Below are 119,089 nucleotides of genomic sequence, written 5' to 3'. Positions count from 1 at the left end.
CCCTCCATCCATCCCTCCATCCATCCCTCCATCCATCCCTCCATCCCTCCCTCCATCCATCCATCCCTCCATCCATCCATCCATCCATCCCTCCATCCATCCCTCCCTCCATCCCTCCCTCCATCCATGCACCCATCCCTCCATCCATCATCCATCCATCCATCCCTCCCTCCATCCCTCCCTCCATCCATGCACCCATCCCTCCATCCATCATCCATCCCTCCATCCCTCCCTCCATCCATCCATCCCTCCATCCATCATCCATCCCTCCATCCCTCCCTCCATCCATCTATCCCTCCATCCATCCACCCATCCATCCATCCATCCATCCATCCCTCCATCCATCCATCCATCCCTCCATCCATCCCTCCATCCATCCCTCCATCCATCCATCCATCCATCCATCCATCCATCCATCCATCCCTCCATCCATCATCCATCCCTCCATCCCTCCCTCCATCCATCCATCCCTCCATCCATCCACCCATCCATCCATCCATCCATCCATCCCTCCATCCATCCATCCATCCCTCCATCCCTCCCTCCATCCATCCATCCCTCCATCCATCCACCCATCCATCCATCCATCCATCCATCCCTCCATCCATCCATCCCTCCATCCATCCATCCATCCCTCCATCCCTCCCTCCATCCCTCCCTCCATCCCTCCCTCCATCCATCCCTCCATCCCTCCATCCCTCCATCCATCCCTCCATCCATCCATCCATCCATCCATCCATCCCTCCATCCATCCATCCCTTCATCCATCCATCCATCCCTCCATCCATCCATCCCTCCATCCCTCACCCCCTTCCCCTCTCCCACATTTCTGGGGATCCATGGAGCTCCCGGGGGTGCCGCTGGCAGTGCCCAGGGCTGGGGTGGCACCGTGGCTCTTCAGGGGGTGGGTGGCCCCGGCTGTCCCCCCTGCAGGCAGCGGGCTGCTGGGCCTGGCCTGGGCACGGCCTTTCCCAGGGCGGCAGCCAAGCCCTCCAGGCTGGGTAAATGTTAGCTCGGAGCGGCGCCGGTGCCAGGCCCAGCGTGGCCCGGTGACCCCTGGGGCGCTGCCAGCGCCTGGCGTGACCCGGCCGGGGACACCGGGCACCGCGCCCGCCCTCGGATCCCCGGGCACGGCCCCACACCCGGCCTCTGCTGCATTGGCGTGGCCCTGGGCTGTGCCTCAGTTTCCCTCGGATGTCCCCATCCCGTGCCTCAGTTTCCCTCGGATGTCCCCATCCCGTGCCTCAGTTTCCCTTGCTCCCACATTTCCCGCAGCGCATTGGGATGAGCACGGGCGAGGAGGGGCAGTACCCCCACCCCACATCCCCCACAGCACCCGGCCCCAAACTGGGGGGGGGCTCGGACACCCCATCCCCACCTCTGGGTCAGTCCCAGCCCCGTGGCTGGGGCATTAGGGATGGGATTTAGGGATTTAGGGATGGGATCCACGGGATGGGGAGTGGGGTGGATTTGGGGTCCCCGGGATGGGAAATGGGGCAGATTTGGAGTCCCCGGGATGGGGCAGATTTGGGGTTGCCGGGATGGGAAATGGGGAAGATTCAGGATCCCCGGTGTCCCCAGATTCGGAGTCCCCAGGATGGGGCGGATTCGGGATCTCCGGGCTGGGGAGTGAGGCATTTTGGGTTTCCCGGGATGGGGCAGATTTGGGGTCCCCGGGCTGGGGAGTGGGGCATTTTGGGTTTCCTGGGCTGGGAAATGGGGCAGATTTGGGGTTCCTGGGATGGGGCAGATTTGGGGTTCCTGGGATGGGAAATGGGGCAGATTTGGGGTCCCCGGGCTGGGAAATGGGGCAGATTTGGGTTCCCCGGGACGGGGAGCAGCGCCCTGACCCTAACGGGATTTCCGGCACAGGGTGGGCACCCCCAGGAGCCCCCCCGGTGTCCCCCCGTTTCAGTGACCCCGTGGGGGCCGGGGGCGCGTTCGGGGGTCCCGGGGGCCGCAGCGGCCCCGGCGGGATTGGGGTCGGGGGGAGGCGGAGCGGGAAGAAAGCGCCTTTTGTCCGGGGGCCGCGGGAAACGCGCCGCTTTCTGATGCTAATGAGATGTTAATGAGATGCTAATGAGACGTTAAAAATAAACTCCTGCGCAGCTCCAGCCACGTTGGGGCTTTTCCAGGCCCGCTCGGAGGCGGCCGGACAAAAGCGGCTTTTTTTGGGGGGCGGGAGCCGTGGGGGCAGCGAGGGAGTGCCCTGGACCCCCCCACGGGTCCCCCTCGTGTCGTGGGCGCATTCCCGGGGTGCTGCGTTCAGCACCGCCCCAAAGCCTCTCCGGGGCTGCGGGGACCCCAAATCCGCTTCGATCCCCATCCCGGGGACCCCAAATCCTCCCTATTTCCCATCTCGGGGACCCCAAATCCGCTTCGATCCCCATCTCGGGGACCCCAAATCCACCCCAAGGCCGGGGACCCCAAATCTGCTTCGATCCCCAACCCGGCGGATCTCAAATCCACCCCCAAGGCCGGGGACCCCAAATCCGCCCTATTTCCCATCCCAGGGACTCCAAATCCGCCTCGTTCCCCATCCCTGTGACCCCAAATCGGCCCTATTCTCCATCCCCGGGACCCCAAATCCGCCCTATTTTCCATCTCGGGGACCCCAAATCTGCTCTATTTCCCATCCCGGGGACCCCAAATCCGCTTAGATCCCCATCCCGGAGACCCCAAATCCTCCCTATTCCTCATCCCGGGGACCCCAAATCCGCCCTATTTCCCATCCCAGGGACTCCAAGTCCGCCTTGTTCCCCATCCCGGTGACCCCAAATCGGTCCTATTCTCCATCCCAGGGACCCCAAATCTGCGCTATTTCCCATCTCGGCAACCCCAAATCCGCCCCATCCCGGAGACCCCAAATCCTTCCCGTTTCCCATCCCAGGGAACCCCAAATCCGCCCCGATCCCCATCCCAGGGACCCCAAATCCTCCCTATTCCCATCCCGGAGACCCCAAATCCTCCCTATTCCTCATCCCGGGGACCCCAAATCCGCCCCGTTCCCCATCCCGGGGACCCCAAATCCTCCCTATTCCTCATCCCGGGAACCCCAAATCCTCCCTATTTCCCATCCCGGAGACCCCAAATCCTTCCCGTTTCCCATCCCAGGGAACCCCAAATCCGCCCCGATCCCCATCCCAGGGACCCCAAATCCTCCCTATTCCCATCCCGGAGACCCCAAATCCTCCCTATTCCTCATCCCGGGGACCCCAAATCCGCCCCGTTCCCCATCCCGGGGACCCCAAATCCTCCCTATTCCTCATCCCGGGAACCCCAAATCCTCCCTATTTCCCATCCCGGAGACCCCAAATCCGCCCCTCATCCCGGGGGACCCCAAATCCGCTTTGATCCCCATCCCGGAGACCCCAAATCCTCCCTATTTCCCATCCCAGGGACCCCAAATCCGCCCTATTTCCCATCTCGGCAACCCCAAATCCGCCCCATCCCAGGGACCCTCAAATCCGCCCCGTTCCCCATCCCGGGGACCCCAAATCCTCCCTATTCCCATCCCGGGGGACCCCAAATCCGCCCTATTTCCCATCCCGGAGACCCCAAATCCGCCCTATTCCTCATCCCGGAGACCCCAAATCCGCTTCGATCCCCATCCCGGGGACCCCAAATCCGCCGCGTTCCCCATCCCGGCGGTGCCGGTGGGTCAGGGGCCGCCGGCAGCCAATGGACCCCAAAAAAAACCCCAAGAGGAAGCCCCAGACGCCGCCGCCCGTGCCCGTCCGGCCCTGGCACAGGCGGCTTTGTCCCCTGGCCCCAAGGGCGGGGACCCCAAACCCTCCCGGCGATGCAGAGGGAGGAGGAGGGGGATGAGGGGGATGAGGAGGGGGATGAGGGGGATGAAGGCTCCCCAAACCCACCCCTCCCCCAGCCCCCTTCAGTCGCCGCCGCCGCCTTTGATCTGCCGCGGTCGGGGGCGTTCAAAGCGCCCGGGGAGGATTTGGGGGGGAGGGAAAATTTGGGGGTGAGGGGGAGGGGGTCCAAGCGCGGCTCCCGAGGGTGGGGAAGGGGCTGGGGAGGGGCACGGGGGGGGATTTGGGGGGGCAAAGGGGGGATCTGGGCATCTCCAGCCTTTGGGGTCTCACCCCACCCCACAGGAGCGCTGGAACTGGGAGCAGCCCGGGGGCTTTGGGGGTACTGGGAGCTCCCCCAGGTGGGTTTTGGGGTGCCAGGAACACCCCGGGAAGGGTACCCCGAGCTCCCGGATGGGTTTTGGGGTGCCAGGAACACCCCGGGAAAGGCACCCCGAGCTCCCGGATGGGTTTTGGGGTGCCAGGAGCAGCCAGGGGGGCACCCAGAGCTCTCCGATGGGTTTTGGGGTGCCAGGAGCACCCCGGGAAAGGCACCCAGAGCTCCCCGGTGGGTTTTGGGGTGCCAGGAACACCCCGGGAAGGGCACCCAGAGCTCCCCGGTGGGTTTTGGGGTGCCAGGAGCACCCCGGGAAAGGCACCCAGAGCTCTCCGATGGGTTTTGGGGTGCCAGGAACACCCCAGGGGGCACCCAGAGCTCCCCCAATGCGGCTCTGGGCACTGGGAGCACCTGGGGTGGGCACCAAGAGCTGCCCTCAAAAATATTTTGGGGCACTGGGAGGTCCCTGCTGGAGTTTGGGGACACCGGGAACACCCCGGGAAGGGCACCCCGAGCTCCCGGATGGGTTTTGGGGTGCCAGGAACAGCCCAGGGGGGCATTGGGAGCTCCCGGATGGGTTTTGGGGTGCCAGGAACAGCCCAGGGGGGCATTGGGAGCTCCCGGATGGGTTTTGGGGTGCCAGGAACACCCCGGGAAGGGCACCCCGAGCTCCCCGGATGGGTTTTGGGGTGCCAGGAACACCCCGGGAAAGGCACCCCGAGCGCCCGGATGGGTTTTGGGGTGCCAGGAGCAGCCAGGGGGGCACCCAGAGCCTCCGGATGGGTTTTGGGGTGCCAGGAGCACCCCGGGAAAGGCACCCAGATCTCCCCGGTGGGTTTTGGGGTGCCAGGAGCACCCCGGGAAAGGCACCCAGAGCTCTCCGATGGGTTTTGGGGTGCCAGGAACACCCCAGGGGGCACCCAGAGCTCCCCCAATGCGGCTCTGGGCACTGGGAGCACCTGGGGTGGGCACCAAGAGCTGCCCTCAAAAATATTTTGGGGCACTGGGAGGTCCCTGCTGGAGTTTGGGGACACCGGGAACACCCCGGGAAGGGCACCCCGAGCTCCCGGATGGGTTTTGGGGTGCCAGGAACAGCCCAGGGGGGCATTGGGAGCTCCCGGATGGGTTTTGGGGTGCCAGGAGCAGCCCGGGAAGGGCACCCCGAGCTCCCGGATGGGTTTTGGGGTGCCAGGAACAGCCCAGGGGGGCATTGGGAGCTCCCGGATGGGTTTTGGGGTGCCAGGAACAGCCCAGGGGGGCATTGGGAGCTCCCGGATGGGTTTTGGGGTGCCAGGAACACCCCGGGAAGGGCACCCCGAGCTCCCCGGATGGGTTTTGGGGTGCCAGGAACACCCCGGGAAAGGCACCCCGAGCGCCCGGATGGGTTTTGGGGTGCCAGGAGCAGCCAGGGGGGCACCCAGAGCCTCCGGATGGGTTTTGGGGTGCCAGGAGCACCCCGGGAAAGGCACCCAGATCTCCCCGGTGGGTTTTGGGGTGCCAGGAGCACCCCGGGAAAGGCACCCAGAGCTCCCCGGTGGGTTTTGGGGTGCCAGGAGCACCCCGGGAAAGGCACCCAGAGCTCTCCGATGGGTTTTGGGGTGCCAGGAACACCCCAGGGGGCACCCAGAGCTCCCCCAATGCGGCTCTGGGCACTGGGAGCACCTGGGGTGGGCACCAAGAGCTGCCCTCAAAAATATTTTGGGGCACTGGGAGGTCCCTGCTGGAGTTTGGGGACACCGGGAACACCCCGGGAAGGGCACCCCGAGCTCCCGGATGGGTTTTGGGGTGCCAGGAACAGCCCAGGGGGGCATTGGGAGCTCCCGGATGGGTTTTGGGGTGCCAGGAGCAGCCCGGGAAGGGCACCCCGAGCTCCCCGGATGGGTTTTGGGGTGCCAGGAGCACCCTAGGGGGGCATTGGGAGCTCCCGGATGGGTTTTGGGGTGCCAGGAGCACCCTAGGGGGGCATTGGGAGCTCCCGGATGGGTTTTGGGGTGCCAGGAACACCCCGGGAAGGGCACCCCGAGCTGCCCGCTGGATTTTGGCCACCAGGATGCCCCAAAAAAAGGAGCCAAAAGGGGCCAAAAAGGACCCGGAGGGGGGTCAGGGATTCCAAGCGCACCACAAATTCCAACCATTTCCAATCCTTTTATTTCAAACCCTTCCCTCTTCCCTTCCCACCCCGCCCACCCCAAAAAACCCCCCCAAAACCCGGCGCTAGAAAGGAGTTTTACAAACACCGCGGCAGCTCCGCCTCGCTGAGCCCGTAGGAAAAAAAAAACGAACCCCAAAATCTCCCCCCAAAAAAATAAAATCTGCCCCAAAAGGCCCCAAAATGCAGGAATCGCACGGCAGCAGATGCTAAAACCCCGCAGGGAGAGGCCAAGCATGCCTAGAACTACAATATTTACACAGCAGCCGCAGCGCGGCCCCAAAAATAACCAACCGCACCCAGAAAGTGCCTTTGGGGTTCCTATCAAAAAGCATTCTTCTTCATTAATTCTCCTTAATTAATTCTTTGTCATTAAGTGGGAAAGATTGGCCTGCAAAGTCCGTTTGGGGTTTTTTAAAATTTTATTTTTAGTTTTATTTTTTTAATTTTTATTTTTATTTTTTTAAATTTTTATTTTTATTTTTACTTTTTAATTTTTATTTTTATTTTTTATTTTTATTTTTCATTTTTATTTTTATTTCTATTTTTATTTTTATTTTTTATTTTCATTTTTTATTTTATTTTTAATTTTAATTTAATTTTAATTTTAAATTTTTTTATTTTTTTATTTCATTTTTATTTTTATTTTTTATTTCATTTTTATTTTTATTTTTATTTTTTATTTCATTTTTTATTTTTATTTTTTTATTTCCATTTTTATTTTTAATTTTTATTTTTATTTTTTATTTCTATTTCTATTTTTTATTTTTATTTTTTTTAATTTTCATTTTATTTCATTTTTTAAATTTTATTTTCCTTGGCATTTTTCTTTTTTAAACCATCTAGTCACCTTTGCTCTCATAGTTTACGAAAATAAATTATACAGCCACTATTTGAATAAATTAAGCACGCACCAAAAAAAAAAAAAAAAACAACCAAAAATTGAAATTAAGAATTGAAATTCAAAATGGAAATGAAAAGCTGAAATTAAAAACGGAAATTAAAAATGGAAATAAAAAAAAAAATTAAAGAAAATGAAACATTTTAAAAATTTAAAATTAAAAATAAAAAAATAAAAATAAAAAATAACAATTAAAATAAAAATGAAAAACGAAAAATAAAAATTAAAATAAAATAAAAAATAAAAAAAAAATTTAAAATACAAATTAAAAATTAAAATGAAAATTTAAAAAATCAAAAATTTAATTAAAATAAAAAATAAAAAAAATTAAAATGAAAAATGAAAAATTAAAAATTCAAATTTTAATAAAAAATAAATTAAAAAAGGAGGGGGGGGGAAAGAAGAGCAAATGAAGCAAAAGCTGCATTTTGGGGGGTTTCTCTGAAATTCCAAAGGGTGTTTCCCAAAATCCCGGGAGCTGCCGAAACCTCCTCGTTCCTCCTCCAAAGGCAAGGCCGGATCTGGGGAAATTCCCGGCGTTTTGGGGCGAAGGCCTGGACTGGGAGCACTGGGAGCACTGGGAGCACTGGGAGCACTGGGAGCACCCCGGGGTGGCACTGGGAGGTGGATTTTTGGGGCACTGGGAGCACTGGGAAACCCCAGGATGGGGTTTTAGGGCACTGGGAGCTCCCCAGGGTGGTACTGGGAGCACTGGGAGCACCCCAGGGTGGATTTCGGGGCACTGGGAGCACCTCAGGGTGGGATTTTTGGGCACTGGGAGCACTGGGAATGCCCCAAAGCGGCACTGGGAGCTCCCCAGGGTGGTACTGGGAGCACCGGGAATGCCCCAAGGTGGCACTGGGAGCACTGGGAATGTCCCAAAGCAGCACTGGGAGCTCCCCAGGGTGGCACTGGGAGCACCGGGAATGCCCCAAGGCGGCACTGGGAGCACTGGGAGCACTCGGAATGTCCCAAAGCGGCACTGGGAGCTCCCCAGGGCGGCACTGGGAGCACCGGGAATGTCCCAAAGCGGCACTGGGAATGCCCCAAGGTGGCACTGGGAGCACTGGGAATGTCCCAAAGCGGCACTGGGAGCACCGGGAATGCCCCAAGGCGGCACTGGGAGCACTGGGAGCACTCGGAATGTCCCAAAGCGGCACTGGGAGCTCCCCAGGGCGGCACTGGGAGCACTGGGAATGTCCCAAAGCGGCACTGGGAGCACTGGGAGCACTGGGAATGCCCCAAGGTGGCACTGGGAGCACTGGGAGCTCCCCAGGGTGGCACTGGGAGCACTGGGAGCACTGGGAATGCCCCAAGGCAGCACTGGGAGCACTGGGAATGCCCCAAGGCGGCACTGGGAGCTCCCCAAGGCGGCACTGGGAGCACTGGGAGCACTCGGAATGTCCCAAAGCGGCACTGGGAGCTCCCCAGGGCGGCACTGGGAGCACTGGGAGCACTGGTTGTGCTTTGCAGCCGGAGGCACAGTCGGAGGCAGCGCTGCCGGGATCCCCCCGCGATCCCAAGGGATCTTTGGGAAGGGGGGTCCCACCCAGCCCGTGGCACTGGGAGCACTGGGAGCACTGGGAGCAATCCCACATTCCCCAAAGCCACCGCAGGAATCCCCCCGGTCCCAAAAGCCAAAGGAGCCCAAGCACACGGAAAAATCCCTCAGTTCCTAAAATCCAGGGGGATTTGGGAAGGTGTCCCAGTCCAGGAGAGGGATTCCCGATCCAGGAGAGGGATTCCCGATCCAGGACAGAGATTCCCGATGCAGGACAGGAAATCCCAAACCAGGACAGGGATTCCCGATCCAGGACAGGGATTCCCGATCCAGGACAGGAAATCCCAAACCAGGACAGGGATTCCCGATCCAGGACAGGGATTCCCGATCCAGGAGATGTCCCTGGAGCCCCCGTCCCTGTTCCTCCTCTCATTCCAGCCGCGGATTAAAACCCCGGGATCATTCCCAGCCCTCCCCAGATCAAATCCCTGCCTCCCTCCCACCCCGAGGTGCGGGAGCAGCTTTTTCCCGATGGATTTCGGGAGCGGGCCGCTCGTTCCGCTTCATTTTGGGATCTCATCCAGCTCCATCGGCCCCGGAGCGAGGCCGATCCATGGATCTGCTCCAGCTCCTGGCTCCGAGCAGGGAGAGGAGGAGCAGAGCCCTGGGAATGCTGAGGAGCCTCCACGGATCCATGGGAAAGCCCCGTTCCCGATCCCACAGCCCCGTTCCCGATCCCACAGCCCCGTTCCCGATCCCACAGCCCCATTCCCGATCCCACAGCCCCGTTCCCGATCCCACACCCTCATTCCCGATCCCACAGCCCCGTTCCCGATCCCACACCCTCATTCCCGATCCCACACCCCCATTCCCGATCCCACAGCCTCCTCCTCCATGATCTGAGATCCAAATCCTCCCCCTCCGGCCGGAATTTGGGAAAAGCTGCCCCCAAGGTTCGAGGAACAGCGGGAGCTCCGTGGGATTGTTGGGATAAATCCTGCAAGGACGGGAAGGTGGGATTCAAGTGTTGTCCCTAAAATCCGGCTGCTGTCCCTAAAATCCACCCTCACCGGCAGCTCCTGGGACACTGGGAGCTCCTGGGACACTGGGATAAGGTGGGACACTGGGATGGGACACTGGGAGTCCCTGGGACACCGGGATGGGATATGGAGCGCTCCTGGGACACTGGGATGGGACACTGGGATGGGACACTGGGAGTTCCTGGGACACTGGGATGGGACATGGAGAGCTCCTGGGACACTGGGATGGGACACTGGGATGGGACACTGGGAGTTCCTGGGACACTGGGATGGGACATGGAGAGCTCCTGGGACATTGGGATAAGGTGGGACACTGGGATGAGACATTGGAATGGGAAACTGGAAGCTCCTGGGACGGGACACTGGGAGTTCCTGGGACACTGGGATGGGACATGGAGTGCTCCTGGGACACTGGGATGGGACACTGGGAGTTCCTGGGACACTGGGATGGGACATGGAGCGCTCCTGGGACACTGGGATGGGACACTGGGAGTTCCTGGGACACTGGGATGGGACATGGAGAGCTCCTGGGACGGGACACTGGGATGGGACACTGGGAGTTCCTGGGACACTGGGATGGGACCCAGGAAGTTCCTGGGACACTGGGATAAGGTGGGACACAGGGATGGGACACTGGGAGTCCCTGGGACACTGGGATGGGACATGGAGAGCTCCTGGGACGGGACACTGGGATGGGACACTGGGAGTTCCTGGGACACTGGGATGGGATATGGAGCGCTCCTGGGACACTGGGATGAGGTGGGACACTGGGATGGACACTGGGAGTCCCTGGGACACTGGGATGGGACATGGAGAGCTCCTGGGACACTGGGAGCTCCTGGGACACAGGGATGGGACACTGGGAACGGAGCTGCAGGAATTCTCCCCAGCCCCATCCCGGAGCAGGATCCGGCATTTCGTCCCCCCAAAAGCAGCCCAGCTCCCATTCCCGGTGCTCCCCCAGCTCTGCCGCTCCCCATTCCCAAAGCTCTCCATGCCGGAGCGGGGCGGGAAGGACTGGGAACGCCGCCCCCACCAGAATCCCTGGATTCTCCCAGGAGAGGCTCACAGCTTCCCAACTTCCTGCATCCCATTATCCATCCCTCATCCACACCTTCTTCCTGTTCCCTTTTTCCAGGCTCTCGGGGGGTTTTTTTGGGAAGAAGCCGGCCCAGGCCTGGCTCTCGGGAAGGTTTTCCCTCCCACATTCCCAATGAGGTATTTCCATGGATTTTGAAGCTCAGTTTCACCCGGAAACCTGGAAATTTTTTTTAAGGATTGTGGTTTTATCCCTCCAAATCCCAGCTGGAGGCGACAGGGAGGGCGGGATTTGTAGCACCTTTCATGGAAAAGCAGCTCGGCCAGAGGAGTTTTTCCATTAAAATCCACGGGAATTCCAGGACTGGGATCATCCCCCAAGCTCCTGGCAGCTCCCAGGGGATCCCCAGATCCAGCAGGATGGAGCAATTCCTCGGATTCAGAGCACTGGGATGCAGCTCCTTGAAACAGGAGGGAAGAGGCTTCTCCGGAATTCCCAGCTGGAAGCTCCACCACGGAATTCCTGCTCAGGGGATGGAGCAGCAGAGCGGGATCCGAAGGGGGCGAGGGGGGGAATTTGTGCCCAAAAAAGCCGGGAAAGAGCCACAACTCTCCCGGGATTTGCTGTTCCCGATGTCTCAGGGAGGGGAGGAGCTGCTCCAGGAGAATCCTCGGTGCTCCAAAGGAAACCACACGATTCCCAGCCTCTGGAATGAGCCAGGGAGAGGCTGGAAGCGCCCATCCCACCGGGATTCCCGCAGGAAGCTCCTTTGATCCGGGGACAGCTCCAGTAATTCCAGCAGCAGCTTTCCCACCTTCCCAGGGATCCAGGGGAATCCTCCCAGTGTTTGCTCCGGGAATGTTCCCTTTGGATCCACCCCATCCTGCGCTCTTCCTTCCTTCCTTCCTTCCTTCCAGCTTTTCCCAGGATGCTCCTGCCAAGCTCAGCTGCTCCATCCTGGGTGGGGTTGGATCGTTTTTCCCAAATCCTGGGAAGCGGGGGAGCTGCGGAGCTGCTCAGAGCTCCACACTTTATTCCCAGGGCTCATTCCCAGGGCTCATTCCATCCCCCTGGCTCCATCTGCAGCTCTCCAGTGTGGATCAAAGCCTTGCCACGACGCCTCGGAGCAGACGGATCTTCCCAGAGAATTCCCCCCTTTTCCTCCCTCTCTCCCCACACCTTGGAATTCCCAAGGCGGGCTCAGAAAATCCAGCAGGATCCGTTTTAAACTCGTGCTGAAAAGCCGAAAAAACTCAAAATCCAGAGACATCCAAACGAAAAACTTCCAGGAAAACTCGGGAACGGCGCCGTGACGTTCTTTGTTCCGCGGGGATCCCGCGGGGCTGGGCTCGGGTTTCCCCCCCTGGGATTCCTTTTCCCAGGAGCCGGGGCTCCGGATCCTGCTCTGCTGGGCTTCCCGGGAATGCTGGGCCCTCTCCTCCGGAGAAAAGAGCAGGAGCAGCAGCAGCAGCAGCAGGAATTCTGCCTCCTCCTCCTCCTCCTCCTCCCCACCACGGCCGGGCTCGGGCGGCAGGAGGGCAACAACCAAATTCCTGCCGGGAAAAAACATCAGGAATTTGGGATCAGGTGGGATCGGGAGGGATTGGGGCTTGGAGGAGACAGGGAATGGGAATGGGAATGGGAATGGGAATGGGAATGGGGTAGGCCCCTTCCCAAGGAAAGGTGGGAATGGTGGAAGGCCATGGAATCCTGTTCCCCTTTCCCAAGGAAAGTTTGGGAATGGTGAAAGGCCAGGAAACCTTGTTCCCTTTCCCGAAGAAAAGCTGGGAATGACAAAAGGCCACGGAATGAGCGGCCACGACTCCTCCAGGGGGAGGAGGAGAACAGAGGGATGGGGGTCTGATCCTGGGCTGAAGGAGCAGCATTCCCAGACCATTCCCTGGGCATTCCCAGACCATTCCCAGACCACTCCAGACTGTTCCCATGTCATTCCCAGGGTATCCCAGACCATTCCCATGCCATTCCTGACCATCCCCAGACCATTCCCATGCCATTCCTGACCATTCCCATGCCATCCCCAGACCATTCTGGCCATTCCCAAACCATTCCAGATTACTCCAGACCATTCCCATGTCATTCCCAGGGTATCCCAGACCATTCCCAGACCACTCCAAACCATTCCTGTGGCATTCCCAGACCTTTCCAGACCATTCCCGTGTCATTCCTGTGGCATCCCAGACCATCCCCAGAGCACTCCCGTGTCATTCCCATCCCAAACCACTCCAGCCCATTCCCAGACCATTTCCAAGCCATTCCCGACCATCCCCAGACCATTCCTGTGTCATCCCCAGACCATTCCCAGACCATCCCAAACCACTCCAGACCATTCCCGTGCCATTCCCGTGTCATTCCCAGACCATTCCCAGACCACTCCAGACCATTCCCGACCATTCCCAGACCATCCCAACCACTCCAGACCATCCCCAGACCATCCCCAGATCATTCCCAGACCATTCCCAGACCATCCCAACCACTCCAGACCATCCCCAGACCATCCCCAGACCATTCCCAACCATTCCCAGACCACTCTAGACCATCCCAAACCACTCCAGACCATCCCCAGACCATTCCTGTGTCATTCCCAGACCATCCCAGACCATCCCCAGACCATTCCCAGATCATCCCAAACCACTCCAGACCATTCCCGTGTCATTCCCAGACCATCCCAGACCATCCCAAGCCACTCCAGACCATCCTCAGACCATCCCAACCACTCCAGACCATTCCCAGACCATTCCTGTGTCATTCCCAGACCATCCCAGACCATCCCCAGACCATTCCCAGATCATCCCAAACCACTCCAGACCATTCCCGTGTCATTCCCAGACCATCCCAGACCATCCCAAGCCACTCCAGACCATCCTCAGACCATCCCAACCACTCCAGACCATTCCCAGACCATTCCTGTGTCATTCCCAGACCATCCCAGACCATCCCCAGACCATTCCCAGATCATCCCAAACCACTCCAGACCATTCCCGTGTCATTCCCAGACCATCCCAGACCATTTCCAGACCATCCCAAACCACTCCAGACCATTTCTATGCCATTCCCGTGCCATTCCCAGACCATTCCCGTACCATCAGCGCCGCGGCAGCTCCGCTACGTGGAGGATTCCGGCTCCTGCTTCTGTCGGGAGATGAGCTGGGCCTCCTTGAGGGACAGGTAAACCTCCTCCTGCGGGTCGTAGTAGTAGAACTTGCGGATGTAGGAGATCAGGGGCCTGGAAAAACACCGGGAAGAGCCGGATCCCTGAGCCACAGCACCTCCAGCATTCCCAAAATACAGCCGGAGCCTCTTCCCAGCCCTCCCCGGAGCGCAGCCGGAGCCTCTCCCAGGCAGAGCCTCTTCCCAGCCCGCCCAGCACCTCCACGGGAGCAGGAGCTGCTTCCCAAAGCTTCGGCACGGCAGGGAACACCTCATTCCCGAGCTGCTCAGCATTCCCACGGCATCCCTAAACCCCGCAGGACACCCTCCTCCAAATCCGCCTTCCTCCAAACTCCCTCCTCCAAATCCTCCTGGAAAACCCCATTCCCAAAAAAAAACCCCATCCTCAAAAATCCCTCCTCCAAATTCCACCTCCAAACTCCCTCCTCTAAATCCTTCCTCAAAACCCCCTCTCCAAAACCCCATTCCCAAAAAAACCCCATCCTCAAAAATCCCTCCTCCAAATCTGCCTTCCTCCAAACTCCCTCCTCCAAATCCTCCTGGAAAACCCCATTCCCAAAAAAAAACCCCATCCTCAAAAATCCCTCCTCCAAATTCCACCCCCAAACTCCGTCCTCCAAATCCTCCTGGAAAACCCCATTCCCAAAAAATCCCATCCTCAAAAATCCCTCCTCCAAATTCCACCTCCAAACTCCCTCCTCTAAATCCTTCCTCAAAACCCCCTCTCCAAAACCCCATTCCCAAAAAATCCCATCCTCAAAAATCCCTCCTCCAAATCCTCCTCCAAAATCCCATTCCCAAAGAAACCCCATCCTCAAAAATCCCTCCTCCAAATTCCACCTCCAAACTCCCTCCTCCAAATCCTCCTCCAAAACCCCATTCCCAAAAAAAATCCCATCCTCAAAAATCCCTCCTCCAAATTCCACCTCCAAACTCCCTCCTCCAAATCCTCCTCCAAAATCCCATTCCCAAAGAAACCCCATCCTCAAAAATCCCTCCTCCAAATTCCACCCCCAAACTCCGTCCTCCAAATCCTACTGGAAAACCCCATTCCAAAAAATGCCATCCTCAAAAATCCCTCCTCCAAATCCGCCTTCCTCCAAATTCAACCCCCAAACTCCCTCCTCCAAATCCTCCTGGAAAACCCCATTCCCAAAAACCCCATCCTCAAAAATCCCTCCTCCAAATTCCACCTCCAAACTCCCTCCTCTAAATCCTTCCTCAAAACCCCCTCTCCAAAACCCCATTCCCAAAAAAACCCCATCCTCAAAAATCCCTCCTCCAAATCCGCATTCCTCCAAACTCCCTCCTCCAAGTCCTCCTGGAAAACCCCATTCCCAAAAAAAAAACCCCATCCTCAAAAATCCCTCCTCCAAATCCGCATTCCTCCAAACTCCCTCCTCCAAGTCCTCCTGGAAAACCCCATTCCCAAAAAAAAACCCCATCCTCAAAAATCCCTCCTCCAAATTCCACCCCCAAACTCCCTCCTCCAAATCCTCCTGGAAAACCCCATTCCAAAAAATCCCATCCTCAAAAATCCCTCCTCCAAATTCCACCTCCAAACTCCCTCCTCCAAATCCTCCTGGAAAACCCCATTCCCAAAAAACCCCATCCTCAAAAATCCCTCCTCCAAATTCCACCCCCAAACTCCCTTTTCCAAATCCTACTGGAAAACCCCATTCCAAAAAATCCCATCCTCAAAAATCCCTCCTCCAAATCCGCCTTCCTCCAAATTCAACCCCCAAACTCCCTCCTCCAAATCCTCCTGGAAAACCCCATTCCCAAAAACCCCATCCTCAAAAATCCCTCCTCCAAATTCCACCTCCAAACTCCCTCCTCTAAATCCTTCCTCAAAACCCCCTCTCCAAAACCCCATTCCCAAAAAAACCCCATCCTCAAAAATCCCTCCTCCAAATCCGCATTCCTCCAAACTCCCTCCTCCAAGTCCTCCTGGAAAACCCCATTCCCAAAAAAAAACCCCATCCTCAAAAATCCCTCCTCCAAATTCCACCCCCAAACTCCCTCCTCCAAATCCTCCTCCAAAACCCCATTCCCAAAAAATCCCATCCTCAAAAATCCCTCCTCCAAATCCACCTTCCTCCAAATTCCACCTCCAAACTCCCTCCTCCAAATCCTCCTGGAAAACCCCATTCCCAAAAAACCCCATCCTCAAAAATCCCTCCTCCAAATTCCACCTCCAAACTCCCTCCTCCAAATCCTCCTGGAAAACCCCATTCCCAAAAAACCCCATCCTCAAAAATCCCTCCTCCAAATTCCACCCCCAAACTCCCTTTTCCAAATCCTACTGGAAAACCCCATTCCAAAAAATCCCATCCTCAAAAATCCCTCCTCCAAATCCGCCTTCCTCCAAATTCCACCCCCAAACTCCCTCCTCCAAATCCTCCTCCAAAACCCCATTCCCAAAAAATCCCATCCTCAAAAATCCCTCCTCCAAATCCGCCTTCCTTCAAATTCCACCCCCAAACTCCCTCCTCCAAATCCTCCTGGAAAACCCCCTCTCCAAAACCCCATTCCAAAACAAACCCTCCTCCAAGGCTGGAAAAGTCCGTTATTCCCTCCGGGAATCCTCGCCGTGCTCCCAGATCCCCTTTCCCGCTGCTCAGGAGGGAGGGAATGCCCGGGATTCCCCCCTGGGATCCATCCCGGGACTCACTTGGGCAGCGGGAGCTCGGGAATGTGATCGATCCGGACCAGCTGCCGGATCCGGAAGCGGCAAAGGTGCTGCAGGGATTTGACGTTGCTGAACCTGGAGACGGGATACAGGAGCTGGACGGGAGTCGGAGGGAGACCTTGTTTTGGGGGAAAAAAAGGAGATTTTGGAGATGAGGATCGCGCTGGAAAAAAAAAAAGGGGATGTTGGAGGGAAGGGTTGTGCTGGGAAGGAAGCGCTGCTGATTCCCAAGGGAAAGGCTGGCGCTGGGAATGAGGAGCTCTCGGCGAGGCTGGGATCCATCGGGATTAGGGAATCACGGAATGGTTTGGGATTAGGGAATCATGGAATGGTTTGGGATTAGGGAATCATGGAATGGTTTGGGATTAGGGAATCATGGAAGTGGTTTGGGAGCTCAGCCAGTCCCACCCCGCACCTCCCACTATCCCAGGGTGCTCCAAGCCCTGTCCAACCCGGCCTTGGAAAATTCCAGGGATGAGGCAGCCACAGCTTCTCTGGGAATTCCATCCCAGCCTTCACAGGGAGGAATTCCATCCCCAAAATCCCATCTATCCCTGCCCCATTCCCAGTTTAAACCCATTCCACCTTTTCCTGTCACTGTCTGCCCGTACCAAAATTCCCTCCCCCACCAAAATTCCCTCTCCCATCTTTTGAGGAACCTCGGGAGCTTCCCAGGATTCCCCCGGCTCTGGAATCAGCGGGAACCCAGCAGAGCCCCTTTTGCCTGCAAATCCCTCCCTCGGGAGGCACCGGCAGCTCCAAACCCAGACGGGAATTCTGAGGAGGGGGTTTTGGGGTGGAGGTTTTGGGGTGGGATTTGAGAGGGGGTTTGGAAGTGGGATTTGGAGGATGGGGTTTGGGGGAGGGGGTTTTGGGGTGGGATTTGAGGAGGGGGTTTGAAGGAGGGGATTTTGGAGGAGGGGGTTCGGGAGTGGGATTTGAGGAGGGGGTTCGGAAGTGGGATTTGAGGAGGGGGTTTTGTGGAGGGGGTTTTGGGGTGGGATTTGAGGAAGGGGATTTGAAGGAGGGGATTTTGGAGGAGGAATTTTGGAGGAGGGGGGTTTGGAGGAGGGGGTTTGGAGGAGGGGGGTTTGGAAGTGGGATTTGAGGAGGGGGTTTTGAGGTGGGATTTGAGGAGGGGATTTGAAGGAGGAGGTTTTGAGGAGAGGGTTTGGAGGAGGATTTTGGAGGAGGGATTTTGGAGGAGGGGGTTTGGGGGTGAGTTTTGAGGAGGGGGTTTTAAGGTGGGGTTTTTGAGGAGGGGGTTTGGAAGTGGGATTTGAGGAGGGGGTTTTGGGGTGGGATTTTGGAGGAGGGGGATTTTGGAGGAGGGGGATTTTGGAGGAGCGGGTTTGGGGGTGGGATTTAAGGAGGGGGTTTTGAGGTGGGATTTGAGGAGGGGATTTGAAGGAGGGGATTTTGGAGGAGGGGGTTTGGAAGTGGGATTTGAGGAGGGGGTTTTGTGGAGGGGGTTTTGGGGTGGGATTTGAGGAGGGGATTTGAAGGAGGAGGTTTTGAGGAGGGGGTTTGGAGGAGGATTTTGGAGGACGGATTTTGGAGGAGCGGGTTTGGGGGTGGGTTTTGAGGAGGGGGTTTTAAGGTGGGGTTTTTGAGGAGGGGGTTTGGAAGTGGGATTTGAGGAGGGGGTTTTGGGGTGGGATTTTGGAGGAGGGGGATTTTGGAGGAGGGGGATTTTGGAGGAGCGGGTTTGGAAGTGGGATTTGAGGAGGGGGTTTTGAGGTGGGATTTGAGGAGGGGATTTGAAGGAGGAGGTTTTGAGGAGGGGGTTTGGAGGAGGGATTTTGGAGGAGGGGGTTTGGAAGTGGGATTTGAGGAGGGGGTTTGGAAGTGGGATTTGAGGAGGGGATTTGAAGGAGGAGGTTTTGAGGAGGGGGTTTGGAGGAGGAGGTTTTTGAGGTGGGGGTTTTGAGGAGGATTTTGGAGGAGGGATTTTGGAGGAGGGATTTTGGAAGTGGGATTTGAGGAGGGGGTTTTTGAGGAGGGGGTTTTGAAGGAGGGGATTTTGGAGGAGGGGTTTTTGAGGAGGGGGGTTTGGGGGATGGGTTTTTGAGGTGGGGGTTTTGAGGAGGATTTTGGAGGAGGGGGTTTGGGGGTGGGATTTGAGGAAGGGGATTTGAGGAAGGGGGTTTTTGAGGAGGGGGTTTGGAAGTGGGATTTGGAGGATGGGGTTTGGGGGATGGGGTTTTGAGGTGGGATTTGAGGAGGCGGTTTGGGGGATAGGTTTTTGAGGTGGGGTTTTTTGAGGTGGGGTTTTGGAGGAGGGGGGTTTGGAGGAGGGGGTTTGGAGGAGGGGGGTTTGGAAGTGGGATTTGAGGAGGGGGTTTTGAGGTGGGATTTGAGGAGGGGATTTGAAGGAGGAGGTTTTGAGGAGAGGGTTTGGAGGAGGATTTTGGAGGAGGGATTTTGGAGGAGGGGGTTTGGAAGTGGGTTTTGAGGAGGGGGTTTTGAGGTGGGGTTTTTGAGGAGGGGGTTTGGAAGTGGGATTTGAGGAGGGGGTTTTGGGGTGGGATTTTGGAGGAGGGGGATTTTGGAGGAGGGGGATTTTGGAGGAGCGGGTTTGGGGGTGGGATTTGAGGAGGGGGTTTTGAGGTGGGATTTGAGGAGGGGATTTGAAGGAGGAGGTTTTTGAGGTGGGGGTTTTGAGGAGGATTTTGGAGGAGGGATTTTGGAGGAGGGGGTTTGGAAGTGGGATTTGAGGAGGGGGTTTTGAGGTGGGGGTTTTGAGGGGGATTTTGAAGGAGGGGATTTTGGAGGAGGGGATTTTGAGGAGGGGGGTTTGGGGGATGGGTTTTTGAGGTGGGGGTTTTGAGGAGGATTTTGGAGGAGGGGGTTTGGGGGTGGGATTTGAGGAAGGGGATTTTGAGGAAGGGGATTTGAGGGTAGGATTTGAGGAGGGGGTTTGGGGGTGGGATTTGAGGAGGGGGTTTTTGAGGAAGGGGATTTTGAGGGTAGGATTTGAGGAGGGGGTTGGGGGTGGATTTTGAGGAGGGGGTTCAGGGGATGGGTTTTTGAGGAGGGTTTTTGAGGAGGGGGTTTGGGGGTGGGATTTGAGGAAGGGGGTTTGAGGAGGGGGTTTTTGAGGCAGGGTTTTTGGGGAGGGGGTTTAGGGGACGGGTTTCTGCAGAGGGGTTTTTGAGGAGGGTTTTTGAGGAGGGGGTTTGGGGTGGGATTTGGAGGAAGGGGTTTTTGCAGAGGGGTTTTTGAGGTGTGGTTTTTGAGGAGGGGGTTCAGGGGATGGGTTTTTGCAGAGGGGGTTTTGAAGGTGGATTTTTGAGGAGGGGATTTTGGAGGAAGGGTATTTTGGAGGAAGGGGATGGTGTTTTTGCAGAGGGGTTTTGGAGGAGGGGGTTTTTTGAGGGGCATTTCTGCCGAGGGGGTTTGGAGGGGGCTGGAAAAGCAGATCCAGGGAAAACCGAGCTCCGAGCCAGCGGATGAACGATCCCTCTGGGCAGCAGTGGGGTTTTTAGGGATGCAGAAGGAGGAGGGAGGAGGCACGGCCAAGCCCTGCCCTGCACATCCCTTCAAGGGGCTGAGGGGATTCCAAGGCGTTCAAAATCCAGGGAATTTGGACATTCCCAAGCTCCAGCCATTCCCCAGGCAGGGAACATCCCCCAGGGTTGGGAGGGATCAAATCCCCCCATCCCAAACCTTTCTCCTGCCTGGAAGTTTAGGGCAAAACTCGAGCCCACCTGGAAGCCTGGATGGTGGGAAAAACCCATTCCCAGAACCCTGGATCCCAGAAAAAACCATTCCTGGAACCCTGGATCCCAGAAAAAACCCATTCCCAGAACCCCAGATTCCAGGGAAAAACTATTCCCAGAACCCCAGATCCTGGGGAAAAACCCATTCCCAGAAAAAAACCAGGCTCAACTGGAGGAAAAAACATTCCCAGGCTCACCTGGAACCCTGGATTCCAGAAAAAAAACATTCCCAGAATTCTGGATCCCAGGAAAAAAACATTCCCAGAACCCTGGATCCCAGAAAAAAAAACCATTCCCCGAACCCCAAATCCTGGGGAAAAACCATTCCCAGAATTCTGGATCCCAGGGAAAAACCCATTCCCAGAACCCCAAATCCCGGGGAAAAACCATTCCCAGAACCCTGGATTCCAGAATAAAACCCAGAACCCCAGATCTTGGGGAAAAACCATTCCCAGAATTCTGGATCCCAGGGAAACCCACTCCCAGAATTCTGGATCCCAGGGAAACCCATTCCCAGAACCCCAAATCCTGGGGAAAAACCATTCCCAGAATTCTGGATCCCAGGAAAATCCCATTCCCAGAAAAAAACCGGGCTCAACTGGAGTAAAAAACATTCCCAGGCTCACCTGGAACCCTGGATCCCAGAAAAAAAAAATTCCCAGAATTCTGGATCCCAGGGAAAAAACATTTCCGGAATGCTGGATCCCAGGGAAAACCCATTCCCAGAACCCCAGATCCCAGGAAAAAACCATTCCCAGAACCCCAGATCCCAGGGAAAAACCATTCCTGGAACCCTGGATCCCAGGGAAAACCTATTCCCAGAATTCTGGATCCCAGGGGAAAAACATTCCCAGAACCCCAGATCCCACGGAAAAACCATTCCCAGAATTCTGGATCCCAGGAAAATCCCATTCCCAGAAAAAAAACAGGCTCAACTGGAGGAAAAAACCATTCCCAGAATTCTGGATCCCAGAAAAAAACATTCCCAGAACCCCAGATCCCAGGGAAAACCATTCCTGGAACCCTGGATCCCAGGGAAAACCTATTCCCAGAATTCTGGATCCCAGGGGAAAAACATTCCCAGAACCCCAGATCCCAGGGAAAAACCATTCCCAGAATTCTGGATCCCAGGAAAATCCCATTCCCAGAAAAAAAAACAGGCTCAACTGGAGGAAAAAACCATTCCCAGAATTCTGGATCCCAGAAAAAAACATTCCCAGAACCCCAGATCCCAGGGAAAACCATTCCTGGAACCCCGGATCTCAGAAAAAACCCATTCCCAGAATTCTGGATCCCAGGGGAAAAACATTCCCAGAACCCCAGATCCCAGGGAAAAACCATTCCCAGAATTCTGGATCCCAGGAAAATCCCATTCCCAGAAAAAAAACAGGCTCAACTGGAGGAAAAAACCATTCCCAGAATTCTGGATCCCAGAAAAAAACATTCCCAGAACCCCAGATCCCAGGGAAAACCATTCCTGGAACCCCGGATCTCAGAAAAAACCCATTCCCAGAATTCTGGATCCCAGGGGAAAAACATTCCCAGAACCCCAGATCCCAGAAAAAAACCATTCCCAGAACCCCAGATTCCAGAAAAAAACCATTCCCAGAACCCCAGATCTTGGGGAAAACCCATTCCCAGAACCCCAGATTCCAGAAAAAAACCATTCCCAGAACCCCAGATCCCAGGAAAACCCATTCCCAGAATTCTGGATCCCAGGGAAAACCCACTCCCGGGCTCACCTGGAACCCTGGATCGCAGGAAGTAGAGGAACTTCCCGTTTTTGGAGTGCATGATGGCCCTCTTGATGAACTCCACCACGGACTGGCAGCGGTCCTCGAACTTGGGGTGGCACCAGAGGCTGAAGGTCCCTTCCGAGAGAGCACAGGGACGTCATTCCCGTTATCCCAGGCCCGGGAATTTTTGGGAAAGCAGCATCACGGAAGCGACAGCACCGTGACAAATCCAGCGATCCCAGAACGGCTCCTGGCGGAGCCGGGATGAGGCGGGACAGCGGCACTGGGGGGGGTGACCCCAAGGGCTCTGGGGACCAAAATCCACTTTTGGGGACCAAAATCCACTTTTCCAACATTCCTCAGCAGCGTCCCCACTCCATCCCAACATTCCCAAAGGAAGGTGACCCCGGCCGCCGGCGTTTCCCGGTGCCATGGGTCGGCAAGCACAGTCCTGGAAGGGATGTCCTTGCCAAGGGGTGCTCACAGCTTCCTCTGGGACCTGACAGGACCCAGCAGCGGCCAGGTTGAATACGGACAATTCTTTAATCCACTTAAAATTGTGAATTGTGACCCCTCTGTGATGCACATTTAAGAACAGACAAACCCCCCCAGCTCTGTCTCGTTTCTGGTGCCGGGACAGGTGGCTACGGGCCCCGTGTGGGGGCCAGCGAGCCACGGCCATCCTGGAGCCGACGGGCCCTGTTCCACCCGCAGAACCCCGCCCTGCCTTGCCGCGGGCAGCCGGAGCGGCTCGGCTCTCCCCGCTCTCCGATAAGAAAATTCAACATTCCAGCTGCAAAGCTGCAAGGCCGAGGTGAGATTGACCCTTTTAGTGCTGTGAGGAGCTGGAAACCTGAGGGGAGAGAGAGAGGAGATGCTTAAAGCTGAAATTCTGTTGTGAAGCTATGATATATCAGAGTATCCCGTGGTAATTCCATGAAGATCTGGGGGGTGGAGTGTTCAAGCTGTGAGCAAAAGCTGAGATAGGCAGATGCTGCCGCAGCTGTAATTTCATGAGAAGTTTGGACAGGGAGAGATGGACCTGATGAGGACTTTGGCTCCAAATGGGAAAGGAGAAAGTTCCTAGAGATGGACCAGATGAGGACTTTGGCTCCAAATGGGAAAGGAGAAAGTTCCTAGAGATGGACCAGATGAGGACTTTGGCTCCAAATAGGAAAGGAGAAAACCTCAGTCCCTAGAGATGAACCAGATGAGGAGTTTTGCTCCAAACGGGAAAGGAGAAACCTCAGTCCCTAGAGATGAACCTGATGAGGAGTTTTGCTCCAAACAGGAAAGGAGAAACTTCAGTCCCTAGAGATGCTCCCAGAGATCGTCCTAACGATGAAGATGAGGAAGACCCTTTGCTCCCAGGGAAGGAGAAGGGCCTCTGTTTTTTGTTTCTGAACGGCTCAACCTTAAAATGGTACCCCAAAAACTTCAAGAGTGGACCCTCGAATGCGGGAAAACCAATTGCTATCTGTGTGTGACCTTGAACAAGCTGCAAGTCGGGGGAAGGGACTCACATGCAGGCAGAGAGACTCCTCTTCCTAAATGGACTGAACAATATTTGGAAGTGGGCGGCTGTCTCGTTGTGATAATGTTCTCATAGCATGAGCAAGAAGAGACTTCTCTTCCTAAATGGACTGAACAAGGTTATTCTGGAAGTGGTAACAGACTGAACATCTCCAGGGTTGTCTTTTTCCATCGTCAGTGGGAGAAGGGAGGAAGGTGGCGGAAGGAGGAGAGTTCTCAAGGTGTGCTATAATTTTTTTCCCTCTTTTAGGTCCGTAAATAAACTTCTTTCTATTCTTTCAAGTTTGGTGCCTGCTTTGCGTTTCTCCTCATTCTTATCTCACAGAAGGTAAACAGGAATGAGCATTTTGGACCAAACCACGACACCCAGGGATCGTTTTCCACGGGAGCAGCTTCGTGTTGCTGCTCCTTGATTAAAGGGATCGTTAATTAGGGCCCGGCTCACCACGTGGGGCGCTTCGGCCCCGGCGCTGTCACCCGACGCGCCCAGGATGGAACCGGAGCTGGGCACAGGCGGAGCCAGCGCTCCCAGCGGGACACAGCCCAGTCCGAGCAGTCCGGACAGCCCTGGCCCGTGCCAAAATCCGGGAATTCCTTAGGAAAAAGCTCTGGAAGATTCCAGCCAGACCAGTCCGGACACCCCCTGCCCGTGCCAAAATCTGGGAATTCCTTAGGAAACATCTCCGGAAGATTCCAGCCAGACCAGTCTGGACAGCCCTGCCTGTGCCAAAATCTGGGAATTCCTTAGGAAAAAGCTCCGGAAGATTCCAGCCAGACCAGTCCGGACACCCCCCGCCTGTGCCCACGCCAAAATCTGGGAATTCTCTAGGAAAGACCCCCGGAAGATTCCAGCCAGACCAGTCCGGACAGCCCTGCCCGTGCCAAAATCTGGGAATTCCTTAGGAAACATCTCTGGAAGATTCCAGCCAGACCAGTCTGGACAGCCCTGCCTGTGCCAAAATCTGGGAATTCCTTAGGAAAAAGCTCCGGAAGATTCCAGCCAGACCAGTCCGGACACCCCCTGCCCACGCCAAAATCTGGGAATTCTCTAGGAAACATCTCCGGAAGATTCCAGCCAGACCAGTCTGGACACACCAAAATCTGGGAATTCCTTAGGAAAAAGCTCTGGAAGATTCCAGCCAGACCAGTCCGGACACCCCCTGCCCGCCCCAAAATCCGGGAATTCCTTAGGAAAAAGCTCTGGAAGATTCCAGCCAGACCAGTCTGGACACCCCCTGCCTGTGCCAAAATCTGGGAATTCCTTAGGAAACATCTCTGGAAGATTCCAGCCAGACCAGTCTGGACACCCCCTGCCTGTGCCAAAATCTGGGAATTCCTTAGGAAAAAGCTCCGGAAGATTCCAGCCAGACCAGTCCGGACACCCCTGCCCGCCCCAAAATCTGGGAATTCTTAGGGAAAATCTCTGGAAGATTCCAGCCAGACCAGTCTGGACACACCAAAATCTGGGAATTCCTTAGGAAAAAGCTCCGGAAGATTCCAGCCAGACCAGTCCGGACACCTCTGCCCGCCCCAAAATCCGGGAATTCTCTAGGAAAGACCCCCGGAAGATTCCAGCCCGGACCAGTCCGGACACCCCTACCTGTGCCAAAATCTGGGAATTCCTTCGGAAAAATCTCTGGAAGATTCCAGTCAGACCAGTGCGGACACCCCTGCCCGTGCCAAAATCCGGGAATTCCCTAGGAAAGACCCCTGGAAGATTCCGGCCATCCCCTGTGCCGTGTCACCGTGTTCCCGAGTGCCACATCCCTGTGGTTTTTGGACAATCCCAGAGACAATTCCATGTTCCGATGCCCGAGCACGCTTCCCACGAATAAATTTTCCCTAAATTCCAACCTAAACCTCTCCTGGTGCAGCTTGAGGTTTTCTATGTTTTATCCCCCCCCTTTATTTGCCCGAAATCCAGGGATTTTCCAGCAGAAAGCAGGGAAGCGCTGTCCCAAAGGGCTGGAAAACAGGAAAACGAAGGCTCCGGTGAGGATGGAGCCAGGCTGGAATTCCAGGGGGGTTCTGTGACCTCCACTGACCTGCAGGAATGGGGAGAGCTTGGAAAACACCCCCAGAAACCAGGACAAATCCTGAGGAGGAAACAGAAGTCAGGGAATTCCTGGAAAAGCAGCATTCCAGAAGGAAGAGAGGAGCAGTGCCCAGATCCAGCTGTGGGATTCACTGGGAAAACAAAATCCCTTCCCAGGGGCTGGTTTGGGAGCAAAGCCACCCCTGTGGAACAGGAGGAAAAAGCAGGAAAATCCCACATTCCTGGGAATCTTGGAGCTGGATGAGCCCTCGAAAAGACAAAGCACAGCCACACAATTCCCGAAAAAAAGGTGGGAATTCTCTTTTTTCCCCTACCTCTCATCTACCCAAATCCACAGGTGGAGGAGTTTTTCTCCTTCCCAATCCTTCAGGCTCCCTCAGGGGTTTTTCCAGGTGGGAATTCCCACGGTGCTGCAGGAAAAGCAGCGCCAGGCAGAGAATCCTGCGCAGCGAGGGGGACACAGGAGGTCCCCGGAGACCAAAAATTCCCTGTCCTGAGGCAGTTCCAGCTCTGGGAAAATTGGGAGCACCCGGCTCAGGGAGCTCGGAGAATCCTGGAATATCCTGAGCGGGAATGGACCCACAGGGATCACAGATCCAACTCCTGGAGTTCCCAAAATGCCACCCAAACGCTCCCTGGAACCTTGGAGCTCTGAGCATTCCCTGCTCCCACTCTTCGGGAACCCACGGAACAATTCCCTCGGGAATTCCCTGCTCCGAGAGCTCAGCTCAGCTCCTGCAGCTGCGAGAGCTCCTGGAAGTCAGGACAAGGGGAAAAATCCCTCCTCAATTCCCAAACTGCGCGGAATTAACGCTGGGCAATCTTCCCAGCAGGAGAGGCTGCACATCCCACCTCAGCATCCCTAAAATCCCATTCCCCGAGGCACCGGGAGCTCTTTATTCCCATTTTATTCCGGCGTTTCGAGGCACAAACCCCGAAGCCGAGCGCGGCTTTTTTTAATAAAAAACCCAAACCGATGCCATGAAGATTTTTTGCCTTTTCTTTTATACCCCTGTTCTACCTTTTTTACAGCTTCTGTATTCCCAGCGCTTTTTGCCTCCATTCTTGGCCTTGTTTGTCAAGCTGAGAGACTCAGCATTTGAGAAGCTCCGTAGCCGGGGATCAGTGTGCCCCAGAGCCCAAGGTCCTCTCCAGAACACATTCTGTAAACCCAGATAGAACCATCCAGGGGAAGGTTCCTTGGGGAGGGGGGGCTCACCTGAGCCTCTCATTAGGGAATCTTTGCTAGATCTGCTAATTAGTAACATCTAGAATGTTCTACCCAATGTTGGGGGGAGGGACAGACACAGGGAAAGACTCGGCGGGTGCATCTCGATGCACATGACCTGGACGTGTGCACCTAAGGATCCTTAAAAATAAATCCCAAGGTAAAATCTCTTTTCCCCTTCTAACCGTGTGTGCCTCTTGATTTTAAGACCAGGTGTCCTGGGTTGCAGGGTATTCTATCACCATCCTCAGGAGCCGTTGAAACCAGGTGGGGCAGTGTTTCCTTGCCTCCTCCCCCCCGACTATCTTGCTGTTAATGGCCCATCATTGTCCTGCCGCATGACTCCCAGATAACTCCCTCCGGACCATCTTCTGTTAATGAGCCTAATCAACACTTTGCCTCATGACTCGTTACCCCATTGTGAGATGCTCCACCCAGAGGGAGGAACCAAGCATCCCATCGTGGATATAAGCTGGGACTCTGACCACCAGAGACAACCCTTCCCACTGGATTTCCAGAGGACAGGAGCTACACAGCCACCACTGGGCCTTCTGAGGAGGAGCAGACTCTTTTTCTACAGGATCACCGCTTCAGAGGACTGCAGCCACCACCCTGCCTAACAGGGACCCAGGTTGTACCTTGACTCTGTCAGTTTGAACCAGTGTTTTCTTTTACTTTTTCTCCTTTTCTTTAATTTCCATTAAATTGTTATTCTGACTTGGTGCCTCCCACTGGTTTGTTTTCAAACTAGTACACCAGGAAAAGGCATCCGTTGCTGGCGACCACGAAGGGACCCTAAAGACCTTGAAACTCGCAGTCTTGGGTTGGAACACATCTTGCTTTGCCCCTCTCTTTGCCGGCAAATTACAGAGGGGCCGGAGCAACGATCTGAGACTGTGAGCGGGACTTTAGGACCCAGCACAGAAAGGCATCAAAACAACCGAGGGAATTTCGCTGCTCCTCCCCTCATCCTGGAGCTCGGAGCCGTATCCCTGAGGTTCCCTGATCCCGGGAATTCCCTCACCTCTGTAGTGCTCCATCCGGGTGTGGTGGGTGATGCCCTGCGAGCGGAAGCTGAGGCTCAGGATGTAGCGGGGGTCGGAGCTGTCCCGCACCAGGAAGGAGCCGTCGGGTTTTCCCTTCAGCTTCATCTCGGCGTCCTCCCAGTTCATGGGGCCCCAGTACCATCCGCACTGGGAGAAGGGAAGAGCGGGAGATGTCATGGAGGGCTGGGAATGCGGGAATTCCATCGGCAAACTCCGAGCCGTTCGCTGCCGGTGTGGGATTTCGCCGGATGGAAGCGCCCGGTGCGGGCGGTTGGGGTTTCTTCGGGATGAGGGGACACGGGAGATCCAGACCCCTCCTTTCATGCACAGAAAATGCTTTCCTGGACTCCAAACTCATGGAAAAGCCCTTTGGGATCATCCAGTCCAACCGTTCCCCAGCGCTGCCGAGGCCACCACGTCCCCAAGTGTCACGTCCCTTTTAAATCCCTCCAGGGATGGGGACTCCACACTGCTCTGGGCGCCCTTTTAGGGAATAAATTTCCTCTAAATCCAAACAAAACCTCCCCCAGCACAGCAGAACTCTTTCCTGGATTCCAAAAAAACCACGGAAAAGCCCTCTAGGACCATCAAATCCAACCATTCCCCAGCACTGCCGAGGCCACCACTGACCCACGTCCCCAAGTGCCACATCCCCACAGATTTTAAATCCCTCCAGGGATGGGGACTCTGCACTGCTCTGGGCGCCCTTTTAGGGAATAAATTTCCCCTAAACCTCCCCCAGCACAGCAAAACTCTTTCCTGGATTCCAAAAAAACCATGGAAAAGCCCTCTAGGACCATCAAATCCAACCATTCCCCAGCACTGCCAAGGCCACCACTGACCCACATCCCCACGGATTTTAAATCCCTCCAGGGATGCCGACTCCGCACTGCCCTGAGCTGCCTCTCCCAATTCCTGGCCACCCTTTTAGGGGATAAATTTCCCCTAAATCCAAACAAAACCTCTCCCAGCACAACTGGAGGCCGTTTCCCATCGTCACTTATCCCCCAGGAGCAGGACGGGAGGGCTTTTCCCAAGCCCATGAAGGGAAGGATCCACCCCAATCCCAATCCCAATCCCGGCGGGGCCGGATTTTCCCTCCCGGTACCTTCTCCAGCTCCCTCAGGCTGGCGGCGAAGCTGCTGGGGTCGGGGCGGGCCAGGGGACACTGCAGGTGCGGCGGGGGCGGCTGGCCCGGGGCCTCGGGGGGCCGCAGGGGCACGGCCCGGGGGAAGGCGTCTGCGGGGAGAGACAGCGGGGTCACTGCCATTGTCACTGTCACTGCCACCTACAGACAGCGGGGTCACTGTCACTGCCATTGTCACTGTCACCTACAGACAGCGGGGTCACTGCCATTGTCACTGTCACCTACAGACAGCGGGGTCACTGCCATTGTCACTGTCACTGCCACCTACAGACAGCGGGGTCACTGTCACTGCCATTGTCACTGTCACCTACAGAGACAGCGGGGTCACTGCCATTGTCACTGTCACCTACAGACAGCGGGGTCACTGTCACTGCCATTGTCACTGTCACTGTCACCTACAGACAGCGGGGTCACTGTCACTGCCATTGTCACTGTCACCTACAGAGACAGCGGGGTCACTGCCATTGTCACTGTCACCTACAGACAGCGGGGTCACTGTCACTGCCATTGTCACTGTCACTGTCACCTACAGACAGCGGGGTCACTGCCATTGTCACTGTCACTGTCACCTACAGACAGCGGGGTCACTGTCACTGCCATTGTCACTGTCACTGTCACCTACAGACAGCGGGGTCACTGTCACTGCCATTGTCACTGTCACCTACAGACAGCGGGGTCACTGCCATTGTCACTGTCACCCACAGACAGCGGGGTCACTGTCACTGCCATTGTCACTGTCACCTACAGAGACAGCGGGGTCACTGCCATTGTCACTGTCACCTACAGACAGCGGGGTCACTGTCACTGCCATTGTCACTGTCACTGTCACCTACAGACAGCGGGGTCACTGTCACTGCCATTGTCACTGTCACTGCCATTGTCACTGTCACCTACAGAGACAGCCGGGGTCACTGCCATTGTCACTGTCACCTACAGACAGCGGGGTCACTGTCACTGCCATTGTCACTGTCACCTACAGACAGCGGGGTCACTGCCATTGTCACTGTCACCTACAGACAGCGGGGTCACTGTCACTGCCATTGTCACTGTCACCCACAGACAGCGGGGTCACTGCCATTGTCACTGTCACCTACAGAGACAGCGGGGTCACTGTCACTGTCATTGTCACTGTCACCTACAGACAGCGGGGTCACTGTCACTGCCATTGTCACTGTCACTGTCACCTACAGACAGCGGGGTCACTGCCATTGTCACTGTCACCTACAGACAGCGGGGTCACTGTCACTGCCATTGTCACTGTCACCTACAGACAGCGGGGTCACTGTCACTGCCATTGTCACTGTCACCTACAGACAGCGGGGTCACTGTCACTGCCATTGTCACTGTCACTGTCACCTACAGACAGCGGGGTCACTGTCACTGCCATTGTCACTGTCACCCACAGACAGCGGGGTCACTGCCATTGTCACTGTCACCTACAGACAGCGGGGTCACTGTCACTGCCATTGTCACTGTCACCCACAGACAGCAGGTTCACTGTCACCTACAGACAGCTGGCGTCACTGTCACTGTCATGGTCACTGTCACCTACAGACAGTGGTGGTCACAGTCACCCACAGAGACACCCGGGGTCACTGTCACCCACAGACACAGCCCAGTGCCATCACCAGGGCCACTGTCACCCATAGAGACAGCCCAGGGTCACTGTCACCGTCACCCACCCAGAGACAGCCGGGGTCACTGTCACTGTCACCCATAGAGACAGCCCAGGGTCACTGTCACTGTCACCCATAGAGACAGCCCAGGGTCACTGTCACTGTCACCCATAGAGACAGCCCAGGGTCACTGTCACTGTCACCCACCCAGAGACAGCCGGGGTCACTGTCACCCCCAGGACCATCCCCCACAGGCGGCCACCCGGCCCCTCCGGGAAGGCCGAGGACGCTGGGCTGACCCACGGAGGGCCAATGTCTGGGAGAGGGACACAGCGGGAAGCACAGCAGGAAAAGCCCTGTGGGGCTGGAGGAAAGGATGGGAATCCCAGGAAAAGGGACAGGAAAAGCCCCGTGGGGCTGGAGGAAAGGATGGGAATCCCAGGAAAAGGGGCAGGAAAAGCCCCATGGGGCTGGAGGAAAGGATGGGAATCCCAGGAAAAGGGGCAGGAAAAGCCCCGTGGGGCTGGAGGAAAGGATGGGAATCCCAGGAAAAGGGGCAGGAAAAGCCCTGTGGGGCCACAGAAAAGGATGGGAATCCCAGGAAAAGGGGCAGGAAAAGCCCCATGGGGCTGGAGGAAAGGATGGGAATCCCAGGAAAAGCCCCGTGGGGCCACAGGAAAGGATGGGAATCCCAGGAAAAGGGGCAGGAAAAGCCCCGTGGAGCTGGAGGAAAGCAGAAGCAGAAGGGGGAAGGCACAGGAAAGCTCTGGGGCTGCGTGTGGGGCTGGAATTCTGCTCCCACTGCTCTTCCCTGGCATCACCAACGGGATAAAGCCGAGAGGAAGCAGGGAAAAGCGAGGGAAAAGTGCAACTTCCTTCGGCAAAACCGCGGGAAAGCAGAACCAGAACCCTCCAGGACAGGGAAAAACCTCGGAGCAGAGCAGGAAAATCCATCCCCCCCCATCCCCAAAAAAAACAAACAAACCCAGAACCACCAAAAAGTGGAGATTCCAGGAGGGAAAAAGGAGATTCCAGGAGGGAAAAAGGAGATTTCAGGAGGAAAAAGGAGATTCCAGGAGGGAAAAAAGGAGATTCCAAGAGGGAAAAGGAGATGCCAGGAGGGAAAAGGAGATTCCAGGAGGGAAAAAGGAGATTCCAGGAGGGAAAAGGAGATTCCAAGAGGGAAAAAGGAGATGCCAGGAGGGAAAAAGGAGATGCCAAGAGGGAAAAAGGAGATTCCAGGAGGGAAAAAGGAGATTCCAAGAGGGAAAAGGAGATTCCAGGAGGGAAAAAAGGAGATTCCAAGAGGGAAAAGGAGATTCCAAGAGGGAAAAAGGAGATGCCAGGAGGGAAAAAGGAGATTCCAAGAGGGAAAAAGGAGATTCCAAGAGGAAAAAGGAGATGCCAGGAGGGAAAAAGGAGATGCCAGGAGGGAAAAGGAGATTCCAGGAGGGAAAAAGGAGATTCCAAGAGGGAAAAGGAGATTCCAGGAGGGAAAAAAGGAGATTCCAGGAGGGAAAAAAGGAGATTCCAGGAGGGAAAAAGGAGATTCCAGGAGGGAAAAAGGAGATTCCAAGAGGGAAAAGGAGATTCCAAGAGGGAAAAAGGAGATGCCAGGAGGGAAAAAGGAGATTCCAGGAGGGAAAAGGAGATTCCAAGAGGGAAAAAGGAGATGCCAGGAGGGAAAAAGGAGATGCCAGGAGGGAAAAGGAGATTCCAAGAGGGAAAAAGGAGATGCCAGGAGGGAAAAAGGAGATTCCAAGAGGGAAAAAGGAGATTCCAGGAGGGAAAAAGGAGATGCCAGGAGGGAAAAAGGAGATTCCAGGAGGGAAAAAGGAGATGCCAGGAGGGAAAAGGAGATGCCAGGAGGGAAAAAGGAGATGCCAGGAGGGAAAAGGAGATTCCAGGAGCTGCCCAAGCTCAGCCGACCTGGGCCGTGGGGCGGAGGAGGCGGAGGCAGAGGGAAGGACTGCAGGGAGGAGCCCATCGGAGCCACAAGGACGGACGGAGGCAGCGTCCCACTGATATCATCTAGGAGAGAGCAGAGGCCACACAGGGTCAGAAAAACCGGGAAAAGAGCCTGGAAAAGGGGGAATGTGGGAATTCCCAGCGGCACCGCGCCGTTGTGGGGTCACGGACACCTCGGGGGGGTCGAACACCCAACAGCTCGGAGGGCAAAAGCCTCAGAAATGGCTTTGAAAGTGAATTCAAGTGAATTAAAAGGAGCTGGAGGGGGTTTATGTCCAAGTAATGGGATTTGCTGGAGCCTGAAGGGAAAGGGGGAAAGGGGGAAAAAAGGGGGGGAAAAAAAGGGGAGAAAAAAAGGGGGGAAAAAAAAGGGGGGGAAAAAAAAGGGGGGGAAAAAAAAAGGGGGGGGAAAAAAAAAGGGGGGGAAAAAAAAAGGGGGGGAAAAAAAAAGGGGGGGAAAAAAAAAAGGGGGGGGAAAAAGGGGGGGGGGAAAAAGGGGGGGGAAAAAAAGGGAGGGGGAAAAAAGGGGGGGAAAAAAAGGGGAAAAAAAAGGGGGAAAAAAGGGGGGGAAAAAAGGGGGAAAGCCTGAAGTGCTTGGGGAAAGTCACGGCATAAAGTCTTAAAGCCAGGAAAGTGCTTTAAGCCAGCCTAACTTAAAACCAGGAAAGCTTAAAATTGGGCTGAAAGCTGAGTCTAACTTAAAGCCAGGAAAGCTCAAAATGGAGCTAAAAGCTCAGTCTAACTTAAAGCCAGGAAAGCTTAAAACTGGGCTGAAAGCTCAGTCTAACTTAAAGCCAGAAAAGCTCTTTAAACCAACCTGACTTAAAGCCAGCAAAGCTTTCAAATCAGGCTGGAAAAAGCTCAGTCTAACTTAAAACTGAAACTCTCCATCCTCCTCTGGCTTCCCGGCGTGGGCTCGCAGCGGCTCGGGCATTGCTGGAGGAGGGGAATCCCTGTTCCAGCACCAGGGATTTCAGGATTCCCTGGAATTCCGGGATTTCAGCTGCTGGAGTTGGGATGTGGAGCTGGGTTTTCCCCATCCCGAGCTGCTCCTGCTCGGAGGAGCATCCCAGGCTGGTTCCTGGGGCAGCAGCCGGGATTTTTGGGGTAACAGGGAAGGGATCCGGCCTTGGTGGTGCCCCCAAAAGGGGCAGGAATGCTTAAAAAAATGGGGAAATCCACTAAAAGCAGAGGGAACGGTGGAAAAGCAGGGGGAAAGATGCCAAAAAGTGGCAGGAATGGTACGAAAGCGGGGGGAAAGGCCCCAAAAGCGGGAGGAAAGTTCCTTCAAAAGCAGCAGGAGTGGTAAAAAAAGCAGGGGAAGAGATTCCAAAAGTGGCAGGAATGGTAAAAAAGCAGGGGAAAGACCCCAAAAGCAGCAGGAATGGTGAAAAACAAGGAAAATACCCCAAAACAGCAGGAACGGTAAAAAAGCAGGGAAAAGACCCCAAAAGTGGAAGGAATGGTACAAAAAGCAAGGAAAATACCCCAAAAGTGGCAGGAATGGGACAAAAAGCAGGGGAAAGACCCCAAAAGCAGCAGGAATGGTACAAAAACCAAGGAAAAGACCCCAAAAACAGCAGGAATAGTAAAAAAGCAGGGGGGGATTCCCAAAAGCAGTGGGAATGGTAAAAAAGCAGGGAAAGAAACCAAAAGTGGAAGGAATGGGACAAAAAGCATGGGAAAGACCCCAAAAGCAGCAGGAATGGGACAAAATCAGGGGGAAAGTCCCCAAAACCAGGAGGAAAGTCCCCTCAAAAGCAACAGGAATGGTAAAAAAGCAGGGAAAAGACCCCAAAAGTGGAAGGAATTGTAAAAAAAGCATGAGAAAGTCCCCAGCAGTGGCAGGAATGGTACAAAACCAGAGAAAAAGAACCCAAAAGCAGCAGGAATGGGACAAAACCAGGGGAAGAGATTCCAAAAGCAGCAGGAATGGTAAAAAAGCAGGGGAAAGACCCCAAAAGCAGCAGGAATGGGACAAAATCAGGGGGAAAGTCCCTCAAAAAGTAGGGGGAAATATCCTAAAGCAGCAGGAATGCTAAAAAAGCAGGGAAAGAACCCAAAAGTGGAAGGAATGGTACAAAACCAGGGGGAAAGTCCCCAAAACCAGGAGGACAATTCCCTCAAAAGCAACAGGAATGGTAAAAAAGCAGGGAAAAGACCCCAAAAACAGCAGGAATGGTAAAAAAGCAGGGAAAAGACCCCAAAAACAGCCGGAATGGTACAAAAGCAGGGAAAAGACCCCAAAAACAGCAGGAATGGGACAAAAACAAGGAAAATACCCCAAAACAGCAGGAATGGTAAAAAAGCAGGGAAAGAACCCAAAAGTGGAAGGAATGGTACAAAAAGCAGGGAAAAGACCCCAAAACCAGGAGGAAAGTTCCCTCAAAAGCAGCAGGAATGCAGAAAAAGCAGGGGGAAATTCCCAAAAGCAGCAGGAATGGTACAAAAGCAGGGGGGAATTCCCAAAAGCAGCAGGAATGGTACAAAAACAAGGAAAATACCCCAAAACCAGCAGGAATAGTAAAAAAGCAGGGGGGAATTCCCAAAAGCAGTGGGAATGGTAAAAATGCAGGGAAAAGACCCCAAAAGCAGCAGGAATGGGACAAAAGCAAGGAAAATACCCCAAAAGCAGCAGGAATGGGACAAAAAGCAGGGAAAAGACCCCAAAAGCAGCAGGAACGGCACAAAAGCAGCACCTCTCCCTCCCCTCCTGGCTGACCCGAGGGAAAATCTGAAGCTCCCCATGAAATCCTGTGCCAGGGAAGGGGCGAGCAGGCGAAGCGCGGGGCTCAGGGGAGGGCACGGGGGCAATTCCCACATTCCCGGGGCTCCAGGGGCGATTCCCGGGCCGGTACCGAGCAGGCTGAGGCTTCGTCGCGGCGGCGGCGGCGGCGTCGGAGGGTGAGGGGAGCTGCTGAGGCCTCGCTGGGAAATGTCCACGTCCACCAGCGACACCGTCTCACCTGCGGGAAAGGGAAGCGGAGAAGCCGCAGTGAGAGCCGCGATGGCAGAGGCAGGGGAAAGGTGGGAATTCTGTGGGGAAAAGGCGGGAATTCTGTGGGGGAAAAAGGCGGGAATTCTGTGGGGGAAAAAGGTGGGAATTCTGTGGGGGAAAAAGGTGGGAATTCCGTGAGGGGAAAAGGTGGGAATCCCGTGGGGGAAAAAGGTGGGAATTCTGTGGGGAAAAAGGTGGGAATTCTGTGGGGAAAAAGGTGGGAATTCCGTGCGGAAAAGGTGGGAATTCTGTGGGGGAAAAGGCGGGAATGCTGTGGGGGAAAAAGGCGGGAATGCTGTGGGGGAAAAAGGTGGGAATTCCATGAGGGGGAAAAGGTGGGAATTCTGTGAGGGAAAAGGTGGGAATTCTGTGGGGGAAAAAGGCGGGAATTCTGTGGGGGAAAAAGGCGGGAATTCCATGGGGGAAAAGGTGGGAATTCCGTCGGGGAAAAGGCGGGAATTCCGTGGGGGAAAAGGTGGGAATTCCATGGGGGAAAGGTGGGAATTCCGTGAGGGAAAAGGTGGGAATTCCGTGGGGGAAAAAGGTGGGAATTCCGTGGGGGAAAAGATAGGAATTCTGTGGGGAAAAAGGTGGGAATTCCATGAGGGAAAAGGTGGGAATTCTGTGGGGGAAAAAGGCGGGAATTCTGTGAGGGGAAAAGGTGGGAATTCTGTGGGGGAAAAAGGTGGGAACTCCGTGAGGGAAAAAGGCGGGAATTCTGTGGGGGAAAAGGTGGGAATTTCGTGAGGGAAAAGGTGGGAATTCCATGGGGGAACAGGTGGGAATTCTGTGGGGAAAAGGTGGGAATTCTGTGGGGAAAAAGGTGGGAATTCCATGAGGGAAAAGGTGGGAATTCTGTGGGGGAAAAAGGCGGGAATTCCGTGAGGGGAAAAGGTGGGAATTCTGTGGGGGAAAAAGGCGGGAATTCTGTGGGGGAAAAGGTGGGAATTCTGTGGGGGAAAAAGGCGGGAATTCTGTGGGGGAAAAAGGCGGGAATTCTGTGGGGGAAAGGTGGGAATTCTGTGAGGGAAAGGTGGGAATTCCGTGAGGGAAAAGGTGGGAATTCTGTGGGGGGAAAAAGGTGGGAATTCCGTGGGGGAAAAGGTGGGAATTCTGTGGGGGAAAAAGGCGGGAATTCTGTGGGGGAAAAAGGCGGGAATTCTGTGGGGGAAAAAGGCGGGAATTCTGTGGGGGAAAGGTGGGATCCTCTCCTGGGGTTCCAGACCCCTCTCCTCAGGTTTAGATCCTCTCCCTGATATTTTAGACCTCTCGTTTTGGGCTTAGAACCTTCTCCTGGGGGTCTCAGACCCCTCTCCTTCAGTTTAGACCCCTTTCCTGGTGTTTTAGACCCCTTTCCTTTGGCTTAGACCCTTTCCTGGTGTGTTAAGACCCTTCTCCTGCGGGGTTTAGGCCTTTTCCTTGGGCCTAAGGCCCTGTCCCCGGTGTTTTAGGCCCAGGCCCCTCTCCTTGGGCATCTCCTTTTCGGGTCTGAGGCCAGGCAGGAGCGAGAGACAACCCAGAGATCCTGACTTGGGATCCCACAGGAGCTCAGCAAAATGGGAAAAACCCTCCCCCGGAATTCCATAAATCCCTCACTCCCCCCCCACCCCGGCCTCAAATCCTCACCTGTGAAGAGCGGGCTGAACACAACCGGGGAAAAGGCACTTTGGGTTCTCGTCAGTCTGTGTTTCCTGTGGGGGGAAAAAAAACGGGAAAACGCGGTGAGGGGAGATGAGGAGACCCCAAATCCCAGCCCTGTGCCCTTCTCCATCCTCCCCAGGCCCTCCACCCACGTGTTTTTCCAACTCCCGGGGCCTAAACAGGGCAGGGAACTGGGAAGAGCCGGGGCTCTGTCCTGCTCCAAAGCGAATCCCCGAGCAGGGAGTGAAGGGAGCCTTTGGAAAGAAAGCCCCGAGCAGGTGCCAGAGAGCCACGGAGCTGCTCCACAGCTTCCCTGGATCAGGAATCGCCAGATTCCCGGGGTGAAATGGGGTTGGATCCCCCAGCAAGCCGGGGTTTGTGCCTGGAGTACCCCAAAAATGCACGGGGAGGGTGGGGAAGCTCAGCCCAGAGAGGCCAAAATGGGTGGAAACAGCTGCAAATGCAGCCAGGAGCAGCAGAATTCCCGGGAACGCCGGAATTCCCAGGAAAAGCAGCATCAGCAACCAGTTCTACACCAAAGCCAGAGGCAGCCCCGCTCCATCCAGCTCGCTCCTGCCTCAAGGAATTGATCCAAGTCTGGATAATCCCGGTAAACTGAGGCAGCCCCAGCCCTTCAATCCACGCTGGAGGTGAGAAAAAGCCCCTTTTTTCACTTTTATTCCCACTTTTAATCTTATTTATCCAAAAAAAAAAAAAAACCCCACCAACAGCTCCCCACCAACATCATCATCTTGGCAGAGCCAAGGAACCAAAAAACAATTCCCAACTGAAAGAATTCCAGGATTTCCTGGGAAACTCCCATGGAAATGTGCGGAATTGTTTGGATTTTCAGCCTCTCACACCGGTTCGAGGGTGGATTTTTTTGGCTGCCCACAAGGGGGATAATAATTATTATTATTTAATGTTTATAAATTTAATTGTAATTAATAATGATAATAATAATGACAATGATAATGATGATAATAATAATAATGATTATAATAATAATAATGGAAAAAATAACCCAATTATCGGCCACACATAAAATGACACTTCTGGAGTAATATCAGCCATCCTTAAAAAATACCAAATCTCCCCCCAAAAAAATCACATCTCCTGGAAAAAAAATAAACAAGTATCCCAAAAAAGATATCAGACCTCCCCAAAAAACATCAGCTCTCCCAAAAAAAATTGGATCTCCCAAAAAAAAAATCAAATATCCCCCAAAAATATCAGCTCTCCCAAAAAAATATCAAATCATCCGCCCCCCAAAAAAATCTAACATCCCAAAAATTCATCGGATCTCCCAAAAAAAAAAAAAATCACATCTCCCAAAGAAAAATCACATCTCCCCCAAAAATATCGGATCTCCCCAAAAAAAAATCAAATCTCTCAAAAAAATCAGATCTCTCAAAAAAAAAAATCAGACCTCCCAAAAAAAAAAGATCAGATTTCCCTCCAAAAAATCTAATATCCCAAAAAAATATCGGATCTCCCAAAATCACAGCCCCAGCTCTGCTGGCACCCCCAGATCCTTGGTGATCGCCAGACACATAGTGACCACCTTGGAGTCATGGTGACCACCAGACCCTTGGTGACCACCAGACCCTTGGACTCATGATGACCACCAGGTCCATGCTGACCACCAGACCCTTGGATTCATGGGGACCACCAGGTCCATGCTGACCACCAGATCCATGGATTCATGGTGACCACCAGATCCATGGATTCATGATGACCACCTGACCCTTGGATCCATGCTGACCACCAGATCCATGGATTCATGATGACCACCAGATCCATGGATTCATGGTGATCATCAGATCCATGGATTCATGGTGACCACCAGATCCATGGATTCATGGTGACCACTCGACCCTTGGATCCATGATGACCACCAGATCCATGGATTCATGGTGACCACCAGATCCATGGATTCATGGTGACCACCCGACCCCTGGATTCATGGTGACCATCAGATCCATGGATTCATGGTGACCACTCGACCCTTGGATTCATGATGACCACCAGATCCATGGATTCATGGTGACCACCCGACCCCTGGATTCATGGTGATCATCAGATCCATGGATTCATGGTGACCATCAGATCCTTGGACTCATGATGACCACCAGACCCATGGTGACCACCAGACCCTTGGATTCACAGTGACCACCAGACCTGTGGTGACCACCAGACCCATCCCATATCCATGGGAGCCACAGGTCCTGGGAGAACCTCCAGCTCCCAGCAGAACGTAGGAAAGGTCCTGGTTCATCACCATCATCATCCCACCAGGACGGGAGGAAAAAGGACCATTAATGACCATTAATGACCATTAATGACCCATCCCCCAGCGCCAGGGTGGGATTCCTGGAAGCAGCAAAGTCCTGTCTGACCCCCAGGAGTTGCTGCATCGAGCACCTCGAAGGAACCTCTGCTAGAGAGACACCTAATTCGTGAGAGGAGCTGCACGAGGAGTGACCATCGAAGTGACCACCAAAGTGACCACCAAAGTGACCATCAAAGTGACCATCAAAGCGACCCAGGCAGCGATTCCCAGGCGTTTCCCCACTCCCGACCCTCTCCACCACCCGACCCCAGCCCTGGGAGGTCCCAGGCCTGCTGGAACAACCCCAGTCCCATGAGCAGAGCTTTCCGTCTGTTCCAGGCACCGTCTGGGGCCCGTTGAGTCATTTGTGGGCAAGGAGCCACCACCTCTGAGGCCGCTCCAGCTCCCCACGTGCCCAGGGAGGCTCCCCGGGCCCGCAGGAGCTCCAGAGAGGCCTCAGCACCTGCTCAGCTGCGGGGCTGGGAGCTGCTGGCTCCCGCCCCACCCCCTGCTTCAAAGGACAGCTCATTTTGGGGTAATTTTGGCCTCCTCGGGCAGCCAGCGGGCTCTGTCCCCACACGCCAGGGCCGCAGGTGACGCCTGACCCCGGGTCAGCAGCTCCAGCCTGGAGAAAAGCTTCCTGCTCATCCAACACACCCCAAAAATCCCCGCGGAGGGTTCGTGAACCCCGCAGGGAATGGGCCGAGCTGGGACACCGAATCCATCCCATTATTTCCTGCTGCTCAGGCCTTGGCCTTCTCCTGGAGAAATCCCGGCTCTGCTGTCGGGAATGTCACGGGAAGCGGTTCCAGGAGCCTGGGAAGCAGGGACAGAGCAGCCCTGGACCATCCACAGGCGGTACCGAGCAGCTGCTGTCCCGCTGGAGCAGCAGGAGCCGATGGAACAGGGATGGGGAACAGGGGGGACACGTGGGACCCCAGACCAAGAAATCCCGGGATTTATCCCCCGTCCCAGCCGACTATTCCTCCCGCATGGGAGAGCACCGGGAGGGAGAGCTGAGCCCCCGCAGCAGCACCCACCACCTCCAGAGCCTCGAGGAACCACCCTGCAGCACACGGGAGGTGACAGGGAACGCCAGTCCCTTGGGGCCAGCACAGTGTCACCAGAGGGGACAGCGCTTCCCGGGCACCCGCAGCACCCCGGGCCAGCCGTCACCTCATCGGCCACGGAATTACAGAAACTGGGAAAGCCCTCCAAGATCGGCGAGTCCAACCTTCCACTCGCCCGCGTCCCCAAGTGCCACATCCACGCACTTCCTGAACAGTTCCAGGGATGGCGATTCCACCACTTCCATGGGCAGCCTGTGCCAGTGCCTGACCACATTCTCCACCTTAAAATCCAACCTAAACCTCCGCTGGGCACAACTGGAGTCATCCCATCCCTGGTTCCCTGGGAGCACAGCCCGACCCTCACCCGGCTGCACTCCCCTGTCAGGAATTTGGAGAGCAAAAAGGTCCCCCCCGAGCCCCCTTTTCCCCACGCTGAGCCCCCCAAGCCGCTCCTCGCGGGACTGATGCTCCAAGCCCTGCTCCCGGTCCTGCTCCCAGAGGTTTTTCCGCCATCCTCGTTAGGGATGCAGGCCTGGATCAGCGCGACCCTGCTCCGCCAGCCTCTCCCGGGCTCCGGTGTCCCCGTGCGAGCAACGAGGCCTCGGCAGCCGCTCCGAGAGGTCAATCCCAACCCGGACCCGCTGCGCGGGGTGGCCCCGGTGCCTCGCGTCCCCCTCCAGCAGAGCATCCCAGCACGGCCCCCGGGCACCCCGGCCACGGGGACACGGCCCGCACCCCGCGGTGCCCGCATCCCACCCCCCGGTGCCCCCGTACCTGCCCGGCTCCTGCTCGCGGCCGCGGGCCCCGCACACATCCGTGAGGCTCTCGGCCGAGGCGGCGGCGCTGGCGGCGTCCCCGGTGGCCGAGCCGCCGCTGCAGCTCTTGGTGCGGAAGAGGCGGCTGAGGCGGATGCGGAGCGAGCCCTTCCTGCCGCCGGGGCCGGTGCCGGTGCCCGCGGGCGGCGGAGCGAGGCCGGGGGCCGCTGCTGCTCTGCCGGCGGCGCGGGCGGCCCCGCGCCCGGGGGACCCCGGCTCGTCCTCGGAGCCGCTGCCACCCTCGTCGGGCTCCAGCGCCTCGAGCACCAGCAGCGCATCGCTGGTTTCCTCCCCGGCGGGCGGCCCGAGGCACGGGCAGGGGGTGCCCGCCGCGCCCGCCGCCCCCTTCGCCCCCAGCCCCGGCGGGCGCAGCCCCAGCGCCGCCAGCTGCAGCTCCAGCCCGCTCTGCGCCGCCGCTCCCCAGACCGCCGCCGCTTTGGGCTCCAGCGCGCAGCGGTGCCGCGGGCACAGCTCGGCCCCGCCGCCCCCCGGGACCCCCCCCGCCCGCCGCCGCCGCCGCCGCCGGGCCGCAGTCCGAGCCGGGCCGGCCCTCGGCCGCCGCGTTGCGGAAAACCATCAGCTGCGGCCGCGGGCTGCGCAGCCCCGGCCCGGCCCCCGGCAGCCGCCCCCCGCCGCCGGGCCCCGCGCCCGCCGCGCCGGTACCGGCACCGGCGCCGCTCGCCGCGCCCGCCTCCGGCCCGGTGCCATAGCCCAGCAGCCGGCTGAGCACCCGGTACGAGGCCGCGGCGGCCGCCGCCGCATCCCCGTCGCGCTGCATGGCTACGGCCGCCGCATGGCCCGCGGGGACCGGGACCGCACCGGGACCGGCGGCCGCCGCCGCCGCCCTCGCACGGCCGCGGCGCCCCCCACCCACGCCGCCGCCGCCGCCGCCGCCGCCGCCAGCGCCCCGCCCCCGCGCTTCCGCCGCTGGCCGCGCCCCCCGGTGCCGGTCCCGCCTCTCCCGGTGGTTGTGGTCCCGCCCCGGTGCGGAGGCCGCGCCCCCGAGCCCCCCGACCGCGAGTGGAGGGGCCACGGGGACCCGCGGGGACACGCTCCGAGCACCGGGAGCCGCTCCAAGCTCCCGCACGCGCCGGTGACACGGCACCCAAGGGTGGCTCCGGCACCCACGGGCGGGACCCGCTCCGAGCACCGGGACCCGCTCCGAGCCCCTGCACCCACGGGGGGACCCGCTCCGAGCCCCCGCACTCACCGGCACCCACGGGCGGGACCCGCTCCGAGCCCCCGGGCGGCACCGGTTCCGAACCCCGGCACCCACCGGCGGCACCGGCACCCGCGGGGACAGAGGGGTCACTGATGGTGGGGCCGGGGGACAGTTCCTGGACACGCAGCTCCAGCCGCGACGCAGCGGACTCGTCCCCCACGCCGGGACCGGGGGTGTGGTGGGGGAAACTGAGGCACGGGCCGGCGGCGCTTCGTACCGCGAGCCCTGCGCGGCTCTCGCCCGGTTCTCGCAGGCAGCGCGTCCCAACCGGAGCAGAGGGGACGGGGACCGGCTCTCCCCACACCTCCCCGCGGGCTGGGGAAGGGGAAGGTCATCGTTGCTTGAGGGCAGAGCGGGGAAGCTGAGCACCCTCCCGTGCTTCAGTTTCCCCTCTGCACCGCGGGTCTGCTGCACAGGACATCACACTTGGGGGGTGGGCTTCAGATCCTGCTCGTGCCCACCCCCAGCCCGCACCCACCACCCCCAGCCCCACAGGGACACCCCGCGTGGATGCCACCCCCCATTCCCACCCCATGGCCCAGGGGGGGCTGGGCACTGCGGGATTGGGGGACGCCGCGGGCGCGCTGTTCCCCCCGGCCGCCGAGGGGCCGCGGGGAGGGGGATACGGGCAGGAAAATTCCCGTTCCCGTTGCCATGGCTTCCCATCAGGATGCGCTTGCATCACGGCCAGCCCGAGGGGCCGGGGCGCGGGGGTCCCCTCGGGGGTCGGTGCGGGATCCCCTCGGCGCTCAGGTCGGGGGGCTCCGGGCAGCGCTGCCGCCCGTGCGGGAGCGCGGGGGCGGGCGGGGGGGCTCCGGGCAGCGCCAGCCGCTGAACACCGTTTGGAGCCGGTGACGTCTGCTCCGGCATCGCCGAAGGAGGAGAACGGGCGGCAGAGCGCGGGGCCGGCTCCGGGCAGCTCGGGGTCCCTGCCCGCCATGAGCCCCCCGGGCCGGCCGGGGGGGCCGCCGGGGGCCGGGGGGCTCCGCTGAGCCCCAGCCATGGGGCCGTGCCGGTGGCCGCTGCTCTGGGGCTTCCACGCGGTGCTGGCGCACATCGCCGTGCTCACGGCGGGGCAGCGCCCGCAGGAGAGACCCCCGCGGCCGGCGGGATGGTCCCCGGCCCCCGCATCCTCCTGGGCGCCCACCCTGGAGCCGGGAGCGCCGGGGGACGGCGAGGGCTCGGCGGCAGCGCTGGCGTTCCTGCGCACGGGCGATGCTCAGCGCCTGGCCCGGGCCAACTGCAGCGGGGGTGTCGCGGCGGCGGCCCCCGGGCCCGGGCCCCCCCCGGCGCTGCGGGCAGCCCTGCGAGCCGCCCCCGAGGCGCTGGCCCACGCCGCCAACTTCCTCAACATGCTCTTCCAGACCAACGATATCCGCGAGGCCAGCGTGGCCGAGGACGTGGAGTGGTACCAGGCGCTGGTCCGCAGCCTGGCCGAGGGGCACCCGTGGGTGCGCAGGGCGGTGCTGGCCCTCGACGCCCACCCGCTGGCCCCCAAGCCCCGGCTGATGCTGCAGGCCACCAAGGGGGACGGCCAGATCCTGCTGCAGGACGTCTCCAACGCCGCTCCCAGCCTGGGCAACCTCAGCTGGGACAACGACTGGTTCAACGCCCTCAAGTCGCAGCGGGTCCCGGCGCTCCGCAAGCGGGTGCTCAGCAATGACCTGCGCAGCCTGGAGACCCCCAAGTGGCAGCGGGGGGACAGCTACGTGGGGGACCCGGGCCACGTGCGATGGTCGCCGCCGTTCCTGGAGTGCCGGGAGGGCCGGTTCCTGCCCACCTGGGCGGTCACTCTCTCCTCCGCCTTCTACGGGCTCAAGCCGGACCTCAGCCCCGAGTTCAAGTAAGTGGAGCCCGGAGGGGGTTTGGGGTTGGGAGGGGGGGGGTGTCAAAAGGGCTGGGGGGTGCGCGGTGTGTGTGCTGGGGGTGCAGCTGGAGGTGTCACCCACCCCGGGGTGTGACAGCGCCCTGCCCGTGCCCCTCTGCGTGTGCGTGCACGTGTGTGGGCACGGGGGTGACCCCCTGTCCCCCTCAGTGTCCCCTGTGCTGCCCACCCTGCTCTGCCACCCCCCTGTCACGGCTGCGTCGGCGGTGGGTAAGCCGGGCTGGGACCCCTCCTGGGAGCTGGGGGTGACCCCGGGATTGGGGAGGGGGGAGGTCCCTGCTGCACCCCACTGTGCCAGGAGACACAGAGGGAGGCGGTGGGGAGGGAAGGGGTCAGCTGGGATCCGTCCCAGAGCGGGGACACGGCCCCATATCCAAGGGGAGAGCCGAGTCCCCCTCGGAGAACCCAGGGAAGAGCGTTGGTCCCGCGGGGCACGCGGGGGCCACCCCAGCCACCCCTATTTCCCCATCGGTCGCATTAAAACCCCTCTGGAGGGGCAGAATTCACACCCAGGAGCTGCTGCCTCTGCCCCTGCCCCAGCTTCAGCCTCCCCAGACACGGCTCCGACGGACAACACCCCTGTCCGGGGGTCTGGGGACACCGCTGACCGCTGCCATTGCCCCCCCGATCCACGCACCAGCCCCACCGCTGCTGCCCCAGAAGCAGCGCTGGGGTTCGGCCACTCTGGGTGGGGGGCACGGGGTGGGCACAGGGATGCCCCACGCCACCCCCTGGGCTGACCCTTTCCCTGGGCGCAGAGGGGTCGTGCGGGTGGACGTGGAGCTGCGGGACGTGGCCATTGACCAGTGCTCCAGCGGGCCCGGCTGGTTCTCGGACACGCATCGCTGTGACCTCAACAGCACCCAGGTACCGCCCCCCATGCCCCATCCCCTCCGCCGGCAGCACCGGGGTACCCCGCACCCAACCACCCGCGTACCCCCGGCCCGGCTGCCCGTGGCCCGCGTCCCTCCCTCCGGGCTGAGCTTTATCCTCTCTCCCGACCGATCCATCTGCTTCGCTCAGCTGCTCTCGCACCGCGGCGAGGGGTTTATTGTGCAAATCTTCCCTCCCACCGCCAGCCCGGCGTGTGACCCGGCTGTTCCCTGCCCGGGCACCGCGGGGACGGGGCCTGGCAGCCGGTGGCACCATGGCCACCCAGCAGCTCGCCAAACCCCTCCAACAGTGCCCACCCAGGCGGGACAGCGGTGCCCGAGCGTTTCAGGGCTTCAGCAGCACCCCCAGCCAGGGCAAGCCCCGCAGCCCCCCAGCCTTGGGGCAATCCCCAAGCGGGAAAGGCGTTGCCAGCTCCTGTTTCCTACCAGCGATGCCTTCCAGAGGGCCGGGCCCTGCTCCGGGCACCCCTCCAGAAAACAACAATGCCCAGCGGAGCCGCCGGCGCGGCCCGTTCGGAGCAGGATGAGGCCAGGGGGGATTAGGGAGCAGTGCCCAGCCCGAGGCTGCCGTCACGGCTGGGCAGGATTAGGGCGCTCGGCTGCATTAGGTGTCCATTTAGGTTTTAGGGAGGGATTTGGGGCCAAGCTTTGGCTTTTAATTCTGAAATGTTTAACCACTGATTCCTCTGATTTCACTGATGGCGTGGGGTCAGGTACTGTGAGCTGGGGGGCTGCTGGAGCCCCCTGGGGCAGGGGGATTTGGGGACTGGGGGGGACACAGGGATGTGTCTCAGGCTGTGTCCTTCAGTGTGTCCCCCAGGAGAGCCACGGCTTCGTCCTCGGGAGGTACCTGTGCAGGTGCAAGCCGGGCTTTTATGGGGCCAGCGGAGTGGCCAGCGGTGCCTGGGCAGGTGGGTGCCGTGCCCGGCCCCGGGGTCCCTGTCCTCCCCTGTGGCACACGGGTGCAGCAGTGGGGGCCGGGGCTGGGGGGCTTTGGGGACACAGAACACGTGCCCTGGCGTGGGAGGTGTCACCAGCCCCTGGGATGTGGTGATCCCACGTAGATGCCGTGATCCCACCTGGCTGTCACTCTGTCCCCAGGTGTGGCGGGGACGGACGGGGGGTCCCGGCTGGGGTGCCGGCCGTGCCGCCCGGGCTGTGCCACCTGCGAGGACGACACGCCCTGCCTGATCCAGGAGGACCCGGTGCTGCGGGCAGCGGTGCTGTCGTGCCAGGCCTGCTGCATGCTGGCCATCTTCCTCAGCATGCTCGTGTCCTACCACTTCCGACGGAGCAAGGCAAGGTGTCCCCGTGTCCCCCCCTGCCCTGGGGGGATCCCCCTGCCCCGGCCTCTCTGAGGCTGCACCCTCACACTGCTGTCCCCACAGAGGATCCGGACATCAGGGATCATCCTGCTGGAGACCATCCTCTTCGGATCCCTCCTCCTCTACTTCCCCGTGAGTATCCAGCTGTCCCCAGGGCTGGAAAGCTCTGGGATGGGGTTTCCAGGATGGAGCTGCCCCAAGCAGGGCACGGCTCCACCTAATTGTTAATTTTGCTGGCGCAATCCCTGGGGGCTGCCCTATAAAACTTCTCAGAAAACCAAATCCCTTTTCTCCCGCTGGCTGCGGGAATTAATCCCTGCCCAAATCCCCTCTCCCATCCCGCACGAGCTGCAGCGGGTGCTGTAGGGTCAAGGGGGAGGGTGGCACAGGGCTGGCCTGGAAAGCAGATGGGTCCCGAGGCTCCGGTGGGTGGGATCCAGGTGGCTCCCAAGGCTCTGGCAGGTGGGATCCAGGTGGTTCCTGAGCACTGGCAGGTGGGATCCAGGTGGTTCCCAAGGCTCTGGCAGGTGGGATCCAGGTGGTTCCTGAGCTCCAGCAGGTGGGATCCAGGTGGTTCCTGAGCTCTGGCAGGTGGGATCCAGGTGGTTCCCAAGGCTCTGGCAGGTGGGATCCAGGTGGTTTCCGAGGCTCTGGCAGGTGGGATCCAGGTGGCTCCCAAGGCTCTGGCAGGTGGGATCCAGGTGGTTTCCGAGGCTCTGGCAGGTGGGATCCAGGTGGTTCCTGAGCACTGGCAGGTGGGATCCAGGTGGTTCCCGAGGCTCTGGCAGGTGGGATCCAGGTGGTTCCTGAGCTCCAGTGGGTGGGATCCAGGTGGTTCCTGAGCTCTGGCAGGTGGGATCCAGGTGGTTCCTGAGCTCTGGCAGGTGGGATCCAGGTGGTTCCCAAGGCTCTGGCATGTGGGATCCAGGTGGTTTCCGAGGCTCTGGCAGGTGGGATCCAGGTGGCTCCCAAGGCTCTGGCAGGTGGGATCCAGGTGGTTCCTGAGCTCTGGCAGGTGGGATCCAGGTGGTTCCCAAGGCTCTGGCAGGTGGGATCCAGGTGGCTCCCAAGGCTCTGGCAGGTGGGATCCAGGTGGTTCCCAAGGCTCTGGCAGGTGGGATCCAGGTGGTTTCCGAGGCTCTGGCAGGTGGGATCCAGGTGGCTCCCAAGGCTCTGGCAGGTGGGATCCAGGTGGTTCCCAAGGCTCTGGCAGGTGGGATCCAGGTGGTTTCCGAGGCTCTGGCAGGTGGGATCCAGGTGGCTCCCAAGGCTCTGGCAGGTGGGATCCAGGTGGTTTCCGAGGCTCTGGCAGGTGGGATCCAGGTGGTTCCTGAGCACTGGCAGGTGGGATCCAGGTGGTTCCCGAGGCTCTGGCAGGTGGGATCCAGGTGGTTTCTGAGGCTCTGGCAGGTGGGATCCAGGTGGTTCCTGAGCACTGGCAGGTGGGATCCAGGTGGTTTCCGAGGCTCTGGCAGGTGGGATCCAGGTGGTTCCCGAGGCTCTGGCAGGTGGGATCCAGGTGGTTCCCGAGGCTCTGGCAGGTGGGATCCAGGTGGTTCCTGAGCTCCAGTGGGTGGGATCCAGGTGGTTCCTGAGCTCTGGCAGGTGGGATCCAGGTGGTTCCCGAGGCTCTGGCAGGTGGGATCCAGGTGGCTCCTGAGCTCCAGCGGGTGGGATCCAGCCCGCAATCCCCCTCTCCTGCTGCTCCAGGTGTTCATCCTGTACTTCAAGCCAAGCATCTTCCGCTGCATCATCCTGCGCTGGGTGCGGATGCTCGGCTTTGCCATCGTCTACGGCACCATCACCCTCAAGCTCTACAGGTGGCTGGGACGGGGGGCTGGGGGCTCGGGACCCCCTCAGTGGGAAGGGTTTGAGTGTCAAGCCCCCCAGAGTGGGAAGCAGCTGGGAGGGGGGGGTTTGGACACCCGTGGTGGGGAGGGCTGTGGGTTTGGGGAGGGCTGGGGGTTCAGGACCCCTGCACTGGGATGGGCTGGGGGCTCAGGACCTCCAAAGCGGGAAGGGTTTGGGTACTCTGGACCCCCAAAGTGAGGGCTGCTGGGGGTCCCTGTGGTGGGGAGGGGCGGGGCTCTGGACCCCTGCTGTGGGATGGGATGGGGATTTGGGACCCCCACAGTGGGGAGGGCTGGGGGCTCTGGAACCCCACACTGGGACGGGCTGGGGTCCCAGTGGGATGGGCTGGGGGCTCTGGAACCCCACACTGGGACGGGCTGGGGTCCCAGTGGGATGGGCCAGGGGCTCTGGAACCCCACACTGGGACGGGCTGGGGTCCCAGTGGCACAGGCCGGGGTCTCACCCCTCTGTGCCCCGCAGGGTGCTGAAGGTGTTCCTGTCCCGCACGGCCCAGCGCGCGCCCTACGTGTCGAGCGGGCGGGTGCTGAAGATGCTGGCGCCCATCCTGCTCCTGGTGCTGTGGTTCCTGGCAGCCTGGACCATCGGGATGCTGGAGAACACCCACAAGAACATCCCACTGGTCATCCGCGCCCAGACCGCCCGCGGCCTCCACTTCTCCATCTGCGGCCACGACTGCTGGGATTACATGATGGTCATTGGTGAGACTGGCCCCTGATGTGTCCTCGGGGTCCTCACGGTTCCAGGACCCCATCCCATAATTGTGGGGCTTTCACTCCCTTGTCTGTTTAATCCTCCTGGAAGCTGCAAGGACCTGGGATCCCCACAGCCCTGGGACCCCATCCCATAAATGTGGGGCTCTCATTCCCTTGTCCTTTTAATCCTGCTGAGGTCTCAAAGAAGGTTGGGCCGCCCCAGCTGCCTCCCACCCTCCCCTCTGAGCATCCCCTGGTGCGGGCGTTGATTCTTTGGGAAGGCTGTGCTGGAGAATGCTCCGGACCCGCCTCCCACACCGCCCATCCCGACAGCATCCGGGGTGACCGCGGTGGGCAGCAGCTGAGCCCCCCGAAAGCTGCTGGGTGCCGGCTGTGGGTGCTCAGGGTCTCTCCCCGCTCTCCCCCGCAGCCGAGATGCTGTTCCTGCTGTGGGGCAGCTTCCTGTGCTACGCCACGCGCGCCGTGCCCTCGGCCTTCCACGAGCCCCGCTACATGGGCATCGCCCTCCACAACGAGCTCGTGATCTCCGCCGCCTTCCACGTGGTCAGGTAGGGCCAGGAGTCAAGATTCCCACCCCCGGGGATGCTCAGGAACCGCCCCAAGGTGGGAAGGAGTCGGTTGCTCTGGATCTCCAGAGTAAAGGGCGTTTGGGTGGTCAGGACCCCCGCAGTGGGAAGGGTTTGGGCGCCTGGGCAGGGGGGAGGCTGTGGGGTCTGGAGGTGGGGAGGGGGCTGTGGTGGGAGCTGGCGCTGCCCTCCTGGTCCCTTCCAGATTCTTGATTGTCCCCTCGCTGCATCCGGACTGGACTCTGCTGCTCTTCTTCGCTCACACCCACGGCACCGTCACCATGACCCTGGCCCTGCTCTTCATTCCCAAGGTGCCGTGTCCAGGGAATGGAGCTGGGAAGGGGCTGGAGCCCCAGGAGCGGCTGAGGGAGCTGGAAAGGGGCTCAGCCTGGAGCAAAGGAGGCTCCGGGGGGACCTTGTGGCTCTGCACAAGTCCCTGACAGGAGGGGGCAGCCGGGGGGGTCGGGCTCTGCTGCCAGGGAACAGGGACAGGAGGAGAGGGAACGGCCTCAGGCTGGGCCAGGGGAGGTTCGGGTTGGATAATCGGGGAAATTTTTCATGGGAAGGGTGATCAGGCATCGGAACAAGGGGAGTCCCCATCCCTGGAGCTGTTTGGGAATACGTGGATGCAGCACTTGGGGTCGCGGGTTGGCAGTGGCTTTGTCAGCGCTGGGGGAGCAGCTGGACTCGCTGACCTCGGGGAGCTTTTCCAGCCTTAACAATTCCATGATTCCATCACTAAAACTCATCCCGGAGACTTGGGGAGCTGGGACAGCGACCCCTGAGTGACTTCCCGCCTCTCCCTGCCCAGTTCCTGCACACGGGCTCGCCGCTGCGGGAGGAGATCACGGCCGAGGTGTACGAGGACGAGCTGGACATGAGGCGCTCGGGCTCCTGCATGAACAGCAGCATCGCGTCCGCCTGGAGCGAGCACAGTCTCGACCCCGATGACATTCGGGTGGGTGGCACACTCAGGACCTTCTTTTGACGCTAGCTGTGCAGAGTAAGAGGTGCCTTTCGCAATCTTTTCCTGATGCAAAGCAGAGGGAGGGGACGAGGGGCTGGCAGGGTGACCCCACCCGGGTGGGCAAACCCGCTGCATCCCCCGGGCAGCGCGGGGGAGTTTTGGGGACACGGGGGACAAGGCGGGGCTCGGCGGGGTGGTCCCGGCCGCATCCCCCGCTGTACGCGCTCTCCTCTCTCCCTTTTCTCTGCCGCGTCCCCCCCCCACCCGCGGCGCAGGAGGAGCTGAAGAAGCTTTACCGGCAGCTGGAGGTGCACAAGACGTGGCGGATGGCGGCCAACAACCCGCACCTGCCCAAGAAGCGCAGCTCCCGCCGCAGCCTCGCCCGCTCCATCCTGCGCCGCAGCGGTGCCGAGCCGGCCGAGAGCGCGTCCCGCCGCAGCAGCGCCGGGGACCGGCCGGGGACCCTGTCCCGCCGCAGCTCCTCGGCCAAGCGGCTCGTGGATGCCGGCGGGACCAGCCTGAGGATGCGGGACGAAACCTCCCGGCGCCGCTCCTCAGCCCTGCGCAAGTCCCGCAGCTCCGAGGGCCCCCCCCGGGACCCCCGCCGTGGGTCGCCCACCCCCAGCCCGCCCGAGGAGCCTCCTCCGGTGGTGACGGACTTGGAGCAATCCGACAGCGACTCGCTGGATGCCGCCCCGCTCCTGTGCAAATCCGCCAGCGCCCAAAACCTGGCGGGGCCCTGGCAGCGACCCCCGGGCCGCGCTCCGCCCTTGCAGAAGTCCCACAGCGTGGTCGCCGGGGCGCGGGAAGCGGCGCTGCTGGCCGCCCGCACGGCCGCCCGCGACGAGTGGCACGGCAGCCGCCAGCTCTCCGCGCCCGCCCCGGGGGTCTCCAAGGCCACCGCGACGCTCCGGGGACCCGCCGAGAGGGGCTGCCAGGAGGACACGGCCCCGCTGGGCGATGCCAAGGTGCACAAACGCGTCACCTACGCGCCCATCAAGAGCGTCAGCGTGGACAGCGCGCACCCGCCCAGGAGGGTGCGGGTGACCGTGAAGAAAACGCCCCCTCCGCCCCCCGTCCGCTACCAGAGCCTGCAGCGCTCGGGGACGCTCGGGGACGGCCCGGAGCCACCCCCGGACCCCCCGGCACCGGCGGGAGAGGCGGAGGGGACACCGGGGGAGGAGCCGGAGCGCGCGTTGCCCCCGGTAGGGAAGGGCAGGCTGCTGACCCCGACCGCCACCCCGGCACAGATCTGTCCCTGGGAGCTGGTCCAGGACGAGATCCTGAGCAGGAAACAAAAAGCAGCCGAAGCAGCAGGCTCAGGGACCCCCGGTGACACAGCGGCCACCACCCCCGGCCCCAAGCCGGCCCCCCAGAAAAGTTTCCGGAGCCTGGGACTCGCCATCAAAGCCCTTAATCGGTCCAGGGGGAAGAGCAGCCTGAAAGGGAACAGGGAGAGGGAAGGGAGCCTCTGGAAGAGGGGGAGCAGCAGGAGGGAAAAGTCCGGCCTGGCAGAGGCCTCGGCCGGGTCCCTCGGGCTGGTCAGCCCAGCCCCCGCTGTCAAAAGCCCCGAGGGGAGCGGGCAGAGCCTCGAGCCCCCCGCCCTCCAGCACAACAACAACGCCGCCACTCCCGGGGAAGCCACGGACTGGGGGGACAGCGGGACAGGAGGACAATGGGACAGCCGGGCCCCGGGGACAGGCGATGGGGACAAAGCGGCAGAGGAGCCCAGCGCTGCCCGGAGGGGTCTGGAGCCACCCGGCGCTGGCCACCAAGGAGCTGAATGTCCCCCGGAGGTGACACAGGCACAGCCCCAGGAAGGGGACGAGGCTCCTGCCCTGGATCTGGGGAAGGACGTTCCTGCGGTCGCAGCGGAGGAAGGGACACTTGAACGGCTCGAGGGGACCAGCAGGTCCTTCCAGCCCCGGGAGCAGCCGGAGGAGGAGCAGCCGCCTGCAAAGCGCTCCCCGAGCAGCCCCCGGCCCTCCCCCGGCAGCGTGCGGGGAGCGGCGGGGCCGAAGCCGCGGGTTGAGCTTTGTCCGCCGGGATCGCTCGGAATCCCGGCAGGAAGGGGAGCCTTGCTGCTGCGCCAGGAGGCGATTGCTCCCCGGGAGGACGGCGGGATCCCAGAGAGCCCGGACAAGGAGCTGGAAAAGGGGAGCAGCCAGCCCGAGCCCGAGGGGGGCCCTGGAAGGAGCTGGAGCGGGGCCGGGAGCGCGGCAGGCGGGCAGGGAGAGCTCCGTCCTGGGGGAACGCGGGGAGATTCCAGCTCCAAACCAGGAATCTGCCCTGGGAAGGGCGGCAGTGAGGGGGATTCTCAGCGCTCTCCGGGCATGGAAAAACCACCAGAGCCGCCGAAAGAAGCACCGGAGCAGGCGGAGGGCAGGAGGGCTGAGGTGTGCCCAGGGGAGAGCCGGGACCAGGGAAGGAGTGTCCGAGCACAAATCTGCCCCTGGGACACGGAGCAGGAGGGGCGGGGATCCCCCAAATCCGGAGAAGGTGTGGAGCAGCCTGGGGTGGGGCTCGCAGGAAAACCCCCAGCTCTGCCCAAACCCTCGGGAACCACGGAGAGCAGAAAGGCCAACATCTGTCCCTGGGAGGTGGAGGATGACCCGCGCCCAAAACCAGAGATCTGCCCTTGGGAAGAGGCTGCAGCTCCGTCAGGGAAAGAGAAATCCAGTCTGGACACGCGTGGCACTTCTAAAGGGGAAGAAAAAGTGGGATCCAAAGCACTGGAAAAAGGAAAGCAGCCCCCGGCCAAAGCCCCCACTGGGAGCTCAGCACTGCCCAGAGCAGCTCCGGGGAAATCCCAGAGCGCCGAGAGCCTGAAGGCTGAGATCTGTCCCTGGGAGTCTCAGGATCTCCAATCCACTGACAAAGCTGAAATCTGTCCCTGGGAAGTGGCTGCACCTCCCTCGGGTAAAGAGAAACCCAAACAGGACAAAGAGGGTCCATCCAGGGTGAGCAAAAGCCCTTCCACAACTCAAGGTCTCCTGAAGGAAGTGAGAGATGGCACCTCTGGGATGAAGGACCGAGAGTCCATCTGTCCTTGGGAGAGCCCGGACACCGAGCAGCCTCCGGCCAAAGCCCCCACTGGGAGCTCAGCACTGCCCAGAGCAGCTCCGGGGAAATCCCAGAGCGCCGAGAGCCTGAAGGCTGAGATCTGTCCCTGGGAGTCTCAGGATCTCCAATCCACTGACAAATCTGAAATCTGTCCTTGGGAATCTCAGGATCTCCAATCCAGTGATAAATCCGAGATCTGTCCTTGGGAAGTGGCTGCACCTCAGATGGAAAAAGGAGCAGCCCCAGGTAAGGTGAGACTCCCAGGAAAAGGAGCGACCAAAGCTGTGGAGAAGGGCAGCAGAGAGCGAGAGTCCATCTGTCCTTGGGAGAGCCTGGACACGGAGCAGCCCCCGGCCAAAGCCCCCACTGGGAGCTCAGCACTGCCCAGAGCAGCTTCAGGGAAATCCCAGAGCGCTGAGAGCCTGAAAGCTGAGATCTGTCCTTGGGAGTCTCAGGATCTCCAATCCAGTGATAAATCCGAGATCTGCCCCTGGGAAGTGGCTGCACCTCCCTCGAGTAAAGAGAAACCCAAACAGGACAAAGAGGGTCCATCCAGGGTGAGCAAGAGCCCTTCTGCAACTCAAGGTCTCCTGAAGGAAGTGAGAGATGGCACCTCTGGGATGAAGGACCGAGAGTCCATCTGTCCTTGGGAGAGCCCGGACACCGAGCAGCCTCCGGCCAAAGCCCCCACTGGGAGCTCAGCACTGCCCAAAGCAGCTCCGGGGAAATCCCAGAGCTCAGAGAGCCTGAAGGCCGAGATCTGTCCCTGGGAAGTGGCTGAGCCTCCCTCCCAGCAGCCAAAGGCCGAGCAGGTCCCTGGTGGGGGCTCCAAGGGCGACAAGCGCATCACGCGCCAGGCAGCGCTGGCCAGCCCGGAGAGATCCCTGGACAGCAGAGAGCGAGAGTCCATCTGTCCTTGGGAGAGCCTGGACACCGAGCAGCCCCCGGCCAAAGCCCCCACTGGGAGCTCAGCACTGCCCAGAGCAGCTCCGGGGAAATCCCAGAGCGCCGAGAGCCTGAAGGCTGAGATCTGTCCCTGGGAGTCTCAGGATCTCCAATCCACTGACAAAGCTGAAATCTGTCCTTGGGAATCTCAGGATCTCCAATCCAGTGATAAATCCGAGATCTGTCCTTGGGAAGTGGCTGCACCTCAGATGGAAAAAGGAGCAGCCCCAGGTAAGGTGAGACTCCCAGGAAAAGGAGCGACCAAAGCTGTGGAGAAGGGCAGCAGAGAGCGAGAGTCCATCTGTCCTTGGGAGAGCCCGGACACGGAGCAGCCCCCGGCCAAAGCCCCCACTGGGAGCTCAGCACTGCCCAGAGCAGCTCCGGGGAAATCCCAGAGCTCAGAGAGCCTGAAAGCTGAGATCTGTCCTTGGGAGTCTCAGGATCTCCAATCCAGTGATAAATCCGAGATCTGCCCCTGGGAAGTGGCTGCACCTCCCTCGAGTAAAGAGAAACCCAAACAGGACAAAGAGGGTCCATCCAGGGTGAGCAAGAGCCCTTCTGCAACTCAAGGTCTCCTGAAGGAAGTGAGAGATGGCACCTCTGGGATGAAGGACCGAGAGTCCATCTGTCCTTGGGAGAGCCCGGACACCGAGCAGCCTCCGGCCAAAGCCCCCACTGGGAGCTCAGCACTGCCCAAAGCAGCTCCGGGGAAATCCCAGAGCTCAGAGAGCCTGAAAGCCGAGATCTGTCCCTGGGAGTCTCAGGATCTCCAATCCAGTGACAAATCTGAAATCTGCCCCTGGGAAGTGGCTGAACCCCAGCTGGAAAAAGGAGCAACCCCAGGTAAGGTGAGACTCCCAGGAAAAGGAGTGACCAAAGCTGTGGAGAAGGGCAGCAGAGAGCGAGAGTCCGTCTGTCCTTGGGAGAGCCCGGACACGGGGGAGCTCTCCCTGAAAGCTGCAGTGGAGAAGGAGCCATCCAAGAAATCCGACAGCACGGAGAGCAGGAAATCTGAAATTTGCCCCTGGGAAGCAGCAGAGCCCATGGGGTCGGAGGAGGGGAGCTCCCAGCCAGGTGTGCAGCCACAGGGAGCCCACGGAGCTTCCTCCACAGGGATGGGAAAACCGGGAGCCAGCGCCGTGGCTCCAACAGTTCTGGAAAAATCCAGGGGCAGATCCCACGGGGAAGCCGAGCACAAGCCCCTGTGCCGGCTCCTGCCTGGCACCCAGCAGCCAGGGGTGGGCAGCAGCTCCAGCCCTGGCACGAGCCTGGCTCAGGTTTGTCCTTGGGAAGCTCCATCAGCGTCCGCCAAGCCCAGCTGGGACACGAGGAAAAGCTCCGAGGTGTGTCCGTGGGAGGAGGAGAGCACAGATCCCACCCGGACCTGCCCCGGGGCCAGGGGGAGCCCCCAGGATGGAGCTGGGGTGTGAGGGAGTCCCAGCACCAGTGGCTCCATCCATCCCTCCATCCATGCCAGGAGGGAAAGGCTGCATCTGGAAGCTGCTCCCAGCCCTGCTGTTGGATTGGGGGGTCTGGGGGTGTGGGGGTGAAGGTGCTGGGTGTGTAATTTTGTGTAAATACAGGAAATAAATGGAATTATCTACGGAGCGAGCTCGGAGAGGCTCGTTGTGGGGTGGGGAAGAGCTGGGATATCCCCAGGGAAGGGGCTGGAGAGGAAATCCAGCAGTAGAGGGGTTTGGTGGCCGAGGTTGGAGGGAAAGGCCATCCTCCCTAAAATGCCACACTCCACCCAAAAATCCCTTTTCATTCAGAGCCAGGGCTGGAGAACCTCCCAGAATGCCAGGTTTGGAGGGAAGGGACCTTAAATCCCATCCAGGGATACCTTTCCCTATCCCAGGCTGCTCCAACCTGGCCTGCAACACTTCCAGGGATCCAAGGGCAGCCACAGCTGCTCTGGGAATTCCATCCCAGCCCCTCCCCACCCCTCACAGGGAATTCCTTCCCATTATCCCCAATATCCCTGCCCTCTGGCAGTGGGAATCCACTCCCCTCATCCAGTCATTCCTTGTAAAACTCTCTCCGTGCCTCCTGTAGCTCCTTCAGGGACTGGAATCTGCAATGAGGTCACCCCAAAAATCCCCTTTTCCAGCCTGAACAATCCCAATTCTCTCCTCCCTCCAAGTTAAGGAAAAAAAAGGAAAAGTTTGGGGAAAAAGTTTAAGGAAAAAAGAAAAAGTTAAGGAAAAAATTTTAAGGAAAAAAGGGGGATCAGATGGAGGCAGGAGAAGGGAATGGGATGAGAAGCCTTGAACTACGCTGGAATTCTCCCCTCCTTCTTCTCCAAGATCGATTTTTAGTAACACAAGGAGGCAGAGACACTTTTCTAGATCAGGCACAGGTTAAAAAAGAATCCCCCAAATTATCCCACACCTCCAAATCCCACCCCAAAAATGATCCTCAGCCTCCCATTCCAGGCCCTCAGCCTCCCAATCCCAGCTCCCAGTTAAGGAATTCCATCCCCTCCTGCCCTGAGCTCCACCAGACACAACCACGGAGGGATCTGAGCTCCCACACTCGGCCCCAGGCGCCTCCTCAGCTCCTGAGCGAGGCAGAGGCTCCGTGGAAAGAGGATTTTTGTTGTTTTTCACCAGGAACAGAGGGATTGTGACACCCCCTGACTTCCCAAAGGACATGGCAGGGATTCCACTGCTGGCTCCTCTCCCAGCACAGCACAAAGAGCAGCTCCTGCCCTCCCCAAAAGCAAAAGGAGCCACAACTCTTTTTTTTTTTTAATTTGCTCTGCAAAATCGCTCTCAAGGAAGAAATCAAAATTCCCTGAACTCTCCCACGCTCTGGAAATGGCTGAGTTAAAAAGCAGGACAAGAAGGAGAAAAAAGGGGTTTGGTTGGTTGTTTTTTTGGGTTTTTTTGGGGGTGACCAGGGAGGATTTTGCTCAGTGAGTGAGGGGAATTGGCTGAGCAGATCAGGAATAGAGAAGGAGCCTCACAGGTTTATTCCCAACCATGGAAAAAGAAGTGTTTTCCCAAGGCAGCCATCCTGGAAAAGCAGGGCCAGCTGCAGATGTCCCCGTGTCCACAGGATGGTGCCAGTCCCTCAGTGACAGCACCACCACCACCAACCCCAGCCCTTGAAAAACTGCCTTGAGAAGAGCCAAAAACGCAATTAAATCCAATTATCAGCGGTGCTGCAGCTCCTCTGGGCAACTCTAACAGCAGCACCCCCCTCCCACAGGACTCGATTTAAAGTTTTCCTGGTTTCTGTTAAAAAAAAAAAAACAACCCAGGAGTTTGGGAATCAGCAAAGAGAGGGAGAGAGGATGGGAAAAGATTGTGCCAACACTGATTGTGCCAAAACTGCCGCTGGTGGAATTTTAATGACTGACCAGCAGGTCTGTGACACCTCCCGTGGAGGGGACAAACATCCCAACGTCGGGACAGGCTCCCAGGGGCTCTCCCAAGGGAATTCCAGGACAGAGGGTGGCCTGTGGATGCTCCTGAGGCTCCTCATCCTCACGGAAACACAGCGAGGGGGAAGCTGGCAGCACCCAGAGTCTGCTGGGACGGAGCCCAGCTCTTCCCAGAGCTCACCCAGATCCCCCTCCCAAGCCCCTCTGGCTCCTTGAGGGATAAACTGGGAGGGACTGGAGCCCATTCCTGAAGCCACTTGGCTCGCAGGGAAGGCACAGCCACATCCAAGAGATATTCCCAGGCCACCCTGCTGGCCTGTTTGCTGTCCCTGCCCACCATTCCAGAACTTCCTACTTCACTTCTTCGTGCTCCTGGGAGGGATCCAGGGCTGGGCCAGGAATCATCACCGTCTGGAAAAGCGAGGGATAAAAATCAGCAGGAGGCAGAGCAGCTGTGGGGATGATCCCCGTCACAGAGCAGGAAAAAGGGGGAGCAGAGGGCTCTGGAAAGGGAAAAAAGGGGGATCAGATGGAGGCAGGAGAAGGGAATGGGATGAGAAGCCTTGAACTACGCTGGAATTCTCCCCTCCTTCTTCTCCAAGATCGATTTTTAGCAACACAAGGAGCCAGAGACACTTTTCCAGGTCAGGCACAGGGAAAAAAAGAATCCCCCAAATTAGCCCACACCTCCAAATCCCACCCCAAAAATGATCCTCAGCCTCCCATTCCAGGCCCTCAGCCTCCCAATCCCAGCTCCCAGGGGACAATTCCAGGGACATTCCCAACAGCTCTGCCCGTGGATGAACCCCCCTCCCCCACCTTCCCCTCAGCTTTATCCAGGATGATCCCCAGGGATTTTTCCAGCCTTTTCCCACCTTCAGGATGGGATCCTTGGGCGGGGCCCACGCTGGGATGATCTTCCCGTGCATCCTCCACGTCCCGTGGGGGTTCACCAGGTACCTCTCAAACACAACGTATTCCAGAACATCCTTGGGAATCTCCTCCCCGCCGTACATGAGCCGCCCAAAGCGGTCGTAGATGGCCAAAATCTGTCAAAACATCCACAAAAAACCAGGATGGATGGGGTTTGGAGCCACCTGGGCTAGTGGGAGGTGCCCCTGGATGGGATTTAAGGTCTTTCCAACCCCAAAAAAGCTGGGATTCTCTGTGCTGGGCTGGCAGCAGTTTGGGGTTGGTGACACCGAGGTGAGGGATGGATTATCCAACAAGGAAAGGCTGGGAAAATTGGGATTGACCAACCTGGAGAAGGCTCCAGGGTGACCTAAGTGTGACCTGAAGGAGCAGGCAGGAAACACAAAGAGGAACTACTGGCAAGGACAAGGAGAAACGACTCCAAACTAAAATTTAGATGGGATATCAGGAAGAAATTCCTCCCTGTGAGGGTGAGGAGGGGCTGGGATGGATTTCCCATCCCTGCCAGTATCCCAGGCCAGGCTGGAGCACCCTGGGCTATTGGGAGGTGTCCCAGGATGGGCTCTGAGCTCCCCTGTCCGTGCCCCCATCCCGGGAAGGGCTCACCTGGCGGCTGTGCATCCTCACTGTCACCTGAGCGTAGAGGTTGCCGCGGTTCATGATGCTGTCACAGCGCACGTGAACCACCCTGGGCGGCTCCAGGGACTCCAGAAACCTCCAGCGGATGGTTTTGTACCTGTTCCCACGGACCATGTCCTGCCAGGAGAAACCAGCTGCTAATTAATAATTGTAATTAACGATTCGGTCCTTCCGGCGAGTGACAATCAGCTCCGGCTCGGTTTGGATGCGAACAGGACAAGAGAACTCCACAAATGTTTTGGGTTTGTTGGTTAGTTTTGGGGTTTCCCTCCCAGCTCTTTGCTGTATCCAGAAGGAAAAAAAAATGAGGCATCTCCAGGTTTAGAGAGCCTTAAAAAAAAGTGGGGAAAACCCATTAAAAATGAGGCAAACAATCAAATGTAGAGTTTTGAACACCATGGAAGTGATCCAGGCACTGATGGGGAGCAGGGACATGACCCAGGCAACAGCTGGAGCTGTGCCAGGAGAGGCTTAGGCTGGATTTTAGGGAAAACTTCTTCATCCAGAGGGATTTTTGGGCACTGGAGCGGCTCCCCAGGGAACGGCCACGACCCCAAACCTGGGAGGGTTTGGACAAGGCTCCCGGGGATGCACAGGGTGGGGCTGCTGGGATTGTCCTGGGCAGGGTCAGGGGTTGGAATTGATGATCCCAGTGGGTCCCTTCCAGCTGGGGATACCCCAAAATTCCAGGCACTTACGGGGTAGCAGCGCTCGGTCACCAGGGAGTGAAGTTTCTGCTTGTTAAAGCTGCAAAGGGAACAGCCCCGCTCGCTGCAGCACGGGAGAAGAGCTTCCACCCCAAATCCCTGCTTTTCCACCCCAAATCCCTGCTTTTCACCCCAAAATTCCTGCTTTTCCACCCCAAATCCCTGCTTTTCCACCCCCCAAAATTCCTGCTTTTCACCCCCCCAAATTCCTGCTTTTCACCCCCAAATTCCTGCTTTTCACCCCCAAATTCCTGCTTTCCCACCCCAAAATTCCTACTTTCCACCCCAAATCCCTGCTTTCCCACCCCAAATCCCTGCTTTCCCACCCCCAAAATCCCTGCTTTTCACCCCCCCAAATTCCTGCTTTCCCACCCCAAAATTCCTACTTTCCACCCCAAATTCCTGCTTTCCCACCCCAAATCCCTGCTTTCCCACCCCCAAAATCCCTGCTTTTCACCCCCCCAAATTCCTACTTTCCACCCCAAATCCCTGCTTTCCCACCCACAAATCCCTGCTTTCCCACCCCCAAATTCCTACTTTCCACCCCAAATTCCTGCTTTCCCACCCCAAATCCCTGCTTTCTCCACCCCAAATCCCTGCTTTTCCACCCCCAAAATCCCTGCTTTTCACCCCCAAAATCCCTGCTTTTCCACCCCAAATCCCTGCTTTTCCACCCCAAATCCCTGCTTTTCCACTCCCCAAATTCCTGCTTCCTCTACCCCAAAATTCCTGCTTTCCCACCCCAAATTCCTGCTTTTCCACCCCAAATCCCTGCTTTTCACCCCAAAATTCCTGCTTTTCCACCCCAAATCCCTGCTTTCTCCACCCCAAATCCCTGTTTTTCCACCCCAAAATCCCTGCTTTTCACCCCCCCAAATTCCTGCTTTTCCACCCCCAAATTCCTGCTTTTCCACCCCCAAATTCCTGCTTTCTCCACCCCAAATTTCTGCTTTCCCACCCCAAATTCCTGCTTTCCCACCCCAAATTCCTGCTTTCCCACCCCAAAATTCCTGCTTTCCCACCCCAAAATCCCTGCTTTCCCACCCCCAAATCCCTGCTTTCTCCACCCCAAATCCCTGCTTTCTCCACCCCAAATCCCTGCTTTTCACCCCAAAATTCCTACTTTCCACCCCAAATTCCTGCTTTCCCCTCCCCAAATTTCTGCTTTTCCCCCCACCAAATTCCTGCTTTTCCACCCCCAAATCCCTGCTTTCCCCCCAAATTTCTGCTTTCCCACCCCAAATTCCTGCTTTCCCCCCCAAAATTCCTGCTTCCCCCCTCCAAAATTCCTGCTTCCCCCCTCCAAAATTCCTGCTTCCCCCCCCAAATTCCTGCTTTCCCACCCCAAAATTCCTACTTTCCACCCAAAATTCCTGCTTTTCCACCCCAAATCCCTGCTTTCCCACCCCAAAATTCCTCCTTTCCCCCTCCCCCAAATTCCTCCTTTCCCCCTCCCCCAAATTCCTCCTTTCTCCCCTCAAATGTCTGCTTTCCCCCCAAATTCCTGCTTTTCCACCCCAAATTCCTCCTTCCCCCATCAAATTTCTACCTTCCCCCACCAAATTCCTGCTTTTCCACCCCAAATTCCTCCTTCCCCCATCAAATTTCTACCTTCCCCCACCAAATTCCTGCTTTTCCACCCCAAATTCCTGCTTTCCCCCCTCAAATTTCTGCTTCCCCCCCCATCACCACAGGGGTCAGGGAAGGGCCTTACTTTGCCAGGGAATTGTGAGCTTCAATAAATATCTCCTGGGCTTTCTCTGGGAAGGTTTTGGTGCTGAAATCCGGGTCGTGATCCTTGATCTTCCTCAGGCTGGGAAAAAAAACAAAAAAAACAAATAAATAAATGAAGGAGAGAAGGAATTGGAGCTGTCCTGGATGTTTGGGATGATGGCAGCGATCCCACAGGATTCAATCCCAGCTTTCAGCAGCTGAGAACTGGAGATTCCCACCAAAAACCAAAACCTTCAGGTGGTCAGGAAACAGCCAGACCCAAAGGATCCTAAAAAATCAGTGACACTGAACTGTGCCATAAATCAAATCCCTCCAGATGGGAGAGAATTTGCTGGAAGTCCTTGCAAGGAGTTTCAAAGATGAACAGAGACTTTTCCTGGAGTTTCAATGCTGCCAGAGAGTTGTTTATTAAGTCTTATCAGAGGAACAGAGCCACCAGCATGACCCAGGTACAGCACAGAGCACAGAAAGCAGGAGTGAGGCCTCTCTATCAAGATTTACACAGCCTTTTAAAGATAATTTCACCAATAGTTACTAAAAACGTACATTATTTTCACTTTCCTACCAATTATTCAGTAACACAGGCAGGACATGCAGAATTCTCTATCCAGTCATCCCAAACTACTTTTACTGCAGAACAGGGAGTGGTAGAAGAAGGAGAAGAAGGTCTAGAGAACAGCAACAATCCTCCACTTTGATCTTTTTTACTCTTACCTATTTACGACAAAGAGAAGCCCAAAACCTCTAAATTTTTCACCCTGTGACAATCTCACACAGTAGTCTATCACCTAATTCACACCACTGTGTTTTCTAGTTCTTGTTTGATCATTGGTAATTTTTTCCAAGGTTTGAGGCTAAAACAGTGCTGTTCAGGGGGGTTAAGAACCCCTAAAAACAGGCAGAGAAATCCTCTCAGCACTCTGGGTTCCTAGGAGTGCACAGCGTGGCCATTCCCAGCAGGACAGGTGGGAACATTCCCACCCCTGGGCAACCACAGCAACGGGAAAAGCAAGGAGGAAACAACCCCCAAATCCCAAAACAATCTCCCGGAAATCCCACAAGCCCAGGAATATCTCACAGGGGCAGACGCAGGACAGGCCGAGCAGAGCTGCTGCAGCAGCAGGCAATCGAGCTAATTAACTAACGAGGGGTACGTACGCCAGCTGGGAGGCCGCTGTTTGCCTCAGCTTCTGCATCTGCTGCTTCACCCCATCCCTGGACAGCGAGGTCAGGCGGGCATCGCCCTCGGGAGGGACGTAGGGATCCATGATTTCAGCTGGGAACGATGGAAAAGCAGCTCAGGAGGAGCCTCAGAGCCACCCGAAGCAAGGGGAGGAGGAGGTGAAATCAGAGCATGCAGAGAATCCCTGGGCTAAGCTCGCTGCTCGCCCCTCCCAGCCCAGGGAAAAGGGGAGAAAAGGCTTCGAAGTGAAGTTTAGATGGGATTTGGGAAGGAATCCATCCCTGGGAGGGGCTGGGATGGAATTCCCAGAGCAGCTGGGGCTGCCCCTGGATCCCTGGCAGTGCCCAAGGCCGGGCTGGGAGCAGCCTGGGGTTGGGGAAGGTGGCCCTGCCCATGGCACTGGAGGGGCTTTCCCAAGCCGAACCAGGCTGGGATTTCAGGAGTCAAGGCACAAAGGCACCAACAGCTTCGGAGATGAGGCAGGGAAGCCTCTCTGCCCCGGCCAGAAGGAAAAGTGGGGAATTGAGCCTCACTGCGTCTGCCTCTCCCATCTCCCGGCCCAAGCTGACCCCACGTTTTGCCCTACCCGTGCAGGCCAAGTAGAAGGTGCGCTCTATGCGCTCATCGGGGAAGATCGGCGCCGCGGATCTGAGCCTCCTCTCCTTCTCCTCAGGGCTCAGCTCTCGGGCCCATTCGGGCAGCCGCGGACACCTCCTCCTGCTCCTCACCGGGACAACCACACAGGACAGAGCCGCTCCGGGACGGAGCAGGGACTCCGCAGCCTGAGGCAAGGTAACAACAGAGCCCGGAGTGAGCCCAACACCGCCAGCACCTTCATTTATTTCCCCTCACGCCTCGCACGCGCTACCCGGGCCAGGGCCTCCCGCCCTCCACCCCCCCCCCCCCCCCCCCCCCAGCGCCCACACCGCTCATCCCGCGGCCCCACAGCCACTCCCCGCACCCTCCCCACAGCCTCCCGCAGCCCCTCGGTGCTCCTCATCCCCCTCCTCCCGGCTCCACCTTCCAGCAGAGCCGCGGGGCCTTGCGGCCCAGCCCCGCCGCCATGGCGGCCGCCATCTTTTCCCCTCCGCGGGGGATGCCGGGAAGGCGGGCGGGGCCGCGCGCGCGGGATGTGGGCGGGGCCGCGCGGGGCGGGCGCGCGCGCGGGGGGAAGGGGCGTGGCCGGCGGGAGCCCGCGCCGCGCTCGCGAGTGGAAAATTCCATCGGCTGCGGAGCCCGGGGGGGGGCGGGGTCAGGGCAGGAGGCTCCGCCCAACCCCCCACTCCCCCAACCCCCCCCCCCCCCCCCCCCGAGCGCGCGGAGGGGGGACCCCCGTACGTGGTGCAGTGCGGGGGGCGGGGAGGAGGGGGGGGGTCCCGGGCACCGGGGAACGGAGGGATGTTACCCCCCCCCCACCCCCCCCACGGGTCACGTGCGACAGGCGCGGGACCCCCACCCTGCCCCTTGCGGGGGATGCTGTGGGTGCCGGAGCCCCCCAGACCTGCAGGACCCCCCTCCCCCCCAGGCCCCCGGACCTGCAGAGACCCATCCCAAACCCGCAGGGCCCTGCCAGGCCTTCAGAGCCCCCCCCCCGGACCTGTAGAGCCTCTCAGAATCCGCAGAGCCCCCCCCCCCCCGGACCTGCAGAGACCCCCCCCCCCACCCCCCACTCCGGACCTCCAGATTTGTCCCCCCAGACCCGCAGGGCCCCTCCGCCTACGCGGAGCACCCTCGGACCTGCAGGGACCCCCCTCCGACCCGCAGAGCCCCCCTCGGACACGCAGAGCCCCCCCAGACCTGCACAGCCCCTCTCGGACCCGCAGACCCCCCCCCCCCGCCAGGTTCCTGCACTCCCCCCCAGAAGCTCAGAGGGTTTTGTCCGATGCTTTTGGGATTTGGCATCACAGCAGCCCCTGGCGCTGGTGGTGGAGGAGGGGTCGAGGGCAGGGATCCCTCCGGATGCCCCCAGGACAGGCTGGCACACCGGGATGCTGCGGGCAGGGGGGGATGGAGGGCAGGAATCCCTCCGGATGTCCCCAGGACACGGCTGGCACACCGGGATGCTGCGGGCAGGGGGGGATGGAGGGCAGGAATCCCTCCGGATGTTCCCAGGACACGGCTGGCACACCGGGATGCTGCGGGCAGGGGGGGATGGAGGGCAGGAATCCCTCCGGATGTCCCCAGGACACCGCTGGCACACCGGGATGCTGCGGGCAGGGGGGGATGGAGGGCAGGGATCCCTCCGGATGCCCCTGGGACAGCCCAGGATGCGGTACCCCCGGGATGCTGCCGGCAGAGCGGGGTTGGGGGGGAAAAGCTCGGGGGGTCCCTCCAAATATCCCGGGGACAATCCGGGATGCAGCACGCCCGCCCTAACACGAAGCAGCTCATCCCAAACCCTCTTCCTTTGAAACCCCATCCCTGGGAGAGCAGCAGGGACACCCTGGGGATGCTCATCACCCGCCCACGCCCGCTGGGCGAGGCCCCGGCCCGGCCCGCGGAGCCAAAGGCGAGCCCAGCCCGGGGGTGCGAAGCCCGGGGGGGAGCGGGGGGCTCGCGGGAGGCTCCGGCCGCGCTCGCTGCGCCTGGCCCCGCTCCCAGTTTGCTTTGGGGACTGTTGATCTTGGCTCCGAGGACGCGTTGCTCCATCGGACAGCTGGTTAATGTGTAGTGACGGCTCCGCTGTGCCCGAGACCGTTGATCCCGGCCCGCGCTCTTATCTGAGCCGGCGGCGGCGGGGACGAGCCGGGAGCGGCCGTGCGGGGCCGTGCCGGGGGGCGCGGGGGCAGCCGGGCCCCCCCCCCTGGGTGGGGGGGGGGGGGGATCGAGTCTGCAGCACCCCCAGCACCTCCCAAAATTTGGCGTGATGCTCACTGGGGTGGGGGGAATAGGAGAGAGTGGGAAAACTGGAGCCCTCTGGAAAACAGGGATGGAGGCCCGGGGCTGTGGAGCCACTCCTGGAGCAGCCGGGGCTGAGTCACCGCCCCCAGAGCCCCGCGGCCCCGGCGCTTTCCCACGGCTCCGGACTCGTGGGGCTGGATTTTCCCAGCCCAGCTGGCTCTCCCGGCTGCCCTGGGATGCCATCCCGGCCGGTTTCACCTCCGTGGGCAGCGTGGCAGGGCTCTGGAACGCCTCTGGAGCCACGTCCTTGCCCGTGGGGGGCTCCTGGGAGGCTCGGACCAGGAGCATCCCTGCGGCAGTTTGGGGTGGGGCCGTGGTGATGATGTCCTCATCCCACCTGTGCCCTTCCCCTTGCAAAACCACCACGCGGGGATTTGTCCCGTGGGAGAGCGGGATCAGGGCTGGGATCAGGGCTCAGCACCCGCCCAAAAGTGTCCCCGCCAGCTCCAGGCAGGGGCTTGGCCACATTTGCTTCCATCCTTGTGCAACTTGTCCCAGGTGCCCGGCGGTGAGGCGGGAGGGGACGGGCAGAGCCGCACGCACACACGGAGAGAGGAAAAGCCAGGGAAAAACGCCTCCCAACCCCCCGGGAATGACCCGCGGAGCGAGAGGCCCCAAGAGCTTCGAGCGCTGTTGTCCCCGTGCTCCCGAATACCAGAGATTCCAGCCCTAAGCCGGCGGCCCAGACCTGCGAGGCAGGATTAGCCGGTGCCCTCCGGCTGCTCCCGCTCCCGGCAGGAACGGCGAAAACTCCGGCGAGAGAGAGGGAGAGAAGAAAAGAAAAGCCTCCTCGCTTGGGAATTTTCTTTTTTCCTTTCTTCCCCTTTTTTCCCCCCCTCCTTGTTTTTTCCTAATTAGAAGGGAGCACTGACAGCGGTTGGTGGCTGCAGAGGCTCTGGGCTAATTACAGCTCCTGGCTTCCACCCCGTCCGTTTGTCCGCGGGCCCTCCCCAGTCTGGCACTGCAGGAGAACCCGGTTTGGTCGGGACACGGCGGAGGAGGCGGCTTCCCCCCGGCTTTCTCCGTGGAGCCTCGCTCTTTCTTCCTTCCTTCTTTTTTCTTTTTTTTTTTTTTTTTTTCCCCTGGATTCTTGCTGACAGCAGCATCTGTCACCTCACAGCATCGCCCGTGCGGAGCAGCACCCGTGGAAAGCGCCCCAGAGCCCTTTGCAAAGCACTAGCCCCGTGGCCACCGCGGCCACCGAGACCCCCCCCTCCACCCCCCTCGCGTGGCTGGAGGGCACCCAGTGACCCCGCGGCCATCGGGGATGGGAATTAAAGCCCAGAGGAGACAATCCCCTCCGCTTCCCTCCCGCGGAGCCGAGCAGCTCTGCTCCAGGAATAGTTTTATCCTGCCCCTGACCTTCCCGTGGCTCTGCCAGCGACAGTCACCCGTGGCCACACGCGGTGCCAGCACCGAGGCGAGGCGGGAGGAGACGGGATTTTTGCCCTGGCAAAGTCCCCCGGCGCGGCTGTGGCACAGCTGGCCTTCATCTGCTGCCCGGTTGCGGTGGCCTCGGGGTGTCCCCAGCGTGGCACGGCCGGGCTGAGTCCAATTCCATCCATCCCGGCTGCAAATCCCGCATGGAGCCTCCTCGCCAAACCACGGGGTCCAGCCCTCCCCTGGCTGAAGGGCAGACGGGACTTTCCGCCCAGACCCCGCCAGGATTCCCTAAAACCTCGAAACATTCCCTGGGCCAGGTCCTGGCCCCGCTGTCCCCACACCCCGCAGCCTGTCCCGTGTCCATCCCCGGGTCCGTCCCCGTGTCCCCGTGTCCCGCGGGGCTCCGCACCCCGCCGAGGCGCCGGGAGCCGGCAGGACGGAGCAGGGCGGCAGCTGCCTGAACCCCCCGCGCGGCTCCAGCTGTTTCCAGCTGTTCCCTTGTCTCCCTTTCCCTCCCCGGGGCTCTGCAGCACAATGCGGCCCCGCGGCAGCCCCGGATGAACCCGGGCTCGGCAGCGCTTGGTTTTTGTAAACCATGTGCTGAGAGAGCTGTCTGTACTTTCTCCCTGCCCCAGTTCGTGCCTCCGGCTCCTCCAGGTCTCAGCGAATCCCTGCTCCCTCCCTGAATCCTTCTTCCCTCTCGAATCCTACTCCTCTCCTCAAATCCCATCTCCCTCCCTCAAATCTCTACTCCCCTCCTCAAATCCCCGTTCCTTCCTCAAATCCCCATTCCTGCCTTGAATCCCTGCTCCCTCCCTCCCTGGCTCGGCACTGACTTATCTTTTTTAAACAGCAAAGTTTACCACTTTTACACAAAAATAAATCTCGTTGGGGAAGGAATGGGATAAAAAAAACAAGGTTCAATCCCAGTTTCCAGTGGTGGAAGGCTAAGGATGATTCCCAGCTTCTGACAGTTGTGCTTCCTCCTTAAAACGAGGGAGGTTGTGGCACCCCCAAGCCCTTCAGAGCACTTTTGTGGGCTGAGATTAATTAAATCCATATTTAACGCCTCATGGAGGCAGCGGATGAGTTCCTGGATCCAAACTCCAGAGCACGGCTGAGGCTGCCACCCCAGAAGCGACAGAAATTTTTCACCCTTCCTTTTATTTTTTTCCCATATAAAAGCCTTTATTGTGGATTTTTAAGCTTCCTGCTGGTGTTTGTCACACTCCCAACCAGCCATCCTGCAGTATTTCCCTGGAATACTGCTCTCTGCACCGTGTGCATGGCTTTTCCAGCTGGATTCCTCACGGAGCATCTTCCAGGAGACCCTGGAATGTGCTGGGGGAGCCCCCAAGGGCTGCAGGAGACCTTGGGGGTCTTCCTGCACAAGAAATTCAGATTTTATTTATTTGTTTTATTTTATTTGTAGGATGTGAGCCTGGCCACAAAGGGTTTTCCTGGGAGGGTTATCCTGGAAGTCCTGCAACACCCAGGATTCACCTGGATGCTGCACTTCAAGCATGAGGAAGAAGAGGAGGAGGAGGAAGAGGAGGAAGAGAGTGGTTGTTGGTTTAGGGTGGGGAGAAAACCAACCCCACGTCGCTGCCCAGACAAGCCCGGTGGACAGGACCCCTCCCTGCTCCACACATCCCATTTTTGTGGTGAAATCCAAGAGGTTTTTATCTGATTTCACCATTTTTCAGCACTGGAGGTTGGCGATAGCTACACCCTGAGCTCCGCTGCCTTATCTGGGTCTGGGGGGCACAGAAGTGGCTGAATCCCTGGAGAAAGGGACCTGTGTCCTCCACATAGAAGTGACAGGAGCCGAGGAGTTCTCAGAGGGCTGGGCAGGATAATGGGAACCCTGGAGAAATCCCATGCACTGCTGGTTTGGGATCTGCTGGAAAAAGTGATCAATAAAATTAAAACATAGAGGAGAACAAAGGCGGCTCAATAACGGGGGCACCATTCCAGCTCTGCCCCCCCATCTGAGTGCACCGGGAGACCCAGGAGCCGTCATCCCCCTGAACTGGGAATACTGGGAGGCTCCACTAATGGGGTGCCCCATGTCACTGTCACCCCAAACTGTGTGACCTGGGAGCCCCCTGCTAACGAGGTGCACCGTGCTATTTACCCCACCCAGACGGGGTGCACCGGGATCCCCCATTACCGGGGTGCACTCTGCCAGCCCCCCATTACCGGGGCCCACCAGGATCCCCCATTACCGGGATCCCCCATTACCGGGATCCCCCGTTACCTGGATCCCCCATTACCGGGATCCCCCATTACCGGGATCCCCCGTTACCTGGATCCCCCATTACCGGGATCCCCATTACCCCGATCCCTCATTACCTGGATCCCCCATTACCGGGATCCCCCGTTACCTGGATCCCCCATTACCGGGATCCCCCGTTACCGGGATCCCCCATTACCTGGATCCCCCATTACCAAGGCTCACCGGGATCCCCCGTTACCAGGATCCCCCGTTACCGGGATCCTCCATTACCGGGACCCACCGGGATCCCCCATTACCAGGATCCCCCGTTACCTGGATCCCCCATTAACGGGATCCCCATTACCAGGATCCCCCGTTACCGGGATCCTCCATTACCGGGATCCCCCATTACCGGGGCCCACCAGGATCCCCCGTTACCGGGATCCCCATTACTGGGATCCTCCATTACCGGGATCCCCCATTACCGGGGCCCACCAGGATCCCCCGTTACTGGGATTCCCCCATTACCGGGATCCCCCATTACCGGGATCCCCCATTACCGAGATCCTCCGTTACCGGGATCCCCCATTACCGGGGCCCACCGGGATCCCCCATTACCAGGATCCCCCATTACCGGGATCCCCATTACCGGGATCCCCCATTAACGGGGCCCACCAGGATCCCCATTACCGGGATCCTCCATTACCGGGGCCCATGAGGATCCCCATTACCGAGATCCCCCATTAACGGGGCCCACCAGGATCCCCCATTACCGGGATCCCCCGTTACCGGGATCCCCATTACCGGGGCCCACCAAGATCCCCCGTTACCGGGATCCCCCATTACCGGGATCCCCCATTACCGGGATCCCCATTACCGGGATCCCCCATTAACGGGGCCCACCAGGATCCCCATTACCGGGATCCCCGTTACCGGGATCCCCCATTACCGGGGCCCATGAGGATCCCCATTACCGAGATCCCCCATTAACGGGGCCCACCAGGATCCCCCATTACCGGGATCCCCCGTTACCGGGATCCCCATTACCGGGGCCCACCAAGATCCCCCATTACCGGGATCCCCCATTACCGGGATCCCCCATTACCGGGATCCCACGTTACCGGGATCCCCATTACCGGGGCCCACCAGGATCCCCATTACCGGGATCCCCCATCAACGGGGCCCACGAGGATCCCCATTACCGAGATCCCCCATCAACGGGGCCCACCAGGATCCCCCATTACCGGGATCCCCCGTTACCGGGATCCCCATTACCGGGGCCCACCAGGATCCCCCATTACCGGGGCCCACCAGGATCCCCCGTTACCGGGATTCCCCATTACCGAGATCCCCATTACCGGGGCCCACGAGGATCCCCATTACCGGGATCCTCCATTACCGGGGCCCACCAGGATCCCCCATTACCGGGGCCCACGAGGATCCCCCACTACCGAGGCCCACGAGGATCCCCCATTACCGGGGCCCACGAGGATCCCCCATTACCGGGGCCCACCAGGATCCCCCATTACCGGGGCCCACCACGATCCCCATTACCGGGATCCCCATTACCGGGATCCCCGTTACGGGGGGAGGGGCGTGCCCAGCAGCCGCGCGCAGAGTGGGCGTGGCCCAGAGAGGAGGCGCGGCCGCTCGGGGCGTGGCTTTGCGCACGCGCAGTTCCCGCCACCGCTTACGCAACTCCTCCCGTCGCCTTCCCCCCCCCCCGCCCCCCCCCCCGCGCCCGCCTCCCGCTCCTCGACCCCCCGCGCGCGCTACGTGCGCGGCCGCGTGGCGCCGCCGCGCGCACGCGCACGCGCCGTCCGCGTGCCTGCCTCCCTCCCTCACCACCACCACCGCCACCCCCCCCCACCCCTCCCTCCCTCCCTCTCCGCTCTCCTCTCCCCGCACTCCCCCACCGGGGCCGCCTCGAGTCGGGAGCGCGCGCGCGCGCCCCCGCCCCTCCCTCCTCCTCCTCCTCCTCCTCCTCCTCCTCCTCATCTTCCTCCTCCTCATCCTCCGCTCCCGCCGCTCCTCCCGCCGCTGCTCTCTCTCGGTGTGTCCGTGCGGAGCCGCCGCGTCGCCCTTCCCGCGCCCCCCCCGCCGCCCCCCGCCCCCCCCCCCCCGCCGCCGCCGCCCCCCCGCGGGGGCGCAGCCCCGCACCCCCCGCGCTCCCGCCATGCCGGAGAAGCGGCCGTTCGAGCGGCTGCCCGCCGACGTGTCCCCCCTCAACTATGGGCTCTGCCTCAAGCCGGACCTCATCGACTTCACCTTCGAGGGCAAGCTGGAGGCCGCCGTGCAGGTAGGGCCCCCCCCTCTTCCTCCTCATCCTCCCGCCCCGCCCCCAAGGGGTCCCGCCAGCCCGCGCCCTCTCGAGGGGACCCCTCAGTCGTTCCCCCTCCCCCCCAGGGGACCCCCCCCCCCCCCCCAATCCCCTCCTCATTCCTCCCGGGGGATTTCCCCCCACCCCCGCCGCCCTCAGGGACACCTTTTCCCCCCTCAGGGGACCCTTCTCCCCCCCCCCCTTCCCGGCCGTGCCCTGAGGGGCCCCTCAGCTCCGATCCCCCCTTTCCTCTGCGCTCAGCCCCAGGGCCCGGCCGGGCAGGTGCAGGGAGGCCCCTCGGGGCTCCCCCCGCGTCTTCTCCCTCTCTTTCCATTCAGAATGGATGGACAAACCCTCTCCAAACGCCCCAAAACCCCGCCGCGACCCCCTAAACCCGGCCCGGCTCGGGGGGGGGGGCCCCGCCCAGCTCCGTTGCGGCCCCCGCGGGTCCCCCCGGGCGGCTCCTCCCGGGCCAGAGCTGGCCTGGGCCGGGATGTGGGATAACCCCGGAGCTGTCGGGAGCACCGGGATGTGCTCGGCCGGGATCCCCGGGAACCCCCAGACCCTCGGGGAGCCCCCCCCCGTGCTGCCCTGCCCGGCCTCCAGCGCGCTGCCGGGCGCTCTGTGCAGGCGTGGGGATGGATCGGGATTTTGCTGGAAAAGCCAAATAAGCGATGAAAGGAGAAGTGCCCCCCTGGTGTGGCTCGGTAAGGGTAGGCCTCGGTGTCATGGAGAGCTGGGAGGAAGAGAGGCTGGGATAAGCGCCGGGAAAAAGGTTTGCGGACCCAAAACGCTGCGTTTTCTGCAAGGCAGGAAAAATCCTCCTCGCCGTGCTCGTGCTTCAGAGCCAGAACCAGTTTGGTGAAATCCTTCAAGTCTCCCAGTCATTCTTATTGGCTGCTCTGCCAAGATTTCCCGAATTTGCTTTCACGTCTTTTTTTTTTTTTTTTTTTTTTTTCTTGTGATTTGAGGATAGGTACAGAATTATAAAGGGATAACTGGTTTTTGGTTTGTTTTTTTCTTTTTTTCCCCCCCTGAAAATTAGCTAGTCGCACAGAGAGAGCTTAAAAATATTTGAGGGAGATTTTAAATCTCGAGACGTGAGCGGATTTAAGCCTTGCTCTGATGAAGGGGGTGGTTAAACCTTGTTTTAAAGCGAGGTAATAAATGCAAGAAGGCAATAAACCTTTGCAGGGTGTGAAGCACAGGTAGCGAGGAGGGCGAGTTCTTCCCTGGGGAGTGTCTGTGGGAACTGGGGAAGGCCCAGGGCTGGGGATGATGGGGAATCTTGTGACTTTGGGGACCTGGAGGAGCCCAACCAGAGATGAGTAACTTTGTGTCATGTGACAGAAATATCGAAAACCTAAATCTCCTCGCGGATTTGGTCCTGGCTCAGGGGTTTGGTCCCAGCCTCGGGGCTGCTGCTGCTGCCTTTGAGGGGTGTTTTGGTTTGAAAAAGGCCGGCTTGAGAAATTCCCGATCTCTTCCACCTTAATCCCGGCCACCTATTCCTGTCCTCGCACCCAGGGTGCTGCTCCTCGGCTCTATTCCAGCTGTGGGGCTGTAAATGGGATCACTGAAATCACCCAGGTTAAAAATAACACTCGGGGGGAGGGGAGCAGTGGCTTTTTAAGCCACTGCTGAGGAGAGGAGTGGTGAACAGCAGCCTCGGGAAGTTCTCTTGGATGCAGGAATAGCCAGAGGTTTCTCCCGGCAGGGGTGGTTGGTTTGCAGGTTGTACTCCTGTTGGAGGGGTTTTGGATGTTGTTTGCTGTGTCCAGGTGAATTCCTGGAGCAGCAGATCCCACCTGGAGGTGTGGAATCCTGCGCTTCCCCACCACCGAGGGCATGGGCTGGGGAAAAGCAGTGACCCCACAGGTTCCAGGCTGTAAAAAAAACCCCCCTTGTTCACATCCTGGAGAGCTGCTCTGGTGTTCTCACAGGCGAGAGGAGGGGGGGAAAAAATCAAAGCAAATCCGAACGCAGAGGGCGAGGTTTTTAAAACAGATCTAAGAATGTATCTTTATTTTGGATAACTTTTAACACCGGGAACCAAGGTGGCCCCCTCCCAGCTGCCTGGCAGTGAGGGCAGGGAAAGTGGATCGGGGTGAGTTGACCTGCTTGTGTAGGGTTGGGAACCTGGAGAGGTTTCCTGGGGCTGCCAGTGCACGAAACACAGGGAAATCGCAGAAAATGAGAGGGGAACTGCTCTACACCTTGATGGGGAGAGGGACAACCAGCTCACCCACAGGATGCTTTTTGTACAAGGCTTGATGAACGAAAAATAACAACTCTTAGCATATTTTTATTGAGCTGGTCTAGAAAATAAGACATTTGGGTTCTTTTGGGGTGAAATGACTTTAATTAAGGACCTGCTGGCCCTTTCTACCTGCACCTTGTCCTGCAGTGGGATGGAGCTCACCGGGGATTTCTGTTTCCAGCATCACCTGAGAGCTTTGGAATTGCTGTAAACTCATCGAGGCGAAAGTGGGTTTGTGCTGAAACACAAAATTTTGATTTTTGGGAAAGTACCACGTGCTGCCTCCTCTTGAGGATCCAGCTGTTGTTTTTTTTAATACCTATCAATAATAATTGCCAGCTCCTCTGCTGCATCCCAGCTGGATAATGTGATCCACATCAGGTGCTTACACCGGTGGTGCTTTCTGGGGTGAGTTCTGAGGTTTTGACACCAAAAAAAACACCCCAAAAAACCAGGAAAAGTTTCCAGAGCCTCCAAAGTGCTTTGTTTGCTTTGTTATTTGGCATCTTTAAGAGCAGAGTGGAATTAGTGCGGGCCACGATGTTTAGTCAAGGTATTACAAGTAAACACTTGATCATTCTTACTCACTCCAGTAATAGGATTTGCAGCCTTCTGTGGAGAATTTTTGGGCTTTCAAGCCCTAAAAAAATGTCCCACCCTCGACTTTGGGGCAGGACTCTTGTGTTGGCTTTAGGACCTATAAATAACTTGCAACGCTTCGTGCCACGATAAATAAATGTGGCACTCGCGTGGCAACTCCAGATAATCTTCAGAGGATAAAACCTCTGGTGATGCAAAAGATAAGAGTGGCAGCAGGGACCAGGCTGATTCCAACGCCTGGGAAAAGGAGTGGGACCTGCTTGTGGTTTGTTGTGGCACTTGCCGTGTTCAGCTCAGGGAATTGTCCCCCCCTGGATAAAGGAATGATCCTGAAATCTGTCTCCTGCTAAGTTTAATTTCACAGCCCTTTCGGAGCTGTGCTTCTGAAGGCTCTGGTAACCCATATATTCAAATTTTGACCGGTTATTCCAGATTTTTAAATAATATAATTTGTGGCAACATGAATACTTTTGAAGTCCGCGCAGTTGTGTAACAATTACATAAACTGACAGTACATAATTCCCATTTATCACAGCTGAAAACCCCAAAAAATCCTTAAATGAACTATTTCACAAGGAACCCTTGGTCCCAGCTGGGACAAAGTGTGGCTGTGGGAGAGTCAGAGCTGGAACAGAGTCTCCTGCTCACACTCCGGTGATTGTTCTGCCACTTATGTCATCTTCCAGCGTTTAAACTTGATTTGTTGAGGGCGTGGGGATGCCTCTCAATGAGCACAATTAAGATTGTGGGGTGGAAATGGTTCATTTACATTATTCCTCTGTTAGTTTGAGGTTTAATTATCCCAGCCCTGGCTCTCAGGGCCTGGTTATCAGTGCAGGGCACTCGCATTACTCAGTGCCTGGGTCAAACTTTTTGTTTGTTTTTTCCCCACTCTGCTTTTGGCTCCTGGGAGGGCTGGAACAAAGAGGGGATGGGTGGCCCTGGTGTTGTCCAGCAGGAGTGACCAGCAGCAGAAACAAATGGCTGCCTCCAGCTTTAGGCTTTCAAATCCAACTTCTTAACGCTCCAAGGGATCGCCTGTGTGACACCAGCGAGGGACAGCGTTGTCTCCCAGCTTCCTGGTGTTTCCCTGTCTGTAAATTCCCTTCCTTGGAGAGTCTCCTGGCGTGATTCACATCCCTGACTGGAAACTCCACCGAGGTGTTCCTTGGTCACAGAGCAACTTATCTCGGAAGAATTTACAACCTGCGCTCCTTCAAATACCTTCTGCAGCGCCTTTAATGGATCTCAGGGGTCCCCTGGTGTATTTAGCAATATTTAACTGGTTGTCTGCTGCTTTTTATAGGGTAATTATGCAATATCTGCTGGCCTAAGGAATGTATAGAGCGATCCTGCTGCACGCTGGTTAAAGGTTCATGGTGACACTCTGGTCTGTGATCCTGGGGAAATGGAGCTCGCTGGGTGTAGTATTTGTGCTCCTGGGGAGTGGGGAACTCGTCCAGGATAAATACCTGTGGTATCCACAATAGTAACTTCAGTTTCCAGCACGTGAAAATTAAACCTGGAGTGGAAGGTTGAAGGGTCTGGTGCTTCAAAGGCAACACTTCAGGGCTCTTCTTCTGTCAGCAGCTCAAAAATAGGTTTTTTTTACCCTTCTCCCCGCAAAAAGGGCTCCTTCAGCCCCGTAGTTCCTAAGGCTGAGGTGCTTGCAGTGATCACAAAAGGGGTTTCCTCGTCCCTGTGAATCCGACACCTCTGGAGCTGGATGTGCTTTGGAACAAGGGGAATTTTTCCAGTGGCGTTGTTAATTTTACTCCTTGGCCACCAGAAGAATTTGCTGGAGATGCAGGTTAATAAATCTCCTTATTCCTCTCCTCATTGAAGGTTTGAATTCCTACAAAAAGACACACCCTGCAACACAACCAGGAGTAAATTTAGTTGGCTATTTTTAGAGAGCAAATTGCTAAAAACACACATGGTTGTTGTAGTGCTGCTTTTAGAAAAGGGCTCTGGAGCCATGTGACAAGATTTGAATTATCTGGGCTCTGGAGAATTAGTTTTGACTCCAGGAGATCCCTCTGGATGCACCTCATCCTGTATTTCAGGTAGGCTGGTGTTCAAATCCCTGCTCCTAATATCTTAAAAAGGTTTTTCCATCAAATCCTTCCCTGCTTTGACCACCGGTGAAAACCAAAAGCTTTCCAGCACTTTTGGGTCTTGTTTGGCAGAGCCAAATAATCAACATTTTTAGCTCTTCTTCCATCAAATGGAAAACTTTTTGGGGGGAATTTCAGCTGTTTGCTCCTGCTGGCTGGGCTTTCCCTGCTCATGGTGCCTGAGTCTGGCTGATCTCAAAACAGGTGTTTGAATTCTGATTAATTCAGTAGTCAATTTAACTCATCAAAAGCCAGAAGTTTCCAATCTTGAAGCATTCCTTCAGATATTCCTCTTGGTCCACCCGATTTCTGAGCTGTGCAGAACTGCTCTTCTCTCAATTAACCTTTTCTTGCTGAAAAGGAAATTTATTATATTTATTATATTCCAGAGCAGGGTGACAACCCCCACATGTCCCCCTTGCTGTCTGCTTATACCTCACGCAGAAATCTGCTTTTTTTTTTTGGCCTTTAATACATAAAAATCGCTGCTGGAACAGAATCTCTGCCTTCTAGAACGTGGCGTTACAGGAAGAAAAAAGCATTTTGGAGGGATAAAAGCCACCAATTCGTTTTCAGGCTGTCCCTGGTGACATCAGGGGGTCATAAGTGAACTAAGCCTGGGCAGGTTCTGCCCTTGCTTTGCTTTTGTTCTCACAGGTGTGTCTGCACTTCAGTGCATCTCAGGGAGGAGATCTCCTGCTGGAGCCTGGGTGGCAACAGGAAAAATTTATTTTCCCCGCTGAACTAAATCCTGAGAGTCTCAGAAGGTGCTGAGCTCTGCAGGCAGAATTCCTGCCTGTACAGTGAATTTCACCCTTTTTTTGGGAGTGATCTAGAGGCAGAACTCCTGCCTGTACAGTGAATTTTGTCCCTTTTTTGGGAGATCTAGAGGCAGAATTCCTGCCTGTACAGTGAATTTCACCCTTTTTTTGGGAGTGATCTAGAGGCAGAACTCCTGCCTGTACAGTGAATTTCACCCTTTTTTTGGGGGGGGAGATCTAGATACAGAATCCCTGCCTGTACAGTGAATTTCACCCTTTTTTTGGGAGATCTAGAGGCAGAATTCCTGCCTGCACAGTGAATTTTGGGAGATCTAGATACAGAATTCCTGCCTGTACAGTGAATTTTGTCCCTTTAGAGGTCGAATTCCTGCCTGCACAGTGAATTTTGGGAGAGCTAGATACAGAATTCCTGCCTGTACAGTGACTTTTGTCCCTTTTTTGGAGATTTAGAGTCAGAATCCCTGCCTGCACAGTGAATTTTGTCCCTTTAGAGGCAGAATTCCTGCCTGCACAGTGAATTTTGTCCCTTTAGAGGCAGAATTCCTGCCTGCACAGTGAGTTTTGTCCCTTTTTTTGGGGGGGAGATCTAGATACAGAATTCCTGCCTGTACAGTGAACTTTGGGAGAGCTAGATACAGAATTCCTGCCTGTACAGTGAATTTTGTCCCTTTTTTGGGAGATTTAGAGGCAGAATTCCTGCCTGTACAGTGACTTTTGTCCCTTTTTTGGGAGATTTAGAGGCAGAATTCCTGCCTGTACAGTGACTTTTGTCCTTTTTTTGGGAGATTTAGAGGCAGAATTCCTGCCTGCACAGTGAATTTTGTCCCTTTAGAGGCAGAATCCCTGCCTGCACAGTGAATTTTGTCCCTTTAGAGGCAGAATCCCTGCCTGCACAGTGAATTTCACCCCATTTTTGGGGGGGAAGAGTTGGAGAATGAACTTTTTTTTAGCCTCCTGCCTCATTTATCCCTTTAGATATTTCCTAGTACGCCGCACTCTCCTAAAACTGGCTTGATACAGGTAGGAAGTGAGGAAAAAAAAGATCTAAAAATAGGTAATTGCCTGTTTAAGGAGCCTCTGGATTGTCTCTGCTTACACCTAAACTTTCTTATTTTGCAGGCTCAGTGCTCCACTGAAAGTTGTGTCCTCGGAAGAGGTGTTTTTTTTTAAAGATCAAGCCCATTGTTAAGCTCACATTGTCTGCAATTTGGACAGCTCTTAACGCAGCTTCAGCCCCGAATCCAGAGAGATTTGGATTCATAGATTGAATAAAGGTCTCTAGACATTTATAAAAGCTTTTCTCATTCTGATTTTGCTGCGCTTTAGAAAACCTTGAGAAACCCCAAGCTCCAGTATTGTGGTGAAAACTGTTGAGCTTTGCTTTTTGGGTTTGGGGGAGCTTTGTAAGTTTTCAGTTTCATGCACTCAGAATTGAAAGAGAAAAAAAAAAAAGTAGATTTCAGGTTGTAAATCTTTCCTGGAAGCATCAGATCTACCCTGTGTTAGACTGTTAGACTTGCTCTCAGTGCTTTGCAAACATGTTTTCACAGTCAGGTTGGGTTTATTAATTAGATTTAATTTGATTTTAATTCCCATCAAGAGGCAACGTGGTGAAAACGACGGTGCTGCGCCTCTCAGTGTGACACCGCTGCAGGGGAGCAGGACTTGGGAAGAGGCACCAGCAGTTACTCTGCTCAGAAAGTCTAAACCTTTACATAATATTTATTTTAAAACCCATTCCATAACTGGGAATGAGGCAGATTTGTTAGGTTAGAGAGGTTAGGGAGAAACTCCTGGCCGGGTTGGGGGTGAGTGGGGTTGGCTCTCCTTGGATGAGGGGATGGAGCGTTCTTAGGGATGTGGGAACACCTATCAAACCACACATTTAAATTCCTTAATCCTCCCTTATCAATGAGCAGACTCCAATTTTCTGCCCCAGGTGACTGAGGAGCCATTCCTGGCTCTTTGCTGATTATTTATTCCTGGCTCCTCCTCTCGCTCGCATCCCGGGCCCTGGTGGCACGGGGAGACAAGTGGGGGACACCTGAACCTTTTATTGTGGCTTTATCAACAAAATAAAATCATAAACCCTGCGTTTCCTGTGCTGCCTGGGAGGTGAGCTGGCCTGAGCACGCACAGGGGTGGAGCAGATCCAGCTCCTGGTGCGCAGAGGCTTGGAATGGTGGAATTTGGGTTGGAAGGGAGCTTAAATCCCATCCATTCCCACCCCTGCCTTGAGCAGGGACTCCTTCCACTGTCCCAGGCTGCTTCAATGGGCACTTCCAGGGATGGGGCAGCCCCAGCTTCTCTGGGAAATCCATTCCAGCCTCTCCCCACCCTCACAGGGAGGAATTCCTGCCCAATATCCCATCCAGCCCTGCCCTCTGGCAGTTTAAACCCATTCCCCCTTGTCCTGACCCTTGCAAATAGTCCTTCATCTTTCTTCCAGGCTCCTTTCAGGTACTGGGAGACCCAAACCTTCTCCAGGCCGAGCCATCCCACTTTTCCCAGCCTTTCCTCGCAGCAGAGCTGCTCCATCCCTCTCCATCCACCTCTGTGACCTCCTCTGGACTCTCTCCGTGTCCTTCCTGTGCTGAGATCCCGGAGCTGGAGGCAGCTCCAGGGGGTTCCTGGTTCAGACATGGATACCTGGAATGATGTGTCCAGGTGTTAACAGGGCATTTTAAAGGGGAAAAAAAAGAAAGGGATAGAGGTCTTTAGGCTTCAAGGAACTGACTCTGGGCTAGGAAGCAGTTTCTTCGTGCCTGGGTTTAATCTGGTTGGCTCTTACAGAAATTTTTGCTCCTTTACTGAAAGAACTGGTGGTGTCTCCTGCTAGAAACCAAATCCTGGGCAAGCAGAATTCCCAGCTTGATCCAGTGTGATCATTCTGGTGGTTTCAGCCGTAAATTTCTGAATAACTCCCGGTTTAACTCCCAAATATTTTACCCCTTTGTAATTAATTTATATTTCATTTGAATTCCTCTGTATTCAGGCTCTCGCATTCAAACAGGGAACTGGCACAGCCCCACGGTTTATTCCTACGCTGGGAGCTGGCACTTGGTAAATAAAGCAAAGTGTGTGGAGCCAAGAGCTGGCAGAAGGGAAGCTCCCAGGAAAATGGGAAGGAGAATCTCCTGGCAGATGTTTTTAAGCTGAGGAGTTGTGACAGCGGGGAGCACATACAGGGGTTGCGTTTGTGATCATCTCCCAAAGATCCGCGTTTGCGCTCCGATGTTTTTGCTCTGCTCTCCCTTAGGCCGTGCCCAGAGGAGGCTGATGGGCTCAGTGTCCATTTTTATTGGGTTTGGATTCCCCAGGCCTGCACAAGGGCCCCATTGTGAAGTGTTCAGCCCCGTTTTTTACCCTGTGGTTCGCTCCCTTCAGTGATTCAGTGGAGATGAGTGGCTGAGCACCGCTCACGCCCCGGGACGCACGGGAGCAGCGCTGGAACGCCTCGTTTTTCTTCACCATCCCAAGCACCCAATTCTCCTTCAAACAGCTGATGCTGGAGGGGCTTTTTAGACGGATGGGAGGTGGGAATTCCCATCTCTTCCTAATGCTGATGGAGTTTCTCTTCCAGGTGAAAAATGCAACCAACCAAATCGTGATGAACTGTGCTGACATCGACATCATCACCGCGTCCTACGCCCCGGAAGGAGATGAAGGTAGGAGCCGTGGTTGGTTTCGTTTGTGCCTCTGGGAGCTGCTGCCAGCGGCCCAAGAGCTCTGATTACAAAGTGATGTCATGGTTTGATAAGCTCAGCCCCGCCCCCGGAAGCACAGAATTCCTTATCTCGCTTCCATGCTCGCTTTCATCACTGCCAGTTATGTTATGGTAAAGAAATTCCTTCACCTTCTCCTCCATCGTGCCTGAGGGATGTAGGCAGAGGATGCTGGGCTGGTTTGATATTATTTTTTTTTATCTGGATGTTATATAAACTTCTAAGAACATCACCTGTACCTGTGGATTTGGGAATATCGACAAAATCCATGACAGGGCTCAGATGAGGAATGCATCCATAATGGCCTGCAGTAGGAAGAACTCACGGGGGAGGATTTGGAGAGCACAGAAAACACTTCATTGGCCTTTAGCAGGATGTTCTGAGTGTTGGACAGCGTGGAGAAAGGTGATAGTGTAGAGGAGACCGGGGTGGGGTCTGGCTCTGTGAAGGGCTGGAAGTTGCTGGAGGAATGGAAGTTACTGGAGAAATTTGTAACACTCAGCTGCAGTCGTTGACTTCCCCAATTATATTTGGAGGGGATTAGCAAACACAAAAAGGGCTTTAGCAGCTGAAGCATGAAATGAAGGAGGTGTGGAAAACAAGCTCCGTGGAGCAGCCGTGGTCTCACAGTGGGCAGAGCCTTCCTGGGGTTTCTCAGGGAGCCTCTGCTCTTTCAAGCCCAGCAGTTCTTTGGTCCAACTGCTGCTGAAGCCCTTCAGAGAACAAAAAGCTTCTGCAGGGCTTCCCTTTCCACAAGGGAAATGTCCCTTTCCATGAGGAAAACACGACGGTGATGCCACGAAACGCTTCGTTAAATGCGTGGTTAGGGATTAATGGAATGATTTTGGTGATGGATGGGAGGAAGGTGTTCTTTGGGTAGGTTTAAACGTTGCTATTTATGCAGCAGCTGGATAAAGGTGGAAGAAAGGGCTGTGTTTGGACACCCGAAGAAGAAATGAAATGTGGATTTCTGGAGTGGGTTTTGTAGGGATCATTTCGGTTCTGTTGCAGTGGTGTTATCCCACAGATTCGTACAGGGAAGTGGCCAGGGCTGGGAGCACCCTGGGACAGTGGGAGGTGTCCCTGCCCATGGCACGGGTGGCACTGGATGGGCTTTAAGGTCTCTTCCCACCCAAACCATTCCATGATGCCACTTTACAGATCCCTGTAGTGTTACTCCACTTTTACAGATGGAGAAATGGACTCAGGAGGGCATTTGGGGGGAAAAGTTCCTCCCTGTGAGGATGGTGAGACGCTGGCACAGAGAAGCTGAGGCTGCCCCTGGATCCCTGGCAGTGTCCAAGGCCGGGCTGGATGAGGCTTGGAGCAATCCAGGATGGTGGAAGATGTCCCTGCCCATGGCAGGAGGTGGCAATGGGTGGGATTTAAGGTCCTTTCCACCCCAAAGCGCTCTGGAATTCCATGATTCCAAGCGGAATATCTGCACCGAGTCTTTGCATTTAAACGGGTTTGATTTTTTTTTTTTTTTTTTAATTATTTTTAAGCACCCAGAGGATTTTTTTTGGGGGGGGGGAGTGCAGCTGAGGTGAGGAGCTGTGTCCTGAGGAAGCAGCTTTGGGAAGAGGGCGTGTGTGGAAAAGCAGAGCTCAGCTCAGGAAGTGCCGGCAGGGAAGGGAATGACCAAGGATCCTGGAGCGAGGCCAACCCCGTTCCGATAGGGAAAGAATGGAAAACCGTCCCCTGGACCTCAGGGCTGTCCCCTGGCACCTCGGGGCTGTCCCCGGGCACCGTGTGCCCGCTGCCATCGGGAGCTGGGTGGTTGCTAAGCGCTCCCGGAGCTATTTCTCCTCCTGAGTCATGAGGAGATAAGGAGTGGTAGTAAGAGCAGAGAGCGTCTGTTCCACCCACTGCCCTGCCACGGGCACAGCCTCCCGGGAATCCCACATTTTGTCACGGAGGAAAGGAAAGGAAAGGGAAGAAGCACCTGGGAGTGAAGTTTCTTACCACTCAAATCAGAAAAACTACCCAAAATAGAGAGGGACTGCTGTAGCTGCGAAGTGTTAGAGTTGAGTTTAGTGGAGATTTAAACCCAGATATACTGAAAATGAGTTTTCTGGCTTAAATTCACACTGATTTTTGGGATATCCTTGGATGTGGCTCTCTGGACACACAGGAGTATGAGTGCAACACTGGCACTCACAAACTAGAAATTTTTAAAAGTATTTTTTATATTAATTACAACAAAACCACACCTCGAGTGTTTAGGATACATAAACATGATTATGATACATAAACACTCGAGGTGTAGCTTTGTTGCAATTAATATAAAAATATTTTTAAATCTTAAAATTTTTTTTTAAAAAAAGTTTAAAAGTTAAAAAAATATAAAAATAATTAATCACCATAATCACTCCCAGGCTCCACGGGGTTAAAACCTCTCTCGGGGTTTTGGGAATGTGCCAAGGAGCATAATGGCTTTGGAAGGAAAATTGCATGGAATTGGCAGGGCGTTTGCTGGCACCTGTTGATAGAGATCGAGTCAGGCTCTGGCTAATGCTTCTATTGTGCACAGCTTCGGGATGGTAATTGTATAACTGCTCTCCAAAACTGAGCGTGAAATACAGCCCAGGCAACCCACGGTAACATCGGCCAGGTCGCTGGGATTTCATTCCTGGATGCCTGAAAAAGAGGGAGAAGTTAGTGGTGGTTTTGAAGGAATTGTTACCCCTTAGCTCTGTTGGGAAGAATTTGTCTCACCCTCATCTAAAGATAAAAGATAATTGGTCGTTTATCCCCTTTCAAGCCTGAAAAGCAGCTGTGGAAAGAGATCTTGTTTTAACAGATCCCTGTCTTTGTTTAAGGAACTGATCTGGTGACTTTTGTGCAGAATAATTGGGTTTTCCGCCCCAAAATCCCTGTTAGTCCTGACTGCCAGCAGATCGTGGCTAGAGCTCCTTGTCCCTCTGCACTCCCCTTTCTCCTGGTGGATACAGCAGAGGGTAGGACTTGGCCTTTGGAATTTTAATGCAGATTTGCAGGGAAATCAGATTATTGCCCAATATTTGACAGGAAGCTGAGGGAGGATCCCTGTAACTTTAAAGTCAGAGTGAAGAATTTTGCTGTGTAATCCACAGCAGTAAGGAATGAGTAACAAAACCAGCAGAGATTAATTACTGGGGAGCAGAAAATTCCTCAGTTTCCTCACAAAACCAGTGCAGAGATTGTCAGGGAGGGCTGTGGATTCGCTCTGTGTGTGCCAGGAATGCTGTAATGGAACAAAGCTGCTCAAAACACAAGAGTTTTCCATGGCTGAAGTTAAAACTGGCTCCTCCCACCGATCAGAACGAGTCATTGGGATATTTCTTTTCCCTCCCTGAGCTAGGTTTTTTTTAACACTGACAGTGGAATTTTTGCACTGAGGTGTGCACTTGTCCAGATGGATGCCTTGGCTCAGGCCAAAGGAAGAGCTGCAAAGACATTCCCGAGACAAGTTGGTTCCATTTTTTAAGGGATTGAGTTTCATCCTCGGGGAGTGCGAAGGAGTTGGAGCTTCCTGTGAATCTCCCTCTCTCCCGAGCAGCTGTGAAATCGTGATGGAATCAGTGAATTTGGTTCTTCAGCTTGGAATCTCCTCAGATCCTGGGGGATCTAAAGGAGTTTCTTAAATCCAGGGATTCTTGGAGGGGAACAGTTGGCAGCTTCCCATGGGAAATCCCAGCAGCTGTGGTGATGATTGTGTAGCAGGACCAATGAACTTTGGGTTGTACTTCAACGTTGAAGAGGTTTTTAAGGCCAGAATTCATTATTTGGGTCTTTTCCTTCCCACTGTGGTGGGGCCATGCCTGGATGTTAGATCAGAGCTTCAGCTGGGATTTAAAATAAGAAAACAAACCAAAAAAAAAACCCCAAAAAACCCCCAAAACCCAAACCAAATCAACCAAACAAACCCCCAGAAATATCAAAATACTTCTGGAGTATCTGAGCTGTGTTTCCCCAGGCCTGGGAGCACCCCCATGTCGCGACAGTCGTGACATTCTGCTCTGTGGGCAGGAACAGCAGTGCCTGTCCCCGCTCTCACCCCTCTCCTGGCATTCCTGCTCGCACTGTTGAGCAGCCAAGTGGATCAGGAAGCTGCCTCTAAAGGGGAAAATTAAAAAAAAAAAGGCTTTTTTTGAGACAAATCCTCTTCCTGCTCATGATGGTTCCACGGGAATGCCAGTGGAAGGAAGGGAATGGGAACAGCAATTCCCACCTGGGGCCAGGTGGGAAAAACAACCACTGCCTGTGGCTCTCTGGGGTTGTTTCAGCCCCTTTGTGAACCTTTTCTTAGTTGTGGAAGAGCTCAACTCCATCCTTTTTTTTTTTTAAAGGGGAGGACTCAAAGGGCAGAGTTTCAATGCAGGGCTTTAAGGAGGGCTGGGCTGGGTTATTCCCTTATTCCCAGCTGGGAATCTCTGGTAGGTGAGGTATTTCTGATTCCTGTCGGATTTTACAGTGGAACTCATGGAAAGGCTCGGAAACTTCAGCCTTCCCGGGAATGGGGTGTGCTGGGTCAGCACAGGGATGGTTTAAGGAATGTGTTTCATTTCCAGAGAAGCCAAGGGGGCACAGCTCCCTTGGGAATGCAGGGTCATTAAGCCATCATGCCTTAATTGCCTGTGACTTCTCCATGCCACAGAACGAGGGTTCCTTGAAAAAATTCCATGGTTTGCTCTCAGCTTTGTCTTGGCTTGGGATCCAGGCACTGCTTAAAGCCCCTGGCTGGGAGCCACCTCTGTGAGGGTGTAACAGAACTTGGGATCATTCATGGATGGATCCCTCTGGTCACTGGGCCCTTGCAAGAAATGCCCTGTGCAGGGGCTGTGATTTATTCCAAATGCTGTTGTAGGATTTCAGGTACTCCCACTTCTCACATCCCTTTCTTTTTCTTTCTCCTAAACTCATGGGAGCCACCAGCAGCTTTTTCTTTCCTCCTGCGACTCAGCCCAGGCTGTGCACTAATGTGCAAGTGATTAACTTGCAACCTTGCAGTGCCAAACTCTCCAAAGTTTGGAGGCTGCCAAAACCGGGCTGTTCTCTTCAGGAGCTTTTGTATTCCAGCGTTAGGAATTCAGACAGCCTTTTGCTGCAATCACATCTTTGTTAGAAGCAGCTCCCTTCAACTCCAACAAAAAGCATTGTTGACGGTTTTCCATGGTTCTTTTGCTCTGGATTAAATTATTGGCGCTGAGTGAGGAGTTTAAACAAAACAAAAAAAGTAACTTGGAATCTTTGGTTTATGTCCTGTTGTTTTGGGGTTTGATATGTGAGGAGCTGCTCTGAGCTTTAGAAAACCCTGAAGGTTTCGGGGTTTCGTCTTCCAGGCCTGGTGATGTTCACCTCTGAGTTAAAACTTCCAAAGGAACAGATCCACAAATTCAAACACGTTTAGAGAACCTCACATTTGGGAGAGGAGGAGGAAGAAACTCGATATCCGTTGTCAACCTTTGGCAGAAGCTCCACATAAGGCACATTCCTGTGTATTCCTCGGTTTCAGGAGGCTGGAACTCTGATCCTCAGGTCCTGCTCTGTTGTTTGTCTCCACGATCAGATCGTTGCCATCAGAAGCTGTAAAAAGATAAAAATGTTTTGTGGCTTTTTTGAAGATCTGTGGGGGGAGCGTTGCTGCATTCCTGGGCTGATCCTTATCGGCCTCTCTCCAGTGTTCAGTTACCCTCTGACCACAGGCTCAGCATGGTTTATTCCTCCTGGATAAATAAATTCCCAACAGGTGTCCAGCCCCTCTCTGACCAGGGTCACCCACATTGCTTTGTTGGACTCTGGAAATAGTCGGGGTCAAAATCCATGGGATCCGATGGAGTCAGCACTCAGCTCCTCCCTGCCAGAAGCCCAGTTCCAGATTGGTGCCTTTCCTTCAGGATTTCTTGTTAAAACCTTCCTCTCCTGTCTTGTTTTCTGCCTCAGTATCCCCAGGGTGATAGGAAAACCTTCCTCTCCTGTCTCGTTTTCTGCCTCAGTATCCCCAGGGTGATAGGAAGAGAAGCCCAACCTTTATTTTTGGTGCTGGTTGCCCGGTGTTTGGTGGCAGCTGCGTGTCCTTGGCATGGATTCTGCTTCACTGCTCTCACGCATCCCCGCTACAGTTGATTTTTAAAGTCTTGGAACTCCTCAGCACTGATCAGGAGAGCCTAAAATTGATCCTGGAGAGATTTTTTTTTAAAAAGAAAATTATTTCTGCATTGTGTTTTTTGCTGTTTCATTCGAGCCTCTCTGCGTTCTGCAGCCCACCACGGTGGTTAACTCAGATTAAACACCGAGCAGAGCTCTGTGAAACCTGTAGTTAAACCTAATTCATTCCTGCAGCTCTTGCATTGAGCAGAGGTTGGAATTAACTCAGGCTTAAGGCTGAAATCACACCACTCCAGAATAAACAGCACTTGAAATTTCACCACAATAAAATCACATTTGTCACGTGTGGAGCAGCTCAGCCGAGCACCCTGGAGTGTGCTGGGGCTGAAACCGAACACTTGGAGTGATACCTGAGCGTGGAAAACGAGTCCTTTTGTGACTGAAATTGTTGTTTCAGACCAGCTTTTGTCATTCGAGGGGTTGGTTGAGTGGCACGTTTTTGTTTCGGGATGAAAAGTGCATGGTTTGTGTCCGGGCTTGCCGAGTTTGGCAGTGGAAGATGGTGATGTCTTGTTTTGGAGCAGATTTAAAGTTCTTAAATGATAGTTTCTTAAAGGTTGCAGCAGTGGTTGAGCGTGGAGGAAGCAGAACTTGCAAAGTGAGGTCTTGTGGGGTTATTCCAGACTTTTTTTTGGCTGAAGGACAACAAATCTGCATCCCCTTGGAGGCAGCAAGCAGGATTTGATGAGTTAGGAAGGGAGAAGCAGCACCAGGTGCTCCCTCCTGGCTCTGCCAAAGCTCCAAGACAGTTTAATCCCTGCACAGATTCCCAGCCCTGTCTCTCCAGCCTGGCCTCATAGTTTAGATGTTTGCATCCACAAATAGTTCCTGTGCTATGTAAATACCAAACTGCCTCATTTTCGGGTGGCTTTGGGATCCTCAGGCTGAGCAGGGCAGGAACCCTGAGGTAGGGCCCTGCTTCTGGAGCCATTTCTGAAATAAAATCGACATTGTTGGTTTTATTTTGTGGTTAAATCCAAGTAAACCCCCACCCGTGCTGTGGAGATTAATGAGCTTTTCGAAGCGAGAGCCACAGATCAGGTGAATAAATCCTGAGCATCCTGATTGGGATAATTAACACGAATCCTGCTGCCGTGTTCTGTAGTGAGGAGAAGTTTGGGGCTGTATTTCACCGTGTGTCAGGAGTGCAGCAGCTGCTCCCAACATTCCTGGGGCACAGCTCCCGTTCTTCCTGCAGCATTTCTCAGTGCAACTTTCATTCCTGGGTGCTGCAGGAGCTTTCCCTGCCCTGGAATTCCCACCACCAGGGTGTTCCTCTGGTTCCTCACGTTTAATCACTCAGAATTGATTCTGCACGTTGAGTTCAGCTGCTTTGGGGTTCAATTTGAAGAGTTCCCGAGCACAAACCCCTCTCCAGGGATGGTTCTGACCCCGGTGCTGTGTTTCCCATTCCAGAGGTTCACGCCACAGGGTTCAACTATCAAAATGAGGATGAAAAGGTCACTCTGTCCTTTCCCAGCACCCTGCAGAAAGGTAAGAGCCATTCCCCTGCTTCCTGCTGCCTGTGTTTGAGGGGTTTGCGCTTGGAAAGGCTGGAGTGGGACAGCAGTTTCTTCCCTGGAATTGCCCACAGTGGATGTGGGAGTCTGTCCACTCCGGGTCACTTTGGGAGCCTCTGGAATTGCAGATGTTGTCTGATTGATGGTGATGTTTGCCTCCAACCCCTGAGCGATGATTTCCCTGCTGGTGGGAGGCAGGAGCTATTCCTGTGACCCCTGTGGGCAGAGGGAGCTCCTGGAATTACCTGGAATTACCTCAGGGTTTTTCCTCACCATCCACCTTCGGATTCTTCCGAAGCTGCTCCAGCTCTGAGGAACCCCCTCGGTCAAAACTCAGCTCTTCACTTTGGATAAAACTTTATTTCATCTGGATTTTTTTTTTTTTTTTTTTTTTTAAATTTCATCTGGATAAACACCAGTTAGAGATAGTGGGATGATGATGGAGCTGGAATCCTGTGGGATCTTGGCCGCCAAGCTCAGGTTTCCCTTTTTGCACTGAGACACCGAGGGCAGAATTAATCCTGAGCCTGATTAAGGGCTTTGAACGTGGCCAGAGCTCCATCTTGGCTTTGAGGATTCCATACGATGCCGTTATTCCTTATATCCCATGAATTTTGCAAACTTTGCTCCAAGGTAAGGCTTGGAGGATGGAGGTTTTAAGGTGGCTCCCTCTTGGTCATCGCTCTGTGTTCAAAAGAACCCTAAAACCCTGTGGGGGGAACCCGCCAACCTTCTGGGATTTGCTCCGTTTCGGGACTGAAATCCACCCCAAATCCAGGATTTTTTTTTTTTGGTCACCTGCCAATCCCAGGGTGTGTTTGTGTTGCAGGGACAGGGACACTAAAGATAGACTTTGTAGGGGAGCTGAACGACAAAATGAAAGGATTTTACCGGAGTAAATACACCACCCCCACCGGAGACACGCGCTACGCTGCGGTCACTCAGTTCGAGGTACGGCCTCTGCTTTTATTTCCCTTTTTATCTTTCTTTCTAAATAAGATTTATGCTTGCAAGAGGCAAAGACACAGCTTCCTTCCTTTAGCTGGACCCTCTGTATCAATTTTTTAAAAATCCACGTTGCTTTTTCCACTCCTTGGCCCCAGTGTGGGGAGCGCTGAAGCGCCTGCAGGTGAATGAGCTCAGGGCTGCTCTTGCTGCTGCCCAGGGATGCCTGGATCTGCCTCTGCTCCGCTCACGCTCCGAAATCCACGATTTTGGGCTTTTTCCTTGGGATTTGGGGTTTTTCCTTGGGATTTGGGGTTTTTCCTTGGGTTTGGGGGTTTTTCCTTGGGTTTTGGGGTTTTTTCCCTTGTTTTTTGGGGTTTTTTTCCCTTGTTTTTTGGGGTTTTTTTCCCTTGTTTTTGGGGGGTTTTTCTTTGTTTTTGGGGGGTTTTTCTTTGTTTTTGGGGTTTTTTTCCTTGGTTTTTGGTTTTTTTTCCTTGGGTTTTGGGTTTTTTTCCTTGGGTTTTGGGGTTTTTTTCCTTGGGTTTTGGGTTTGTTTTTCCTTGGTTTTGGGGGGTTTTTTTCCTTGGGTTTTGGGGTTCGTTTCCTTGTTTTTTGGGGGGTTTTTCCTTGGTTTTTTGGTAGGTTTTCCCTTGTTTTTTGGGGTTTTTTTCCTTGTTTTTTGGGGTTTTTTTCCTTGGTTTTTTGGGGTTTTTTTCCTTGGTTTTTTGGGGGTTTTTTCCTTGTTTTTTGGGGGGGTTTTCCTTGTTTTTTGGGGGGTTTTTCCTTGTCTTTTGGGGTTTTTTTTCTTGTTTTTTGGAGTTTTTTTTCTTGTTTTTTGGAGTTTTTTTCTTGTTTTTTGGGGGGTTTTTCCTTGTTTTTTGGGGTTTTTTGCCTTGGTTTTTGGGGTTTTTTCCCTTGTTTTTTGGGGGTTTTTCCCTTGTTTTTGGGGTTTTTTTCCCTTGTTTTTTGGGTTTTTTTCCCTTGTTTTTGGGAGGTTTTTCCTTGGTTTTGGGGATTTTTTTTCTTGTTTTTGGGTTTGTTTTTCCTTGTTTTTTGGGGGGTTTTTTCCTTGTTTTTTGGGGTTTTTTTTCCTTGTTTTTGGGGTTTTTTTTTCCTTGTTTTTTGGGTTTTTTCCCCTTGTTTTGGGGGGTTTTTTCCCCTTGTTTTTGGGGTTTTTTCCTTGTTTTTTGGGGGTTTTTCTTGTTTTTTGGAGTTTATTCCTTGTTTTTTTGGGGGTTTTTCCCTTGGTTTTTGGTGTTTATTCCTTGTTTTTTGGGGGGAGGGTTTTCCTTGGTTTTTGGGGTTTATTCCTTGGGTTTTGGGGTTTATTCCTTGGGTTTTGGGGGGTTTATTCCTGGTTTTTGGGGTTTTTTCCTTGGTTTTTGGTGTCTATTCCTTATTTTTTGTTTTTTTTTCCCTTGGTTTTTGGTGTTTATTCCTTGGTTTTGGGCTTTTTTTTTCCCTTGTTTTTTGGGGTTTTTCCTTGGTTTTGGGGTTTTTTTTCCTTGTTTTTTTTCCCTTGTGGGTTTTTTTTTTGTTTTTTCCCTTGTTTCTTGGGGGTTTTATTCCTTGGATTTGTTTTTTTTTCCTTGGGTTTGGAGGTTTTTTTCCTTGGGTTTGGGTTTTTTACCCAATTTCTGGTGTTTTCCTTGGTTTTGGTGTTTTTTCCTTGTTTTTTGGAGGTTCTTCCTTGTTTCTGGGGTTTTACTCCTTGTTTTTTGGGGCGGGGCTTTCTTGTTTTTTGGGGGTTTCTCCTTGGTTTTTGGGTTTTATTCCTTGTTTGGGGAGGGGGAAGATTTCTTGGTTTTGGAGGGTTTTTCCTTGTTTTTTTTGGGTTTCATTCCTCATTTTTTCACTTTTTTTCCCTCATTTCCTTATTGCCCTTTACCTCCCAGCTCCAAGGTCAGTAAACCCTGGACCTGGCAACTTCCTCACGCTGCTGTGGCCTTCATCCTCTTCCCTACAGCAGCTGAAATATCCAAGAACACCTTTTTATTTAAACTCCCTTTATAAAGTGCATTCACTGCCCGTTCAGTGGGGACCCTGGGCCTTTCTCTCAGCCTTTAAGGCCATCCCAGTGCCAGCCAGATCCCGGCCCCGTTCCGTAAACCCCGCCCAGAACCGGGGCATTTCTCGCTGCCTTCTCATTCCGTAGGTTCCATAAACCCCGGGGCTCTCCCCCCAGCACAAACTGAGCAGTTTTTTGGGGTGCTCTCTGCTGCTGGCTGACAAATCTGGGGTGCTGCGTGCACGCCTGGCTGCCCTCGGTGCTTCCACGTGGCCGAGCTTCGCTCCTGTCGCGACTCTGCTAAATTTGGACAATTCCAGCCGAGCGCTGAGGCCTTTGCAGCTGCTTTTTTTCCTTAAATTAGGAGTGAAATAAGAGTAAAAAGCTCTAATGCAGAGGTCAGGAGTGTCAGCGAGGAGGCTGAAGCACGACTCAGCCGTTTCTTGCTGTAAATAAGCTGAATTTCTGTGTTTGCTCGCCACAACCTCCTGTGGTTTATTTATTTAATGCTCTTTATTTCAGGCTACTGATGCTCGCAGAGCTTTCCCTTGCTGGGATGAGCCTGCTATTAAAGCAACATTTGATATTTCTTTGGTGGTTCCCAAAGACAGAGTAGCTTTGTCAAATATGGTAAGTCCTTTATGTGCCAATAAATGTTTTAATTAAAGCATTGATAATTAATGATGTGCCTTGATGCCAGAGCTGGGAATACAATCTGCAATAAAAACACAAAATTTGGTGTCAGGTGCCAGCACAAAACCTGAACAGGTTGGACAAACCTGGTGGTTTTAAATAAATAAAATAATCATTAATCTTGGCTTATGTGCTGCTTGATTAAGAGGGAAAAAGTCCTTTGTGAGTTTTCCTCTCTGGGTTTCTGTCCAGACCTGGGATAAAATGTGGCAGCAGAGGTGCCTCTGTCACAAATAAACACAAATGAGCATTTTTAGTTTGCTGCCTGTGGGTGCTTTTAGGTGATTTCTTGCTGGCAAAGAGTCAGTTTAAAAATAGGCTTTATTTATTTATAAATAAATAAAGTCTGGCCTGGCCCTGACCCACGAGGTTTTTGTGTCAGGGTTTGAGGCGGTGCTTTGCTGGGATGGGATTGATGCTCTTTAGTTCCTAATGGGATATAACTTAAATATCATAAAAATATTCCCATAAAAACACACCTCCAGCTGGGATGGGCCACTTGAGCCACGAGGGGAACTGCTTAAAAACCCTAAATCCCTTTCATTTTAACCACAAGGAGGGAATAGTTACTCCAGCTCCTGCTTTGGAGCAGGCACGATCTTCCTGAGGGGTTTTATCCCAAATCCTTCCAGTCCTGGAGCTGAAAAGTTGTGAGTTATTTTGGGTAAATCAGGAGCAACTGCCTGAATGGTTTGAGATTTAACTCATTTTAGTGGGGATAAAAGCATCTGTGAGGCAGCAGGAGTGAAATCCATGAAGAAATTCTATTTAGTGCTAAAAACCTGGATTTTCAGAGCTTCTGGTAACAAAGAATTTCAGCTTTCTCTGGGAATTAGACCTGACCTTGCTTTTCCCAAAGGAAAAAGGTGCTTGAAACCAACTACTCCACAGGCTCTGAAGTTCCTTCTGTTGTAGGAAATCAACTTTTGGGCAGAAAATGCAGGATTTTGGAGCCCTAAAGCTGCTCTGGCCTGGCTTTTGGGGCTGTCCAAATCAGGACTTTCCCTCCCACTTTGGCTAATTGGAAGTTTTGATTTGAAATTGAGATTTGAAGTTCTCCCGGAATTCTGATCGGAAGTTTGGATGTGGAATTCTGTGAGGCAGCAGGACTGAAATCCATGAAGAAATTCCTTGTCGTGATAAAAACCTGAATTTTCAGAGCTTCTGCTGGAAACAAACGGCTTCAGGTTTTTTTGGGAATTAGACCTGAGCTTCCTCTTCCCAAATCCCTGCAAAGAGATGCTTGAATCCAAATACCCCACGGTTTCTGAAGTTCTCTGTGTTGTACAAACCAGCATTTGGGTGAGAAAATTCATGTTTTGGAGCCCCAAAGCTGCTGTGGGGCAGCAGGAGCGAAATCCAGAAAGAAATTCCATTTAGTGCTAAAAACCTGGATTTTCCAAGTTTCTGGGGGGAACAAACGCCTTCACCTTTCTCTGGGAATTACACCTGGATGCTGCTGCTTCAATCCAAGCATTCCCCAGCCTCCAAAGTTCCTTTTGTTGTAAGCAACCAACACTTGGGCAAAAAAAAAAACCCAAACCCCCCTCATCTTTTGGCTCCTCAGAGCTGGCTCGATGTTTCAACCCCTGTGGGAGACAGAGGAGAAGAAACTCCTGCAATTAAAGGAGGCTTTGATTTCCAACCCTGGAAGAGACTAGGTCTGGCTTAAGTGACAGAGATTTATGGACTTTAAGCAAAAGGATTACAAACTTGTGTTCCTATAAGTAAAATTGTACACTGGGTGTTCTGGTGGAGGGTTTTAAACTAGAATGGTGTGATTTTACATAGTTGAAGTTAAGGATGTAGGTGGTGTAAGACACATCTGTGTGTAGGTGACATGAGAAGTTTTGGTCAAGACACGGCTGCATTGCAGTGAGAAGTGCCACAGGTGATAGGTCATAAATCTAAAATAAAGTGTCATTTTAAATGCCTGTTGGATTAGAAAGTTATAAATTACGATGTAACCCTAAATCTTGTGACTATTCCCCATTTACCCAGAAGTGGTGTAAAATCTGACACCTCGCCTGATGCATTTCCTTCAAACAACAACAAATTCATGGCACTACACACTCCCATCCCTGGAAATTCTTTTCCTCCAAAACATATGAAAAGCAACAAACCCCAAAATCCCCCCCTTTTCTTTTTCCCCCCTAAATCCCACAGAACGTGGTGGACAGGAAGCCGTACCCGGACGACGAGAGCCTGGTGGAGGTGAAGTTCGCGCGGACGCCGGTGATGTCCACGTACCTGGTGGCCTTCGTGGTGGGCGAGTACGACTTCGTGGAGGCGCGGTCGCAGGACGGGGTCCTGGTGCGCGTCTACACCCCCGTGGGCAAGGCCGAGCAAGGGAAGTTTGCCCTGGAGGTAAAGCAGCCCAAAGCCACGGGCTTCTGTTCCTGGGGGGGTTTGTTCTGGGTTTCGGGGGGTTTTGTTCTTTGGTTTGGGGTTCTGTGACTGGGTTTTGTTCTTTGGTTTGGGGTTCTGTGATTGGGTTTTGTTCTTTGGTTTGGGGTTCTGTGATTGGGTTTTGTTCCTTGGGTTTGGGGTTCTGTGACTGGGTTTTGTTCTTTGGGTTTGGGGTTCTGTGACTGGGTTTTGTTCTTTGGTTTGGGGTTCTGTGACTGGGTTTTGTTCTTTGGTTTGGGGTTCTGTGATTGGGTTTTGTTCCTTGGGTTTGGGGTTCTGTGATTGGGTTTTGTTCCTTGGGTTTGGGGTTCTGTGATTGGGTTTTGTTCTTTGGGTTTGGGGTTCTGTGATTGGGTTTTGTTCTTTGGTTTGGGGTTCTATTCCTGGGTTTTGTTCCTTGGGTTTGGGGTTCTGTGATTGGGTTTTGTTCATTGGGTTTGGGGTTCTGTGATTGGGTTTTGTTCTTTGGTTTGGGGTTCTGTGACTGGGTTTTGTTCTGTGGGTTTTGGGTTCTGTGACTGAGTTTTGTTCTTTGGGTTTGGGGTTCTGTGGTTGGGTTTTGTTCCTTTGGTTTTGGGTTCTGTGACTGGGTTTTGTTCCTTGGTTTTGCGGTTCTATTCCTGGGTTTTGTTCCTTGGTTTTTGGGGTTCTGTGGTTGGGTTTTGTTCCTTTGGTTTTGGGTTCTGTGACTGGGTTTTGTTCCTTGGTTTTTGGGGTTCTGTGATTGGGTTTTGTTCTTTGGGTTTTGGGTTCTGTTCCTGGGTTTTGTTCCTTGGTTTTTGGGGTTCTGTGACTGGGTTTTGTTGCTTGGTTTTTGGGGTTCTATTCCTGGGTTTTGTTCTTTGGGTTTGGGGTTCTGTGATTGGGTTTTGTTCCTTGGTTTTTGGGGTCCTGTGATTGGGTTTTGTTCTTTGGGTTTTGGGTTCTATTCCTGGGTTTTGTTCCTTGGTTTTGGGTTCTATTCCTGGGTTTTCTTCCTTGGTTTTGGGTTCTGTTCCTGGGTTTTGTTCTTTGGCTTTTGGGTTCTATTCCTGGGTTTTGTTCCTTGATTTCGGGGTTCTGTTCCTGGGGCTTGTTCCTTGGGTTTTGGGGTTCTGTGACTGGGTTTTGTTCCTTGGGTTTGGGTTCTGTTCCTGGCTTTTATTCATTGGTTTGGGGTTCTATTCCTGGGTTTTGTTCCTTGGGTTTGGGGTTCTGTGACTGGGTTTTGTTCCTTGGGTTTGGGTTCTGTTCCTGGCTTTTATTCATTGGTTTGGGGTTCTATTCCTGGGTTTTGTTCCTTGGTTTTGGGTTCTGTGACTGGGTTTTGTTCTTTGGTTTGGGGTTCTGTGATTGGGTTTTGTTCTTTGGGTTTGGGGTTCTATTCCTGGGTTTTGTTCCTTGAGTTTGGGGTTCTGTGACTGGGTTTTGTTCCTTGGGTTTGGGGTTCTGTGATTGGGTTTTGTTCTTTGGTTTGGGGTTCTGTGACTGGGTTTTCTTCCTTGGTTTTGGGTTCTGTGATTGGGTTTTGTTCTTTGGGTTTGGGGTTCTGTGATTGGGTTTTGTTCTTTGGTTTGGGGTTCTGTGACTGGGTTTTGTTCTGTGGGTTTTGGGTTTTGTGACTGAGTTTTGTTCTGTGGGTTTGGGGTTCTGTGACTGAGTTTTGTTCTTTGGGTTTGGGGTTCTGTGACTGGGTTTTGTTCTTTGGTTTTGAGTTCTGTGACTGGGTTTTGTTCCTTGGTTTTGCGGTTCTATTCCTGGGTTTTGTTCCTTGGTTTTTGGGGTTCTGTGGTTGGGTTTTGTTCCTTTGGTTTTGGGTTCTGTGATTGGGTTTTGTTCTTTGGGTTTTGGGTTCTGTTCCTGGGTTTTGTTCCTTGGTTTTTGGGGTTCTGTGACTGGGTTTTGTTCGGGTTTGGGGTTCTGTGATTGGGTTTTGTTCCTTGGTTTTTGGGGTTCTGTGATTGGGTTTTGTTCTTTGGGTTTTGGGTTCTGTTCCTGGGTTTTGTTCCTTGGTTTTGGGTTCTATTCCTGGGTTTTCTTCCTTGCTTTTGGGTTCTGTTCCTGGGTTTTGTTCTTTGGCTTTTGGGTTCTATTCCTGGGTTTTGTTCCTTGATTTCGGGGTTCTGTTCCTGGGGTTTGTTCCTTGGGTTTTGGGGTTCTGTGACTGGGTTTTGTTCCTTGGGTTTAGGTTCTGTTCCTGGCTTTTATTCATTGGTTTTGGGGTTCTATTCCTGGGTTTTGTTCCTTGGGTTTGGGGTTCTGTGACTGGGTTTTGTTCCTTGGTTTTGGGTTCTATTCCTGGGTTTTGTTCCTTGGTTTTGGGTTCTGTTCCTGGGTTTTGTTCTTTGGGTTTGGGGTTCTATTCCTGGGTGTTGTTCCTTGGTTTTTGGGTTCTATTCCTGGTTTTTGTTCCTTGTTTTTCGGGTTCTATTCCTGGCTTTTGTTCCTTGGTTTCTGGGTTCTATTCCCGGTTTTTTGGGGTTTTGTTCCTTGGGTTTGGGGTTCTGTGATTGGGTTTTGTTCTTTGGTTTTGGGTTCTGTGACTGGGTTTTGTTCCTTGGTTTTTGGGTTCTGTTCCTGGGTTTTGGTTTTTTTCTTTTTTCTCCTTGGTTATGTTTGAGATTTTTTCATTGTTTTTCGGATTTTTTTTCTCTTTTTGGGTTTTTTGGTGACATTTTCTGGGTTTTTTTCCCCCTGTTGTTTGTTTTCCCTTGTTTTGTTTTTTCCCTTGTTTTTTGGGCTTTTTTCCTTGTTTTAGGGGTTTTTTCCCTTGTTTTTTGGGCTTTTTTCCTTGTCTTGTGGTTTCTTCCTTGTTTTTGTGGTTTCTTCCTTGTTTTTTGGGTTTTTTTCCTTTGTTTAGGGCAGGTTTTTTCCTTGTTTTTTGGGTTTTTCCTTTTTGGATTCTTTTCCTCGTTTTTTGGGTTTTTTTTTTCCTTGATTTAGTCAGAGAGGCTGAGCTCGATATGAAAGGGGATTTCAGCTGCAGATACAGCAATGTCTGCAGTGACCAAAACAATTAACCCTGATTGGAAATGCTGATGTGAAGCTCTCCTGCAGTTCTGATTTCCTCATTCTCTGAAGTTCTCATTTGAGCTTTTGAGTTGAAGTTCGAGCTTGGATTCCAAATCCTGAGTTGAACTTCTGATTGGAAGTTCTCATTTCAAGTTTTGATTTGAAAAAATCCAGTCTTGATTCAAAATTCAGAGTTCAGAGTTCTGATTTCTGCTGAAATTCCCCTTCAGCTTGATCCCAACGAGGATGAGAAGCAGTGGGAGCAGGCAGGGATGGGATCCTTCCCAACCATTGTGCTCTGCGAGCTGGGAGTGGGGCTTCTGGGAGAAACCTTTCTTCATTTCAGCCAGAATTTCTTCATTTCAGCCAGAATTTCTTCATTTCTGCCAAGTTTTGCCCAGTTCTGAGTTAACAGAACGTTTCTCCTCTCGTTTCTTACAGGTTGCTGCTAAAACTCTGCCTTTTTATAAGGACTACTTCAATGTTCCTTACCCTCTTCCTAAAATTGATCTCATAGCTATTGCAGACTTTGCTGCTGGTAAAGTAACTCACTTTATTGATGAAATTGTATTTTATTTGAATTTTTAAAATTATAAAAAAAAATACCTTTAGGAAGAGGTGTGCATCAATATCAATAAACCTTTGTATTTATTTTATAAAGGTGCCATGGAGAACTGGGGCCTTGTTACTTATAGGTATGCTATTAAAATCCTGTCTTTCCCCTCTTTGTTCACTAATTCTTGGAATTCATTGGATTAGTTTGAGGCAGCTCTAATTGCTGGGTGTCATCCCAAATCAGACAGAACCAATCCTTGTAATTTTTAGTTTGGTTTGGATGCTTTTGGTGGTGTTGTTACAGCTCAGGAAGGCACAAATCAGCCCCTGGGCCCAGGGTGTGAGGGTTTTAAAGTTGGCAAAACTTCCTTGGCCCCTTTTTTTCCCCCCACCATCCCCCATAAAATTTCCTGACACAGCTGGGAGAGGTTCTGATTTCACCTCGTAGGTGAATTTAGCAGTTACAGAGTAACGGTGTGGAGATGAGGAAATCAAAAATATTAACTTGCTTTCCTTTTCAGTTGGATTTTTTTTTTTTTCCCTCTTCTGATCAAGCTTTTGCACTTTTGCTTGATGTTAATACATTTTCTGTGCTGGTGGTCAGGAGGATTTCCCTGCCTTTTGAACAACTTGTAAGCTTTGGGCTTTAAATCCTGAAATAATTGGGATTTCTTCTGCTCAGCTTTGAATTTGGCCTTAAAAAATCGAAACAAATTCTTCCCAGGTTTCAAATTTTTCCCTGCTTGTTACAATTCTGATGAAATCTGATATTTTACTCCTTTTGGGGAAAAAAAAAATATATATTAATCCTGGATGAGGAGAATTTTTGGAATGGAGCTGTGAATTTTTGCCCCTTTTTGCTGAGTTTGCTCTGCTCCTTTAGGGGACAGGAGCTCGTGGCCTGCAGGCACCATCCTTGGGGAGGTTTTTCCCTGGAATTGCAGCATTCCAGAGGTTCCTGGCAGCCCCTCCCTGCCCTGCTCGTAGTGGGAGGTGCCCCAGTGGAGAAATGGATGTTAACACCTCCTGGAAGGAGCCAGGATTCCTTTGGGAATGTGGGATGAGCGCCCATCCCGGAGCGCAGAGGGACTCGAGGTTCCCAGAATTTATGCAGGGGGAGCATTTTAATAAATAAAAGATCAATTTTCCTCCTCCTGCCTGGGGTTTTTTTTTGGTCTTTTTACACTTCTTGCATGCCAGAAAGGAATTCCTGCTCCAAAGCTTTCCAGCATTTCACCCCGGGAATTTCACCAGCACTGAATTTCACACTCTTGGCTTGGTTTTTTTGGGGGGTTTTTGGGTTGGTTTTTTATTTTTTGGGGGGCGGTGGTGTTGTTTTTCCTCACTTTTTAGCTTGCTTAGGTAATTTCACCTCCTTTGGGTTGTGGTTTTGATTCCCCTGGGGAATGTCCCACCTTGCTGAGTTCTGGCTCTCTCTCCAACACAGGGAGACCGCGTTGCTCATCGACCCCAAAAATTCCTGCTCCTCGTCCCGTCAGTGGGTGGCTCTGGTGGTGGGACACGAACTGGCTCACCAGTGGTTTGGAAACCTCGTCACCATGGTACCCAACCCTTTCCAAATCCCGTTCTTTTTATTTCAATCTGCTTCACACCCTGCCCAAAATGCGTGTTTGGGTGCCCCTGCATAGCAGCACGCTGTGTTAGAATAATTCGTGTTTAAATGGTGTTTCATTAGCAATTTCTTCTTTAGCAGTGCTTTTTATTCATCAATGTTTTCTATATGAAGCTGTTCGGAGTGGTTTGAAGGAGGTCCTAGCTAGAAATTAACAATAATTATTAAAAATCCAGTGTGTTCCTGCAAATCCTTCCAGTCCTGGAGCTGAAAAGTTGCTCGGAGTGAGTTATTTTGGGTAAATCAGGAGCAACTGCCTGAATGGTTTGAGATTTAACTCATTTTAGTGGGGATAAAAGCATCTGTGAGGCAGCAGGAGTGAAATCTGTAAAGAAATTCCACTTAGTGCTAAAAACCTGGATTTTCAGAGCTTCTGGTAACAAAGAATTTCAGCTTTCTCTGGGAATTAGACCTGACCTTGCTTTTCCCAAAGGAAAAAGGTGCTTGAAACCAAATACTCCACAGGCTCTGGAGTTTCTTGTGTTGTAAAAACCAGGATTGGGTGAGACAATTCAGGATTTTGGAGCCCCAAAACTACCTTGGCCTTGCTTTTGAACTGTTTAAACTGGGAGTGAGCGCAGAAAAACAAAACCAAATACTCATTTTAACCCAAAGAATCACATTTATATCATTATACCAAAACAATTACAATAAACATTATTCTGACCTGCACCAAAAGAAGCTTCAAACTCACCCCTGACTGGAGAAATCCCTCGGAATTTTGTCCTTTATCCCTCTTTTTCCCATCCCTGCAGGAATGGTGGACCCACCTGTGGCTGAACGAGGGCTTCGCCTCGTGGATCGAGTACCTGTGCGTGGATCACTGCTTCCCTGAGTACGACATCTGGACCCAGTTCGTGTCTGCTGACTACACACGAGCCCAGGAGCTCGATGCCTTAGACAACAGCCACCCCATCGAGGTGAATCCTGCTTTTCCACCCTTTTTTCCCCCTTTTTCTGGAAGCTTTTCCCTGTAATTTACAAAGGGAATTTCACGGTCGCTGCTCAACCGGAGTCGCGGTTGAGCTCTGGGGGTTCTGCTCGCCCTGAGGGGCTGTGCCCCCCCAAAAAACTCCCTTGGAATGCATAGAGATCTAATTCCTGGAGATTCCAATGTTTTAAGGAATGTTTGGTGGAATAAATTTTGGGAAATGACCTTGTCCACCGGGTCTTTTTAGAGTGATTTACTCCCTGAGTGTGTCTTGCTTGCTGTCCCTGGATTAAACAATTCCTGCTGGGTTTCACTGCTTTTGGGAACCAAAGGATTGAAGGAAGAACCCCAAATCTGTTTGATCCAGCACCCAAACATAACTTAAACCATGCTTAACTTCCAAACCAGCCCTGACCCAGCCATATCCGAGGAATTTTCTTTGTCTGGGGGCAGAGATTCCACTCAGGCAATCCAGAGGTGGATTCTTGGAGAGAGAGAATCCTTCAGATTTTCAACTCTAAGATGGTGCCACAAGCAAAATCCAATCTTTTGGCAGCCTAAATCCTTCTCACTGGGGTTTTTTTTTGTTTCCCATAGGTCAGTGTGGGCCATCCCTCCGAGGTGGATGAAATATTCGATGCCATTTCCTACAGCAAGGGAGCCTCTGTGATCCGGATGCTGCACGACTACATTGGGGATGAGGTAAAGGGATGGGGCTGGAAAAGCCAGCTGGGGATTTTTAGGGCATTTTTTTATAGCTAAAATTACTGGGATTTTAAAAAAAAAAAAAAAAAAAAAAAGAAGTGGGATTAAAAAAAGTTTTTTCAGCGTTTTGAAAATGTCTCCGCTTCGAGCTCTGAACTTACCTGGGAAAAACAAGATAATGGGAAATATGGATGGAATTACTGATTTTAAAGATTCCTTGCCTGTTTCCTGGGGATAAATGCAGAGCAGAGAGAGGATAGGAAAGCCCTCTGACATCTCCACTTGTGTGTTCCCAGGATTTCCGGAAAGGAATGAACCTGTACCTGACCAAGTTCCAGCAGAGGAATGCTGCCACAGGTGACTGGGTCACTGGCATGGGCACAGAAGTCATTTCTGCACTCAGAACTGTTGGTGTCCCACCTGAGATAGCTGAAATGCCAGGAAATAATTGAAATTCCAGGAAATGTCTGCCTTCTTCCCAGTTTCGTGCCCTGCACAGCCAGGATTCAGCATCCTTGGGGGGTTTTGTGTCCCGGGAGTGTGTGGCTGTGGGGATCTGGAAGGGCTGAGTTATCACTGACCACATCTATAATTTAGAAATATTTGCTTTGCCAAGAGAGCCTTTTGCAGTATTGATATTGTGATTAAACAGGTTGAAGTCTGATACTCCACAGCACTTTTTTTTTTTTAAACCTTTTTAATTTTTTTTTTTTTGTTGTGTATCAGGCACAAATGTGGGAGTGGGGACATCAAAGCTCAATCAGCCAAATCCAATCTGTGGTGTTTGGTCAGTCATTTTTGACATAATACATAAAAAAACTAAAGGGGAAAGGTTGTCCTCTTTGAATATTTAATGTTAATTTTTATGGGTTTGTAGCACAATGTGTATTGATTGGGGTTTTTTAGTAGTAAAGAAGCTGCTGCTCCCCTCTCTCCTCCCTGAGGAGATTTAAACTATTTCCACTTTTTCTTTTTTTGCCTGTCTGTTAAATTTCAATAAAAACACAAAAGCATTAAAAAGTAGAGGAAGAACCCAACCTCTCCTATGCTGTCCTTAATAAAACCTGACACATCAAGACTCTGCCAGTCCTGAGTCAGATCCTTTTCTCCCGCAGAGGATCTCTGGGAAAGCCTGGAAAAAGCCAGTGGCAAACCCATTGCTGCTGTGATGAACACGTGGACCAAACAAATGGGATTTCCACTCATTTATGTGGAGGCTGAACAGGTAAAAATGGAATTTTGCCTTAACTTCGGGTTAAATTGAACAATATTCCGTGATTTCGAGCATTCCCTTGGATCGGGGGTTGGCTCAGCCTGGGCGCAGCTCTGGTTCTGAAGGGGGGAGGGAGGTGCAAATCCCTGTGGATTCATCCCAGAAACTCCCTGGATCCCTGGATTTGCTGACTTTGCTCGGTGTGGGAAATGTTTGTGGGGGGAGGGAGGTTCCACTCCAATTTTGCTTGTTCCACAAGCTTGCAGGATGAGGGAGGATCACGGGCGGCAAATCCAGGCCATGGGTGTTCAAACAGGGACAAGGCCTTTGTGCTCTGGGATAATTCCTGCGGCAGGGCCTTTTTCTGAGGGAAAAAATCCAACTTATTCCATGAAACAGAGTGCAGTGACACGCAGAGACTGAAATTAAATGTGCTAATCATCGCCTTTTCTCTTTTTTTTTTTTTTTTGCTTTCTTTTCTTTTTTTTTTAAATTTTTTTCCCCTCAGCAAGAAGATGACAAAGTGTTGAAGTTGGTCCAGAAGAAATTCTGTGCCAGTGGACCATATACTGGTAAGAAGAGAGCTGGGAGCAGGGATGGGGTGGGCACAGAACCTCAGAATATCCCAGTTTTGAAGGGATATTGGGATATTTTTTTGTTGCTTTTCATGCAAAAGCAGCAATTCTGGGAGCTGAAACATTCCCGGGCCTGTGCTCTGCCTGGATCCAGGTGGGAAAACCTGAGGAAATCCAAGGTTTCCACATCCTGGCATGGAAAACAGCATTTCTTGGCTCCAGAATTCCTTCAGAAATGTCCATTTTAGGGCCCTCTGAGGAGCTGGGGAGCAGCTGGTTTGTGGTGAGGCTAAAATAAATGAAATAAAACCACCTCAGGTGGGAGCCACCTCTGATTCCAGCACTGATTCCACTCACCTTCCGTGTTTACCTAAATTAAAATGTTTGGCTTGGAGAGTGATTTAAAAATTTTGGGGGTTTAAACTCTAAAACTGACAATTTCCCTCAGGGTTTAAGCTCTAAAACTGACAATTTCCCTCAGAGTTTTACCTCTAAAACTGCAGTTTTCCCTCAGATTTTTACCTCTAAAACTGCAGTTTTCCCTCAGTTTCAAATCTAAAACTGACATTTTCCTTCAGATTAAAACTGCCATTTTCCCTCAAATTTTAAGGATGATTTAAAGAATTTTGGGGTTTTAACTCTAAAACTGTCATTTCCCTTCAGATTTTTACCTCTAAAACTGCAGTTTTCCCTCAGAGTTTCAAATCTAAAACTGACATTTTCCTTCAGATTAAAACTGTCATTTTCCCTCAAATTTTAAGGATGAGTAAAGATTTTTGGGGTTTTAACTCTAAAACTGTCATTTCCCTTCAGATTTTTACCTCTAAAACTGCAGTTTTCCCTCAGATTTTTACCTCTAAAACTGCAGTTTTCCCTCAGAGTTTCAAATCTAAAACTGACGTTTTCCTTCAGATTAAAACTGTCATTTTCCTTCAAATTTTAAGGATGATTTAAAGAATTTTGGAGTTTTAACTCTAAAACTGCAGTTTTCCCTCAGAGTTTTACCTCTAAAACTGCAATTTTCCCTCAGATTTTTACCTCTAAAACTGCAGTTTTCCCTCAGTTTCAAATCTAAAACTGACATTTTCCTTCAGATTAAAACTGCCATTTTCCCTCAAATTTTAAGGATGATTTAAAGAATTTTGGGGTTTTAACTCTAAAACTGTCATTTCCCTTCAGATTTTTACCTCTAAAACTGCAGTTTTCCCTCAGATTTTTACCTCTAAAACTGCAGTTTTCCCTCAGAGTTTCAAATCTAAAACTGACGTTTTCCTTCAGATTAAAACTGTCATTTTCCTTCAAATTTTAAGGATGATTTAAAGAATTTTGGAGTTTTAACTCTAAAACTGCAGTTTTCCCTCAGAGTTTTACCTCTAAAACTGCAATTTTCCCTCAGATTTTTACCTCTAAAACTGCAGTTTTCCCTCAGTTTCAAATCTAAAACTGACATTTTCCTTCAGATTAAAACTGCCATTTTCCCTCAAATTTTAAGGATGATTTAAAGAATTTTGGGGTTTTAACTCTAAAACTGTCATTTCCCTTCAGATTTTTACCTCTAAAACTGCAGTTTTCCCTCAGAGTTTCAAATCTAAAACTGATGTTTTCCCTCAGATTAAAACTGTCATTTTCCCTCAATTTTTAAGGATGATTCAAAGATTTGGAGGTTTTAACTCTAAAACTGTCATTTCCCTTCAGATTTTTACCTCTAAAACTCACATTTCCCTGCAGAAAATGCCTTTTTTTTTAAATTTTTTTCCCCAATTTCATTTTCAACGCCCAACCTGCATTTTGAACACGTCTCTCTCGGTGTTTTCCACACACTTTTTCCCCCTGATTCCTTGTTTTTCCCTCTTTTCCAGGGGAGGATTTCCCCATGTGGATGGTGCCCATCAGTATTTGCACGAGCGAGGACCCCAGCTGTGCCAAAATGCAGATTTTGATGGACAAAGCCGAGCTCACCGTGGTGTTGAAGGACACCAAACCTGAGCAGTGGGTTAAGGTAAGTCCTGAAAATTTCATTTTCCTCTTCCCTTTTTTATTTCCTTTTCTCCTTGGAATTCTGGGTTTCCTCTGAACGGGTTTTGGCTCCTGCTCTTCCCCTTTCCATCCCGTTTTCCTGCAGTGTCAATCGGAATTTTTTGGGAATTCAAGCCTGGAAAAAAAATTGAAATTAAAGGCAGGATTTGAGTTGAGATGTGGTGGCTTTTTTAGTCATTGTTATCGTTATTATTGTCAATATTGTTATCATGGTTATTGCTATTATTTTATTTCATATCATTATCGTTATTATAATTATTACATACTTCGTAATATCATATTATTATTTTATATAATTATAATTATTATCATTGTTACATATTTAGTAGTATTTCATTATTTTATATCATTCATTGCATATTTTTATAATATTATATTATTACTTTATGTATTACATACATTATATATTATCTCATAATATTTATGTTCAAATTCTTATATATATGTTGGTATATGTCAATAGTTACATTATTTTTATTTTATCTAAATAAATACTACATATTTATATGTTGTATATTTATATAAGATACATTAATATATAATTTAATATATGGTTTTTCTATATATAATTTTTCTACATATGGTTTTCATATGTAAAATACATATAGAGAGATATATTTTAGATAAATAAGTAAATACAAATACATATGTTAGATAAAGATGTGTAAATATAAAGGTATATTTCAGATAAATATGAAGATGTATTTTAGATAAATATGTATAAATATAAAGATATCTCCTAGATAAATATGTATAAAAACAAAGATATATTTTAGGTAAATATGCATAAATATAAATATATATTTTAGATAAACATGAAGATGTATTTGATCTAAATATGTATAAAAACAAATACATATTTTAGATAAATTTGTATAAATACAAAGACATATTTTAGGTATATTTATTTAAATATACACATACTTTACATTTTATTTAAATACATAACTATAAAATAAATTCCATTTAAATACACATCAATACAGAACATATTTTAGATAAAAATACATACAAAACCTCAGATTCTTTGCTCCTAACTTAAAATTTCCTGCTGGTTTTGGTGCCTGGCAGCTGAACCTGGGCACGGTGGGGTTTTACCGCACCCAGTACAGCCCGGCCATGCTCGAGAGCCTCATCCCGGCCATCAAGGACCTGTCCCTGCCCCCCGTGGACAGGCTGGGGCTGCAGAACGACCTCTTCTCCCTGGTGAGCCCTGGGATTGGGGCAGAATCCTTTGGGATCGGGCCAGGGCACAAACCCACAAACCCCCCGGGCACCTCTGGGGGCTCTGAGCACCAGGGGTTGGGGCAAAATCCTTTGGGAGCAGGGCACAAACCCTGGGCATCCCTGGGGACTCTGAGCACCTGGGATTGGGGCAAAATCCTTTGGGATCGGGGTACAAACCCTGAGCGCCTGTGGGGACTCTGAGCACCCGGGATTGGGGCAAAATCCTTTGGGATCGGGGCAGGGCACAAACCCACAAACCCCCCGGGCACCTCTGGGGACTCTGAGCACCAGGGGTTGGGGCAAAATCCTTTGGGAGCAGGGCACAAACCCTGACCGCCTGTGGGGACTCTGAGCACCCGGGATTGGGGCAAAATCCTTTGGGATCGGGGCAGGGCACAAACCCAAAAACCCCCTGGGCACCTCTGGGGGCTCTGAGCACCTGGGATTGGGGCAAAATCCTTTGGGATCGGGGTACAAACCCCAGGCACCTCTGGGGACTCTGAGCACCTGGGATTGGGGCAAAATCCTTTGGGATCAGGACAGGGCACAAACCCACAAACCCCGGGTGCCTCTGGGGACTCTGAACACCTGGGGTTGGGGCAAAATCCTTTGGGATCAGGGCACAAACCCTGGGCATCACTGGGGACTCTGAGCACCAGGGATTGGGGCAAAATCCTTTGGGATCGGGGTACAAACCCTGAGCGCCTGTGGGGACTCTGAGCACCAGGGATTGGGGCAAAATCCTTTGGGATCGGGGTACAAACCCCAGGCACCTCTGGGGACTCTGAGCACCTGGGATTGGGGCAAAATCCTTTGGGATCGGGGCAGGGCACAAACCCACAAACCCCAGGCGCCTCTGGGGACTCTGAACACCTGGGATTGGGGCAAAATCCTTTGGGATCGGGGCAGGGCACAAACCCACAAACCCCCCGGGTGCCTCTGAGCACCTGGGATTGGGGCAGAATCCTTTGGGATCGGGGCAGGGCACAAACCTACAAACCCCCCAGGCACCTCTGGGGACTCTGAGCACCTGGGATTGGGGCAAAATCCTTTGGGATCAGGGCACAAACCCCAGGCACCTCTGGGGACTCTCAGCACCTGGGGTTGGGGCAAAATCCTTTGGGATCAGGCCAGGGCACAAACCCACAAACCCCCCGGACACCTCTGGGGACTCTGAGCACCTGGGATGGGGCAAAATCCTTTGGGATCAGGCCAGGGCACAAACCCACAAACCCCAGGCACCTCTGGGGGCTCTGAGCACCTGGGATTGGGGCAAAATCCTTTGGGATCAGGCCAGGGCACAAACCCACAAACCCCAGGCACCTCTGGGGACTCTGAGCACCTGGGATTGGGGCAAAATCCTTTGGGATCAGGCCAGGGCACAAACCCACAAACCCCGGGTGCCTCTGGGGACTCCGAGCACCCGGGATTGGGGCAAAATCCTTTGGGATCGGGGCAGGGCACAAACCCACAAACTCCTGGGCACCTCTGGGGACTCTGAGCACCAGGGATTGGGGCTGGATTTGGGTTTAGGGACAAAATTGTTTGGGGCCAAAATCCTCCTGCAATTTAGCAAAGAGCCAAAGTGATCTCTCCTAAATCTTTCCAGCTTTTAGGAAAAGTCAGGTTTTTGTGGGTGTAACCTGAGGATAACTCAGGGGGGTTTGCTTTCCCTTGCCAGAATTGCTGCAGTTTTGTGAAGTCACTTAATTTCCTTGTGGGGTCTTTTTATTTCCGGGTTTTTTTTGGGATGGTTTTTGGGTTTGGGTGGGTGTTTTGTTTTGTTGGGTCTTTTTGGTGGTGGTGATGGTGGTGTTGTGGGGTTTTTTGGTTGGTTTGTTTGTTGGTTTTGGTTTTATGGGGGTTTTTTTGGGGGGGGGGGGGGGATGGTTTTTGTGGGGGTTCTTTTGAAAATATTTTGTTTGGGAAATTTTTGTTTGGAAATTGTAGTTTGATCCTTGGGAGCAGAGCTCAGGTGTGGCAACCCCACAACAGAGAAAATCGAATTTATAGCTCAAGGTAAACCAGACAGGGAGGGAATAATCAATAAAATAAACTCAAGAGCTGTTAAAAAATGGGATGAATCCCTGTGTTTCCCTCTTCCTCAGGCCCGAGCTGGAATCATCAGCACCGTGGAGGTCCTAAAAGTCATGGAAGCTTTTGTGAACGAGCCCAACTACACCGTGTGGAGCGACCTGAGCTGCAACCTGGGCATCCTGTCCACCCTCCTGTCCCACACGGATTTCTACGAGGACATCCAGGTGTTCGTCAGAGACGTCTTCTCCCCCATCGGGGAGAGGCTGGGATGGGACCCCAAACCTGGAGAGGGTAGGAAAGTTCTGCTGGGAAAGCCTGCGGGGGGAGTTGGGAATCTGGTGTGGCAATAAATCATCAGGGATTTGGGAAAGTGGGGAGAGAAGGGAGGAAAAGGAGGCTGAAAGAGGCATTCAGGAGTAATTTTGTGCTTAAAAGTTCCACTGGGAAATCCAGGTGTGGATTTGGGAATGGTGAGTGTCGATAAATCATCAGGGGTTTGGGGGAAAACTTCTGCTGGGAAACTTTGGCAATCTTGTGTGCCAATGAGCCGCCAAGAATTCGGGAAAGTGGGGAGAGAAGGGAGGAAAATGAGGCTGAAAAAGGCATTCAGGGGTGGTTTTGTACAATCTTCAAACAATCCTCAAAACAGCCAGTTAGGAGTTAAAATAGTAAAACTTTTCCCTGCCTTGTCACTGATAAAAATTCCCTGCTGAACTTTCTGTCTGCTGGAGGGCAGGAAAATTCTTGGATTACAAGGCTGGAAATCCATGTGTGTGTGTGTGTGTTTGCCTGTCCTGGTCAGTCCAAATGGTTAAAATTACTGATTTAGCTCAGGTTTCAGCCCTGCCTGTTGTGTTTGGGGCTGGAATCCTCTTGTCCTGACCCTCTTGCTATGAAAAAAATTCAATGTATTCCCTAAAAAAAAAGAGAGACAAAAGGCCCGGACTCCTTGGATATCCTCAGGGATTGTCACACAGCTGAAATAAAGCTTCAGTGCTGAGCTTTGTCTCCCAAATTAATCCCATTTTTCCATTCCTGCTCCTTCCTAGGCCACCTAGATGCCCTCCTAAGGGGTCTGGTCTTGGGAAAACTGGGAAAAGCCGGGCACAAGGCGACGTTGGAAGAGGCCCGGCGCCGGTTCAAGGACCACGTGGAAGGAAAGCACATCCTGTCAGCTGACCTGAGGAGTCCTGTAGGTCCTGGGAAGGGGTTTTGGGGTCCCCAAAATCTATCCCCACCCCCTTGGCAGGTGTATTCCAAAGGGTAGGGAATGAAGGTGGGAGATGAGCTGGGTTTGGAAATGGTGGGAGATGGGACCGGGTGAGGATGGGGATCCCTCTTTTTGTCATCCCGGTGTTTTTCCACTCTTGGAATTGCCAAAATGACCCTGAAATTGAGGAAAACATAAAGGAGTTGAAGCATCTCTACACTCCAGAGTTAAAACTCCCAGGAGGGAGCAATGCTGGTGCTTCCAGATGTCAGAATTCCGACCCAATTCCGTACAAATTGGTGCATTTCCAAAAAATCTGGTGGGTTTTGTATTTTTTTTTTTTTTTTATTTTTTTTTGGAATTCATTCCTTGTTTTCTCCTAGGTCTACGTGACTGTGCTGAAGCACGGGGACAGCTCCACTCTGGACACCATGCTGAAGGTGGGTGCTCACTGCCAGCTCCCCAAAATCCCACATTTCCCCCTTCAAATCCCTCCGGGCTGGGATTTATCCCACACCCCAGCCCCGATCCCGGCTCGTGGTGGGAAATTGCCACCTAGTGGAGAATCCCGGCTCTCCCTCGGGAATTTCTCCCTCCTGCAGGCCCCATCCTGCTTGACCTTTCTATGAACTGGTGAAAATCAGTTTATTCCTGGTGCTGCTCCTTGGGATGAGCCCACGGTGGGGATTAACGGAGTCACCAGCGAGCCCTGATTGGGTTTGATGAGTAATTAGCAGCTGTGGCATTCACAGAGGGCTCATTAGGTGAGGAGCCAGCCTTTATTAATTGATACCTTCACGTCCTCCCCTGTGCAGCTGCACAAGCAGGCGGACATGCAGGAGGAAAAGAACCGGATCGAGCGCGTCCTCGGAGCCATCTCCCAGCCAGAGCTGATCCAAAAAGTTCTCACCTTTGCACTTTCAGTGAGTTCTGGGGAAAAACTCTGCCTTTTTGTCAGGATATTCGCTCAGGAATAACCCTGTGAGAGCGCTGGGGTTGAGTGGGATGGGCTAAAACTGGAGGAATTCTCTTCGTGGGTCGCTCTTGGAGTTGTGTCTTCGGGTTTTGTTTTGGGGGGGAAATTCCAAATTCAGAAAAATCTGAGTGAGGTGGATCCCAATGAAGAAAAATCGTAAAATGAGCTGGTTCTGAATTCAGAGAAATCTGAGCGAGTTTGGTCCAGGTTAACAAAAATCTGAGGGAGCTGGATCCAGATTAACAAAAATCTTAGATGAGTTGGTTCCAGATTAAAATCTGAGAGAGTTGGTTCAAAATGAACAAAAATCTGAGAGAGTTGGCTCAAAATTAACAAAAATCTGAGAGATTTGGTTCAAAATTCACAAAAATTTGAGTGATCTGGATCCAGATTGAGAAAAATCTGAGGGAGCTGGATCCAGATGAACAAAAATCTTAGATGAGTTGGTTCCAAATTCAGAAAAATCTGAGAGAATTGGTTCCAAATTCAGAAAAATCTGAGAGAATTGGTTCCAAATTCAGAAAAATCTGAGAGAATTGGTTCCGAATTCAGAAAAATCTGAGAGAATTGGTTCCAAATTCAGAAAAATCTGAGAGAATCGGTTCCAAATTCAGAAAAATCTGAGAGAATTGGTTCCGAATTCAGAAAAATCTGAGAGAATTGGTTCCAAATTCAGAAAAATCTGAGAGAATCGGTTCCAAATTCAGAAAAATCTGAGAGAATTGGTTCCGAATTCAGAAAAATCTGAGAGAATTGGTTCCAAATTAAGAAAAATCTGAGAGAATTGGTTCCAAATTCAGAAAAATCTGAGAATTGGTTACAAATTCAGAAAAATCTGAGAGAATTGGTTCCAAATTCAGAAAAATCTGAGAGAATTGGTTCCAAATTAAGAAAAATCTGAGAGAATTGGTTCCAAATTCAGAAAAATCTGAGAGAGTTGGTTCCAAAATTAACCAAAATCTGAGAGAGTTGGCTCAAAATTAACAAAAATTTGAGTGATCTGGATCCAGATTGAGAAAAATCTGAGGGAGCTGGATCCAGATGAACAAAAATCTGAGAGAATCGGTTCCAAATTAAGAAAAATCTGAGGGAGTTGGTTCCAAATTAAGAAAAATCTGAGAGAATTGGTTCCAAATTCAGAAAAATCTGAGAATTGGTTCCAAATTCAGAAAAATCTGAGAGAATCGGTTCCAAATTCAGAAAAATCTGAGAGAATTGGTTCCAAATTCAGAAAAATCTGAGAGAATTGGTTCCAAATTCAGAAAAATCTTAGATGAGTTGGTTCCAAATTCAGAAAAATCTGAGAGAGTTGGTTCCAAAATTAACCAAAATCTGAGAGAGTTGGCTCAAAATTAACAAAAATCTGAGAAAATTGGTTCAAAATTCACAAAAATTTGAGTGCTCTGGATCCAGATTGAGAAAATCTGAGGGAGCTGGATCCAGATTAACAAAAATCTGAGAGAGTTGGTTCCAAATTCAGAAAAATCTGAGAGAGTTGGTTCCAAATTCAGAAAAATCTGAGAGAATTGGTTCCAAATTCAGAAAAATTTGAGTGATCTGGATCTAGATTAAGAAAAATCTTAAATGAGTTGGTTCCAAATTCAGAAAAATCTGGGAATTGGTTCAAAATTCAGAAAAATCTGGGAATTGGTTCCAAATTCAGAAAAATCTGAGAGAATTGGTTCCAAATTCAGAAAAATCTGAGAGAATTGGTTCCAAATTCAGAAAAATCTGAGAGAATTGGTTCCAAATTAAGAAAAATCTGAGAGAATTGGTTCCAAATTCAGAAAAATCTGGGAATTGGTTCCAAATTCAGAAAAATCTGAGAGAATCGGTTCCAAATTCAGAAAAATCTGAGAGAATTGGTTCCAAATCAAGAAAAATCTGAGAGAGTTGGTTCCAAAATTAACCAAAATCTGAGAGAGTTGGTTCAAAATGAACAAAATCTGAGTTGGTTCCAGAGTAACAAAAATTTGAGTGATCTGCATCTAGATTAAGAAAAATCTTAAATGAGTTGGTTCCAAATTAAGAAAAATCCGAGTGAGGTGGCTCCAAATGAAGAAAAACCTGCTTGATCTGGTTGCAGGCACCTGCTGCAGGGATTTTCTGTATTCCCAGCAGTTATTTCCTGGTGCTGTGGAAGTTCATCCCAAATTTCCTGGCAGTGCTGTGCTTCCAGCACCCATTCCCAGGAAACCAAAATGCACTTTGACCTCTCCATTTTCCAAAGAGCCAAAATGACCTCTCTAAATCTTGCCAGTCTTCAGTAAAATCAGATTTTCATGGGTGTAACCTGAGAATAACTCAGGGGGATTTGCTTTTCCTTCGATCTTTGAGTCGTACGTTAAATTTTTGGCGGCGCAAAAAGCGCTTTAACGGACAGATTCGGTGTAGAAATGCCTAAAACCTGCAAGCCAAGGCGCTGGAATTGCTGGGAAAACGTGGAATATTGATGCCTTTTCCCTCCCCAGGAAGAGGTACGTCCCCAGGACACGGTGTCAGTGATTGGAGGAGTGGCTGGAGGCAGCAAGCAGGGCAGGAAAGCTGCTTGGAAATTCGTAAGGGACAACTGGGAGGAGCTTTATAATCGATACCAAGGTGGATTCTTAATATCCAGACTAATAAAGGTACGTGGGGCCCTGGGGGAAGAGCCCTTCCCACACACACCTGGGCAATGGTGGAAATGTTGAATTTCACCTTTCATTTTGGTTTCTTGTTCCCCTTCAGCTCACAGTGGATGGATTTGCAAATGATAAAATGGCTGCAGAAGTGAAGGTAAGAAGCTTTAATTAAAGAATTTGTTAATTTGTCGCTGATAAACTTGGGCTGCTCTGCCTGGAAGAGCCAAATCCCTGTGGATTTTGTTGTTGGGCCCATTCTGTCCCCAAACTGCCCCGCTTTAGGTTGGGTAAAACGTTATTGAAATGCTTTAAATCAGCATTTTTGAAGTCATCTGGAATTTCCAGCGATTTCTGCTTCATTCATTTAAACTTTGGTAAAATCCAGCAGAGTTCAGCAGCAGTTTTGAGCCTCCCCAAAAAAGAAAACTTCAAAATATTCAGAATTATTCCAGCTTCCATCACTGGGAGAGCTCTGACAGTGGGTGTGGACTTCATTATTTATTCTTTCCCCACATTTTTTCCAAAAACATCTTCTTGGAAAAAGAAACTTTAAATTTTGGGCATTAATTATCATTTTCCTTTTAGGAAAACACTCAGAAGGAATTTTTATTCCAAAGGTCAGCTGAGCCCTGAGCTGCCTGTGTCCTTTTTATCACCCAGTGACTTTTCTCAGAAAAGATTTAACGGCAGAAATGATTTCACAGAGAAATGTTGCATTAGAATTAATATTTTGCTTTTGCTTTTGCAAAACACCGAGCGGGAAAACCACCCCAGATTTAAATCCCAGCTCATTCCCAAGAGAATTCCCGAGCTTTTAGTGGGGAATTTCCTATGTCTGAGCCTCTGTGTCACCTTGTAGAGTGGCAGTGACAGCCAAATCCCGGGAAAAGCTGCTTGGAGGGAGGCAGGGATAGCTCCTGGCTGTGCCAGCTGCCTGTCCCCTGGAAAATGCCGAGTCACAGCAGCCCCTGGGAAGCTCCTCCACGAGGAAATGTGAGACTGGCCGGCCAACCTGGGGCCTGGAGGTCACTGTCCGGCCAAACTGGGGCCTGGAGGTCACTGTCCGGCCAAACTGGGGCCTGGAGGTCACTGTTCCATCAACCTGGGGCCTGGAGGTCACTGTCCGGCCAACCTGGGGCCTGGAGGTCACTGTCCGGCCAACCTGGGGCCTGGAGGTCACTGTCCGGCCAAACTGGGGCCTGGAGGTCACTGTCCGGCCAAACTGGGGCCTGGAGGTCACTGTTCTGTCAAACTGGGGCCTGGAGGTCACTGTCTGGCCAAACTGGGGCCTGGAGGTCACTGTCCGGCCAAACTGGGGCCTGGAGGTCACTGTCCGGCCAACCTGGGGCCTGGAGGTCACTGTCCAGCCAAACTGGGGCCTGGAGGTCACTGTCCGGCCAACCTGGGGCCTGGAGGTCACTGTCCAGCCAAACTGGGGCCTGGAGGTCACTGTTCTGTCAAACTGGGGCCTGGAGGTCACTGTCTGGCCAAACTGGGGCCTGGAGGTCACTGTCCGGCCAAACTGGGGCCTGGAGGTCACTGTCCGGCCAAACTGGGGCCTGGAGGTCACTGTCCAGCCAAACTGGGGCCTGGAGGTCACTGTCCGGCCAACCTGGGGCCTGGAGGTCACTGTTCCGTCAACCTGGGGCCTGGAGGTCACTGTCCGGCCAAACTGGGGCCTGGAGGTCACTGTCTGGCCAAACTGGGGCCTGGAGGTCACTGTCCAGTCAAACTGGGGCCTGGAGGTCACTGTCCGGCCAACCTGGGGCCTGGAGGTCACTGTCCGGCCAACCTGGGGCCTGGAGGTCACTGTCCGGCCAAACTGGGGCCTGGAGGTCACTGTTCTGTCAAACTGGGGCCTGGAGGTCACTGTTCTGTCAAACTGGGGCCTGGAGGTCACTGTCCAGCCAAACTGGGGCCTGGAGGTCACTGTCCAGTCTGGGAGGAAACCTGGGAGCGGGACCAGGGCCGTGCCAAAGGCCCTGGCGGCTTCCCTGGGATCTTTCTGCTCCAAATATCCCGAAATACCCCGGGAGCTGCTGCTTGTGGGGCTGGCTCAGCTCCTGGGGCTGTCCCTGGCAGCGAGGACAGGAGGCAGCTCCATGGAAAAGTCCCTGGGGCTCCCCTGTAGCAGGGAAAAGGAGGGATTTTGCCATTCCCACCCATTCTGGAAACTCAGGAATGTCCTGGCAGGGCAGGGCAGGGAGCTGCTCCTTGGAAAAGCCTCTTGTGTCTCAGAGCTCCAGGAGCATTTGGACAACACCCTCAGGGACAGGCTGGGATTTGGGGTGTCCTGAGCAGGGCCAGGGCTTGGGTTGATGATCCCTGTGGGCTCCAGAGCTCCAGGAGCATTCGGACAATGCCCTGAGGCATGCACAGGGTGGGACTGTCGGGATCATCCAGTGCGAGGCCAGGAGCTGGACTGGATACCCCGCCCCGGAAGCGTTTCCGCGTCCCTGGAAGCGTTTCCCGGTCCCTGGAAGCATTTCCCCATCCCTGGAAGCATTTCCCCATCCCTGGGAGCGTTTTCCCATCCCTGGAAGCGTTTCCCCCGTGCCTGGAAGCGTTTCCCCGTTTCCCCGTCCCTGGAAGCGTTTCCCCAGTCCCTGGAAGCGTTTCCCCAGTCCCTGGAAGCGTTTCCCCATCCCTGGAAGCGTTTCCCGGTCCCTGGGAGCGTTTCCCCGTTTCCCCGTCCCTGGAAGCGTTTCCCCAGTCCCTGGAAGCGTTTCCCCATCCCTGGAAGCGTTTCCCGGTCCCTGGGAGCGTTTCCCCGTTTCCCCCGTGCCTGGAAGCGTTTCCTCCGTGCCTGGAAGCGTTTCCCCCGTCCCTGGAAGCATTTCCCCATCCCTGGGAGCGTTTTCCCATCCCTGGAAACGTTTCCCCCGTGCCTGGAAGCGTTTCCCCGTTTCCCCAGTCCCTGGAAGCGTTTCCCCATCCCTGGAAGCGTTTCCCCGTTTTCCCGTGCCTGGAAGCGCCCAGGGCCGGGCTGCCCGTGGCTCTGACAGAGCTTTGGGGCTGGCAGCCGGGTGATTTTATTTTCCAGCTCCCTCAGCCCCAAACCCCGCTGCGATTTCAGCTTCCCTTTCCCCCCCCCTTCCCCTCTCCGTGGGCGATTCCCCATCGCCGCCTCCAAACTTGCGCGTACCCAAAGGGGTCGGTCCCGTTCAAAACCCTCCTCCCACAGCTCTGTCCTTGTCCCGCCCCTCTCAGGCTTTCTTCGAGAGCCACCCGGCGCCGTCGGCCGAGCGCACGGTGCAGCAGTGCTGCGAGAACATCCTGCTGAACGCGGCGTGGCTGCGGCGCGACGCCGACAGCATCCAGCACTTCCTGCAGCAGCGCCGGGCCCCCCCGGCCCCCGTGTGAGCCCCCAGCGCCAGCACCGGCCCCCAGCGCAGCCCAGGGGACCAGGGAGGAGCCCCCCCACCGCTGATCCACATGCCAAGAAGTTGGGAGTCTTTTATTTCCACCCTTCACCCCCTCCTTTATTTGGTTTTGTTTTGTTTGGTTTTTTTTTTTTTGGTTTATTTCCTCCTCTTCTCCTTCTCCTCCTCCTCCTCCTCCTCAAGCCCGTGGGGATTGGACCGTGAATGTAGAGTTTAACCGGTTCCTGCTCACACTCCAAGAATTTGGGAAAATTCTGTTTGAAAAAAGAAAAACAACAGCGACAGCAAAACAAAAAAAATTTATCAGCGATTCTGCAGAAAAGAGAGAGAGAGAGAAAGAAAAAAGTACAAAAATATTAAAAAAAAAATCAAAAAAAAGAGAGAGAAAAATCTGTAAATATGATAGTAATAAAATAGAGCATAACAAAACTGTGAAACTTCCTCAAGCCTTGTCAGTGGTTAAAATATTTAACACCCCCCTCTCCCCTTTCCTGACACTCTTATTGACAGATGTTCTGTTTTTTACACCCTCCCTCCCTTCCTCCCCACAATAAAAAAGAGGAAACCAGGGGTTTTTAGGTCAGTGGAGAGTCTGGGGCAGGAGTGGGGCCTCAGCCTTGTGTGGAACAGGTCACTGGGCCAGGCAGGTGTGGATTCACAGAGTCTGTGCAAGGTTTTGGGGAGATGTCCCTGCAACCCCCCCCACCCCAAGGATAGTAGGGTTCCCCCTTTCCCTTTTGTGTTACCTCTCGGCAAAAAAAAAAATTCCCACAAAAAAACAGAAAAAAAAAACAACCCCAAACCCCCCAAAACCCCCCTGTTCTGTTGCTCTTGGGTTCCCCCCTTCCCCTGTCGGTCCCACTCGCTGATGTCCTTCGTGGAGAGATCGGGATTGTAAAGGAAACACCTCTCACAGCCACATTAAAGAGAGAAAGGTTCGTGCAGTTTGATTTCTTTTTCATTTCCTCCAGCCCCCTCTCCCCGTGTGCGCAGCGAGGGCACCTGGGGCTGCCCTGGCCTCGCTTCCCAGAGGATCCAGCTGCTCCCAGCTCCTCCTGCCCGGAGCTTCTCCCCTTCCTTTCCCTGATGTTGGTGGGAAATTTGATTCAGAAGCCTTAAATGAGTGATGATGATGATGATGATGATGATGATGATGATGAAGTCCAAGCTGTGCCATCATCCCCCCCAAAGCAGCGTGGCCCTACTAACCAGCCACCCTCTAACAGACAAAGGTTGGAGTTCCAGCTTTTTTTTTTGTTGGTTTTTTTGGGGGGTTTTTTTTGGTTTTTTTCCTTTTTTTTTTCCCTTCCCCTTTTTCTTATTTCCTTAAGCAGGAATTCGTATTTGGTGTGGCTTAACTGTTGATT

The 119,089-nt window shown here is 54.0% G+C and overlaps 6 protein-coding genes across 26 annotated transcripts; 3 read left to right on the top strand and 3 right to left on the bottom strand.

Moving 5' to 3' along the window:
* Positions 1–9,456: 9,456 nt before the first annotated feature.
* LOC116455883 (verprolin-like) lies at positions 9,457–11,740 on the bottom strand. The gene is made up of 4 exons (XM_032134259.1): positions 10,513–11,740; positions 10,298–10,317; positions 10,172–10,261; positions 9,457–10,055 (listed from the first exon to the last, which is right to left on the bottom strand). The coding sequence occupies exons 1-4, from the start codon at positions 10,940–10,942 to the stop codon at positions 9,540–9,542; spliced, it is 1,056 nt and encodes a 351-aa protein (XP_031990150.1). The 5' UTR covers positions 10,943–11,740; the 3' UTR covers positions 9,457–9,539.
* A 357-nt stretch (positions 11,741–12,097) lies between these two features.
* Positions 12,098–42,373, bottom strand: SOCS7 (suppressor of cytokine signaling 7). The gene is given in 11 exon segments (XM_032134216.1): positions 12,098–12,326; positions 13,875–14,017; positions 16,637–16,772; positions 22,119–22,247; positions 27,954–28,122; positions 29,084–29,214; positions 32,668–32,769; positions 35,565–35,672; positions 37,331–37,395; positions 41,522–42,055; positions 42,057–42,373. Coding segments are annotated over 10 exon segments (1,779 nt in total). The 5' UTR covers positions 42,341–42,373; the 3' UTR covers positions 12,098–12,326; positions 13,875–13,896.
* Positions 42,374–43,671: 1,298 nt separating this feature from the next.
* On the top strand, positions 43,672–56,620 carry GPR179 (G protein-coupled receptor 179). Of its 19 annotated transcripts, none has more exons than XM_032134143.1 (14): positions 43,674–44,627; positions 45,428–45,536; positions 46,371–46,473; positions 46,664–46,860; positions 46,951–47,019; positions 48,598–48,707; positions 49,219–49,457; positions 49,882–50,020; positions 50,244–50,349; positions 50,850–50,996; positions 51,281–53,905; positions 54,182–54,841; positions 55,112–55,165; positions 55,454–56,620. In XM_032134143.1, the coding sequence occupies exons 1-14, from the start codon at positions 43,786–43,788 to the stop codon at positions 56,441–56,443; spliced, it is 6,390 nt and encodes a 2,129-aa protein (XP_031990034.1). In that variant the 5' UTR covers positions 43,674–43,785; the 3' UTR covers positions 56,444–56,620. The 19 variants fall into 19 exon arrangements, with proteins under 19 accessions (XP_031990040.1, XP_031990041.1, XP_031990034.1 ...); XM_032134147.1 differs by having other exon boundaries at positions 43,675–44,627; positions 54,182–55,165; positions 55,454–55,473; positions 55,798–56,620; XM_032134149.1 differs by lacking the exon at positions 55,112–55,165 and having other exon boundaries at positions 43,672–44,627; positions 55,772–56,620.
* A 1,131-nt stretch (positions 56,621–57,751) lies between these two features.
* MRPL45 (mitochondrial ribosomal protein L45) lies at positions 57,752–64,726 on the bottom strand. The gene is made up of 8 exons (XM_032134266.1): positions 64,618–64,726; positions 64,184–64,379; positions 63,573–63,690; positions 62,395–62,493; positions 60,672–60,720; positions 59,941–60,090; positions 59,277–59,450; positions 57,752–58,812 (listed from the first exon to the last, which is right to left on the bottom strand). The coding sequence occupies exons 1-8, from the start codon at positions 64,672–64,674 to the stop codon at positions 58,753–58,755; spliced, it is 903 nt and encodes a 300-aa protein (XP_031990157.1). The 5' UTR covers positions 64,675–64,726; the 3' UTR covers positions 57,752–58,752.
* Positions 64,727–72,213: 7,487 nt separating this feature from the next.
* NPEPPS (aminopeptidase puromycin sensitive) lies at positions 72,214–118,666 on the top strand. Its single transcript, XM_032134196.1, has 23 exons — positions 72,214–72,398; positions 81,762–81,846; positions 89,470–89,547; positions 90,403–90,524; positions 93,049–93,156; positions 95,386–95,586; positions 99,061–99,157; positions 99,281–99,314; positions 100,622–100,736; positions 101,563–101,727; positions 102,336–102,440; positions 102,740–102,800; positions 103,559–103,668; positions 104,165–104,228; positions 106,091–106,230; positions 107,340–107,474; positions 109,604–109,823; positions 110,582–110,724; positions 111,126–111,182; positions 111,558–111,665; positions 114,190–114,345; positions 114,446–114,493; positions 117,550–118,666. Exons 1-23 carry the CDS (start codon positions 72,276–72,278, stop codon positions 117,700–117,702), a joined length of 2,628 nt encoding a protein of 875 aa, XP_031990087.1. The 5' UTR covers positions 72,214–72,275; the 3' UTR covers positions 117,703–118,666.
* Positions 114,500–117,543, top strand: LOC116455872 (foot protein 1 variant 2-like). 3 transcript variants are annotated; one of them, XM_032134244.1, is made up of 2 exons: positions 114,500–117,120; positions 117,254–117,543. In XM_032134244.1, the coding sequence occupies exon 1, from the start codon at positions 115,288–115,290 to the stop codon at positions 116,656–116,658; it is 1,371 nt and encodes a 456-aa protein (XP_031990135.1). In that variant the 5' UTR covers positions 114,500–115,287; the 3' UTR covers positions 116,659–117,120; positions 117,254–117,543. The 3 variants fall into 3 exon arrangements, with proteins under 3 accessions (XP_031990135.1, XP_031990134.1, XP_031990133.1); XM_032134243.1 differs by having other exon boundaries at positions 114,500–117,162; XM_032134242.1 differs by having other exon boundaries at positions 114,500–117,223.
* Positions 118,667–119,089: the final 423 nt, after the last annotated feature.

This window comes from Corvus moneduloides, chromosome 26 (assembly GCF_009650955.1).
Source record: "Corvus moneduloides isolate bCorMon1 chromosome 26, bCorMon1.pri, whole genome shotgun sequence".
NCBI classification, from domain to species: Eukaryota; Metazoa; Chordata; class Aves; order Passeriformes; family Corvidae; genus Corvus; species Corvus moneduloides.
Note: the sequence above shows the minus strand (reverse complement) of the source record. Positions and strands in the feature narration are given on the sequence as shown.

What these genes read in the sequence shown, in the direction of transcription:
- LOC116455883 (XM_032134259.1), bottom strand. Translation starts at nt 10,942, where the DNA reads ATGTGGGAGGGAAAACCTTCCCGAGAGCCAGGCCTGGGCCGGCTTCTT. An exon ending in GTGTCCCAGGGACTCCCAGT is followed by an intron (nt 10,318 to 10,512) that starts GTCCATCCCAGT and finishes GGAACTTCCTGG; the next exon opens with GTCCCATCCCAGTGTCCCAG. An exon ending in CATGTCCCATCCCAGTGTCC is followed by an intron (nt 10,056 to 10,171) that starts CAGGAACTCCCA and finishes ATTCCAATGTCT; the next exon opens with CATCCCAGTGTCCCACCTTA.
- GPR179 (XM_032134131.1), top strand. Translation starts at nt 43,786, where the DNA reads ATGGGGCCGTGCCGGTGGCCGCTGCTCTGGGGCTTCCACGCGGTGCTG. An exon ending in GCCGCCTTCCACGTGGTCAG is followed by an intron (nt 50,021 to 50,243) that starts GTAGGGCCAGGA and finishes GGTCCCTTCCAG; the next exon opens with ATTCTTGATTGTCCCCTCGC. An exon ending in CTGAAATCTGTCCCTGGGAA is followed by an intron (nt 53,906 to 54,181) that starts GTGGCTGCACCT and finishes TGTCCCTGGGAG; the next exon opens with TCTCAGGATCTCCAATCCAC.
- MRPL45 (XM_032134266.1), bottom strand. Translation starts at nt 64,674, where the DNA reads ATGGCGGCCGCCATGGCGGCGGGGCTGGGCCGCAAGGCCCCGCGGCTC. An exon ending in ACAGCGGCCTCCCAGCTGGC is followed by an intron (nt 62,494 to 63,572) that starts GTACGTACCCCT and finishes TTTTTTTCCCAG; the next exon opens with CCTGAGGAAGATCAAGGATC. An exon ending in TGAGGATGCACAGCCGCCAG is followed by an intron (nt 59,451 to 59,940) that starts GTGAGCCCTTCC and finishes ATGTTTTGACAG; the next exon opens with ATTTTGGCCATCTACGACCG.
- NPEPPS (XM_032134196.1), top strand. Translation starts at nt 72,276, where the DNA reads ATGCCGGAGAAGCGGCCGTTCGAGCGGCTGCCCGCCGACGTGTCCCCC. An exon ending in AGCTGGAGGCCGCCGTGCAG is followed by an intron (nt 72,399 to 81,761) that starts GTAGGGCCCCCC and finishes TTTCTCTTCCAG; the next exon opens with GTGAAAAATGCAACCAACCA. An exon ending in ACGACTACATTGGGGATGAG is followed by an intron (nt 102,441 to 102,739) that starts GTAAAGGGATGG and finishes GTGTGTTCCCAG; the next exon opens with GATTTCCGGAAAGGAATGAA.
- LOC116455872 (XM_032134244.1), top strand. Translation starts at nt 115,288, where the DNA reads ATGCCGAGTCACAGCAGCCCCTGGGAAGCTCCTCCACGAGGAAATGTG.